Raw genomic sequence first — 144,179 nt, 5'->3', positions numbered from 1 at the left:
CATTATAGCAAGAAGATGTTAATTTCACAGAGACTTTGAAACCCCCCAGTAGGTCTTCTAGAACAAGAGTGCCGAGTGAGCTCTACACAAAAGGCAACAAGCCTTTGAATTCCATTGGTACCCTCAGTAACAATAACTAAAATTTCAATATAAAAACAAGCGAGGTCATGGGAATGGAGCAAGGGCAACTGAATATAGAAACAGGGGTCAATGAAAAGAAAGACCGGACTTCCACAAAAGAGAACAGGACTGGAAGTACACAGATCAAGGAACATTGTAATACAAGACTAAAATTCTGCATGTAGACAAGGCCAGGACTAGCAGTACAGAGAACGAAGTAGGATCAATAGAAAACTAGACAGGGAATCTGCACACAACCAACGACAGGACTGACAGTGCATTCAACAGGGACAGGAGATTTATAGCAACAAGGAGCAGGAAAAGGCAAGCTAATGTAGTAACGCTACAAATAGGAAAAACAAATAACATAGCAAAAATACCTGAAGCTCACAGAGTAGAGGAAAGCCTTATCAAAAAGCAGCACACAGCTATGGTTTGCATAGAATCATACCAGTAAGTAGCTGGAAGCTCGGGGAGAAAGCATATGCGCTGGGCGACAGCCGGTTGTGAGTAATTACTCAGGTGATAGGATTCAGGGAACCGCCAACAGAGGGAAGGCTCCACTGGGACTTTGAGAGGGAAAGACTAGGCCAGTAGCTGACAAGAAATGAAATAGGGAAACCAGGAACCGAGTGAAGATTGCCGCAGAGAGTGAGAAAGAAAAGGCATGTATGTGTGGGTCAGAATCGTTTGCATGTGCTACCTGACGGCAGAATCCTGAGAGTAAACAACAACACTGGAACAAGCACAAGGAAAATGTAAAAGGAAATCAGAACAATGTTAAAGACAAACAAAATAACTCAAGAAGAACAAGAGGCTGATGAATGCATTGCAACAGAAGGGTAGTATGCACTGAACAAGAATGCTGGCATGGGATGAAAAGAGGGGGGGAAACTAAGTAAAACTGTGAGACAATGGAGCTCATGGATAAAGCATAATGCTACACAAAGCAGTGACTGCAAACAATGTAAAAGACTGCAAGAGAAGTTAAAAGAATTAGGACTATGTGGGGCTGCCCATATTCTCTGTTACTTTTCAACAAAATTGGCTATGTACAAAGTAGTGGTAATGAATGTTAGTAGTTAGTAAAATATATTCTGGGGAAGGAAGCACCCTGTTACTCATCCTTTCAATTTACACCCACAACGGATGAGCTAGCTGCAGTTTAGGTCCCTCTTACACTCCAGCTCTTTGCCTGGAAACAAAAAAGCAGCAAATGCAAAGAATTAAGCACTAGAAAGGAATGTGGAATTAACCTGCCTTCATTTCTTGTAAGGAAAGCATGCAAAACAATATGGGCCCTTCTTTAGCTAATTATTCAGGGCTCAAAGTATAGTTGGATTCAATGAAGATTTGGGGGGAAGATTTATGGCTTCTTGGCACGGGGCAGCACAGCAGGGCATCTTGCTGCACTGCCCTGCATCAAAGGGAACGGGTAGTAGTATGCTGTATCTATTCAATATGGCAAGAATGCAGCACACATGGAAAGTGTAAAAAACAAGGAGAAATAAAGACATTTTTCCTCGTTGGGCCTCCCCGGGGGAGGCGTATGGTTTTGGTGCATCCCCAGGTTTACCCCCAGGTTTACATGGCCTTGTAAATCTGGGGATGCATAAAAATCCATGGGTGTTGCGTGGGAACACCCACCACATTGCCCAAGGAAAGCCTTCCAAATGCAGAGTAAGGCAATGCACCAATTTGTGCTGCCTCGCCTTCAATATCTCTGAGGCCATGCAAAGTGGTGCAAAGTGGCGCAAACCTCTCATAAATAAATATGCCTTAAGGTTTCTAGCCCTCAGCCTCAGGTGACCCATTAAAATACTACAATGCAACAGTAGATGAGAACCTAACCGTGGACAGAAACAGAAATGTGTCTTAGTAGATTTGGAAAGCATTTGAATGAACACATTAGCATGGTACATTTTCTAGACTAATGTTCATGTTGTAAGCAGAGTCACAGGAAGTGCCCTCTAGTTGCAGGATGGTATGATCCTGAGTGTGCCAGGCCAAAATGTGCTCAGAAAAATGGATTTCAAGGTCAGTGCCCAGCCTAATACATCCCTTCATGAATGTGGGTGCACCTGTTTCTCCTCTCAATACACAGATGGAGTCATCCACACAATCATACATTTTGGCATGGCCAACCTAATTTGCTGACACACAGAATGTATTGATGCTACTAAAAAAGATGTTCTGAAATGCAGTCACATGCAAAATGCACTTTTTCTAAAACTGTACATACTCATATTGGGCAAATGAGATGAATCGAGCTCTATATTTTAAATAACACTCACAATACATGTGCGAAGACATGGCTTTTTTCATTGCCCCCTGTAGGAAGTTAGCTCTGTATATACTATCTCAAAGTCAGAGATCGTGTGCACAGAGTCCAAGGGTTCCCCTTAGAGGTTGATAGTGGCAAAATTAGATAATCCTAATGCTCTATTTAGTGGTAGTGTGGTCAAGCAGTAAGCTTATCAGAGGGTAGTGTTAAGCATTTGTTGTACACACACAGGCAATAAATGAGGAACACACACTCAAAGACTTAACTCCAGGCCAATAGTTTTTTATATAGAAAAATATATTTTCTTAATTTATTTTAGAACCACAAGATTCAAGATTTGAAGTAAATACATAAAATGCAAGGTACTCCACACAGGTAAGTAGGAAACTTTGAAGTAAAGCAGTAGTACACACAGTATAGGTTAAAATGGCAATAAGCTATTTTAAAAGTGGACACTGCAAAAATCAATAGCTCCTGGGGGAGGTAAGTATGGTTAAGTTTCTGAGATAACTACAACACTTACAAGTTCAGTCTCCTTGGCATAGGCAGCCCACCGCTGGGGGTTCAAGGCAACCCAAAGTCACTGCACCATCAACACAGGGCCGGTCAGGTGCAGAGGTCAAAGGAGGGCCCAAAACACATAGGCGCCTATGGAGAACAGGGGTGCTCCGGTTCCAGTCTGCTGGCAGGTAAGTACCCGCGTCCTCGGGGAGCAGACCAGGGGTGTTTTGTAGAGCACTGGGGGGGACACAAACAGGCACACAAAACACACCCTCAGCGGCACAGGGGCAGACGGGGGCAGTGTGCAAATTTGGCATCGGGTTTGCTATAGAAAGCAATGGAGGGACCCGGGGGTCACTTAAGCGATGCAGGAAGGGCACAGGGCTTCTCGGGCCAGCCACCGACTGGGCCAGGGAGAGGGCCACCTGCTGGTCACTCCTTCACTGGAGGTTGGTTCCTCTCGGTCCTGGGAGCTGCGGGTGCAGTGCTTGGTCCAGGTGTCGGGTTCCTTGTTACCAGGCACTCGCGGCCAGGGGGAGCCTCTGGATCCTCTCTGCAGGCATCGTTGTGAGGGTGCAGTGGGCTCGACTCAGGTTACTCACGTAGTCGCAGTCGCCTGGGAGTCCTCTCTGCAGTGTTTGTTCTCTGGAGCTCAAGCCGGGGGTGTCGGGTGCAGAGTGTGAAGTCTCACGTTTCCAGCGGGAAGAGTGAGTTCTTTAAAAGCTGCTTCTTTGTTGCACAAAGGTTGCTGTTGGTGAACAGTGCTGCTGCTCTCGGGAGTTTCTTGGTCCTTCAGTTTCAGGGCAGTCATCTGAGTCTTCAGAAGTCGCTGGTCCATGTCGGATGCGTCGCTGTGCAGCTTCTTTGAGTCTGATGGCATACCGGTAGGGCTGGAGCCAAGTCAGTTGTCGTCTCCGTCGTCTTTGCAGGGCTTTAAGGTCAGCAGTCCTTCATCTTGTTGTAGGTTGCAGGAACCTGATTTCCTGGGTTCTGGGTCAGCCCTAAATACTAAATTTAGGGGTGTGTTTAGGTCAGGAGGGCATCAGCCAATGGCTACTGTCCTAGGGGGTGGCTACACCCTCTTTGTGCCTCCTCCCTGAGGGGAGGGGCACATCCCTAATCCTATTGGGGGAATCCTCCAAACTCAAGATGGTGGATTTCTAAAGGCAGGAGACACCTCAGCTCAGAGCACCTTAGGGGATGTCCTGACTGTGGGTGACTCCTCGTTTTTCTCATTATCCTCTTCTGCCTTGCCGCCAAAAGTGGGGGCAGTGGCTGGAGGGGCAGGCATCTCCACTAGCTGGGATGCCCTGGCATGCTGAAACAACAGGCATAAGCCTTTGAGGCTCACCACCAGGCAGAGGTGAGAAGCACCTCCACTCAGTACAGGCTTTGTTCCTGGCCACAGAGTGACAAAGGCACTCTCCCCATGTGGCCAGAAACTCGTCTGGTTGTGGCAGGCTGGCAGAAACTGGTCAGCGTAGCACTAGGAGTTGGATTGGTATTCAGGGGGCATCTCTAGATGCCCTCTGGGTGTATTTTACAATAAATCCTACACTGGCATCAGTGTGCATTTATTGTGCTGAGACGTTTGATACCAAACTTCCCAGATTTCAGTGTAGCCATTATGGAACTGTGGTGTTCGTATTTGACAGACTCCCAGACCATATACTCTTTATGGCTACCCTGCACTTACAATGTCGAAGGGTACAAAGACTGTGGGGGCATAGTGCTCATGCACATATGGCCTCACCTGTGGTATAGTGCACCCTGCCTTAGGGCTGTAAGGCCTGCTAGAGGGGTGACTTACCTATGCCACAGGCAGTGTGAGGTGGGCATGGCACTCTGAGGGGAGTGCCATGTCGACTTAGTCATTTTCTCCCCACCAGCACACACACATTGTGAAGCAGTGTGCATGTGCTGAGTGAGGGGGCCCCAGGGTGGCATAAGACATGCTGCAGCCCTTAGAGACCTTCCCTGGCATCAGGGCCCTTGGTACTAGGGGTACCATTTACAAGAGACTTATCTGTGTGCCAGGGCTGTGCCAATTGTGGGAACAAAGGTACAGTTTAGGGAAAGAACACTGGTGCTGGGGCCTGGTTAGCAGGGTCCCAGCACACTTTCACTTATAACTGGCATCAACAAAAGGCAAAAAGTCAAGGGGTAAACATGCCAAGGAAGGCATTTCCTTACTCCCCCCACCCTTTTTGCAACCATCTTTCACTGATACTTGTGCTTTCTGACTCAGATTGTGCTCTGGCTCTGTTGACCAGGGCAGGTGCTATGTTAAAAAAGGTATATGATAATTAGACATAATTATAATTGGCTCTGACAACCAACCTGCAAGTCCCTGGTATATGGTAGAGCATGTGGGTTTAGTGTCCCGGTAGATTTGATGCACTTAAGTGTGCACTACTGTGATGCCTGCTGTCATGTTAAAAGCCAGCCCTGCCTTGCAGGCTGCTTTTAAAGTAAAACTATGCCCAAATTCTACTTTGAAATTAAAAGTACTTCCAAAGTATTAAACAACCTTATTTTTACATATGTCACCCCTAAGGTCTTCTCTAGATGCCCCCAGGGTAGGGTGCAGTGTAATCATAAGTAGGGATATTACAAAAGCTTTTTCATAAGCCCTGGTGTGGGAAAAGCTGCCAATTTTGTGTTTCTCCATTGTAGTACATTTGCCTCATGGGCTAACATGGGAAGACTTTATTTAACATGAATAAACTCTATCTTTTGATAGGAGTGAGCTAAACATATCATTCAAAGTGTCAAATTAATAGTTTCGATAAAATTCAACAACGTGCCAAAGTTAGATTTATTATAACTATTGCAAGAAAGTAGTTTTAGAACTGCTTTCCTAAAGGTACATAAAATCAGCCATGTAGTAGCCTTTCCTGGTTGGTCAGCCTTTGAAAGGCTGAGCCGAGTTGCCTTAATGATGTGTGAAGGGGCCTGGGATGAGACAAAGGAGACATCTGGTAGGAGCAGACCTGCAGCAGCAGATGCCAGAGTAGGAAGTAGTTGTGCAGCCAAACTGATCTTCACAGAGACAATTGGGATAGAAACCAGATCTCACCAATTTCCTGCACACCCAGACAGGTGGGAGCCTCTGTAATTAGATTAAGTGAGAGGCTGGAAAGGGAGTGTAGGGGAAAGTTAGCCAAACCTGTGGGTGGGCTTAGCCAGACCTGAATCTCCAGGAGAGATTTTGTCCATTTTGGATTTTTAAGATCAGTGCTTTCTGGGACAAATATAACTCCCAGGAGGTGGTAATCAGAGAGGGTGGCACCGTTGGTCAGGGGTGCCCCTCCTGCTTGTCAGCCAAGAAACCTTTATAAAAGTGGGAGAGCTGCCTAGAAACTCAGATCCCTGCCTGGAAACAAGAAGAAGGACTGCCCTGCTGAACTGCTCTCTGCACCAAGTAGAACTGCACTCATAAGTAATACACCTGCTACACACTCTGGGCTTCACAAAAAGAGGACTTGGCCTTGCTTCAAAGGATTCAGGAATGGACTCCCTGTAAGCAAAAGGTATAAATAAGCTACCAAGAGTCACTTGCATCAGCTCCTGCAAGAAGAACCCAGGTGCATTGTGGGAATTGTAGTCCCAACTCTCCCAGGAACAACTCAGATCTTCCGGAACCTTGGTAGGAGTTGTGAACACTTCAAGACCCCACAAGGACCTTCTTGAAGAAGCTTCAAGAGTTTGGAAATATTTTGAGAATTTTTCGGAATTAACTGACCTACCTGTCATCGCGAGTCAAGCCGTCGATGTTGAACCACGAACCGGGCTGAGTTTAAGGTTTGTCCTGCTGAAACTCCAGAGCTCATCACCATTGATTACGTGAACCAAGACTTCCAAGATTTCTCCAAGGCCAGGCTCTAAAGCAAGCCACTGTCCTCAAATCGCAAAGCGACCTACCAAGGAGTCTTGATTGATATCAAGAGAAAAAGAACCAAAAAAGTGACCAAGTCAGAAGGTACATTTTTGGCAGAGGCCTACCACTCAGTGTATCCGACCTGGACTCCATCGCGGCCAGCATCAAACTTTGACTCTGACCAGATCAAGCGCTAGCAGATAGCCACAGTTGGCTCTTTTTCACTTTGTGGTGTTACAAAGCATATTTTTTTACTTAAACTTTAAAAAATCATATTTCCAGTTGCCTATATTGAATGTTTGATGTTTTAGTGTCATTTTAACCCCTACGGTGCCTTGGACGAGGTGATCTCGTCCAAGGCACTGGTTCCCGGGTGCCTTGGACGTGATCACCTCGTCCTGCACCCGGGAACCGGGGGGAGCGCTAGCGCTCCCCCCTGTGCCCCCCACCCACCCCCCCAGTCATGGATGGAAGGGAAGGGGAATCCCTTACCCTTCCACCCCCGACCCCCCGTGACGTCAGCGCGCATCACACGCTGATTGTCACAGAGGCCTCCTCCTTCGCGCTGGAAGCTGGGCTTCCAGCGCGCTCAGAAGAAAAATGCAAAGCATTTCTCTTCCGATCACGTGGAGGAGGCCGGAGAGGCTTCAATGGGAAGGAAATGAATTTCCTTCCCTTTGAAGTCTCTCTCAGCATTTCAAAAGCCGGATTGTAAAGTAATCCGGCTTTTGAAACGCCCACTAGACACCAGGGATTTTATTTTTCTTTGAAATTGGCATAAGGGAGCGACCCCTTGGGCAAGGGTCGCTCCCGGGGGGGCATTTTTTTTAAAGGCCTTTTCTGCCTATTATTAAGCCATATTATTTTAGACCGTTTCTGCCCCCAGGTGGGGCAGAAACCTTTAGGCACCAGGGCTAATTTTTTGTTTGTGTTTTTTTTTTTTTTTTTTAGAGATGGGGAGCGACCCATTAGGCAAGGGTCGCTCCCCTGGGGAGCAGATCGGCCGATTTTAGGTCAATCTGCCCCCAAGGGGGCAGAAACAACTAGGCACCGGGGATTTTTTTTTTTCGCAAATGTCACGCAAGGGGAGCGACCCTGTAGGCAAGGGTCGCTCCCTGGGGGTTTGGGGGGGTGGGGGGGCACATTTATTTTAGGCCATTCCTGCCCCCCCCTGGGGCCGGCTGAGCTAGAGACCAAAACCCACAGGTAGGCACTTTGTAAAAAACACCTCTGTTTTCTGTGAAAAAATGTGATGTGTCCACGTTTTGTTTTGGGGCATTTCCTTTTGTGGGCGCTAGGCCTGCCCACACAAATGAGGTATCATTTTTATCGGGAGACTTGGGGGAACACTGGGTGGAAGGAACTTTGTGGCTCCTCTCACATTCCAGAACTTTCTGTCACCGCAATGTGAGGAAAATGTGTTTTTTTTGCCACATTTTGAGGTTTGCAAAGGATTCTGGGTAACAGAACCTGGTCAGAGCCCCACAAGTCACCCCATCTTGGATTCCCCTAGGTCTCTAGTTTTAAAAAATGCACAGGTTTGGTAGGTTTCCCTAGGTGCCGGCTGAGCTAGAGGCCAAAATCTACAGGTAGGCACTTTGCAAAAAACACCTCTGTTTTCTGTCAAAAAATATGATGTGTTCACGTTGTGTTTTGGGGGATTTCCTGTCGCGGGCGCTAGGCCTACCCACACAAGTGAGGTATCATTTTTATCGGGAGACTTGTGGGAATACTGGGTGGAAGGAAATTTGTGGCTCCTCTCAGATTCCAGAACTTTCTGTCACCGAAATGTGAGGAAAGTGTGTTTTTTTAGCCAAATTTTGAGGTTTGCAAAGGATTCTGGGTAACAGAACCTGGTCAGAGCCCCACAAGTCACCCCATCCTGGACTCCCCTAGGTCTCCAGTTTTCAAAAATGCACAGGTTTGGTAGGTTTCCCTATGTGTCGGCTGAGCTAGAGGCCAAAATCTACAGGTAGGCACTTTGCAAAAAACACCTCTGTTTTCTGTCAAAAAATATGATGTGTTCACGTTGTGTTTTGGGGGATTTCCTGTCGCGGGCGCTAGGCCTACCCACACAAGTGAGGTATCATTTTTATCGGGAGACTTGTGGGAATACTGGGTGGAAGGAAATTTGTGGCTCCTCTCAGATTCCAGAACTTTCTGTCACCGAAATGTGAGGAAAGTGTGTTTTTTTAGCCAAATTTTGAGGTTTGCAAAGGATTCTGGGTAACAGAACCTGGTCAGAGCCCCACAAGTCACCCCATCCTGGACTCCCCTAGGTCTCCAGTTTTCAAAAATGCACAGGTTTGGTAGGTTTCCCTATGTGTCGGCTGAGCTAGAGGCCAAAATCTACAGGTAGGCACTTTGTAAAAAACACCTCTGTTTTCTGTGAAAAAATTTGATGTGTCCACGTTGTGTTTTGGGAGATTTCCTGTCGCGGGCACTAGGACTACCCACACAAGTGAGGTATCATTTTTATCAGGAGACTTAGGGGAACATAGAATAGCAAAACAAGTGTTATTGCCCCTTGTCTTTCTCTACAATTGTTCCTGTCAAATATTAGAGAGTGTGTAAAAAAGACATCTATTTGAGAAATGCCCTGTAATTCACATGCTAGTATGGGCACCCCGGAATTCAGGAATGTGCAAATAACCACTGCTCCTCAACACCTTATCTTGTGCCCATTTTGGAAATACAAAGGTTTTCTTGATAGCTATTTTTCACTTTTTATATTTCAGCAAATGAATTGCTGTATACCCGGTATAGAATGAAAACCCACAACCAGAAGAGCCCAGCAGACGTAACAGTATATTGCTTTCAAAAATCTGACATTGCAGGAAAAAGTTACAGAGTAAAACGTAGAGAAAAACTTCAGTTTTTTTCACCTCAATTTCAATATTTTATTTTTTCAGTTGTTATTTTCTGTAGGAAAACCTTGTAGGATCTACACAAATTACCCCTTGCTGAATTTAGAATTTTGTCTACTTTTCAGAAATGTTTAGGTTTCTGGGATCCAGCATTGGTTTCATGCCCATTTCTGTCACTGACTGGAAGGAGGCTGAAAGCACAAAAAATCGTAAAAATGGGGTATGTCCCAGTAAAATGCCAAATTTGTGTTGAAAAATTGGGTTTTCTGATTCAAGTCTGCCTGTGCCTGAAAGCTGGGAAGCTGGTGATTTTAGCACTGCAAAACCCTTTGTTGATGCCATTTTCAGGGAAAAAAACACAAGCCTTCTTCTGCAGCCCCTTTTTCCCATTTAAAAAAAAAAAACTAAATGTTCACTATATTTTGGCTAATTTCTTGGCCTTCTTCAGGGGAACCCACAAAGTCTGGGTATCTCTAGAATCCCTAGGATGTTGGAAAAAAAAGGACCCAAATTTGGCTTGGCTAGCTTATATGGACAAAAAGTTATTAGGGCCTAAGCGCGAACTGCCCCAAATAGCCAAAAAAAGGCCTGGCACAGGAGGGGGAAAAGGCCTGGCAGCGAAGGAGTTAAAGATAAATGCATTTATAAATTGGTGTTAAATTTGTATTGGGTGTTGTGTCTTACTTATTTACTGTTTTGTTGATATTAAATGTTTTACACACCTGTCTCTTAAATTAAGCGTAACTGCTCATTAGCCAAGCTACCAAGGGTTGAGCAATGGTTAATTTATTGAGACCTTGACTGGACCTTATGTGTGATTGTAGCCATATTACTAGTTGTAGGTACCTACTTGCACCTACTAATAAACCACTTTCCAACAATATGAAAACAGAACATGTAGAATAGCATTCTCATGCTCCATCGGACTGCACTGGAAGTTCTGGTGGTTTAAAACATCTTATAACAATAGTCAGGGAAGGTTTTAACCTGTATAACAATGCTTTGTAATTATGTATGACATATAGAGAGCGATAAGAAACACGAAAATAGTATTAGATTATTATGAGGGAGGGGAGAGTTTGTTTGGAACAGTAAGTGGATAAAAACAGGAAACATGGCCATAAGTGAGGTGATAAAACAATATCTCAAATGTGTAGATTGATCTGTGAGAAGAATAACCTTTAGATGGAGGTGTTAATAGTGATGCCATATTGTCTACTTGTTGTTTGATTTTCTATTTTAATAAAACATGTGCACTTAAATGTCCGGTTCTTTTGTGTTTGTGTCTGCAAGACGTAGAACTCTCGCCAACCGGTCATCCATTCAAATCTTTTGTTTCTCAGTATTCAAACAAGATTTTAAAAATCACCTTTTTAAGAGAAACTGTATCTCTTTTCCTTTAGACAACATCATCACTGCCCACCTCTCTAAAATGGCTATCTTTTATCTACTCTGGTAACCTCTGGGGATTTGATATTAAACACACATTTCATATGCTCCCTCAGTGTTCTACTCCAATTTCCTATTTCTCTCATCACTATATGTCCCCCCTGAACTACTTGTTTATACTCTGTAATCAGTTCCTGGGATGTTACTTTTTAGGGCTGGCATGACAAGACCTCCAGTCAGACCTTATGTGAGCAACAGAAAAAGGCCTTTTAAAAGTACTGTTGAGAGAGGGCTGTAGGCTCCACCCACATATTGGTGTACTTGAGTACAGCATTTTGCTTGGGCTGAGGTTGTGTGCTGCCACTGAAAACGAGTGCTCGCATTGCACTTTTGGTTTGCAGGAAAGCTTATACTCAGTACAGCGTGACTGTGTTGGTTTTGGTGGTAAGCCACTGACCAAGGCCTTATCTGCATATTAATAAAAGCTAAAATAAAGGCAGTAGACCTAACACATTCAAAGTGAAAAGCATATTTTAAAGTCAATAGGTGTTTAAGGGTTGATTCTTTATGAATCTGTTTTAAAGACTACAGAGAGGTTATATGGAATCCAAGATTACCGCATTAGGTAAGAGTTTTGGTGTTAGCTACCAATTCTGACAAATACTGGAAGTGGAAGATTTGATATTCATTGCTAGATCCTCTTCAGAGAAACTCATTTTGCTTTACCTATGGTAATTGTGTATACTGTTGTAACTTTATGACTGTATGTCTGATGGTTGTCATATGGGAAAGCCTGTGCTCAATACAGCATCCTTGAGTTGGTGTGGTGGCAAGCTAATTTTAAAGGCTCTAAGCCTGAATGATTCACTTGAAAAAGGTATGTCCAATACGATACTTCCGATCTGCTATTATTCATTTTGAAAAGCATTTGTTAGAGCCAAAAGGCTTTAACAACAGACTATTATCACACTATGTTACAATCTGTAGACAGGTGTTTTGTTACATGAAATCTAAAAGATGACTGAAGAAGCAAGAGTTTTGTTGTTGGTCACACTCTCTGACAAACCCTGGTGGTAGAACAACTTCACAGTGATGATTCTTGGTAGACACTTTTAAGAGGGGATGGACATTCTTTTGCCGGCTGGAATTTGTGCAAATTTGTAATTTTATAATTGTATACATAATGGCAAGGAAATGTTAAAGACAACAGGCCTTACTGGCTCACTGGGACATGTTATGCCAGATCTAATAAGTTTGATCTGTTTGTTAAGTAAAGTTATGACAAAGCCAGTCAGCCTGACTCACTTATTGTGAAAAGTATGTGTTAAAGGCAATGGGCTTTTGGGAGGGTGGATTGTTATTTCACTGTGGTAAACTCTGTAGGAAGGTATTTTTCTACATAGAACTACACAGACTATGGAAGTAGGCAAGCAGTGTGATATTGATGAGCCAATGATACAAACTGTGGGGATAAACATTTTACACTATGAGCAGCCTTATCATGGTCTCCTAGGAGGGGTTTTATATTGTTTTGACAACTGTAATCTTGTACATACATCACACATACATATATAGAGGGGCTGTATATGTATCATTTACAGTCTGTTTTCACCCATGACAGTATACAGCTTGGGGCAATGGGTCACTCACCACATTTCAGCAATTGGCTCTTTTGGAGTGTAAGTGATGCATTTGTCTGATAATGTTCACAGCTGCCTGAAAATTCGTGTGCTTCAGTGGCATGGCTGGTGGTCCAGTTTTCTCTTTTCGCTCTTTCTCTTTAATTTTCTTCCTTCTTCTCGTTTAATTTCATTTTTAAAGCACACTACAGCTCACCAAAAACTGGTAACGGCCCACTTGTTGCTCATTCACTCTGTACTGCGCCACATCCAGTATGACCACTACGTCTAAACCAGGCGACCATCAGGAAATGGAATTGGTAACAAGGTATCATTGTTTTACCATTCCAAGATAGACAAAACGGACGGCCAAGCTGGAATTTTAAAACAGTGATTCACAGTATTATAGCATTGCAAGATGGTCACGCACTGATAAGTTTAATTTTATGTGCTACTACAAGCATATGCCCCCACTCCCAATGTTTAGCCTGCAGCATTGTTTATTATTTTAATTTATCGTGTGTATTATGTCCCGTGTGTGTGTCTGTCTGTCTGTGTGTATTTGTTTTACTATGGTTGTGTAAGTGGACAAAAACAAGAATGAGACACTGTGCGGATGAAAGGATACATGAGTGCAAACATGATTGACTGAGCATATTTTATGATTTGCTGAACGCCTAAAATCATAAATGGCAGAAAAGGCATCTATGTTCTTAAGCCAGACCAACTGGTATTGTAGTATCCTGTAACCAATTACTATTGTTTTTATATTGTTCACTTCATGTTGTTCACCTTTAACTAACTGCATTGCAAAGCACTTCACATTTTTTTAGACACTCAATAAATGAATTCTAGAAATACCAAAAGGTAGTGTGCATCAAGAGTAAATACTTGACAAAGCGTTCCGGATGCCAGGGGTTCGAATACAGGCAAGGCAGGTATCTCCTATATCCTGCTGAGATGGGTACATTGACTACCATAAATTGAGAAACGGCAACATATATTAATTACAGATCTTAAAAATAACAGAAGTGAGGTATTCAGCACCATGTGAAAAGCACTATATTATTATTAGCGTTTAACATGTCACTAGCTATATACTCTGTACCAATTAGCAGTGTTTGCCTCCAGAACTGAAGCAATAGTACAATGCTTCGTTAACTCTCTTTATTGCATTTTGTGTAGATATAATTAGTATTAATATGCAACTTTGAATAGATTTGTATTTGTAGATGATTAATTGTTTGTTATGGCTTTTTGATGATCATGGATAACAAATTAGTGGTGTATTATTTATACTTTTTAAAATGTTTAAGCGCTATCAATGCCCCACTCGCACTAAAGAATGTATACAATCGTTTATACAATTTCATGGTTTTCTTACAAAGAGTTTTCTTCCAACTTTGTATCCAAGTTTAAAATTACTCAACAGAAAAAAAGAGTTATGAAACCAAACTCGCTTGACAGACAAATTCTAAAATTGAGATAACGAATCTGGGTAACGCGCAGTTTACAGTTGAATATCACCATAGCTACCACATTCTCTTACAATCACGAAGCACGACGTGTTCCCGGGAGCGGCTTTAACATGATGGGTTGTGGCACTTTCCAATGCTTCCTTTACAAAGTAGTGCATTTCTTACATTTTAAGTTATGGAAGCCTAATCGAGTGGCGTAAACATGGGTCTGGTTCTATAGTCGACCTTGTACTCTACACAGTGACGTGGTACCTCCCAGTCTATTTGGAGCGTGTAGTACCTTTTAATGTATGCCCACGATATTCATTCAAATGGGGGGCACACTCACTTACATGATTGAAGTGCAAGCGTGCATAAGCTCTTGTTAGTGCAGCAAATGCAGTGGAGCAGAGATCGAGGGGCCTGAGGGGCCTTCTGGACCCCAAATATGACGTATTTTATTTTCAAACTAAAGGTGGGAGCAGTTTCTTTGCTCGCAATAAAGTCCATGGCTCCGTTGCAATGTTGCTGGCCAGGTTTCTGCTTTTGATAGTAGTATCATTGAAGTACACAAAAAAAGTGAAGGATAGAATGCTTTAATTATTCTCTCGTACTAATAATTATTTGGCGCTGCATCCCAGTCGTCATTTTGCACACCACGCCACCTCAGTTTGGACCCAGCCATATGTTTATCAGCATTAGCCCTGCTCCAATAAGAACATAGTACAGTCCAGCCTGAACTGCCAGGCCCGGTCCTCCCTGAAGGTGAACAGAAGCAACTCAAGATTGGTTTGCCCTTATTACAGTACATCAGTCAGGTATATCTTGATTTCAGTGGCACAGTGGGTACGGTACCCATCACACCAAGGGCATCATACTGAAGTAAACAAAAGAGATGGGTGCAATGCTTAAACGACTTTAAATTACTCAGACCGCATCCCGTTATACATTTGTTTGCCCATCATGGCACCTCAAATTTGACCCAGCAATATGTGACTCAGGATCTGATTTAGATCTTGCGGTATTACCTTAAATCTGCCGCCAAGGCGGACCTGATTACGCCATCAAGTCAACAGAGTTCCAACCCTTTATTTAGATGCATTACGGCTGAGCCGCCAACCACCACAAAGGAGTGCTCTTCCTAGCCGTCACAGTTTATGAAGGCAGAGTACTCGCAGGGGATTATTGATGGAGCACCCAATCGCAGGATCAAATGTACATCCGAAAATGGCAGTGGCTATGGAATAGTGGTAAGTCACACACAGACACACACTGTACCTTAGCCATATGTGTTCATCTGCACAACTTACTACAAAACATACTACATATACACTATTATCCATTGCCATTCCAGCACAACCCAACATAGAGGCTGGCCCTCTATGTAGTGTGCAAAGCTAGGCACACCGTGCAGGTTGTCCAGGCAACCACACTTTGGTTTACAGGGATAAAAACTAGATCACCCAATGCTCTACTTTTTAAGGTAGCTTGGTCAAGCAGTTAGGCAAATCTTGGGGAAGTGCAAAGCATTTCACAGTATCAATCCTGCAACTCACTCACTCAAAGGAATAACTTGAGACCAATTTATAAAAATACTTCACATTTTTATAGAGATTTTAATACCAAGATCATCAGAATTGGGTAGGTATTTTTTTAGACATTCATTTTTTAAGTTTAGTTTAAAACAAATAGCCTTTTTATTTGTAATTACGCATCATGGGAATCAATTGAGGATCACCTTTAAAAATACATATAAAATTGCTCAGTTGGTTTACCAAGTTCTTCTTTTGCAGGTTGGTCGAGGTCGACAGTGGGCATGCTGTGCCAGCTGGAGAAGTTAGGGTGGCTCCCGGTTCCGGCAGGAGCAGCAGGAGAAGGTCTCTGGAGCTGGTGCAGCATGCCCACCATCGACCTCGACCACCCTGCACCACTTGGACCACTTGAAAAAGCACTGCACAGGTAAGGTTAAAGATGAATCCTTGGGGGCCCCTTGGAGGGTCGAGGTTGCAAGAGGTGGGGGACCTTTAGGTCACAGCAGGTTCTTCAGTGCAGGGCACAGGGTGGCGAGATACAGAGCGGATCGGTGAGCCAGGAGCTGTGTTCAAGGATGCCCTCAGGAGCAGGAGGTGAGTTGGTTAAAGGGTGGTTTACAGGAAAACTGGGGCTCTTTGGCAGGAGGTCCAGGTTGCTTTTGAAGTCCCTCAATTGGGGCTTTCTCCTAGTCCTTTTGCAGCTCCCGGTGGGCTGTTTTTCTGGATGTCAGATATCAGCAGATCAATACCCAGGGTATTGGAACGGTTTGGCTGCTGGAGGGTGCAGTGCCACCAAACTTGGCACACTGGCAGGGTTTCTCCTTGTGCTATTTGGTATTTAGTTTACTCCAGCTGCGACGTCCAGTTCAGGAGTTCGTGGCTGGTCAGTGAAGTGCCCCTCACATGCTTATTGGTTTCTTGCAGTTTTAGAGTGGTACCTCCACTCAGGAGAGAGTTCTCTGGGGTTTTTGTAGAGTTGTCCAGTTGTCAAGCAGCTCCTCAGTGGTGAATGTCGGGTCCTGGGTGCAGCAGGCAGGGTTTGGTGCCTTTTCATTGCTGCAGCAGGTCCACAGTTCTCGGGCTTCGCATCTTCTTGGTGCTGATTTTCTTTTGGTCCGTCAAATCTGATTTCCTAGTCTAGGGATGCCCACTGAATACTGTATGTAATTGGCTATTTCCCCCATCCAAGATGGAGGAAAATGAAATGGAGGGTCCACCTCACAGACAACCTTAGGGTTGGTGCATACCAGATGAGGCCACTCCTCCTGTCCTTTGTGTGTTTTCCCACCATTGCTCCCGCCAAAAGTAGGTGTTTGCAACAGGCAAAAAGTGGGAGCTAACCATGTCAAAAGAGTCCTTTTCTCACAACATGTGCATGCCAAAAACACACATTGCCATAAATCCATGACACAACCTATCCACACTATTGATACTTCACCCACACCCACACAACACAACCACAACAACAACCAACGCAACTACACACTCATCTACACAAAAACACACACAAAGGCACAACTACACACATCAAGACAGCGACCACCACACAACAACACTCACCTGAATGTTACACACACCAACACAAAACACAACCAAACATACACAACATCAGATCAATATGCAAGTGGCATACATACTGACACACCGACATCACCCACTCCAGCTCCCTCCACCTCAACAAGCTAATCCAATCTCACCCTTACATACACAACTGGAAGCAAACCATTACTGGAATAGATCATTGAGGCTGATTCGTGCTATATAAGACCTCAAATAAATAAAGAGATTAGTAAGTGAAATACGTTTCAAACTATCTTAAATGGGAAATAGTTTTCCATATGAAGGTTTGAATGTCTTCAAGGTGGGAAAAATACCTCTCCTGAATGCACAATACATTTAATATATTGTATACCTAGGAGAATATTACATACCACACAAGATTTAATTGGCACTCAAAAACAGGTGTCCATTTACTACCCAAATCAATGTTACTCCTTTTATCACCCAGAGAAAAATGGAGATTGAGTTAGCCCTGCAAATTTTTTAATTTATGCCATACAAATCACATGCAGGGTTTTGCAGATAGTGCATAACCTGCTCAGCTATATTAGCAGGATTGCAGCTTACAAATTACAGGTTACATCTGAATGTATGCAATAAATGCAGGAATTCACTAAGGTCCTCTGTATGACCGGACAATTGTTACGGGGCTAATAACCAGGGGCATCGCCCCACTGAATTGCGGGGAAAGGAAAAATAAAAAGACCATAACACTACCTTATTATCATTTTATTATTCCTGGGAGAAGGGGTTGGGTGGGGCTGGGCTGGAGGGAGGGGACCAGAGGAGGGCTGTGTGCACCATACAGCGTGCATGTCTTTTTGGCCACCCGTGTTAAGCCAGCCAAACAGCCATGCACACTTTGCATGTTCTCTACCCGGCTGTATTTTTTTTTCATTCCTCCCCCGTCCCATCCCACCCCGCCACCCTTGTTGAGTGGCAGCCTCCGCTTATAGTAACAGGAGTTATCAGTACCCTCAGGATTACAGGTCATAAGGGAACAATGCAAGACAGGGCTATTGCATCCAAAAGTATCCCCTGCTTCAAGCAGGCAAAGTCTCCAACCACTAGGGAAATATTTGCGGGAATCAGCACACTAAGACGGATTTCTACTCTTCATTGCTTAAAATCTAATAATACCTAAGATTCCTCTTCCCCCAGAACCACAAGAACCCTCGTAACATCTATTCTGAAGGCAACGGGTAGAACAAACAGCACTATATTGGACCCCTCCTAATGAGGGCCTAAATCACAAGAATAGGATTCAAACCAGAGTCCCTGAGATTATACAGTGCTCTACAAGAATACATTAACCACATAGATGACGTGCCAGTATTGGCAAATGAAATCTACTGAAGACATACAGCATTAGGCACAGGGTGTCTTAGCCGACTGAGTTGGTAAATACACTTGAACACCAGTTGTAGCCATTAAGATAGCTCAGTAGGTTAGTGTTGCTACTGTCAAAAATACATGCCCAACCTGAAGGTCAGAGGTTCAAATTTAGTTGTGGCCAGCTCAGTTTTCATTTTTTTAGGTTGATACATCTAGCATCAGTGAGATGGGTAATAATGTCACCTATTATTTACAATATCACTTAACTGAAAGACGTCGGAAATTAGTGCTGTGTTAAAAAAGGAAAAACCAAGTACAAATTTGTTGTTTATTAGTTTCCGTATTATCATTTTGTGTGGCTGGGAAGGGGTTTCACTTTTTCACACGATTCGCGCCTAAAGTGCAGATGTGGCATTAAATTAAGGCAGTAACCCTTCTGGCCTTAGCCTAACCTTAGTCTTAGCCTCTGGGGACAATGGTGTACTGGGAGGCGAGGACGATGGGTCATCAGTCGACTGAGTTTATTGGTCACCTTTTCTCCACCCAATTCGACTGTTTTTTTTCCATCATATATTGGTGGCTAGAAGGCAAGAGGTAGGTGGTTGAGTCAGGAAGTGAGGAAGATGTTCTCTTTTCAAATACAAAAGTTGTTAAAATATTTGTCACAACACATGCGGAGTTCTGATCAGCATTTTACTCTAATTCTAAAAGTGATCATTTGAAGTGATTACAACTGTAAATTGACAAATTTTGATGATTGTGTAATAATATGTTCTCTCCCTTTAACACTCCTGTTCTATTTTGTTGTGTATTTGTTCTATGACTGCGTCAGTGCTTTGTAAGGTTCTAGAGCCAGCTCTTGACAGTTGGTCACTGGCTTGGGACTTGACAGGGTGCTGCCTGCCGTCGTGGATCTTTATTTTGAATAAAGTGAGTACACCGTTATTCTTGGATTATATTCAGATTCTTTTATTACTAATTAACCTGGAGCCTTCAGTCTTTCCTACATTTTTGGTACCAGGAGTGGGGTAACATCTATTCCGTGATCCACCGACCGCCTGCACTGCGTATTGCAGTTTGAAGAATTTTCCGCCGTACCTTGTTTGAAGATTGACCTACGCCCTGCGCTCTGTCTACATACTCTTTGGGCGAAGAGTGTATTTTTTGAGAAGTAAGGAGAGATCGGGAAGCGCTCAAGCGTTTGGGTGATTAATTTTGAAGGCTCGAGCGCGAGTTCATCTCAGCGCGTGTACGTGCGTGTGTCTTGATGTTGCCTAGCGACTAGCGACGCTGTTTACCGGCTTGAGGACGCGTTCATTCTGGCGCGTGTACGCGCGTGTGTGTCGGATGTTGCCTAGCAACGAACAACGCTGTTCCCCGGCCTGAGAACACGTTGTCAGACGTTGTTTGCTATCCCAAAGCAACGTCGTTTCCGGCACTGTGGATGCGCAGACGTTGCCTTCTTTGATCAAAGCAACTTTGTTTCCTGGCAAGGAAAAAAAAAAAAAAACCTCTAACTTCGGCCTGGCAACATTTTTTACAACTTTCTGGCTTGTTTTGTAACACGGGCATATTTCATTGCAGCTCCGTGTATGTTCTCCAGGTTCTTCAAGAGCAAGTGAACTGTTTGTGTGGAAGAGGTTATTATTGCAGGACGAGGTGGTAAAGGTATATATATATATATATATATATAAACACTCTCTGATATGGCTTTGAATCAGCTAGTCATGCAACCACCTCCTTTCTTGTAAAAGGCTGGTAAACCCGAAATTTTTGAAAACTATTTGTCAGCGATAGACGCCATTGGATTCTCACCATCTAGGAAGTTAGCGCTTCTATTTAATCATCTGGGAATTGCTGGTCAGCGCATATTTGACAATTTGCCTACTATTCAACCTCCTTCTGGTGACAATGTGATGTGGGATGTTTACATCGAAGGAAAGGAGAGGATCAAAAAACAATTCTCTGATGACTCAAATGTTCTACTGGAGAGATTCAACTTTGCTATGTGCAGGCAATCTGCAGATGAATCTGTAGACTAATTTTTAGCTAATTTGCGTGTACTTGCAGCAAAATGTGATTTTGGCAATATTGTTGATATGTATATTAGGGATCAATTTGTATTCTATTGCTATTCGAAGAAAATTCAAGAACGCCTACTTGCTTGTCGCAACCCATCCTTGGATGAAGTTGTGGATTTAGCTAAGGCGATTGAGAGATCAATTGTTTCATCCAAAGTTCTGTGTGGGCAGAATGTGGGGTGTGGACGTAATGATCATTTGAATGTGAATCAAGTGGGAGATGAAACAACTGTAAGTTTTGTTAGAGAGAGACCAACTAAACAGAAGAAAATACCACCCCAGTACGGTAGAGTTTGCTTCCGTTGTGGTTCTCATAATCACTTGGGGAACAATCCTATTTGTCCTGCCTTGGGAATTTTTTTTTTGAAGTGTCACAAAATTGGCCATTTCCAAGCTGTTTGCAAACAAACAAATTCCTACTCGAATTCTGGGTCCAAAATGAGAATCAGTAATGTGTACACTGAGAATGCGGAGGAGGAAGCTTATTGTGCTAACAGACTGTCTAATCTTGTTCTTACTGTGGATCTTCCTATTCAGTGCATAAGGGGTGTGGGTGAACATATTAAAGGTCCTATATGTGATGCAAAAGTAGATTCTAGGGTGTTACCTCTAATGGCTGACTCTGGTGCTCCCATCACTATTCTAGCAGACAAAACATTTTTTCAGTTATGGCCTGACACTAAGAAATTAGAAGAAGCTGATATTGCACCCAAAGCATTCGGAGATCAAGATATTGATTTGTTGTTTTTTTTCTACGCTGAATTAGAAGTGATGGGAAGGTCTACGTTTACTAAAATCTACGTGGCTGTGAAGGGGAGGAACATATTAGGCTGGAAGGACTTAGCACGTCTAGGCATTATTCTGTGCCCAGGGCAGGAGAATCCTATTAAGTTAGGAGAGAGGCCATACATAGATGAAAGTGAGTCTGTGTTGCAAATCGTTCCTAATAACATTGTTCCAGAACATTATATTCGTAAGTTTCCCAACATTTTTGTTGACAGAGTTGGGAATGTCAAAGGCTTTGAGCACACTATCAAACTTAAGGATGGTGCTGTTCCTGTCTCTCATAAAGTAAGACCAGTTCCGCTGTCTATCAGAGACCAACTTGGTAAGTTACTTAAAAAGTTAGTGACAGACAATATTATTTCTCCCACAAATGCCTCTGAGTGGGTTTCTCCGATTGTAGTTACTAAGAAAAGAAATGGAGATCTTAGGTTATGTGTAGACCTGAGATCTCTCAATAAAAATATTTTAGTGGATTGTCACCCCTTACCCCATATACAAGAACTAATTACCACAGTGGGAAATTCAAAGTTCTTCTCGACCATTGACTTACATTCGGCGTATCATCAAATTCCTCTTAGTAATGATTCCCAAGATCTAACCACTTTTGTGACTCCATTTGGTGCTTTTAAATTCCTCAGATTACCTTTTGGTCTTGCCTCAGCGGCGAGTGTCTTTCAAAAAATGATGGACACATTGTTTGGACACATTAAAGGGGTGTGTGCATTCCAAGATGACATTCTAATTCACACGGCAACTATAGAAGAACATGAACATACTCTAAATGAAGTCTTTGGCATACTTCAAAATTATGGTTTGACTATTAAAACTGAAAAATGCAACTTTTTAGTTAGAAGTGTTGACTACCTTGGGCATTCTATATCTGCTGAGGGCATCAAACCTAAGATGTGCAATCTGAAAGCTATTATGAAAGCCCCTTATCCGTCTAACAAAGACGAGTTACGTTCCTTTCTTGGACTGTGTGAATATTACTCCAGATTTGTTAATGGTTTTGCTATAATTGTCCAACCTCTTCGGTCACTACTGAAGAAGGGGTGCAAGTTTGTCTGGGGCAAGGAAGTCAATGATGCGTTCGAGAATATCAAGAAAATTGTCGCATCTGGCCCAAATTTGAAATCTTATATTCCCAATTGTAAATCCTTTATAACGGTTGATGCTAGCCTTAAGGGACTCGGAGCGGTGTTCGGACAGTTGCAGAATGGCCAAGAATGTACAATTGCTTTTGCCTCCAGGTCACTTTCTAGTGCTGAGAGTAACTACAGCACTATTGAAAGGGAAGCCTTAGCTTGTGTTTGGGCGGTTCAAAAATTCAAGACATATATTTGGGGAACTCATTTCGAGATTTTTACTGATCACAAGCCGTTAGTATTCCTATTGAGAGGCAATGGTCTTGGTAAGGCATCTGCTAGATTAGTGCGACTCCTGTTAAAATTGCAAGAGTATAATCTAGAGGTCAAGTACATTACTGGAGGGAAAAATGTGAGAGCGGATTGCTTATCAAGACTTCCTTTACCACACACTACTAGTGTGGCGGATGATCGAGATGTGGAGTATTTGGTGGGAGTTCTAGACCTTGTTTCTGATTCAGATGGGTTGTTCACACAAGAGGACTGGGAGTTGGCCATGGCGAATGACGTGGTTCTTTCGCAAGTTCTTTATTATATCAAGCATGGTTGGCTGAATAAAAAGAAATATAGTGGCGAAATGAATACATACAAGCAACTTGCTATGGAATTATCATGTGAGAATGGCTTTTGTATGAGGGGGTCTGTGTGCGTACCTCCAAATGATTTGAGAATACGATTAATTAAGATAGCACACAAGGGTCACCTTGGAGTTTCTGCCACTTGCAGAATGCTTAAAATGAAGTATTGGTGGCCCAATATGGATAAAGAAGTGGCTGAGTTTGTCAACTCTTGTTCTTCATGTGTGGTGTCTGACAAACACTGGAAAAGCAATATTAAACCGTTGCATACTGTTATTCCACCATCCAAGCCATGGGAGAAAATTGCGTTGGATTTTTCTGGTCCGTATTTGTTGTTGTCTAGAGATATGAGGTATCTTGTGGTTGCTATTGACTACTTTTCAAAGTGGATATATTATTAATTTGTAGAGAGCACAGATACTGAATCTGCAATTAAATTTTTATCCAATTTGTTTGATTTGGAAGGTGCCCCATCAGTGATAGTGACTGATAATGGTGTACATTTCACATCTAAGAAAATGGCAGATTTTTTAGGAAAGTTCAATATCAAACATCTGCAGGTTGCTTTGTACAGTCCTGCCTCGAATGGTTTGGTGGAGAGAGCCAATAGAATTTTGAAGGAAGGTATTCAGACAGCTATAGCTAGTAATTGCGATGTTAGAGATTTCCTCAAAGAAAAAAATTGGGCCTATCTAAATACACCTCACTCTACCACTGGGGTTTCACCTTTTTGTCTCCTCAGAGGTAGAGAGTCAAAATCCAAGCTTTTACCTACTTGGTTAGCTAATTCGCTCATGGATGATTTTAATAAGTCTAATGTAGCCATAAGTGATGTAAGGAATCGGGTATTGGAGAAACAATTGATGCAAAAGATAAATTATGACAAAAGACATAAAGCCAAGGACAGGGAGATAAACGTCCTTGATTGGGTTCTGATAAGAAAACCTCAGAGAGTTGCAAAAGGGGAATCAAAATATTCTCTACCAGTGCAGGTATTGAAAGTGACAAAAGCCTCTGTTTTGTTGGAGGGCAAGGGGTGGTGGAACCGTAACAGTGTTATTCCCATCACTAACAGACAGGCACAGATATTCAAAGAAGTATATTTGAATAGGAGTGATGATATTGATGATATTGTTTCCAACGGTTTGATGTATCATGATGTTCCTGCATCTTCTCCTACAAGTGGAGGTACTCCTATGTGTTTCAGAGATTTTGATGATGGACTACAAAATGAAGTAGTGGACGTTACAAGAACAGAAACTTGTATGTTGCCTAATGAAATGACCTCATGGGGTACCAACACAAAAAATTCAAATTTTTGTAATTCATCTGTGCTGAAGTATAGTCGTAGCAATAGAGCAATCAAAATGCCGTCCAGGTTTGATGATTATATAATTGACTAATGTTAAAGTTGGTTTGTTTTGTTTTATTTTGTTTGTTTTGTTAAAGGGGGAAGATGATGTAATAATATGTTCTCTCCCTTTAACACTCCTGTTCTATTTTGTTGTGTATTTGTTCTATGACTGCGTCAGTGCTTTGTAAGGTTCTAGAGCCAGCTCTTGACAGTTGGTCACTGGCTTGGGACTTGACAGGGTGCTGCCTGCCGTCGTGGATCTTTATTTTGAATAAAGTGACTACACCGTTTTTCTTGGATTATATTCAGATTCTTTTATTACTAATTAACCTGGAGCCTTCAGTCTTTCCTACATTTTGTAAAAGATGGGTTTGACAAGCATTTTCACACGTATTTTTAATTTTAAAAAATCCATTTATCCCTGAAACATTACATCGCAAAAATCAAGCAGAAACAGCTCTTTCATTCCAGAGGAGAAGCAGTTACATATGTGAAGGGAAGACAGTGATGGTGATGTGGACACAGCTTGTTGGCATTGCATGGTGTTGGTGGTGTGGCTGGCACTGGGGCGTATGGTAATAGTTGGTCTATTTGTTGAGGCAAGTTTACTTGATAAGACCTACTTTTTAGCATGAACCTTGCCAAATGTATTAAACTTAATGATCTCTAGATATGTTTTAAATATATAGGGGGTCATTCCGACCCTGGCGGTCAAAGACCGCCAGGGCCGCGAATGGAGGAAGCACCGCCAACAGGCTGGCGGTGCTTCCCTGCCCATTCTGACCGCGGCGGTAAAGCCGCAGTCAGAAAACCGGGTCCGGCGGTTTCCCGCCGGATTTCCCCCGGCTGGGCAAATCCGCAAGGGCAGCGCTGCAAGCAGCGCTGCCCAGGGGATTCTGACCCCCTTCCTGCCAGCCTGTTTCTGGCAGTTTACACCGCCAGGAAGAGGCTGGCGGGAACGGGTGTCCTGGGGCCCCTGGGGGCCCCTGCACTGCCCATGCCACTGGCCCCATCCTGCTTTTCACTGTCAGCCTAGCAGACAGTGAAAAGCGCGACGGGTGCAACTGCACCCGTCGCATACCTGCAACACCGCCGGCTCCATTCGGAGCTGGCTTCAATGTTGCATTGTTAGCGCCCACTGGCCCAGCGGGAAGGTCAGAATGCCGCCAGCGGTCTTCTGACCGCGGAGCGGTCAAATGGCGGTTCCCGCCAGGCGGGCGGCGACCGCCGCCCGCCGGGGTCAGAATGACCCCCATAATGTGTTACTTTGCTCTTTCGGCAATATACTTTGTATAGAATATTATATTTATCTTGGCCCTTTGCAAATAGAAACAACACTCTTCTAGATACGGAACTGAAAGCGATGCCCAACCTGAACAATGTTTACTCTCCATTCCGTCACTCATACTAAGTAAATCCTCAGTCAAACCCTGAACCCTTTGGCAGTTCTCCGCAACACATCTGGTTACACTTTAACCCTCTTTTGCCTTGCTGTCCCCTCTATTTGGCCTCTTCTATACCTGTACTCAAGCAAGGTTGAGTGAAATATCACAATCCACAACTGTTGCCAACCTTGATATGGTCTCTGGGCTTATTTTTGGTCCAAATCTGATCCTACCCACAGTGCAGGAGCTCTTCCCAACAGGGAGATGAGCGTAAATGGCAAGATACGAGGAATGCAAACATTTCAGTCAAACAAAGTAAGGGTATGCATTATAGATAAACAGAGCTGCATGGCCAGTAGATTTACAAGATGTTGTCCTCAAGTGGGAAAGAGAACTAGATGGATTACTTGACTAAAAGCTGAATGCCTCTTTGTTTCTCCCATTATCAATAAGTCAAATCAACTGCTATGTTTTAAGTACACTAAGCTGTGGGATCTGAATGAGACATACAAAAACAAGCATTGGCAAAGCCAGAGTAGAGTGTAGTGATGTAGAGTGCATTGGTGTGGAGTGTAGAGTGGTATATAGTTGACTGCTGCAGAGTAGAGTGCAGGGGCATAGAGCAGGGTGCCATTGAGTTCAGTGGCATGGAATGCAGTCTTGCAGAGTAGATTGTCACAGTGCAGTGGCATAGACTGCATTAGCGTAGAGTACACTGGCATACAGTAGAATGGTGCAGTGGTGAAGAGTGCAGTGGTACATAGCAGAATGGGGTAGAGTGCACTGGCATAGAGTAGAGTGATGCAGAGTAGAGTAGATAGCCATAGCGTGACGTGGCGTAGAGTGACGTGGCGTAGAGTGTAGTGGTGCACAGCAGATTAGAGTGGATTTGTGTACAGTGAAGTGGCATAGACTGCAATGTCACAGAGTGCAGTGGTGCACAGTAGCTTAGAAAGGTGTAGTTTAGTAGCATAGAGTATAGTGGTGTAGAGTATAGTGGCGTAGAGTGCATTTGGCAGAGTAGTGAAGAGTAAAGTGGTGCAGAGTAGAGTGCAGTGGTGCAGAGTAGAGTGGCACAGAGTTCATTGGCAAAAAGTGCAGTGTTGCAGAGAAGAGTGTCATAGCGTGAAATGGTGTAGCGTGCAGTGGCGTAGGGTGCATTAGTGTAGAGTGCAGTTGTGTAGAGCGCAATGGTGTAGAGAAGAATGGGGCAGAGTGCTGTGGCATAGAGTAGACCTGCCAGACACCTGCGCTTCTCCTCGGTATCCCTAGCGCACACCCCTAGAATTCGTCGCAGTGGTGGCCACTGTTTCTCCCACATCGCAGCCAAAACCTGAAGCGACCTGCCCCTTCCCCTCCGAACGGCACCCTTGCTTGCAGACTTCAGGAAGAGACTTAGGACCTGGCTCGTTGACAGAGACACCACACCCCAGGGCCCAGATATTCCCAGGGTTGAAGGCATCACTCTCAACAAATGAAATGACTGATTGAATGATTGATTGTAGAGTGATCCAGAGTACAGTATAGTGGCATACAGTGCAGTGGCACAGAGTAGATTGGTGAAGATTGCTGTGGCATAGAGTGTATTGGTTTTAAATAAAGTAACGTAGAGTGCAGTAGCGTAGCGTGCAGTGGCACAGAGTGAGGTAGCATGGTGCTAAGGTTAGAGTGAAGTGGCGTAGAATGCAATACCATAGAGAAGAATGTGTTGTAAAGTGCGGTGTCATTGAGTGCAGCTGTGCAGAGTAGATTAGAATGGATTAGAGTGGATTGGCGTAGAGTGCAGTGGCATAGAATGCAACGGTTCATAGTAGACTAGTGTGGGAAAGAGTACATTGGCATAGAGTAAGGAGGCATTGAGTGAAGTGGCATAGAGTGGAGTGGCGCAGTGGGGAGTGGAGTGGCCTAGTGTGGAGTTGTGCGCAATAGAGTGCAGTGCAATGGAGTGGTGCAGAGTAGAGTGGAGAGGCAAAAGTGGAGTATGCATTGTGTAGTCACAAACTGCTATTACAGACAATAAATCTGCAATTAAAATAACCATTACATTTGCACAGACATACAGTTTTACTAATACAAGTATATAGCACACAAACGATAATGTGTGGAAATGTCAACACCTAGTATATTGATTTGTTTTGGTTGTATTCAAATATTTATTTCCACCACACTTCAAAATTACCAAAACATTTGCTTAATTTGTGCTTTCAATATTCTGATATATCTACACAGTTCATTGACAGATATTTACATTTTGTTCTGTGATAGAAAACAAAATAACATTGTACAGCTGAGTAGTGAGCTAGAAAAAAGAGCACCCTACAGCCTTTCTGTCTCACATGAGTCCCCAGCAGAATTGTCACATAAATCTTCTCACTTTAAAGCCAGAGAAAGAAAAGTAAAAGCCAAGCACCCTGGAAGACAGAGTCTGACAATTGACCTCTGTCTTTGAATGCACAACACACCTGACAAGATAGGAACAATATTTAAAGGCTTGTTTACAGAAATTCAGTACTGGTGGAAGAATATAGTAAATAGAGTTTGAGCAAGGGAAAGGATGAACTCAAGCTGGCAGCCTAAACCAAATAAAGCCAGCAAGGAAGTGTGAGTAACAAACCACCAAGCCAATGATAAGCAATGGGTGGAGTGCATTCCCGGGGAAGCTTTCGGAATGTCCCCAAGATGTTGTTAGCAGACCAGACAGCTGTGCTGTTTGGTAGGCTTCGACCTAAAAAAGGAAAGATCAAAGGCCTTAATTGAGGCACATTAAGGAACAAACAAATTCAAAGATATGTCACCATATTAACATGGGATGTCCTTCAAACCAATAAACCAGCGATGAGTCATACATCTTGGAGGAATTATGGAAAAAAACTCAGAGTGGCTCAGAAATACCCCTGAAATATGTAGAAAATCTGGAAGAAATGCAGTCCATTAGTTGTGACAACCAAAAAGATATAACTGAAGTCGAATTGTATGTGTTCAGACTGAGTTTCAGTGAAGAGGATACAATTAGTATAGTACTAGTTTAGAATTTAAAATAGGAGATAGACGTATAAATAATAGATAGTGATGAAAAACTAAGATTCTTCAGACATTTTAATAGCATATTTTGTCTTATGCAAATCATTTAAGAAGGATCTCAGTGGCAATACAGGAACTAAGAAAGAATACACTAGGGAGAATGCAGTCCTAAGTCCCACAAATCATGTCTCATTACAACGTGATCAATCAATAAGAACTGAAGAAGTCTGGATTTCCACACCATGAAGGTATTAGGTCGAGCTTGACTAAATGATGCCATATATGAAATGCATAAAGAAAAAAAATAAGTAGGATTTACGGCAAAATAACATGCCTAGGACTGTGTCAGAATCCCAAGCAATGCCCTTTTCCTTTACCTTTATTTCCATAGGCCTGCATCTAAGGGTGTGTGGAGGAAATGCCCCTAAGCCCCTCTCTGCCCTCACAAGAGCTGTAATCTGACCCATGATACTCTTTCCTGTCCTTGTCAGAGTAGATGCAGAGAAGAGTTTGCCATGAATCAGTTCAAAAATGTTTAAATTAACTTGAAACCCTCTACAAGCATGTTTTAATAATTATTTCAAATATGTCTATCATTTTAATAACTGTATTAACTTGTCTTAAGTATTATGTGGTTTTCTTGATGGTAATTTGTCAATTTGTGCTTTTTTTCCTTTTGGCAATTGACCAAACTGATCATTCAGCACCCTGGGTTTATCCGACTGAGCTGCTTTCAATTTAGAAAATCACTGAAGTAACTAATTTCGAAATAAATAAAATAGTGACAGAAAGCAAGTTTTGCTTTGGTAATTTCAGTGAGAAATGCAGCTATAGGGGACATGTTGTAACAACCCTTTCGTCCTTGAACAATGTCTATGGATTTTCAAACACCAAACATATGCTCATGCATCACTGTTTAGAAAGTTGTGCATGATGCGTGAGCCAAAATTTAGTACTAATTAAAATGTCTGTTCATGTAATGCCGATATAAAATAATTGAGGCCAAATGAAATATGTTATTTAGAGCAAATGCTGTAGAAAATGCAGATTCCTGCGGATTGATGTGCAGTTCTGGGGCTGTACAGGGGTACCACATGGGATGAGCGCATATCATTATACACTGACGATATTTTGGGACAAATCCCTATAGTTTCTGATAGGGGACTGGGAACAGGAGGAAGTACCAACACTGCCGCTGAGGGTGGAATCCAGCAGATTCAAATATCTTGCGATCTGGATCACAAAAAATACAGACTAACATTATGAGGCAATTTTAGGTCTCATCAGTGCTTAATTTGTAAATAACATGCTGCCGGTGCCCAAAGCCCTCCTCTTAACCCCTTCGCTGCCAGGCCTTTTCCCCCTCCTATGCCAGGCCTTTTTTTGGCTATTTGGGGCAGTTCGCGCTTAGGCCCTCATAACTGTTTGTCCGCATAAGCTAGCCAAGCCAAATGTGCGTCCTTTTTTTCCAACATCCTAGGGATTCTAGAGGTACCCAGACTTTGTGGGTTCCCCTGAAGGAGGCCAAGAAATTAGCCAAAATACAGTGAAAATTTCTTTTTTTTTTAAAAAAAAAAGGGAAAAAGTGGCTGCAGAAGAAGGCTTGTGGTTTTTTCCCTGAAAATGTCATCAACAACGGGTTTGCGAGCTACAAACACCAGCTTCCCAGCTTTCAGGAACAGGCAGACTTGAATCAGAAAACCCAATTTCTCCACACAAATTTGGCATTTTACTGGGACATACCCCATTTTTACAATTTATTTTGCTTTCAGTCTCCTTCCAGACAGTGACAGAAATGGGCATGAAACCAATGCTGGATCCCAGAAACCTAAACATTTCTGAAAAGTAGACAAATATCTGAATTCATCAAGGGGTCATTTGTGTAGATCCTACAAGGGTTTCCTACAGAAAATAACAACTGAAAAAGAAAAATATTGAAATTGAGGTGAAAAAAACAGCAATTTTTCTCTACGTTTTACTCTGTAACTTTTTCCTGCAATGTCAGATTTTCGAAAGCAATATACCATTACGTCTGCTGGACCCCTCTGGTTGCGGGGATATATAGGGCTTGTAGGTTCATCAAGAACCCTAGGTACCCAGAGCCAATAAATGAGCTGCACCCTGCAGTGCGTTTTCATTCTGTACCGGGTATACAGCAATTCATTTGCTGAAATATAAAGAGTGAAAAATAGCTATCAAGAAAACCCTTGTATTTCCAAAATGGGCACAAGATAAGGTGTTGAGGAGCAGTGGTTATTTGCACATCTCTGAATTCCGGGGTGACCATACTAGCATGTGAATTACAGGGCATTTCTCAAATAGATGTCTTTTTTACACACTCTCTTATATTTGTAAGGAAAAAATGTAGAGAAAGACAAGGGGCAATAACACTTGTTTTGCTAATCTATGTTCCCCCAAGTCTCCCATAACAATCATACCTCACTTGTGTGGGTAGGCCTAGTGCTCGCGACAGGAGACACCCCAAAACGCAACGTGGACACATCACATTTTTTGAAAGAAAACAGAGGTCAGCCGGCACCTAGGGAAACCTACCAAACCTGTGCATTTTTGAAAACTAGAGACCTAGGGCAATCCAAGATGGGGTGACTTGTGGTGCTCTGATCAGGTTCTGTTACCCAGAATCCTTTGCAAACCTCAAAAATTGGCTAAAAAACAAGTTTTCCACTCATTTCGGTGACGGAAAGTTGTGGAATCTGAGAGGAGCCACAAATTTCTTTCCACCCAGCGTTCCCCCAAGTCTCCCAATAAAAATGGTACCTCACTTGTGTGGGTAGGCCTAGCGCCCACGAAAGGAAATGGCGCAAAACACAACGTGGACACATCACATTTTTTCACAGAAAAGAGGTGTTTTTTGCACAGTGCCTACCTGTGGATTTTGGCCTCTAGCTCAGCCGGCCCCAGGGGGGGCAGAAATGACCTAAAATAAATGTTCACCTCGTCCAAGGCATGCGAGTGGTTAAACGCGGCTGCTGCAATTAAATGTGTGAACACAGAATTCTGAGGCGGTGTAATTCTGATGCCATCTCAGGCCTTTTCAATCCATATAATGCCACTCCCTGCCCCTTCAGCTCACTCTTGCAGCTTTCTACATTCTCCCATTGTGACGGTTTCGTTTTTCCCTTCCTCCGTCTTTCCCATATGTGTCTTTTGCTCGCAGCAAACGCTTGAGGCAGAAGAATAAGCCCCGGCCCTCAAAAATAAGTGTCGGTGCTTAGCACCGGAACCAACAAGCACAAATTAAGCACTCGGTCTCATGCAAAAAAGGCTGGAGCAAGATGTGAAACACTTGCAGTCATTACCGCTTTTGATGCTTGGAAAAGCAGCAATGTTTAAGATAGTGGTACTCCCTAGGCTGATATTTATCCTTCAGAACAGTCCCTAAAAGTTACCGGAGGCTTTATTTACCAGGGTGGATAAGCATGTGAGGACACTGTTTTGGACAGGGGAGCAATCCAGTATAGCCTATGGGGTCTTTCAGAGGTCCAAGGACGAAAGAGGCATCACCTTGCCATGTGCACGTAAGTATTATGATGCAGTGCAGGTGGGTGTAGTTAACGACTGGGTATAGGTGGATTCGGAGGAACCGGCATTCCACCAGGATAGGTTAGGCATGGGTGGAAGGAGCTTCATGCATATTCTATACAGGGGCAAGCTGTTGCCTGGAGCAAGTCCGGCCACTGGTAAGGTAGTAAATACCTGGAAGATATTGACCAGAGAAATGGGGTTGGGTAACAGGCTCACCCTGAGAGCATCGCTATGGGAGGGCTCCCACTTATGCCCCGTTGAGGCTCTGAAGGGTTTTCGAGGCTGGGGCCACTTCGCCTTTCCACAATGGCAGATGTGTGGAATGCGAATTGAGTGGTGCCCTTTGCCTTCTTGAATAAAGAATATAGGAAAATGGCAAAAATAACATTGATCTACAATTGAACCACACTCGATTTAGGGTACCGTGGTGGTCAAGGAGCTTGTTCTGACAGGGTGTTGTTAAATGTATACACTGTTATGTATAAAATAATAAACACATATTCAAAAAGAAATACAGATTCAGACATTTATTACTACAGCACAAAATTGAAATCCCACACCACACTCCAAGAGAGATTATTTTAGGGATCACCTTCCTCCTGAGATCTACTCCTTCATAATATAGACATAGGCAATGGGACTGTGTCACACACCATAATTCATGCCCCAACATGTTGTGCAACAGTGTCTCTTTTTTCAAGTGCCTTCAGCAAAGGGGTATATTGGCTATGTTGTGCGTTGCATACCTAACTGGAGATTTTCATCGCTTTCCAGGTTTTCTGTTCACTGAACCATAACTAATCTCTTATAGTATTTTTTCTGTCAGTTTCTTGTTTTGCTATGTTATATTGCAATCACTTGGCATGTACACACTCTGCTCTGTTCCCATCTTTCAGCCATACACAGTCGGTGTATGCTGCAAGGCCTGTTGACGCTCTCCATTCATCCTCCAATGACCTGCATCCAAGATAGCACTAACAGCTTAAACATTTTTCAAAGTCCTCCAATATTTTAAAATTTACAAAGCAGGCAAAATTATGCCTCTTTTCCTAGTACAAATTGGTGACTGGGTGTGAATTTTCACAACTTTACAAACTTAGCATTCTGAACATTTTTTAAACAATTTGGGGGTGATTCTAACCCCGGCGGTCTTAGACCGCCGGGGCCAGGGTCGGCGGGAGCACCGCCGACAGACCGGCGGTGCCCCGCAGGGCATTCTGACCGCGGCGCTTTGGCCGCGGTCAGTGCAGGAAAACCGGCGGTCTCCCGCCGGTTTTCCGCTGCCCCTTGGAATCCTCCAAGGCGGCGCAGCTTGCTGCGCCGCCGAGGGGATTCCGACCCCCCCTACCGCCATCCAGTTCCCGGCGGTCCGCCCGCCGGGAACCGGATGGCGGTAGGGGGGGGGGTCGCGGGGCCCCTGGGGGCCCCTGCAGTGCCCATGCCACTGGCATGGGCACTGCAGGGGCCCCCGTAAGAGGGCCCCTAAATGTATTTCACTGTCTGCTGCGCAGACAGTGAAATACGCGACGGGTGCAACTGCACCCGTCGCACAGCTTCCACTCCGCCGGCTCGATTCCGAGCCGGCTTCATCGTGGAAGCCTCTTTCCCGCTGGGCTGGCGGGCGGCCTGAAGGCGGCCGCCCGCCAGCCCAGCGGGAATGTCAGAATTACCGCCGCGGTCTTTCGACCGCGGAACGGTAACCTGACGGCGGGACTTTGGCGGGCGGCCTCCGCCGCCCGCCAAGGTCAGGATGAGAGCCTTTGTCTTGTCATTTTTCCATGCCTTTGTTAATTCTACCTCTCTTGGTGCTTAGAACCCACATTCAGGACCCTTCTTTTCTCTCTGAAAAATGTTTTCATGGCACAGAAATCACAAATTTGTCTGAATATCTGGAAAAAAATAATTCAAACCGTTCATTAGCCAATCACATTACTTGAAAAGTTTGATTGAACTTGACAGAATTTTGAAACTTGAACAAATTCAGATAATTCATGAGCAAGATATTTCTAAAACTAACACTCTGACGACCATGTTATGCCTTTTTTAAAACACTAATATGTAAAAAGCTATTAAATGGCATCCCTAGCCCCCCCACCTCCACCCCCAAGATGACCAGCACTCCCTACCAGAAGGAAGATGCCCTCAGCACCTCCAACCATGCTACTGCTATCAACCTTGAACAGGGAGCAAAATACTGCAACGCCTATATCATCAATTGTGCCGAATGCATTGTCCCCATCAAGCGCAACAACCAGAGAAAGTCTTTCAAAAAGGCCAGCTGGTACACCCAAGAACTCAGAACAGCAAAACGAGACAACAAACAGCTGGAGAGGAGATGGTGCGCCAGCAAGGATGCCTCCAACAGAGCAGCTTTCAAGGCCTCCCTTAACCTCTACCATCACCTGCTGAAGGCAACAAAGAAGATAGCCCTTGCTGCATGCATCGAAAACTGCGCCAACAACACCTTGGAACTTTTCAACTTTTTTAAGGAATTCTCCTACCCATCTGCCAGCAAAAACAACATATACAGAAACTTTGAACGCCAACTCACACCTACGGACTTCCACGATAGATACACCACCACCGTAGCCAACACGAACCACATACTGACCACTTGGAACATCCTCTCCACCTAGGACATCACCTGCACCATGAAATCCATCCACTCAGGAGCTCCCACCGACCCATGCCCGCACCACGTCTTCAACCTTCGAAACCAAAGTATCGGCCAGGAACTGATCACCCTGCTCAACACCTCTATCACCACCGCAACATTTCCTGATGCCTGGAAACACACCAAAGTCAGATCACTACCTAAAATACCCTCCGCCGCCCAGAGTGAATCCAAAAACTACCAGCCAATCTCCCTGCTCCCATTCCCAGTGAAAGTACGAGAAAATATCATTATCAAGCAACTCATGACACACCTGGACCAGTTAAACAACAGCTCTTAATTCGGCTTCTGCAGAAATGACAGGACCAAAACTGCCCTGATCGCAACCACCAATGACATCCGAACCCTCCTCGACTGAGAAGAAACAGCAGCTTTGACCCTCCTCAATCTCTCAGCAGCCTTTGACACCGTATCCCACCACATGCTGATCAAAAGACTCCACCACATCGGCATCCAAGGGGATGAGCTCAAATGGCTCACCTCCTTCCTCACTGGAAGAATCCAGAGGATCCACCTCCCACCTTTCACCTCTGAACCCAAGGAGATGACCTGCGGTGTCCCCCAGGGCTCATCCCTCAGCCCCACAATCTTCAACACATATATGATCCCCCCACTAGCCAACATCATCAGATCCCACGGTTTCAACATTATTTCCTTCCCAGACAAAACCCAACTCATCCTTTCACTCACCGACGACCCCTCCACCACCAGAGCCAACTTCCACAGATGCATGACAAGTGTTGCCGACTGGATGAAGGACAACTGCCTGCAGCTGAATCCAGGCAAGACAGAAGTACTGTTCTTTGGCAATAGCAGCAACACATGGAAAGACTCCAGATGACCATCAGACCTAGGAACTGCACCTACTCCCTTCGACCATGCCGGAAACCTCAGAATCATCATTGACAACAAGCTCAACATGAAATCACAGATCACTGCTGTGTCCTCCGCCTGCTTCCTCTCTTTGTGCATGTTACAGAAGATCTTCAAGTTGCAGCCTCTACACATAGGCCCTCATCATCAGCTGACTAGATTATGGCAACACCCTCTATGTAGAAAGTTCTGCACACCTCCTACAGAGACATCTGACCATACAGACCGCCTCAGCCAGGCATCCTCACCCTTCCCAGACAAACAGAAGAGATGCAAATTCAAGCTGCTGACTCACGCACACGAAGCTCTATATAAACAAGGGCCTGCGGACATTAAACCCACACCTGAACTTTCACCAAACATCAAAAAGATGTCTCCCTTCCACTTGCCCATACTCCCTGAATCTACCAAGGCAGAAGTGGAGGACACTCCTTCTCTCGCATTGCAGCAAAAACCTGGAACAGCCTCCCCACGCACCTCTGCACCATCGCCTCACTTCTAGAATTCCGAATGGCCCTCAAGACCTGGCTGTTCGAATAAAGCCTCCGGGGCCTGCAAGCAACTGCATACCTGATTGGGTGATTAGCCACGCTTTATAAATCCTGATTGATTGATTGATTGAATGTCTGTTTTAAAAAAACACTAATATCTAAAAACTATTGAATGACTGTGAGTGAAGTATCCATGTAGAAAGCCAAACGGTCAGCACCTGAACACTGTCCAGAGCGGCATTGTTGCAGACACCATAAAGAGGCAGGTACCAACTACAGAGAAAACTCTACCAACATGGGTATGACTGAATCGTAGTAAACAAACTACAAGAAAAAAAGAAGAAAGGGCACTTACAATACCCCAAGACAGAATAAAGATTTCTGTTCTATACAATCTTTCCCACTTGGGCTCCTATATACACTTCATTCTCCTTGCAATGAACACTTTGAACGTTGTTGATTGGCACGCTAAAAGTCTGGTTCGCTATGTTGGTTTATCTTAGTTTTTTACATTTTACTCAAAATCAATTTGAGAAAAGGGCATTCTGAAAGTAAACGTCAAATAATGATAAATTGCACGCGCATAATAAATGTGCAAAAATCAAATTATAGTGTTCTAAATGGTTATTAATCAAGCATGCACCATAATACAATTAATTCCTCTACCCATTATTCCTATTTTGAAAAAAAGAAAAAGGAAACTGACAACCATGTAATGAGTGGCAGAAATAAATGCATTTCAGTTGAAATGGTAACTATTATAACACAAAGGTGTGTCTCCCTTTTAGAACAGGAAAGGTGGAACCATGCCTAACTGGTGCAATGTCCAAAGCTGAATCAAGGCTCGTCTTTGTCTGAGCTTAGCAAAATAAAAGTGACATCTGAAGTGAAATGCAAAACATCGAAAGTGGCACTGAGTTAATACTCTTCACCTTCATATTCTGAACAGGCATTAGGGGTTCTGCACACAAGATTGTCGATAAGCTAGATCGTGGAGAAATGCACGGCCAGATTTACTTGCACTCTTCTTGGGGTTTGCATTTCTTTTGTAAAGCAAACTGTGCCAAAGCGTTGTGGTTTTCATTTACTTTCCAAAGCATATCTAAATTTACAGTTGGCCAAAGTAATGCAAGGTAGCATTATTTGCTGTTTTGTGTTAAGGTGGCATTCCATTGGTGGTACATAGGTGTTCCCATGCAACCACCCATGGGTTTTGACTCAAATCTCTATCTGCTAACACTGGTAGATAGGTATTTGGGCCATAAATGTAAGCCTCCTCCAGGCCGGTGTAACTGTGGAGCAAGTTTGAAAACTCTTCACATTTTTCCAACCCTACCCTGTCGCATAGGTTCTCATTATGCTAATGAGGCTACTGGATTCGGGTGGTAAAATCACATTGATTGTGGGGTACTAAGTACAATTCCACACCATGTGACACCTGTCGGCCTAATCTGGGTTTTCCATCTAACTAGGAGCACATCATCTTCACCCAAGAGCAGGGATGATTGTGGCAACCGGGCGCATGACAAGGAAGACTCTTCAGGTGAATCGTGGTCAATCAGATCTCATCCCTTTCTCTCAGTTACATTAGTCTCACACAGGCAAAGAAAACAGAGGCAGAATATAGTTCAATAAGGGGTTTATTGAAGTAACTGCATCTTAGATAATATGGCATGTACTGCAATAACTAGGATGATAAAACACAACAAAGGCAAGAGGGAGACAAGGAGAGTGAAACACAAAAAGAGTCCTACCATCCTGTCACTAGGAGTGATATATTGATCTCCTACCTACGCTATGTTTGAGCACAGCATAATAACCCTAATCCGCCATTCAGGTTTCCCCGGGAAAACATCATCCCTCGTACCTGAATAAGGAAGTCTGTAGTCTAGAAAAACACGTTCCCATGTAGGTCAAGGGTTCGAAGTCTAGGCAAGCAATTGTAGCGAGGCAATCAGCAGGCAGTCGTGGTCATCTGGCTGGAATCTCCCTCTAATGTGTGTGGGACAAAGGAGGGTTTTTACAAAAGAACAGTTGACATTCTAAGAAATGGACCCCATGTATGAGTGTGTGTGTTTATGTGAATGTTGGAGACACAGCGTACCACTTTGCCGGCAACCCTATCTGACTGTAGCCTTGAAGAAAGCACAAAGTGAAATGAATGTCCTACTGAAAATGTATTGCTTTCCTAGGCGAAAGAACAATTAGATGGAGAGAAATAAAACAACACTGCAAATGTGGATACTGCTAGAAAAATAAAGTGATACTGAATAAAATGTAACTGGGCTAAAGTGCACAACAGCAGGCCTAGTTCGCTAAATTAACGTGTCTAAAATATGGCTAAAATAGCAATGCAACAACCCATTATGATGCAATCTAGAGCACAGATACAAAATGGGTAAAATATTAAAGCAGGGTATATCTTCCATTTCCCTCATACATTGTTCTCTTCCCCCTACAACGTTCACTATCGCTATACAGATAGCCTCTGACAAAGTAGGAGTCCTTGCTCTCCATATTCCTTCCTGCATTTTGTTTTTTATTTTACATTGGTTTTTGACATTGAACAATTAGCTAATACCTAATCATTTGATCAGCCATGACTTTCAGATCATACTTCACAGGCACTGCACTGTCTCACTACAAACAGATCTACATTTTTTAATGAAAGAATAATTCGTTATAGAATGAAGGGCAAGTGTACGTGGCTGCCTTACAAGCCTGTAAGAGGGAGTCAATAGTGTCAACTGGAGCCAACAAAGAAAAAATATGGTTTTCTTCTGTATTGTTTAAGAAGTTCCAACAGTAGGACAGAAAAAGTTATATTTAGCTTCCCCTTTTTCAATAACTCATTGTTCTTCTGCTGGTGCACAGCTAATTCAATTTCAATTCACACAGAAGCAAGGAGAAGAAAGTACAGTCCTAGGTTTAATGTAAGACAAGACCTTGATTTTACTAAAGTTATATGTATAATGTACTTACTTATAGGGTCTATCTGTCAGCCCTCTTCATATGATTCTTCTTCCCTCTAGAACATACAGCACGTGAGGCTAAGGACTTGGACCAACCGTCTCTGAGAGTGATTTATAATGTCTAAGACATGTGGGGGTAAAGAAGCCTATCTCCCACAGATACAAAATGTCCGTGTAGGGTCACTGTTAACTAAGGCTCTTTCGGATGCAACCTCTGTTTCCCTCTGGGACAGTATGACACAAGGTCTATCCTAGTGTGGCCTTGTGATGAGATGTCCACTCAGATGTTGATGTACTTTCCCCTTGTTTGTAAATATTTTGTACCTTTTAAGCGCAGATATTTTATTGCCTATTTTAAAAACGAAGGGTTTTTGTCACGGTAGACCTGCTGAGCCTATTGCATGTTTTACTGTTTTGGGGCTGTTTTGAACAAATGCAATGCAATGGCATAAGTAATTTACTTTTTAGATAAATTCATGTATAATTATATGAATTATACACATTATGTAATATATTTAAACATGTTTTATTGTTCTTTTATAATTATTTTTAACAATCAAATAAAGATGATGATGATGATGAAGATGTCTTGTTGACCCTCAATTTTCACGTAACATCAGTGCAGAACCTTTTGTGCTTCAAAGCTGACAACATTTAGCGTGCAATACGCACTGTTTTGTAAGTGTAACTTTGGATTTCATTGAAAGAGAAGGTGCACAGTTGGTTAGCTGTGAATGTAAACTAGATTTCCAAGTGAAACTGAAGGCATACTTTTACATAACTATGTTTTAGCTTATTGAAGAAGAGCAATAATTGCACTTGTACAATTGTGTGGGATTAGGAGATTCAAGCGAGGCCAAGTTTATTGCAAATAATAGTTTGGTAGATATCCAACAATGTTAATCCACAGATAGACATTTTGGTTATTATTTTGTGATAACACATCCGGTCGTTTGATTCTTGATAAAGCTATTGATTATTGAACCTCACTGGGGTGTATGTATCTACTCTGCTAAGATTTCATTGTAATTAATTGGTCCACTAGCCAGTTTGACTACCCCACACTACATTGAATTGTAAACTGGAGAAGAAATAATCACGAGTAGTTGGGAGTCTCATTTGGGGTATCTAGACAAGTATTAAACCTAAATTATTTGTTTAAAAGATAAAACGGTAAAACGGTAAAAGCTTAGAGGAATTCATGACTGACACATCCATATCTCATATATATGGTTTGCTGACTGACGAAACGGGATACAGGCTTAGTCTTGTCTCATGCATAACTAATGGTTCACGCTCTGGTAAGTCGCTGGTTTCTTACACTGCTTGTCCATAAAACTATCAGAAAATATTAATGGCTTAAGGTTTCGCAACCTTGGCTCACAATCTGACAAATGAGTGGCTGAAGTTCAATGTCCTTGTCTGATGTTGTCTAACAATTTCAAGAAATCACCACAAATCCATCCACTAAAAGTAACTAAAACGTTCAAACAGAAAACGCTGTTCTATACAGCAAATCTACCAGCCCTCTTCCCAGACCCCCAGGGCACTCCCCAAAATGGAAACCTTGCCCCAGTTCAGATACCCAACCTCATAAACATATTCACTGTTGACATCCACACACAGGCAAAAATATATATGCTTGTACTTCAGAAGGAAAATGAATAAGAACCTGTTTAAACACTCATACCACCACCTCCTAATCCATAAAGCACCCCAGTTCTATATCCCAACTTCACACAAGCACTTTCTCAGGACTGCAACTTCATGGTTGATAAACTTACATGTTCAGCATGAGGTAAATTAATGGCTCACAGTCTTATCAATTCATGGCATGCGTTACAAAACGGTTGGCTCACAGAATGGCACATCATGGCTATCATGACAACAATTTCATGGCTCACTGACTACCTAGTTCATGGCTTGCAGGAAGAAGAATTTGTCCCTGAAGTACTTACCTGGGATCTGTGCTATACCAAGTCCTACTGTCACACATGCTCTAGTGCCCCATATATGAGTGAGAGCCTTACCTCCATATAGGAACAGGAAAATAGTAAAATAGATCTCCTTATTGAGCAACATTATGGCCTCTGGCAGGATTCCCTGACGGTTCCTTTCAGAGGAGATCTTAAGAAATTCTAATAGACGTAGTGGAAAGCATTAGTAATGTGACAAATCTATTGAAAGGTTTCTTATTGAAATATCATATCATGAAGATCAAATTATGGACCTATTTGAGTGCATGATATACCCATGAGGGATGTCTACATGGTCCTCTATTAAAACCAATGCCCATCCATGAGAGGACATGAGTTTATAGTCATTCCAAAAGACTATAAAGAAAAAATATTTGTAAAAAATGATATTCAACTTAAGGACGTAATGGTGCATAGTTCAGACCTTCACTTATGAAGTAAAAGAGATACACAATATTTCAAACTTCATGAATCAGACCCATCTTTCTCCACTCCAAACTCCAGAATTCATAAAGGTTGCTCTCAATGGTGATTTGTAGATGCCCAACAATATGAGGTGTACCCATTTGGGGTTTTTTTTGTGCAGTTTTACAAAGCGCAAACTCACCCCGAGGGCATTGGAGCGGTTTATAAGAGCACCAGTTACATGACATAAAGACATATTTAATTTTTGTAGGCATGGGCAGATTAAGGCCTTAATTATGTCCTTGGTGGTAAAAACTGCCTACCGCCGTGGTGACGGCCGCCAAAAGACTGTCACCACGGCAACCCTCCGTCCACCAGATTATGACCACAGCCGGATTTCTGCCACAAGAAGGACAGAAATCCAGTTGTAATCATACTGGCGGATGGTGGTAAGGTGGTGCTGCTACCACCAGCACCGCCACGCCAGTAGACCATTGGCAACCGTATCATGACCTGTGATATGGCCTGGCAGTGTTCTGCTGGTGGGCGCTGCTGGCGGTAGCTGCGCCCCTTTCCGTTCATTGCCAGAAGACCACCTGGAAGAAGGTAAGTTGGACTTCTGACAGAGGACCGGGGTGTGGGGTGTTGTGTGTGTGTGTGGGGGGGTTGTGTGCATGAATGTGTGAGTGTGTGCATGAATGCGTCTGTGAGTGTAGTGTTGTTTGCGTGGGAGTATGCATGTGTGTGAATGCGTGTATGAATGGTAATGTGAATGCGTGTTTGCATGTCAGTGTAAATGTGTGTACGTATGTGTGCGAGCATGACTGGATGAATGCGTGAATTCCAGTGTGAGTGAGTGGGTGTATGCGTGGTGCGTGTCTTCAGGTGTGTGCGTATATGGGGGTGGGGAATTGGAAGGGGGGAGCGAAGATGGAGGGGGGCATCTGGGGAGTGTTTGGGGGTGGGTGAGCAGTCTACCAGTGACAGGGAAAGAATTCCCTGTCACTGGTAGGGCCTACTGCCATGGTTTTCATGGCGTTGCTAACGCCATGAAAACCATGGTGGTAGGCTGGCTCATAATGCCGCCGCCGGTACTATGGCGGCTGCCGGTCTGGAGATTGATATTTCCGGCCCGGCAGCTACTACCGCCATGGCGGTCTGAGTGGAGAAGTGGCGGGTTGGCTGCAGCCAACCTGCCATTCTCATAATGTGCCTTTTGGCGGTACTGCCACCACATTACCACTCACCGCCGGGGTCATAATGACCCCCTATGTGATTTGCCTGGAATCACTGGATGTTGAACCGAAACCAAGACTCAAACATGGTTGTCCAGATCCAAAGTTGGCAGATCTGGCTGTTATGCCACATCCTCTCCCCATGTACCTATGAATTAGATCAGGCCATATGCATCCATGGAAACATGTAGGTGACAGATCGTAGTTACAGGTACTTCAATACACGTTTAGACATGTTTAGACAAGAGGAGGTAATTCTACCTGCCCACCACACATGAAATGTGATGATTGCCACTCACCTATAAAACGTAACAATAATGGTGCTCTTTATGACCTAGCGTTCTAGTGACTGAGATTCAGTTCAAGCAGCTCAACTGACTTTAGACTTAACGTATTCAAAAGGACCACACTGCTCACAACCACTCTATGTCCCAGGAACATAGGAAACGTATTTCGAGACACAATTATAATGGTTGTCAATAGGTGGGCTTAAACCGTTAGAAAATAAGCTGTTACTCTATATTTTGTTGTCCATGAATCACATTCTTGTATTGGTGTTCTGCCCTGCCCACATAAAAAGAAGCACTCCTAACAGGCCTATCCAAAATAAAAGAATTGTTATTTTCATATGCCTCACAAAGTGCTGCTCCTGTATTACTTCAATGAGCCTAGTAGAGTGATGAAGGTGGAGTCCCTATTACTAGAAAACTGTTTTTGCAAGTTGACAACTTAATGGCTGATTTAGGGTTTGGCGGACTGGTACTCCATCACAAATGTTACCAATATTCAGTCCATATTATTAAAAGTGTACTATATCCTTATGCACTTAAAATAAGGCTGACTCAATATTCATCACATTTGTGATGCAATATCCATCAATACTAAGTCAGGCCTTTTGGCAATATTTCCTTCTTTAGACAGCTCCTGAAAATATCAGTATTTATAACTTCTGGACTAACCGTAAGGCAGCATGTTTATAATAGCATGTGGGCCACTAGTTCATTTCACTAACTCTGTGCCCTTCCACTGGTGAATACAATGCAATATTTTGCTCTGCTCATGTATAAGTATGTGGTATTTGTATAGAACAAACCTAGCTGAAAGAGAGGTGAGCGTTGTACAGGGTCAAAATCAAACATGCAATCAGCATAAGATCGTCAATGTAGCTGGATTCTGAGAACAGAAATTGACTTCTTCAAATTGTAGTGTTCTTTTAAGAGGCGTGTTCAGCACCGTCCTAAATTGGATCAGGTTTAGAATAGTCCTTATGGAAATAGGGAATTTGTTCCAGAGCTTGTGTATGTAGAAGGCCTCTTGCTTTGTTTGTGGATATGGTATTAGCCAAATCTATTGACTTTACTTATATATATATATATTAGTTGCTTTTAGAGGATTTCAGTCAGTCCTCTGTTGTTGTGTCATTCACATTTCCTTCCACTCACTTCAGCATATAGCATTGAGCAATGGGCCAGCCCACTTCAGCCATTGGTTAACGTTAGCGTGAGTGACTACATTCTGATCCATCACCATGAACACAAAGTAGTTCCCCTAAACTACAAGGAACTGCTATCAAAAAGGGTGCTTTTAACCAATTATTATCTTGTATGCTGGTGAGGGCTCCGCAGTTCCTCAAAAATAATGTTTTACAAAAAACATTCTAAAACAAAACAGTCACTGACAAATCCATAAGGCTAGCTGCCAACTCCATACCTATTGGCTTTGTGAATGCTTATTTCATCTTTCTTTCTTCCACTTCTTCGTCTTCAGTCTGATGGGTCTTCTTGCTTTGTTGTTGTGCCTAGAGCCACCAGAAGTAGAGACCCAGACAATTTTTGGTGCTGGTTGTGATGGCTTTGGAGATGATGCAGTTGGTTTTGCCGCTGGCTACAGCTGGTTTTGAAAAGTTAGCTGCAAATGAAGCCAGTAGATTTCCATTAGGAATGGAGGTGATATAATACTTGTATAGGCCCTTGATGAGGCAAGCTGCGGTATGTAGGCTGTCCTTAAAAGGGTCTGCATGGGGTCTGACAGGTCCTGGAGTAGTGTGTTAGTGCTATCCAGAAGCTCAAGCCCAAGGGTTCGAATGATAGTTTTGAAGTCACATTATGGAAAGAGAAGTTTTAATGTCTTTAGTAGACAGTGAAATTATACAAGTTTTTCTTAGCAATGTGACGGTAAGGGTGTTCTTCATGGTGAATCTAAGTGACTTGGCATTGGGATTAAGTTAGGGTCCGAATCCCTTAAAGTTCATTTCACTGTGTCATGTTTGGACTAGGTGTAATGAATAGTTTTTCCCAGATAAGATTTTGAAGAACACCATTTTAGTTAGCAAACCAAAACCCACTCTAAATCTGATGACAATGAGGGGCTCTACAGTTAAATAATCTGTTTTACTGGGAGCTTTGACCATACCATGAGGTTGCACTGACCTTCACCCACTTAAGATACAGTGCTTTTCCTTGCCTATAAGGCTATTTATTTCTCAGCTCCAGTTATATGAGAAGTCTGAATGAGTGGGGATGTAGTAAAGTGCCTCTTTGTGTATGGTCGCCCTCCACTTTTTACCCCAAATGTTGATGGTTATGACTGGGATAGTGCACTGGAGTCTGCTGTCGAGACCACAGTGCCTGTGCTTTCTCTCAAAACTGTTATGTTCAACTTGGTGACCCCAAATTGGAAAATACTTTACCCCTTTATAAGTCCCTAGTATGTGCCACCAGGGCACCCAGGGCACAGAGTGGAAAAGGGGACCCAGGGCTGCAGCAAGCTTTTGTGCCACCCTGGGTGACCCAAGCAAACTACTGACAGCAGGGCTGCCATTGCATACTGCAGGAGCAGTGTAAACTGCTCAAACTTGATTTTGCCTTCACCATGTCTGGCACAGTCAAATGCACTGCCTATAATATATATAAGGCACCCCTAAGGTAGGCCTCCTCAGGCACAGTGCATTATATTAAAGGTGTGAACATATAGCTGTAAGCCTATATGTCTCTAGAGTTGTGTTCCCCATTTGAAACTACTGTAACTGTTGGCGGTCCAAAAGGTTGTGAGCTGCCAACTGGGCACCCTCAAGATTGGCAGCTCCATTATGGTACCACTAAAATATGTCATGCTTGGTATCAAACACCATGCCTTCTCACCACCTGACATGAATCTCGTGCCCTGGGTGGCATGTACCCAGGTGGCAACCTTAGAGGTTGCCTACCTGATTGCCCCAGTTTCACTGTGCTTTGGCTGACTGGCTCACGCTTTCCCACGCCTGCTGCCACCAAGACACAATTCTGACCTCCTGCCAGGCTGTGTGAACACTCCCAGGAATCTGGAACAAAGACTTGGGCAGGATGGAGGTCATTCCTCCCTCCTCCCAAGCAGGCTAGTGAATAGGCACTAAAGGGTGTGAGCTTCAAAGCCTGCACTGTCTCTGATATGCATCAGGAATGACTCCCAGTGGAGGAAACAGCCCTCTTCCTGCCACAGGCACATCTGCTGTTGGACAGGTGGGAAATTAGCTAATGCAAGATGGTGTACACCACCAGAAGGCTGACCACCCCTCCAGGGTGAGCAGCCCGGTCTGTATACTAAATTTAGTTCTCTGACATCTTTAGAGGTGGGAGCATACAGAGTTCTGGGTACAAGAGTTGACCTACCCCTCCAGATGTGGTCACCTCAGGGACAGATTAGCAGCAGGAGCTAGCTGCCCACTGGCTACTAGCCTCCACACTCCTAACTCCCCTAAATCTAGGATTTAAGGGACACCGCTGACACCAGAACCTCAGATCTGAACAACTTACTTCAAAGAAGGAAAAAGAGGACACTTGTGTTGCCAACAATGGGACTTTCCTCACAGCACAAAAGCAAAAGAGGGATCCTCCGTGGCAACAGACTTGGAATTGTGTGAACATCCCTAGTCCTTGGCTCAGACTTGGCACTCCCAGCCAGAACGACCCCTCTGAGAGCCCGAAGCACCCTCACCCTCCCCTGGACTAGTGGCACTAGTCCCCTGCAAACTGCAGGTAAAAACACATACGGGATCCAAAGAATCCCTGGCCATCGGGCCCTCCGTGAGATCGCCAAAATCCAGGTGGTCTTGTGAATTGTGGGGGTTCTAGGCTTCCCCGCCCGAAGTTTCAGGCTTCTACGTCACTCCTCCAGACAAAATGAAGTTCCAGAAGCTTTTCATGCTGCTTACCACTGCCAAGGCTTGCTGGTCACTAGCCCTTTAACAGACCGCACACTCATCGCTGCAACTACAGAGAACACCAAGCAACCTGCATCCGATCTCAGCAACCAGGCCTCTGCTTTGTTTTTGCATCTTGTTGCCAGCAGCACTGTGTAAGCGGTAAAATCAGCTCACGTTCAGCACCATGGACAGCGAGGACAACTCCGCACCCGGATTCCATTGGCTAGGTGAAACTGAACTGACTGTTATTGGCTGGTCCTAGAGCTTTCACAACCTTACCCCTGCAAGGGTTCCACGTAACTAAACTTTGAAGTGACCGATTGTCACTAGTGATTTTTCCCACTGGCACAATGTTATATTTTTCTATTTGGCACTGATTTATAATTGTTTCTACAATCTATAAATCCGGTTATATATTTGCTATATCATTCATGTGGGTGTCTAAAATAAGATAAAAATGCACTTTAGTTTTTTACATTGGGGTTGGATTTCTATCGAGTTGTGTCAATACTCTGAACTGCTTAACACATGTTCCTCTGATAAAGACTGGCTGCTCTTCGCCACGCAAGCAGGACTGAGCTAAGGATTTATTAGTGTGAGCCCAAGGATCATCTTTGGGGTATTGTGATAATATTACATGGTAAGGGTACAAAGCCATATCACATAAAATACCACTTTCCTACAGCGGAGGCTAAGAATTGCACAGAAACTCTGTCTTGGGTGTTAGAGAACATAGATCACATAAATATGTAAACCAAAAATGCTTAAATAGCTGCCGACTATAAAGGCAACACTTGCAGACGATAGCACACATGGCATGGGACTAGTTAACTAATATGCATATTCCCGAGAACAAAGACTTAAACAGAACAGACAGGTGCAATTTCAACATGTATGTAATCACACGGAAACGTTTAATTGGGCACTATGCGGCTTTATAACCATTTTCCAGTAACTGATAATGCAAGCTTACTCAGTGTAAGGATTTTTCGGTAATATCAAGGGCTCTTGTGCATTATATTAGTGCTAAATAAAAAAAATACTGAAGAGCCAAGGGCAGTTGAATAGTGTAAACGCTTATGTTTTCTTGATGTTAGTTCAAAATAGGTTTTCTTCTTCGCCCTTCCAGTCCTTTACATATGACAGTGAGCACTGTCACTTTTCCAATCATAACAAACCATATATGTCCTAACACATAAAACAGCAACAAACACTGTCAAAGCCTATAGGTCTCACTTTTTCTTGCCAGTGCCCAACAATTGGCTTTGGAAATGCTTCAGCATCAGCAAAATGAAAAAAAAAGTATTGCCATGTGGCTGATGCTGAACATTACCGGCATAAATAAAAAAAAAAACGCTATGATGCATATACATGCATGCGTCATTATGCATCCATGTATATTCTTCATGATGGTAAAGCAGCCCCAGTATCATTACACATGCATGCATGTGTGTGACCACGCATATGTGTGCATACATTATGATGCAGGAGCCATTTGGATTTTTTCTTTTTATTTACGACTACATGATTTGTTACAAAAGAGTGGCATCGCAGCATATTACAGCTTCCAGCCCCCCACCCCCCCGCCACACCCCAAAATAAATTATTTTGGAAAAATTAATGCAACGGTGAGGCGCAGGGAAGCAACGAATGACCTAGTGGGGTGATAGTGGGACAGTCAATGCAATAGTGGACGGAGAGGTGCGAAAGAGAAGCCTGTGGGGAGTTAAAACGACTTAAAAAGTCGGTGGTGGAAGCAACCATGAGCTCAGGGATGTGAGGCAACTCAGAGAGTGGCGAAGCGAATATTTTAGAGTAGAAGAAACACATGAGGCAGAGATCAAGAAAACCATTGCACTCCTATGGAGTGCTGAAATAAAAATAAATAAGGTGTTTCCTGATTGTAAGCAGTGGAAGGATACAAGTCACCAAAACAAAAGGATCTTAAAGAAGCTATGCTTCATGGGAAGGACCAACGCAAGCAGGGGAGGGAAAACCACTGAATAAAAAATGAAAAAAAAAACAAAGGACACTGATAAACACTACCAATGGTAAGTAATGGCCTCACCCAAAGCCCATTGTAAATATTGCCATTGTCCACAAATGGTCTGTAGTCTCCATCCAAAATGGAGTAGTCTCTTAAATTCTTCCAGAATATAACACCAGCTTCCCCCAATCGTGCATGGTTATCTAACTCATGAGTATAAAAATCTGAGAAAACCTTAGACACGCACCTAGGTAAGTGTCGAGAAAAATAATATCAGATCTAAATTGTATGTAGAGGTTAGAACAAGGAGGGGATCTCAGTACTGAAAAGCAGTGAGACTGAGTGATGGCAACCAAACACCGAGGTAGTATGTCTGCATCCATACACACATTCCTGCACAAGGTTGCAGAATTATCGCTTTTGGCTATTCACAAAATGTTTCAAAATTACGCTGGGCTATTGTGATTCACAGTGATGTGGCCACCATTTTTGTTTCGGTGGGGGGCACTGGCATTTCTCCAATGCAGGAATGTATGCACGGGAGAATTCTGCATTGGAAAAGTCGCTGTGCAATTGCACATTTTTCTTTTTCTTCTCTTTTTTCCACTGGGGAAAGGTTTGCCCCATAGAGAAACACCAGTTTGTGGAGACTGTGGAGAAAAACGTGAATGCCACCAAACTGCGGTGTTTCTGGGTGTTCACAAACTTTTACAGCAAACTCTGATTTGGTCTGCATAATATTACGCAATTTTGGTATGTGGGATTTACGACTACTAGGGCATTGTCTAGATGTACCCATGTACGATTGCAGATGGACTTTTATGACTAAACATAGCTTTGAGAACCAGGCTAAGATTCTTGTACTCTAGAACTGCTAGGAGTTAAAAATAATTCCTCTGATTAGCCCAGAAACCAAAGGCACAGTCTTAGAACAGAGTACAGATATGACCAGAAGGCAGGATAGCTCAAGGCTATAAAAGAAGGAAATAACATAAGAATTATCCCAGAAATCCAACCCCTTGGATCCCATAAATCCCATAAAGCCACTAATCTGGAACTTAAGGACAAGGGAAGAAAAATAGCAAAACCATTCTGCAGGACTTCCCTAATGTGTAATCTACCAGAAGACACCAGATACAAACTTTCCAAACACCTCACCCTGGTGTTTTTCCTATGACTAAAGTAGTAAGGTGTAGGAGCTTCTGCAAGGTCCCAGACATCTTTTCAGAACCTTCCTGTACCTGTAGCGTCAGTCCCTTAGTCTATATTTCCACATAAAGACAGGGAAAAATAATGCCTACTGGAGAGCAGGAAGAGACAAATGATACATTCCTGAGGTTCTAGCAAGTGTTTCAGTACAGGAAACCATAACTTCCTGTACTGACAGGGAACCACCCTAATGACCTAATCACCCTTATATCTGATTTTTCATAGGACTCTCCCGATTGAGTACTTTAGTAGCATGCCATGACTGAACATATTAGATAGATTCAGATATGTATGACCATTTTGGCACAATTCTGTAGAAAGGCCTTCTCCCTAACATAGAAATTCCAACAGGAAAGGCAGGCTGAGACTGTCTGCCAACACATAGGCCATACGTTCAATGTAGGACATTGCCAGAGACTGAAGACAGAACTCTGTCCACAGGCCCACTTGACTTGCCTTTCTTGCCAGAGACTGGGATTGGGTGCACCCTTTCTGATTCACACAACTCAGAGTTCCTTGATTGTCTTTAAATTAGTGGGTTAAATGCCTGTGATAATGCATACAGTTCCTACAAGTTGGCTAAATACTTTTTTATAAAGCAGAATATTCCTGCTCTGGACTGATCCGCCATGCAATTCTGTCCAGCAACTGGTTTGGCTGCCATCAGTAGTAATGATCCATGAGATTGGGGGATCTGGGTCGACGTTGGATGAGAAAAGCCATCAATGTATTGATACCAACAACTAATATTAGAAGGAAATGGGATGGTACTAGTCTGTGACATTAGGGGCCAAATGTACAATGGGCCGTTTGCGACCTGTAATATGCGTTTTGGCATGTACCAAAGGCAAAATGTGAGTCAGTAACTTGTTACTGCCTCGCATTTTGCTTTTGCGATTCGGCATTTGGAAGGGGCATGTAAAGGGCAACCTTGCCTAATAGAGAGTAAATGTTTTGCAACCGAGAATGCAGTCGCAAAACATTCATACTTTACTGACTCCTTGAAGGAGGCGGTAACCCATTCGCAAACGGGAAGGGGTCTCAAAGAGACCCCTTCCCCTTTGTGAATAGGGGTGCCATCATTTTTAAAGAGAAGGCAGTGGTCCTATGGACTACTGCCCACTTTAAAAAAAAAAGTGAAAAGAAATCTTTTCATTTTTATTTATGAAATGCATCCCGTTTGCCTTTAAAGAAAATGGTCTGCATTTCAGAAAAAAATGCTTTATTTAAAAAGCAGTCACAGACATGGTGGTCTGCTGACCCCAGCAGGCCACCATTCCTGTGAGTGCCGGCCATTCCCAATGGGTTGCAAGTAGCGACCTGCCTCATAAATATTAATGAGGCAGGTCCTTGCGACTCATTTGGGAATCACGAATAGTGTCTCAGACACTGTTGTACATTGGTTCTTGCGACTTCCAATTTGTGAGTCGCAAAAAAATGCAAATTACGAGTTGCAAACACTGAGATTCAGGCTCCAGAGGAAGATGGAAAATTTGCTTGTAGAAGCATTTCATGTTATGAACAGCACCCAAATGCCAACAACAGATCTCTCTGAATGACTGCTCGATCCAAAGCTCAACCTAAACCACTTGCAACCTCTCTGAAACCAAGGAAGCAGTCAGAGATTCAGGAAAGTATCTTAAGCAGCTGCACCAGAGTTGTGAGGCGAATCCCCATTGTTTCTAATGTGTCATTGCCCCTTGATCATTTCTAGAAAGTTGCAGGCCGAGACTGACAAGCCACCACAGAATGTGTGAATGGCCTAGTGGCCCTCTGGCAAATGACCTTCATTCTACTGCACAGAGCAGGACACAGAGAAAAGACAAGCTATCTAACCCCAAAATGAAACAAGGAAGACTATGATCAATCTTGAGAGCTTAGAACCAATGAAGCCTGGTAGAGCCTACCACAGCTGCAACAGCCAGAGCAATCAATCTCATGCTGCTGCAGGACATATCACAGAACAGTTGTACCTGCTTCCACACCACTGTTAACAGCTCCAAACAATCAATCCTTTTTTTCAATTGCATTCCATAAAAATCTGAACACCTCACTAAAGGAGTTGGTCATGGATACTGAGTAAAATCCCGCTCTGAGGCCAGAGTCTTCTTAAGCAGCAGTGCAGGTGACAATTAATCCATTCTTGTGGCACACAGGGATTTTCAGCAAAGTTTTACAAAAGATAAAATAATCTGCTGGCAGTATGGCTCATTGATTAAAATGTCCACTGGTGAGAAATGCAGTGATCTTCTGCTCAAATGTTAAAATCCCAACAATGCCAGCTGAGTCGGTGAATTGAGTACTTTGATATTTTGTAATAGTATTATCTGTTATTTACAAGGTTAGAAATTACACAAATCCCGTATCTCTGTAGAACGACGAGGCTGAGTCACATTACATTTCCACACAATGGAGATTATATGAAGTAGACAATAAGCAGGCAATAGATGTGACTGGATGAAGTCATATTTTTGAAACAACACATTTGACGCCATGTACTTTATGTGCACTTCTAAATAATATTTCATGGGAAATTTGCCAGTTGACATAAATAATTAAGCAATATTGAATTGATTTGGTCCCCACCACCTATAACAATTGTATGTGGTCCTTTAACAAGGATGGTACCTGGTTATCAGGTGTATGTAGCAGGGTGTGCCTTCACCCCGGTTTAAAAATACCCATTTGCTCATCCTTAAATGTAGGAATGAACAAACATAAAGCATATGATATAATGTAACCTGACGTAGCTGGATGCATTTGTGACACAAGCAAGATAAACATATTTACAGGCGAATGAAACACCCGTTGATTCTTGTCTCATTTTGACGCAGGTAATTAGCCATTGTAGTTTCTAAGTTCTTTAAAGTGTGGCAAGAACAAATGTCAGGTGGTAGGCAGTTCCAGTGGTGAGGCCCTAATTGGTGGATGACATCTGCTAGAAATTGGGTCTCTAGTTTGAAGAGAAATGCACCCTGTGCAAGTAAAGACCACAATCCTAGTCAGGGTAAGTCACATACGCAACCTAAATTAACCGTTACTCACCCTCTGGTAGCATTGCATAGAGCAGTCAGGCTTAACTTAAGAGGCAATGTGTAAAGTATTTGTGTGACACTTAAATTACAGTAACACAGTGAAAACATCACAAAAAGACTCCACATCAGTTTAGAACAATAGAGAATATGTAGCTAAGTAAAATGAGACCAAAACAAAAAAATCCAATATGTTAAAGGTTACTTGAGGTCGCACTGGACCCGTGAAAATCCAAAGGTCAGGTCGACCGCGATGGAGGGCAGGATGGCTACACAACCCACACAGGGTCCACTGAAGACAGTACATTGGATGGAGCAAGCGTCAAAGACTCGATGCATCGGTTCCAATTCCCACTATTGAGAAGATGCATCGTGGTTGAGCCTCCCACTCAGATCCCGCGTCGGCCTCAAACTCTGTTGAGATGTATGCAATGTCACAAGATGAATTAGCTGACTTGGTGATGAAGATAAATTTGGTTGAACATGTAATGTTGAAAATGTGTTTGTATTGCAGAGTGTTGCTGGGATGCAGGGGCTATATAAGAGGATTGGGGTTGGGACTTAAGTACTTTGGAAAGATTTACCTTGAAGTTAGAGATTTGTGAGGAGCGACAGGTGGCAAAATCACACATAGTGAGAAGATGTTGATTTGTGCTGAATGGGGTGAGGGCAAGGAATTTAGGGTGACCTTGGCGGAGATGATGAGATTCTGGAAATATAAGAATTTTGCATTGTCTTAGTTTATGAGCTAGGACAATTCAAAACAAACTAGGTGGTAATTCTAGTTATAGATATCGAGGCTGCCCCATTATAAGACTGGCAAGCCTATAAAGGGTTTGGTCGAAGGTTTGTTTCTGGCTTGGCACTTGTCCCATAGGATTAGAAAACTAATTCAGTTTTAGAAAAACAAAAAATAAGCAATCTGATGAACAAAAGTCTAAAGTGCCTCACAAATTGAGCATAAATCAAGACCATAATGTGATCCTTTACTTAGCATTTTTCCTCTAAAAAAGCATCTTTAATGCAAGTCTTGCTTTGTTTATTTAATTGTCTCTATGAAGCTGGCAGGCCTCTCAAGAAATAGCTTGTACCTTCGGCAAGGGGATTCAAATTAATATATAAATAAAATGTACACCTAACTGTGTATTAGTGAAAACAATACAGATACATGTTTAATCAGTGAATCAATTTGTTGTTTTGTTCTTTCCACACTGCCGGATAAAATTCTAATTAGTTTGTCTAATTGGGTTTTAGCTCTTGATATACAAATAAGAACAAAGCTTTATTCTATTATGTAAATCTGGAGAAAGGGAAATATTATTCAGTGGCTAATTTGCAGAAATTCTGATAATAAATCTTGGTTTCCCAATTTGCTCGAAATGTGTTGTCCTAGGCATAACATTTTACTTCACTCTCCCTCACTTTCCTTTACTGACAATTTTGTGAACACCTGGGAAAAAAATCAGATCAGAATATAAACCATAAAACAATCTATGCTTGTATATGATTTAAAATGCCATAATGTGGCCTCTTATATATAATAGTATTTGCCATTTATATTGAGCACATCACACACACACTCACACTGATTTGTCTATAGGCAAAATTGTCCAGGCATTCTGAAATATTTGTAACTTTATGTTCCGATATTATTACTTTTATTCACGGTCACTCAAAAAGTGATATTGGCTAATGTTCTACATTTATACACCTGGCCACGTTAAAGAAATAGGGCCGTGTGGCAGCGTTCCACTAGACGCCATTAGTGTGGATGCTGCATCTGAAATCTGAGTATGCAATGCTCTTATCTGACAGCAGTGAAAAACAAAAGTGGTTTTCAACTGCTCTGTCACTCTGGAAAGCATCTGGTTTGCCATCTTCCCCCAGTCCCTCACCTGGGTCTCTAGAGGCCTGAGTAAAGCAGTAGATGGGATGTCCACTGACTCATCTGCTACTCTCCCCTCTTTTAAGACTTATCAGACTTGAGGAAGGTAGGAGAATGGTGTAGCACTCAAGATCAGAATGGGCCAGCAGACAGGTCCTCTTTAGCGAATCTGATAGCTAAAAAAGTGACCCACGTTTGCAATAAGGGCGGTTTTTAACTAGTAAAGACACTGTGTAAGTGTTTTGCACGGTATGGCAGACTGCATGCTGTCGTGCTTGCTGTCAGCAATGTTTGTGGCAATATCAGGGAAATCAACAGTAAACAAGCATTGTCAATGTCAATAGGTCAGACTTTAAAGGAATGTTCTATAGTAATGAGAAGCATTGCAAGTAAATAGAATGGGAATGTGTATAGGTTGCATGGAATCAAAGAACTGTAGAACAATATTGATGCAGGTCAAAAGGTCAGATGATAGTTGGACTGTCAAGCCAGATCTAAAAATCTATGTAAATTAATGACTACCCTTCTCCCATCCATGCTGCAGCCAAAGAAAAACAATATAAATTATCTAGTTAGCTAAGACACTTTAATAGCTTTACAATGTCAAGTGTGTGCCCCTGAAGGTTCAAGCCCAGGTCGCTGGATAAATAAACAAAATGATCATAGGTGTGTGGAAACAAGCCCTTTATTGTGGAACTTCTGTCCAGTCAAAGCAAGTACTTCTGGATATCTGAAATGTGGGCGGAGCAAGTCTCTCACCTGGTGTTTCTCCCATAATTGTCTGGTGAGAGCTGCACTGTCAAGATAGACCATGAAAAGGGCCCACCAAACTATAAAACAGGCCCACAGAGAGTCAAAGGACAGCCTACGCACTTTTCAGTCCTTCCCTTTGGGCACTGCAAGATTGCCCTAGAAGACAATCCGACCTTGGTAGCACACTTGTGTTACCAACTGCTGCTTCTCAGGTTAGCTGGGATTCTCTTCAGTCGTGCTGCTGAGAGATTGAAGTCCTTTTCGGCAGCACCTCATTCACCGAATTTGTCAGTGCAGCATCAGTATTTAGCTCTAGTAATGAGAGTGCATAGACTCTCGATCAGGAAATGCCCAGAGAGTAGAGGGATAGTGTACCAGGATGCCAGGCATTGTTCCTTCAAAATGTTGAAATAAGTGGGGTGTTACCAAGGATGATAGAAAGGGTGGCTGGATGGCAGTTGTTTTTGTATCTGTTCAAGAGAGGGTTCTACTGTGAGTGGTGAGGAGAGTTGCAAGACATCAGATATTTTTATATGTTTTGGGAGGGGAGATAGGACAGCAGCGTGGCAGTGCTTAATTTGTAAATAAAAATGTGCTGGTGCCCAAAGCCCTCCTCTTAAACACGTGGTTACTGCATTTAAAAGTGCGAGCACAGAATACTGAGGCAGCGTAATCCTGAAGCCATCTCAGGCCTCTTCAATCCATGTATAGCCTCTCCCTGCCCCTCCAGCTCACTCTTGGAGCTTCCTGCTTTCTACCTCTGTGACACTTTTTCGTTTTTCTCTTCCTCCCTCTTTCCTCTTTGTGTCTTTTGCTCACAGAAAATGCTTGAGGCAGAAGACTAAGCGCCGGCCCTAAAAAATAAGTGCCGGTGCTCAGCACCAGAAACAACAAGCACAAATTAAGCACTGGAGCATGGTGATTTTGGTAGCAGGATCCCTAGTATTTGTAATTTTGGATCCACAGAAAAGGGGATAAGGCTGAGGCATTTGAGGTCATGTTGTGCATGGCTTGACTCTACCACTGTGCAGCTGATGTTAGCAGAGGAAGAGAATCTGGGAGGCAGGGAATACACAACATAGGATTGAAGGTGGCCACTATCTCAGTAGATATCAACTTTTTATCCTCATTGTTTGTTTGATAGCATTTGGAATCCCTGAATGGAAAATGACCCAGTTACGGACAACTACCAAACTATTATTCTATGTATAATATTACTTTCATAATGGCTAATGAATTCACCAAAAATAGGCCTACATGCATTGCTCCCCAGTTTCACAAGCATTTGCAATGCACTAGGGTCTCACATTTGTCCGAGTTACAGCTATTACCAGTTATAAACTCCCAACTGGATTTTTCTTGCCAGATTGAAAGAAAAAAACTGCGCGATCGGTCTGCTACAGTTCACTCGTAATGAAACCTATCGGCAAAAGTGCAATTAACTACGTAACCGGCAAAAGTGCAATTAACTATGTACCAGGGTCGATATTATGCAAAGCGGTCGACTTCTGCCAAGCGAGATCGTGCTGCGAAAATAGAGAAAAAGTAGTCCACAAACCCAGCGAGCCTTGCATGTTTTCAGTACTTGGTCGCTGAGCTCAAGGAGGGCTAACCACCTTAAAAGGCATGATGTATGCGTGCCTTCCACTAATGAAAGCAATAAGATATTAACAGGCAAGCCCACAAACCAATGAAAGACTATGACGTGACTTGTGGACAGGGCTCTGAGCCCTTTTCTAACTCCTAAAGCGTCTCGCAAGCGATACGCATGCGACGCAGGCTCGACCCTAACAACAACAGACTAGAACATCCACTCACTCGAAAATACCGTTAATTTGTCATTGATTGTGTCGTCTTTAGCCGACTAGCACCTCTCTTGGAAAAGTACAGAAAGAAATGTGCAACTCTCCGCTAACATAGACCCCAAATCGCCGGTACCACTCCACTGAAAATAAAGTTGTTTACGGTGCGAAGAAAGCGGCCAGTGATGCACAGCATGTGGCAGATCAAGTGACGAAGAAGCATGGCTGTGTGCGTGGAAAAATCAATAGCCGAAGGGCTGTGTATCTTTTATACCTCATGAGACAGCACTTTAACAGCGTAGAAAAAGCACAGGAGGTTGCAGTGTGAATGTAAAATCTAAGATAAGACAACGACCCTTTGACCGGCACAGCCTGTCACTAAGCTCTACAGGCAGGTACCCTCAAGGCGTCTGGGTTGCCATATGTGTTGAAAAAATAGTAACAGGCGAAGGAATGGGAAATATAACAAAACGTATTAACTTACATTAGTGACGGGTACTCTGCGCCTGTGATTATTCTACAGATGTCCTTCGCGCTCAGCTGTCTCAGAGCGCCTTATGATTGTGAATGGCTCCGAATGATGCCCAGATCACGGATGGCCTCGGAGCGTGCCCTGCTGCTTCCGGGGCCCAGGGCAGCATATCTTGTGCTTCCTGCAGGCTAGTGTCACTGAGCACTCAGCAAAGAAATCCATGGCAGGTTCACTTCATTACTACTAGTGGATTAACGTGACACTAATTGGCCCTGAGCCTGATATCCAGACCCTGCAATTGCATAGAAGGAGGAGGGTTAAAACCTCTTATCCATTAGCACGCCGCCGGGTTTTTATTCCCAGTGTTATGATTTACCTCAGAAAAAAAGTGATTTGGAGTTATTTATTGGATAAAAAGCATTTACAAGATAGCAAATTTCGTTTTATGAACTGAACAGATTCTACCCAAAAAGGCCTAGCTATAATTGGTGCAGTTGGAAGAGTGGGATCGGGGCACGGGGTAGGAGAGGAACCCAGCACCATATTTATATCCAACCAGAGTGCAGGGGATGCCATTTATCTTGCAAGAATTAGGGCCTGTGGACCCTGACTATGTCCCTGTGCGAACAAGCATTGGTGATGCCCACAGGTGTGGCTTGAAACTGAAAGTGATTCTTCTGTCACTGAGGCGATTAGGCACTCAATAAATCATCATGCTGGTACTCTGTCAGTCATTCTTGCACTCATACTTTCATTCATCCGCCCAGTGACTAATTTTTTATTTACCTACTTAACTATCATTCATTCATTCATTCATTCATTCATTTGTAAAGCACACTACTCACCTGCGAGGGTCTCAAGGTGCTGAGTTGGGGGGGCGGGGGAGATGCTACTGCTCGAACAGCCAGGTCTTGAGGCGTTTCCTGAAGGTCACCAGGTCCTGGGTCTGTCGTAGGTGGAAGGGGAAGGAGTTCCAGGTCTTGGCGGCGAGGTGGGAGAACGATCTGCCGCCGGCTGTAGTTCTGGGGATGCGAGGAACGAGGGTGAGGTTGGCGGAGCGGAGTTGACGGTTGGGAGTGTAGAAGGTGAGTCGCTCGTTGAGGTAAGCAGGGCTGGTGTTGTGGAGTGCTTTGTGGGCGTGGGTGAGGAGCTTGAAGGTGATCCTCTTGTTGACAGTGAGCCAGTGTAGGTCTCTCAGGTGGGCTGAGATGTGGTTGCTGCGTGGGATGTCGAGGATGAGGCGTGTGAAGGCGTTCTGTATATGTTGCAGTCTGTTCTGGAGCTTGGCCGTGGTTCCAGCATAGAGAGCGTTTCCGTAGTCCAGTCTGCTGCTGACCAGGGCCAGGGTGACTGTCCTGGTTTTGGTGGGGATCCACCTGAAGATCTTGCGGAGGGTGTTGAAGCAGGAAGATGAGATGGCGTTGGCTTGCTGGGTCATGGTGAGCGATGAGTCCAGGATGAATCCTAGGTTGCATGCGTGGTTGGTGGGCGTCGGTGCGGTTCCTAGAGTGGCCAGCAACCAGGGGTCATCCCAGGCGGAGGGGTTGGAGCCGAGGATGAGGATCTCCCTCTTCCACATCCACAACAAAAAAGACACACAATCTCCCAAAAACATATGGAAGCTAACATAAAAGAGTCAAAGTAGAAAAAAGAAAATATGCCGCCTCCTAAACTTGACAGGCATTTGTTTACAGCACAAAAATAAAATGTAAACATAGTAGCTGGTGGCCATTTTCCAACGGTATTCTCCATAATATATATCACTGTCTTGAAGTTTCAACACAGCTGCCACATGTAGAAGAAACTTGTTGCACATATTAGGTCAGTAAAAACAATGATCCACTATGCACAATACCATTCCAAGGTTGCCACTCATTAAGCATCAATGGACGTCCATATTCGAGTGCTAAAGGGTATAGTGCCTCACTGTTGCACTAAGCCAAAGTGGCTAACATAATGCTTCTAAACATATTCCCATCGCAGAACGGTAAAATAATACACTATATACAAATTCTAGATGGCTGTTCAGTTTAGAAAAAGTGGATGCACAGGATGCACCACACTGCACATGAAATGAGGGCTGAGCAACCAGCCCAGCAGTACTATGGGATGCTGAAAAACAAGAGAATGATAGAAATGAAAGGGGACCCATAAAATGAAAAAAAATATATAAAACCAAATGACTGGTCACTAGACAATGAAGCGCACTCATTTTCAGGCAAATGTGCACGTTATGAGGACAAATGTCATCACTCACAGGGCAATACACCCAGTAGAGCAAATTGGCTAACTTATTGCTCCATGCAGAATGCTGTCAAGGTAAGAAGCAGAATGGGAATGACACTTGAACAAATGGAAGAGAGTGTGCACAAAGACCCTGTGTGTGTGTATACAGGTATGTATATATAATTCGGTATTCGTTTTTTTGCAAGTTTACCACAAGGCTAATCTAGACGGTTTATTCGAGGAGGTAGGTAACCAACACCAAACACTTTGCTTATTAAGTATACCTGTAAGATTCTATGTAGCAAAATTCTAGTCTACAACCTTCAACACAGTGTGTTAACAATCCACCATTAAAGGCCTTTTGAGTTAAATAAATACGGATGTAAGGCTTCCTGCCTACGTATCTCCAACAAAATTATACTTCTGTTTGCTCCACTGAGCCAATCTGTTCCCCTCTATTCCAGATGTACACCTCTTCCTTGTTTAAATACTTTTCTCACGACGCAGGTGTTGTGGATTCAGGATAGAACAGATCATACAAATGCAAGTTTAGGACTTCTCTATTCTTTACTATTGTTACCCTTCAGGATCGAGCTGGCCTCTAGGGAAATCAGTCTGTTTCAGACAGTTCAGCCCAACAGGTCGGTGTATGAGCCAGTGTTTCGGTTGTGACCGATTTTTTGCTTTGTAGGCAGATTTTTAGGCTGTATATAGTCCAGGATTGAAAAGATTTCATTATGCAGCAGCACCGCTGCAGCAGTGGGCTGTGGTAGGATTGTCATTGCACACATATGTAGAACATAGTAAGTATCACCATGAATAGGTGCATGTGTCATGATGGTGCGTGATGTAAAGCAAAGCACTGTTGGAAACTGAATTTTAACCTACCGTTGACATACACTCACCTCCCCTACCGCCCTCCATCCTCAACTGTTGGTACCAGGTGAACAGGGCTGTTCAGGCTCCATTCAATGCACCGTGCCCAGACCAGTCAAAGTACAAATGGGAAGCTTATTAGCACAATGTGAAAGGTTAGGTCCGGTAGATGAACAAACTGCTGTTGGTTGGACAGCACTGAGATGTGCATTTGAAGAGTCAAGCTGCAAAGGGTGAAGATCCTGACAGGCACAACTTTTGCATTGGTTGTGGAAAGAACATCCGGGTGCTACTGTAAAACGCACTGCACAAGCCACATGGTATAGGAGGACCAACTGCTTGCAGCAGGGCAAAAAGAACAAGTTGGCCCAGCTACTTTGACTCATTTTGTTGAGTCAGCAGTGAAACAGTGCAAGCAAATTAAAAACTTCCATCAGGTACGAATGAAAACTGTAATGCCATTCACCTCTGTAGAATTACTTTTAGGTCTCACCTAAGGGAGCATGCAGGCGAGGTCACTTGCGAGAGATATTGTTTACTGATAGAGGCTTGGAGCCCTCTTATTGATTAATATTTGTTGGCTTTATTGTCACTCTTGTTTGCTGCCTCCTAATTGGCCGGCATGTGGCGGCTTCTCTTCCTCTTTTTTGTGTGAAGCATGGACCAAGTGCTGATTGCTTCATCTCGATTAGTGTCCTTCTGCTGCGGGTACTGTGATTGAGGCAGTATTTTTTTTCTTCTTCCTCATCATCCGTGTTGCTCCTTCTTTCTTCGTTCTCTTTGTCTATGTTACTTCTTCTTCTTTATTGTCTCTATTGCTTCTTCAGTTTTTCATCTTCTCTCCCCTCCTCGTTGTCCATGTTGCTTTTTCCCTAGTTGTCTGTGTTTCTTGTTACCTGCTGTCCTCCTGTTGTCTGTGTTGCTTTTTCCTTCCCACCATCCTGTTGTCCATCTTGCTTGTTCCCTTCCACTCTCCCTTTGCTGTGTTGTTCCCCACCTGCCATAAGAAAAAAAAGCGATATGATGCAGCCAACGCTCCCTCCCATTGTCCGTCCCATCCCACCCTCTCTCCTGTTGTCCATGTTGCCCACCTCTATCCACCATAAGAAAAGAAAGCGCTAAGTCGAGGCCAGTGCTGGCCAAATCATAGCGCTTTTCTTTTAACTTTTAACCATGCTACACAGCAGTATTTCTGCTCTACAACATAACTAAAAGACATTGGCAAAGCCAACAGCTCTTGCATGGGCGAGCCCGTTTGGTTTTGCCAATGCTTGTTTTAACTAACTTGCGAAAGGGAGGACTGCTAATCAGATTTTAGGGGAGATGAACAGAAAGATGTGAAGGATGTGTAAGAGATGTGTTCTAGGACCTGAACATGTGTGGCTCTGTATTTAGTCATGTTGTCTGTGAAGATGTCAGGCGAGCTTCACAATAGTTAAAGAATGTTTTTGTGGAGGGCATGGACTAAGTACTGCTTATTTCCTTATCATGCAGCACTACTTCTTATGTTCACGGAGAAAAAGATAGATTGCAGGAGGAAGGGGGTACAAAAAGAGAGAAAGAGAGAGCGAGAGAATAATTCTGCACACCTAACTGCCAACTTTTCTGTATGTATACATTTGACCTTTACATGTTTGAATTGTGCTTATGGGTGATACTTTGACTGACTCTGTTTTGCAAGCAGAGATGTGGTGCAATGCTGAGATTGAAAGTGTTATTTATTGTTTGCATTCAGAGACATGTAATTTTTGTTTTTTTATGAAAATATCATAGTACAAGTAAATGAAATGGAAAACAAAATGACTGGTCACACCTGTCATGGAACAACTGGCCAAGTCAACTGAGATCTCTATAGTTGTCACGCTAAGCCCCGGTCTTTTTCTTTTTGCGACTTCGGCTGCTGTTTCTTTGGCGCAGTGAAAACGTGTGCTTCAAACAAAAGCATACAGTAATATTTTTTTACAACATACAGTATATAGTATGGATATGTCACCGTGTCAGGGGTAAGTAATTTGACACGTGCCTTTTTGTTTTTGCATTCTGGTAGTTTGTTCCATTCGAAATGCAGAACTACTAATGCCAGAAAACTGAGTAAAAACATACTAGGTTTGATTGTCTACTTACAAAAGTCAAGGTCATAACCGGAGTTCTCTCGAGAGAAGAAAAAGTAGCAACAGGAGAGATGAATGGAAGTGGGCAAGACTGAAAAATAAGCTAACTTTTGAGTGTTGGAGATGGCATTCACAGGGCAGTGGATGGTTGTGGATAGGAGAGTGGGGATCTGGTAATGTTTTTAGATTAGCAGGGAGCATAATGAAGTTTAAAGCTGCATTTACCATGCATTATCACATACATCGCCTAAAACAAACACAAAATACTTCAGTGCAACACCCCTCAAAGACGACACAGATAGCATGAGACAAAACTTTATCCTCACTTAAAGCCCATCATTGCACATGAAGCGATCCCCAACTGCTTTGCTGTGGGCTTGGTTGCAGGGTCCTAGTGTCCTGCTCACAATATAACCCCTCCTTAAACAAAATGACAGCACATCACCCCTACCTTCAGTTGAAAGGAAAATCTATCTGTGCCTTTCCATATAACTTGTCTTGTAGAGTTTAAATCAGTCAACCATGCCTGCTGCTAAAGATGTAGCTATATTCAAGTTCTTGTGTGGTGATAGCTGAGGTGGCATGTTAGACAGTGTGACCGGTGAATGCATTAATAAGGCGAACATAGTGAGATGCTCTCTGGATGTGAGATGCTCCCTGTATCAGATTATATTTGGTGGCTTTCCTTGGGGTGTTTTTCATGACCGTCATGTGACTGGTGATTCTGTTGACCTAGACAAATTTCTTGAAATGCACTAAGAGTCTGACATGTTGACTGGTGATTGTCTTTTCTGAACTTTTCTTCATCGTGTGCAATATCGCTTTCATTGATCCAAAGAAATGTGAAAATATCTTTGGATTCAATGTGTATTTAGGTGGTTTCCTAACCAACACATGGTAGCTGTTCTAATGTCCTCTGCCTTCTTGGTTGTTGCATAAATCTAGCAAATTCTTCTTAGATCTGACAGATTCAAGTTCCTCCTCATTCATATTTGACAATTCCTGCTAATAGGCATGGGTTTGACCTACGTGATGATACATCTTGTTTTACTTTTTTGGGTTGTGTGATTTTCAATGGCGTTGTCTCTGTTCTCCTCTTCTGAGACAAAGGCCTGCTGTCAGTCCTTTATCTTTTTTGTGATTTTCTGAAATGCATCTGTGTGTCGATTTCTAGAATGTGCTTATGTTACTATACCTGCTTATTTCTTCCATCTTCTTATTGGTATGTCCTTGTCCATCTCACTTTCATAAGACATACTTTGGTGATACTGCTTTGAAGGTGTCTGTGACTCGTGACATTTTGCCCATAGCAGTTATCAGCATGGTTCCTAGATGACTAGGTTCCTGCTTCACTTGCTTTCTGTAGTGTGTGCACCATTTGAATGTAGTGCTATGTTCCATATTCTCCACTATGATGTCATTCTCTTGAAGTCTGTCCTTGCTTTTACTGTTCTGTGATTCCCTTTCGAGCGCGCAAGTGCTTTGACCTATTGTAAGTATTGTGGGCTTTCAACCACACTCATCTCTTGCCCATCACTTTCATTTGTTCCTGGGCTTGCTTTTCAAAAATCATTTGATGTAATTGGTAAATGCTTTATGTTTGTCCTGCCTTGAGGCTATTTTTGTCACGCCTTACAGACTGCCTTTTTACATGGATTATTGCACAATTACAAATTTATTTCAGCGTGGGCAAGCTATTTTTTCTTTTGTCTCTCCCCTTTGTGCTGCATGGGGGCCCTGGTGCTCATAGCACGAACAGGCACAACAGCGTGAACTCTATCTGCCATACTGGAGCGCTGATCACATGGTTCACAGTTACCTAGACAGTCATTTCTTGTGGTTCTCCCCTTAAAACACTTGAAATTGGCAAATGCTTTACGTAAAACAGAAATCCTAAACGTGACAGTGGCTCTCCTGGCACAGTGGAAGAGCCAATACTACAATATTCACTGCACACATGAAAATCGCCCCATAATGCTTTGCATGGCATTACTTTTACAAAACATTTTTGCTCATAACTCGGCCTGTGGTGGTCCTAGGACAATGGGACCATCTACAAAACATTCACCACGATGTGCTTGTTCTGTCTAGGTCATCTCTGGGTCCTCACACTAGGTTAGTGGGGACACCAAAATAATAACTCCTCCCACCATTCAGTATCTTGTTAAGTGTTGTCATGGCTGGAACTTTTGTTTTACAGCTAGGAATAGCTTGTGGTTTAAGGGCCTTGTTTGCAATATCATTGCTATAAGCTTGCTATTCCTGAAAGCCTGTAATGTGTCTAATTCTCCAGGGGCTAAATAGATGGTTACACTACATTATTTATTACCATTTTCTATTTGGGTGATTATGCTCTCTAGGGGCTAACTATATAGTTACATGACCGTGTTTCAGGTCCTACGACAATGGGACCACCTTCAAAACACTGACCACAATGTACTCTTTCTGCCTATATCATCTCTGGGTCCCCACGGACTCCAAAATATTAACCACTTCCACTATTCATGATCTTTTTAAGCTTTCTCATGGCTAGAACTTTTGTTTTACAGTTGAGATAAGTTATGTTTTATGGGCCTTGTTTGTAATATCTTTGTAGTAGGCTGGCTACCCTTGAAAATATGTAATGCACTATGCACTCTAGAGACTAAGGGGCATATTTATACTCCGTTTGCGCCAAATTTGCGTCATTTTTTTCGACGCAAATTCGGCGCAAAATTAACGCCATATTTATACTTTGGCGTTAGACGCGTCTAGCGCCAAAGTAGGAGTAAAGAGCGTCATTTTTTTGCGTGAACGCCTTCCTTGCGTTAATGAGATGCAAGGTAGGCGTTCCCGTCCAAAATAATGACTGCGGCGCAAATGCGTCGTATTTATACTCCCGGGCAAAAATCACGCCCGGGAGTGGGAGGGTCAAAAAAACCAGCATTTGCGCCGCTTTTTAACGCCTGGGTCAGGGCAGGCGTTAAGGGACCTGTGGGCTCAAAATGAGCCCACAGCTGCCCTCCCATGCCCCCAGGGACCCCCCCTGCCACCCTTGCCCACCCCAGGAGGACACCCAAGGATGGAGGGACCCACCCCAGGGACATTCAGGTAAGTTCAGGTAAGTATAAAAAAAAATATATATATATTTTTTTTGTGGCATAGGGGGGCCTGATTTGTGCCCCCCTACATGCCACAATGCCCAATGACCATGCCCAGGGGCCAGAAGTCCCCTGGGCATGGCCATTGGGCAAGGGGGCATGACTCCTGTCTTTACTAAGACAGGAGTCATGTAAATGGCGTCTGGGCGTCGTTAAAAATGGCGCAAATCGGGTGGAGGCGATTTTTTAGCGTCAACCTGACTTGCACCATTTTTAAGACGCCCTAACGCCATTTTCCCTACGCCGGCGCTGCCTGGTGTACGTGGTTTTTTTCCACGCACACCAGGCAGCGCCGGTCTGCTTGCGCCGGCTAACGCCATTCAATAAATACGGCGCCCGCATAGCGCTTCAGAATGGCGTTAGCCGGCGCAAACAATTTTTACGCTAAACTGCGTTAGCGCAGTTTAGCGTCAAAAAGTATAAATACGGGCCTAAATATATGGTTACATTGCATTACTTTCTCCCATTCTTTTTCATATGGTTATGCTCTCTAAGGACTGACTGTATGGTTACATGACCATCTTTCTTCCAAATGCTATTTTTATTGTGGTGTCCTCTAGGGGCTGTTCTGAGCATTGCAGTCAACATACTATAATATTTGCGGCATGAAAACTCGCCCCATAATGCTTTGCCGGGCATTACTTTTACAAAACATATTTGCTCATAACTCAGCCTGTGGTGGTCCTAGGACAATGGGGCCACCTTCAAAATACTATTTCTGTCTACATCATCTCTGGGTCCCCACACTAGGTTAGTGGGGACCCCAAAATAATAACCCCTTGTACCATTCGGTGTCTTTTAAGCTTTCTCATGGCTAGAACCTTTGTTTTACAGCAGGAAAAAGTTTTGTTTTAAAGGCCTAGTTTGTAGTATCATTGAAGTAGGCCTGCTAGCTCTAGCATTATAGTCTAATGCCAACAGTTTATTTCAGATAAAGGTTTATATAATAATAGTATATGTTTTAATAATCTCGCCTTATTACAATTATGACCAGGATTCAGGCCAACTTAACATCCTTATTACACTATGACTGTTTGAACACTCTTGATATGTTTGGGTGACCTTCCTAGTTTATTTCTCCTCTGTGGCTGGCTTGTGTCTTTTTTGGGGGAATTGTGTTAGCCAACCAGCAACTCTGATTATTGGGTGGTGAAAGTGGTATTCTATAGGAATTAGTATGGCAGATCTGAATCAGGATGCTAAATGGCAAAATTTTCCTTTTTTGCTGCAGGTAGAAGAAGAAGGTAAGTGCTTTAGTTATATGCAGGGCCACTGGAATTATATGGCAGGAAAATATGAAATTATGAGGCATGGTTGATCCAATTTATTTGGCATGAAAAGTCCAGTTATAAATTTACAATGCCAATAGCCCTAACTCAAGCAAATGCGAGACCTATTGCATTGCAAATGCTTGTTCTAATAGGGTATGAAACGTGCCTTTTATTTAACTTTTCTTGTAAGAACTTGTTTTTGTCTAGATTATCGACTTTGCCCCTCTCGAGAATTTCCATATAAAGAATTGAGCTGCTGAGTTGCTCGCATTGTATAGTTGTTAAGCAGCACTCAATCATCCACAATTTAATTTTATCCTCATGTATTACCGCATTGAGGGCCGTATTTATACTCTGGTTGCGCCGAATTTGCGTCGTTTTTTTAGACGCAAATTCGACGCTAAACTAACGCCAACTAACGCCATATTTATACTATGGCGTTAGACGCTTCGGGCGCCAAAGTGCCCGGAGTGTGCGTCATTTTTTAGCGTGAACCCCTTCCTTGCGTTAATGATATGCAAGGGAGGCGTTCCCGTCTTAAAAAATGACTCCCAGGCCTTTACGTGGTATTTATACTCCCGGGCAAAAATGATGCCCGGGAGTGGGTGTGGCCAAAAACGGCGCATTTGCGCCGCTTTTTAACGCCTGGGTCAGGCATGGCGTTAAGGGACAAGTGGGCTCAAAATGAGCCCAGAGTGCCCTCCCCTGCCCCCAGGGACCCCCCCTGCCACCCTTGCCCACCCCAGGAGGACACCCAAGGACGGAGGGACCCATCCCATGGACATTAAGGTAAGTTCAGGTAAGTATTTTTTTTTTTTTTTTGTGGCATAGGGGGGCCTGATTTGTGCCCCCCTACATGCCACTATGCCCAATGACCATGCCCAGGGGACAGAAGTCCCCTGGGCATGGCCATTGGGCAAGGGGGCATGACTCCTATCTTTACAATGATAGGAGTCATGTTGATGGGGGATGGGCGTCGAAAAAAAATGGCGCAAGTCGGGTTACGACGATTTTTTCGATGTAACCTGACTTGCCCCATTTTAAGACGCCCATACGCCATTTTCCCCCTACGCCGGCGCTGTCTGGTGTACGTGTTTTTTTTCCACGCAAACCAGGCAGCGCCGGTCTGCTTGCGCCGGCTAACGCCATTCCATAAATACGGTGCCCGCATGGCGCTTCAGAATGGCGTTAGACGGCGCTAAATTATTTGACGCTAAACTGCGTTAGCGCAGTTTAGCGTCAAAAAGTATAAATATGGGCCCGAAGGTGCAATGCTGTTCCAAGTTTTCCAACCTTGCAACAAAAGCTTACATGAATTCACCCGTGTCCTGTCCTGCTGAGTTGAAGATGTGGCATTCCCAGACCCCATTTCACTTAGATTTAAAACATGCACAGAATGCGTCTTTGTGTTGTTTTTCCGCTTCTGTCTTCTTTGTGGGGTTTTCTCTGATCAGAAAGGTATTCAGCTACTCCAGTCACCCCTCCCCCATATCGGCCCCTTGGACTGGCAGTAGCGCATTGAGGTAAAGTGCTGAGTTTGACGATCTTCTTTCTTTAGGCACAATGGTGTTCCTTGACAGTACATTGTTAATTACAGTGTGAGCTGTGATGCGTGATTTAGTGTATGTTTCTCCTAGCGCCATGTATGGTAGTTTTGCTTTATTATTACGCTACTACTATTTTAACCAATTTACAAATGGTGTTTTTTTTACAATTTATTAATTTAAATTCACAATTAACTATTTTACTATTATTTTACTGTTTGACTATTCATTTAAATGTACTATTTTACTATTTGACACTTACTACATGCGGCTGCTCTGTCAATAGGCAGAGGTGATGGCAGAGATCCACTGTAGAATTTAGGGTGACCACCCGTCCGTTAATTTCACGGACTGTCCGTAATTTCGCCCTGCCGTCCGTTGTCCGTGATGAAAGTCTTCACGGACAGCATTTGTCCGTAATTTTAGCCTTTCATCTAAAGGACAACGGAGGCAGGGCGAAATTACGGGCAGATCAGTCTCCCCAGCTGGACTGGAAGGCAGGGAGTCTCCTGTGCTCTGAGGGAGGGGCAGACAGATAAGAATCAGACCTTCTTGCCAGGGGGTCTCCTTCCCTAAAGACATGCAAATGTGCCCAACTGGTAAATCTGCAAATACAAAGGGGCTTGAAAACCTCCATTGACTTTACTAAAAGGAGTCACTTTAAGTTTTCTGGTGGCAAAGATATTTCTTTTAGAGAGGTATTGTAATGGTGTTCCAAAGTGAGCTGTGGGGTGTGTGGTTTTAATGGAGTGTTATAACATTTTTTAGTACTAGGTATAAACTGTATATTATTCAAATCTGTATTTGAAAAGCACTTTTTTTTTTATTTAACCGAAATGTGTTTGCGCATTTTGTAGCAGCCTTTATTATGATGTAATTGTATTTTTCACAGTTCTTTCAGGTACCTCGGTACCTCATAGTACTAACAAACATTGGCAAAGCCAATAGATCTCATCTACGAAAGAGTTATTGGCCTTGCTAATGTGTTTTAGCCCTTAGCAATGTTGTACACCAGAGTAGCTGCTGTTCAGCATGGCTTAAAGTTAGTGGCATAGTTGTGTGGAGTGGAGTGGCATAGGAGCAGTGGTGTAGAGCCCCGTGGTGCAAAGTATAGTGCAGTGGGGTACAGTGCAGTTGTTTAGAGTGCGTTAGCGTAGAGTACAGTGGTTTAGAGTGCAGTGGCATGGAGTGGCATGGGACAGAGTAGAGTGGCATAGAGTGCAGTGGAGTAGAGTGGCATACAATGGAGTAGCAGAGAGAGCAGTAGTGTAGAGTGGTGCAGTGGCATAGATTGCAGAGTAGACTGGCTCATCCTCCTCTTTTATTATCTTTGGTTGGTAGTCCGGGCTCCCATTTCTGAGATAAATGTAGAGTCCCAGACATACACTCTAGTGTTGTGAGACCAGAGACAAGTTATGGGTACATCACATCCTGACATTAGGTGTGAGACTGTCGCCCACACCATCTGCCCTGCCTCGTTAAGTTGAAAGTCCATGGGCGGTTGGGGTAAGCCAGATGTTTTTGTTCAATTTGTTTAAACTAGCATAAGGTTAATTACCTTAATGTTTCCCAAACTGTTTGCCAGGGGTTTTAAAATGTTCAGAAACATAATCAAAATGTTGCTGTTACTTTCTCTTCAGGAAAGATCGGGTAGATTTGGGTAGGGGTGATGGCCTTTCCGCAGTACTGAAGGGCATTAATTTACTACTGAACAAGGACGTAATGCGACACCTGAATGTAGCATACCAGGAGGCAATCACAAAAAGACCACAGTGAATAAATAGTGCTATGTTAAAAAAGAGTAAATAAATGCACTGACAACATAGTGAGGCATGGCCTCTCTTGCGTGTGTCTGTAAAACTGACGTTTGTTCTTGAATTTTTGTCCTGAATTTTAACCCTTTGTCCTGAATTTTTGTCCTGAATTTTGACCCTTTGTCCTGAATTTTTTATAGTCCTGTCCAGAATTTGCCTCAATGCCAAGTGGTCACCCTAGTAGAATTCATTGTGCGTTTTTAATTCTATGTCAGGCTTGGAGGCTCTGATTGTGCTTCTCTTTCTTTACTGTACATTTTCAACAGCCAACCACGATACAATGAAGGAAAAACTACATGTACCCATCTGTCACCAGGGTCGGATTGTTAACGCGGGGGGTACTCGGGCATCGGCCGGTGGGCCTGTGCCTGAGGCCCACTTCTGGGCCGATTTTTTGGGTGAAGTGATGATGCCCATTTTGAAGGGTTTGGGGGATCAGCCATGTTGTCTGGCATTGCCGAGTCTGTCACTCTAGGGGGGCTAAACGCTGCCTCTGAAAGCCTGCAGTAGGGACAGGCGGTGTCCTCCCCATCCCCTGCGGCACTGTCCCTACCAGTCCCTTCCTGGGTCTGTTGGTTAGTGTGTGGGCTGGTTTGGTCCGACTACGACCACACTTGATGAATGCAGATCGATTCCTGTGACAGAAGAGCCGCCTCACTGGAGCACAGGTGTGAAGAGCTATCATCACCCCTCACCTCTCCCCTGCCTAGCTCCGCATGAAGGGCGTTGTGGTGGAGGGGCAGGCGGTACTGAGCAGCCTCCCTGGAGCCTGGGTGAGGCAGGCCATTTCGCACCCCCACCTTCCCCTAGGAGACTGGCTTTGTACTGCCCTGATCCCTGCCCTGCCAGGCTCTGTACACTTGCACCAGGGAGGGAGGGGGGTGGCAGGCAGCGTTGTTTGTCCCTGCAAAGCAGTGCACATTGGGACTTCCTGGACGAAGGCAGAAAGGCAGATGGAGGGAGAAGTTTATGAGTGATGGGGCGAAGAAAGGGTAGAGGACAAACTGAAGGGGGAGAGACAGACAGGCAGAGGGGGTGAGCTATGGAATAGATGGGAAAGAGACAGAGCAATGGAAAGAGACAAAGACAGGAAGATCGAAGATGAGAAAAAGAAAGTGCTGTGTGGGGAGATAGTACAGCTGTGCTGCAGAAGGGGGAGAGAAAGTTACAGAAGAAAGAGAAACAGAAGTGAGTGGAAGAGAGATCAAAAGATTAGAGACCGTGAAAGAGAAGAATGCGAAGTATAGAGATAAAGAGTGTGTGAGAGGTAGAAAATTCTGTATGCATAAAAAAAGGAGTGAGAGATCCGACAAAAATGAAGCAGGCCATATGCCTCACTGTTGTCGCTCATTGGGGGTACACAATTGTTGTGCATTCATTTTCTGTGATGCAAGAGCTGCAGCTGCATGTCAAGACATGATATGACTACCTGTTTATCTGTAGTGTGTGTTTGTAGAGGATGGCCGAGTGCTTTCATACAGCGCCTCACTTTGCATTTTGCTAAGCACTATCTGGTCAAGTGATACTTTTACCCCATTTAAAAGTACTCAATATTCCTACGATCAAGTTTGTTAATCCTTTATTAGGACACTTGACCTGACTGTCGCAGCAGATGTCAGCAACAGTCACAACTCCTTGAGCCCTCTTGGGTACATTACTAGTGACAGCAGCCACCATACCCTTGCGCCTTTATGGGGCAGTTCACAAGGCCTCTACACAAACTGCTGCTTGTGTCCTATAGCTCAGCAGTGAAGCAAATTAAATATACTCATTCCCCATCTATAAGGGTGCGCGAGGGCAATTATAATAAGCTCAGTACATTCAGTGAGTACTGCCACTTTTAAGCAGGTACCACTGGCTGCCACTTCAAAGAGGTTTGTAATAGGACAGCAAAGTCAACACAGTGGTAATACTTCAATAAGGCCATACCTGGATTTCTAATAAGGTTCTTAAAAATGTTGGGTGATGTTCTTCTCCTCTCCAGCAGTAAGGGACATTCAAGTTTCCCGCCTCACCTACCGATGGCTGGGTACCCTCCGCACTCTCCTCCCTATAGCTGGGCACCTACCTCTCTCTCCTCCCTATAGCTGGGCACCCTCTGCACTCTCCTCCCTATAGCTGGGCACATTCCTCTCTTTCCTCCCTGTAGCTGGGCACCCTCCTCTCTCTCCTCCCTATAACTGGGCACCTTCTTCTCACTCCTCCCTATGGCTGGGCACCTTCCTCTCTCTCCTCTCCATAGCTGGACACCCTCTTAAACACATGGCTGTTGCAAATAAATGTGTGAACACGGAATGAGGCATCGTAATCCTGAAGCCATCTTGAGCCTCATCAATCCATTTAAAGCCTCTCCCTGCCCCTTCAGCTCACTCTTGAAGCTTTCTGCTTTCTCCCATTGTGACGCTTTTTCGTTTTTCTCTTTCTCCTTCTTTCCCATATGTCTTTTGCTCGCAGTAAATGTTTGAGGCAGAAAAATAAGTGCAGGCCCTAAAAAATAAGTGCCGGTGCTCAGCACCGGAAACAACAAGCACAAATTAAGCACTGCTGGGCACCTTCCTCACTGCATTGCATCTTCATTGTGGACAATTGCAAAGGCCCAAACCTCCCTAGGTCCTCCTAATAAAATTAACTCTTGCTGTCTTTTCTCACACCTTTCGCTCCCTATGTCAGTCTGTAACTGTGTCTCTCTTCCTTTCTGTGTCTCACCACTTCCATCTCTTTCTCTCTGGTCAACCTTTAAACATACCTTCTGTGCTTCACATTGTTGGTTCTTTCTTTTTATATCCATCTACTTCACCTCTCTGGCTCTTCCTCACACTTTGACTCTTTATCTATCTCAATTCCCACTCTTTTTCTCCACCTCACCTCTGTCTCTACTTCACTTCTTTTTATTACAAATAATCTCCTTTTCTTACATTCACTCTTCTCAACCTACCTTTCTCTCTACCGAACATCACACTTTACTTAACCAATCTTTCTGTACCTTAATTATCATTTTGCCCCTCTCGCTACCTCACAGCTGTCTCTATCTTGGATTTACGTATATTTCTGCCTCATATTTTTGCCTGGTACTCCTGCAGCAACCCTCTTCCTACACTACCTTTCCTTCTACTTCACCACTCTGTGTTCCCCACCCTCTGACTTACATTTCATTGTTATTAGCTCCCTCTACATGTATCTACCTCTCTGCCTCACTCCAAAACCTCATCTATCACACTACATCCCTTTTCCTATCTACCTCTTCCAACATCTCCATATCTTTTTTCTGGCCTCCTTATCATTCCCTTCCTACCTGTGTGTCCTCATCTCTCTATATCATCTCAGTTTTACCTCTCTTGTCCCTCTACATCTCACTAGAACATTCTCATTACCTCTTTGTCCTTTCAATTTTGCTTACTCAGCAGAGGAGGAGCTTACCAGCGAAAGAAAGGAGGGACAAGGCAGGGGAAGAAAATTAAGCAGAACATAATTTTATTTCACCGAATATAACGTTGAAAATCCTCAGAGTAGTACTTTGATTTTCATGACTGCAGCAAAGGGAAAGTGTTGAAGAGAGATTTATGTAAGATTGTAGATATTCATCAATCAAAGCTGCAATCGGAAGCACTACATGCATATGTTTTAATGTTATGCCCTGGTTCACCAAGCCGCCCTTACTGTGTCGTTCCTAGAATGGGAAGAACTGGTGGATTAGATAGTGATTTGCACATAAAGAATTGTTTTTGCACGACAAAACCGCTTCTTTTTGCAGTTGAGTCCACATTTTTTATTAATGCTCGTTCAAGCTTTATTTTGGTACTATTTGGCTGGAAGATGCAAGGTAGCTCCAGTTTTTGGCTGTTTTTGTATGCCCCCGTTTCTGGAAGGTTAACATATAATATAGTGTTGTTTGACATGATGAAGGCTTACATTAACTGAAAATTGATCTTAGAAAATCACAGCTCTTCTGAATAGGTGCCCCAAAATAGGTTCTGCCTGGGCCCTCATAAATCCTTAAGCTGGCACTGAAAATACAAGACCTGTAGGGGGTTTGTGTGTCCCGGCTGTCCCCTCACTCCTTTCTCAGCCAGTCAGCAAAGTGGGGTTTCTGTAGGGAAGGGAAAATTAAAGATTTCCTTCCTACCTCCCAACTTCCATGCCTACTTTTGCTCGGCAAGAGCAATAAAGCACCTGGATTCTACAATTCCCACTACGCAGGAGGAGGCCTAAGAAAAGAGCTAATCAGCCCTGCAGGTCCACAGGAGAACCTGCTTCAAAAGACTGTGTTTCTGATTATTTTTTCAACTCCTTATGTCCAGTCATCTCCTCCCTCTGAGAAGGGCATCCTGGCTTGAGCCAAGGCCTTCAGTGGCCCACTCCAGTCCCTGAGGCCCGGGCAGAAGGCAGGCCACAATTAACACCTTCAAATCTAATCAGGCTTACCTATCCCTTTGTTTTCTGTAACTCTGTCAAGCCAGAAGGACCACAGGTCACCAAACCCAGAGGACAATCACATTCACCTATCACCCCCACTCCTGTACCCAGAGGACTGACCAATGCAAGCTGTCCTAAACCCTTGCATCTTGGGTTTGAGATAGATTTCTATTGTTGACACTGCAAGTATGTATTCAGCTTTTAAAGATACAGTATTTCTTGTCTTGACCAATGTTGCTAGCCACTATAAGCTTCAAATGCTTTATTTACCACACATTTTTGCAAAATTGAGCCCCCCTTATATTAATCCAGCATTATTTCATGAAACACTGTGATCCGCGAATGTGGGCCACTATTTTTGGCGTGCCCGGGCCGTTTTTTGACCCCAATCCGATCTTGTCTGTCACCCATATCGCCTGCCCCAATCACATGAGAGCAGTCCTTATAAGAACATAAGTCTCTATTTTGTTTTCTCTTGCTTCACAGCCAGTTAAGTGCCTTATTCCAATTATCATATTGATTATTTGCTTATGTGCTTTGTGGCTCCCTTTTCGAGCGCTGCTAATGTAATTGTGACATGAACCTGCTACCCCACTGTGGTGTTTGTCAGTGATTTGTTTTGTTGTGCTTGCATTTTCATTTGCAGGGGGAGCGCTAAGGCCTCCTGAGCCAGTACCTTTCATGGGCTCTATTTGTGGAGTGGGAGCAGCATGGGCTGTTTCCCTGATGGTCGCAGTCCTATTACTAGCCCAGCGGGGCTTGGAGCACTTGTGCGCATGCGCAATGCCGCTGCACTTCATTTGAATGCTGCAGCAACTTTTGAGGAGAGAGTGGCTCTGCCTTCCCACTCAAAATACTGCAAAAACGAGTGACATTAATAGTGTTTTACCCGCTGTTGGCCACAAAGCTTGCTGAGGCAGGTGGCTTAGTATGCTCAAAATCAAGCTCCCCTTATGCCCCGGAGCATCAGAGTGTGCCTAGGGTTGTATAAATTGCTTAGGCTCTGCCTAGAGTGCTGCAGGCTGCTCACTCCATGCAAAAAAAAAAAAAAAAGACTCAGTCTGAAATAGTTCTACCTGCTGCAGTCTTGCACTTCCCCTGATTGTAGCTCACAGCTACCCTATTTTAGGCACATTTTTTTCCTGATTTATTATAAAGTTGGGGGCACCATGGAATGGTACAAAGACTTTGAGGACAAAGAGTATTTTCAAGAGGATGCTCAGCACTCGTTGGAAGAAAATCTAATGGGTGCCTTGGACAATAGTGTCCATGTGTCAGTCTATAAAGCCCAGTCCAAGGCTCTGGGACCTCTTATCCAACACTTAAAGAGTTTTGCCCATCAAAAAGGTTGGCTTCCTCCTCTCACGCCTTCAGAGGACCCGCAAATTCCTCACAGCAAGTCTTCCAAAGAGAAAGCTAAGGCCAAAAGGTGGCTCTCACACAGAGGCCTTTGAAAAACTATTGGCAACAGTCGGAGTAGCCATGGCTATAGCGTCCCCAAAGCCCATGAGTGGGGTGATTCGCTGGACCCCTCCAAGCAGACTGATCTGGACTCTTCTGCAAACCGTAGTAACAGCGATCAGGACAAAAACAAGGGGCCTAGCGAAAAGAAAACAATCTGACCACCCCTCCGGAGACCCACTCCAAAACCCCTGAGGTACTAACATTCAATCGTGGGGAGATCACACATCCAGGATCCTCTAATTGGACCCCTCCTCAGGAGGTGGAGGAGTACATCCAGAAGCACATATGACAAAGCTTCGATAAAGAACTGTGCACCAGGCTTTGCATCAAATCTCCTAGGCCTGATCTAGCGGGGAACGTCACAGAGACCTCAAATGGGCTAAATACCAAAAGAAAGGCCTTGACAGAGCCTGGCGTTTGTGCCAGGACAAGCTCTTTGACATTTCTGGGTTTCTTATGAAAATTTGGGAATTGTTTTTTCAGGCCAAAGAGACAAATTCCCCATAGACCCAGACCTCCTTATGGGGTGGACGCAGCGGGCTGTCTGACAACTAGGAAGAGGCAATGTAGCGATTTCTACTGAGCATCGTGGCTCCATATTAATGAAAATTGACCAGCAGGTAAATGATCTGGCATCCTCAGAAGCAGGTCAGTGGCCCAGGGACTCTCCTTTGTGGCTCCCTTTATTAAGGACTTAGCCAAATTTGCAGCAACATTCAGCTCCATGGGCAAAGCCCAGCTGTCCCCTAAAAAAGGTGTTCTGCAACACTATTTTTCGCAGGGCCGGACAACTGCAGGGCCGATCATCAGGCCACATTTTCCATCTAGTGCCCCAGCAATATTTCTCCTGTGGCAGATGCAGTTATGAGCAATACCAATCAGCCCACAGCACCTTCTACCCCAGACGTTCTTGTGGAGGACATCAATAATTTCGTAAGGGGTACAGCAGAGGTCTGCAAGCAGCCTCCCAAGACTCCTGTTACTCAGGTGAGAATTATTCCTCATTCAGAGGTAATTTGGGGGGGGGGGGCAGGACAAGGTGGTTTGTGCAAAATTGGCAACTTCTGACCCATGACTCCTGGGTCCTCGAGGCTATCCAGGGCTACAAGATTGAGTTTTATTGTTCCCCCTCTCAAATGTGTCCTCCACCGGAACTACATTTTTCTGTGCAGGGGGTCATCTTGAAAGAAATTCCATCGCTCTTTCACAAAGAGACCATTGGCCTTTCTTCCCCTCAATCAGGAGGCTTCACCAGCACCATTTTCTTGGTAGACAAGAGAGGGGGCGTGTCCCGCTTAGTCATAAATCTTAAGGACTTCAACACCTGGGTAGTAAACAGGCATTTCAAGATGGAGGGGATCCATCTTTTACGGGACATTCTGCAAGAAGGTGATTGGATGGCCCGCTTGAACCTGACAGATGCATATTTGACGATCGCCATAGCTCTTTCTTATCATCGATTCTGTAATTTGCTTGGATTGGACGTTGCTTCAAGTTCAAGGTCCTTCTCTTTGGGCTCTCATCAGCCCGGTGGTGCTTCACCAAGTTAATGAGACCCATAGTAGAGTCTCTTTGCACCAGAGGAGTGAGGTTGATCATATTCCTCAACGACTTGATTCTCTTGGTCCAGGACCCGTAATTGGTGCGTCTTCACCTGTCCTGGACAATTCAGCTACTCCAAGATCTAAGATTTCTCATCAATCAAGAGAAATCCTGCCTGATCCCTTCACAAACTATGGAATTCTTGGGGTTTCAGATAGATTCGGTTAGCTCCCAGTGGATTCTTCCAGGCCAAAAGATACAGAGTATAAAAAAGGAATTGAGGGTGGCATTAAACAAACAGGCAATCTCGTTATGGTCTCTGTCATGGATTGTGGGCCTCCTGGCTTCGTCCATCCAGGCCATTTTTCCGGGCCCCTTTCATTACAGGGCCCTTCAGAGGCTCAAGATCTTGCATTTGCATTTGCACATTTTGCTGTCAGAAGAGGCCAGGACAGAAATTACTTGGTGGCTCGACCACATAGATGTCTGGAACAGCAAGGCAATATTCAGCAGCTCCCTGGATGTTGTTTTGGAGTCGGACACCAGCAGATAGGGCTGAGGAGCCTGCTGTGGGTCAATGACCACGGGAGGTCGTTGGTCGGAAATGGAACTTCCTCTCCACATAAACTGCCTAGAGCTAGTGGTGGGCTCTTTTGGGATCAAAAGTCTTTCCCCATATCAGACAGATTGTTGCATCCTTCTGAGGATGAACAGCATCTCAGCAGTTCGGTATGTCAACGAGTTGGGCGGTAAGAGATCTCGGCTGTTAGCGGAGATTGCCAAGGACTTTTGGCATTTCTGCCTTCAACACCGGATCTCAATCATAGTGGAATAGCTGCCTGGGGAGAGGAACTCAGTGGCGGATTGGCAATCCTGCTTTATCCGAGACTTCAGCGACTGGAGACTCCACCCAAAGGTTTTCTCATATCTCAATCGCAACAGGGGCCCTTGGTCAGTGGACCTTTTCATATTGCATCTGAAATGGTAAATTCCAATATTTTTCAGTTTGAGGCCGGATCCGGAAGCAACAGCGATGGATGCCTTCCTCCAGGACTGGTCCTTGCATCTGGGGATTCCGGTTCTACACCATCTGTTACTGGACCCGGTAGGGATCCCTCATCCGTTGATCCTATATAGACAACTTCGCTTAGTAGCCTGGAGGGTCTCCAGAGTCATGGCAAATGCCAGCAATTCTCTGCAGGTTTCCTTCTACATTAACCAGGCATGGGTATCTTGCACCCACAAACGTTATGCCTCAGCATAGTGCCAATGGGTGCATTGGTGCGATGAATGAAACTCAGATCCCTTTAGAGCAGAGGTCAATTTGGTGATCAATTTACTTTTTGCTTTGGTGGCCTGAGGCCTAGCTTGTAGGTCCATTAATAATTTTACGTCAGCCATCTCAGCAGGGCATATTCCTATTCCAGGGAAAATAGTGGGAGAACACCTTGTAGTGTGTAAACTTATGAGGGGCATACTCTTGTGTAAACCCCCTCAATCCAGATATTGTCTTTGGGGTGTTAATGTTGTTTTATCATTCCTAGAAAAATGGCTGGAGAATAAATATCTTTCCCGGAAACAACTAACAGCCAAGCTAACTATATTGCTTAGCTTAATACCTTGTAAAAGGGTTTCTGTCGTCCGGGCCCTTGATCTTTCTCACAGGGTGTTTTCCTCTGATGGAGTTTCTTTCTCCATTTTGAGATGGACTAAATTTAATACTAGGACAATATCATACACTGCGTTTCCTTCTAATGCTAAATTATGTGTGGTCCAATGCATTAAGGCTTATGAAGCTGTCACAAGTGAATTCAGAGGAGATTATGGGGGTTAGGTACTCATTGTTCTACAGGAACTGTTTAAACCTGTCCCAGCTGCCACTTTGGTGAGATGGATGCATTGGTTATTGAGTGAAGTCAGAATTTATGTTTCCATTTTTGGAGCCCATTCGGCCCGAGGGGCTATGGCTTCAAAGTGTTTTGCAGTGGACTCAAGATTAGAGGATATATTGAAAGCTGCAGACTGGTCATCTGAATCGACATTTAAGTAATTTTACTATAAACTCATTGTGGACAAAGCTTCAGTGGTAGTAACACTGTTTTAAACAAGCATAATCAGAGCCTCCAGTCCTGACACAGAATAAAAACATTTCTAGCTTACTCAATAAGAATTTTCAATTTTATTAAAGACACGAAGGCTGAGGATTATTCCCACCCTGATATTAAATGGCACCAGTGGCTCTTAAATGTGCCCCTAAGTATGTACTTCTTATTACTTTGTCACATGGTACAACATTGGGTTCCAGCCTTTATTTGAAATTAAGATGATGAGATTCTAGTTATTGTTTCCATTCAATACAGGTTTTTTCACTGAATGGATATTATGGCTTCTTAATCTGGCTTCACAGGTAACAACCAGAAATGGAACTGAAGTGGCCATTTTGCATGAGGGGCTCTTGGTCTAGTCAGTTGGTAGACTGATAACGACCGAGTTCTTGGAACTTCCTCTACATCACCGATGTTGGATACCTGAAGACCATAGTTTTTGTTCTGGTTGACTTGATAGCTATTTTGTTATTTTTACCTTTAGCAGTATTTATCTTGGTTCATTGTTCTGCAAAGAAAGAGGACACAAAATAAACTGCTGTGTGCTGTTAAGGAGTCCTCTAATATGATTGGGGCATGTGATATGGGTGACATATGGTTATATAGGTAAACATAGTTTTTCCTTTATTGTATTTTGATTGGCTGCTGAAAATGTACAGTAAAGAAAGAGAAGCATAATCCTCACCTTCGTGTGTATAATAGGATTGAAAATTCTTATTGCCTAAGCTAGAAAATGTTTATTCTGTTGTTTTAGCACAGTCCATAAATGGGCGCAACACACTGGAGAGCAAAGGTCGCTCCCTGGTGTTGTGAACTGGAGAATCCGTAGCTCGATGGTGGCCATCTTTGAACTGTCAAAAGCCCAGGCTGACTGATGGTAGACATCTTGGAATTACTTCTAGCTTAGTGAATAAACATTAGAGCTCACGGAACAAACACAGAGGAGTTGGAAGCAGTGACAGTGCAGCGAAAATGCGTGGCATAATAGCAATGATAAGGGGGGTCTGTCTGATGTTCTAAGTAAATAATGTGTATGGAAGGGGGTGGATCCATGTAAAATTAGAGAACACTAGAACCTATGAGCATATATTTAAACAACAAAGATTCTCCAGAGCTATCAATGTAAATAATTTAATGACAACACTCCCACAATTCTGGCTGTTCAGTGATGACACAAAGCATTATTTTATCATAACTTGTTATAGTAAAAGTTCTCAGAAAGGTGTACGTCGCTTATATGTTTTATAGTTTCAGCAAGTTATGGAACTGATTTTTTTTGTCAGCATTTTGTGGCCTTACAACATGGTTCAATAGAAATTAATACCTCTATGCATGTAAATATACTCACATTGATTAGTCACAAATTTCCCATTGGTGGTGGTCTTCACGTCAGGTGTTTGATTCAGAAATGGAATAAAGAGTTATAATCTGTCCTGCCCCAGCACTGTGCATCTCTTACTTTTTAAAATCATCCTGCACAATAATAGACAAAATGCCTACACAGCAAATGACAGCCTTAGTCACCCTTATATGCTGGTGCACCAAATTTCAGTTTAATCCTCATAGAAATGATGGTCAACGTAATCTAATGTCAGCCAGTGCTTACGTGCTTAAAAAAATATACCAAGGCCCTTCTCAGGAGGCCACCACAGCATGCACCACCCATTGCCCCTGCCAGCACTGCCAATGACAGTATCAACACTCCTTCAAGTGTGACAATTCAGACTTTTAATATACATTAAGTGACTAATACCTGCTGCTCAAGCAGTAGCCTTGGGTGGCAGTTATTAGTAATTTTAATGTATATTCAATGATTAAACAACTGTTGTTGTGCTCATCACAAAATTAGACAAACAGCGCCACCAGTGGCTGGCTGTAATAAGTGCCGGTGTTGACAATAAAGTCCCAGTGCTATCCAGCACCAGAAACTCAAGTTAAGCACTGAGTAATATACGTTTGTCGTCTGCTGCAATGGGTGAGTGTCACTTAATAAACCAGATCCCTCAAAAAACACATAACAAGATCAGGGGCGGCTGCTCCATTAGGGCTGAGCAGAGTCGCCCCTGCTAGAAGCTGCAAAACCTTTACAAGAAAATGATAATAAACTGAGTTTATTATTGTTTTCTGAAAGGGTCGGGCCACGGGCATAACGAGCAGTGAGGGGGAATGCACAACACCCCCCCTCAGAGCGCATGTGTGTTTGGCCAGCCATCTTGGGCCGGCCAAACACACACGCGCAGTAGGCTCTCTCGAGCCCAACAACACAGTTGCCGGGATATTGGGCTGGAGAGAGCTTGCAGAGGCTCCCAGTCTGCCTAGGAGCGCCCTGGCTGGGCGCTCCCAGACAATCCTGATGCTGCTCTGAGCAGCGTCAGGATTGGCCGCAGGGCAGGCTGGGAGCCTGTGCCTGCAGCCTGCGACGGAGGAGTGGAGCGGCGCGGCGGCGAGTGAAGGTAAGTGGGTTTTTATTTTTTTTATTAATGTCTATTCCCCCCTCCGCACGCCGCCCCTTCCGCACCCAGCGAGTCGCAACTGAACAAGACCCCCCATTCGAAAAAATGACAAAAACTTTGCTTTCCATTTCAAATCAAGCAAAACGTACAGCACATGCAATGCAATGAACACATTACATAGGTGAACTGACACAACTAACCCATTAGTGAAAATGCCTATAAGCTGCTGAAAGAGAACTAAACCTCTGGGCTGATCCAAAATGTGACCATCTCCGTTTTCAACAAATGGCTGAAGAGGGCTCACCCCTAAACAAGCAATGAACTGTTCTCCTCTTCCGAAACATTTTGTATCCAAGCAACAAAACTATTGCCACTAATGAAATGACCAACAATGGCATCAACACAAAACCTACAACTCCACTTCGCATGTTACCAAACCATCTGCCTATAGCAGAAAATCTATCTCTGTAGGGAGCTGGTTCTCTATATAATGCGCTAAAATGGAGTGCACTGCGCAGAGATTCCAGTGGATCCTCTAAGTAGATAGAACTAATGCTCTATTTTGTGGTAGTGTGGGCAAGCAGTAAGGCTTATCAGAGGGTTGTGCTAAGCATTTGTTGTATTCACAGAGGCAATAAATAAGACACACACTCAAAAAATAAATCTGTGACCAATTTAGAAAAATAATAATTATTTTTATATATGTTTCAAACCCAAGAACTTCGCAATCAGGTAAGTAGACTTTTAAGCATGAATGCTTTGCAGTGTCAGAAATCAACACAGTGCAATTTTCAGAGTTCTTCTCAATGATATCCTATGGAGGAAAACAATGTTCAACAAACACAGGGTTAACAACGACCTAAGGGCCCAATCTCGGAAAGCAAAGGTAAGCATTGGGCACTGAACAAAACCACATCAGCAGGTCACACCGGGCAGTACTGGGGCGGCCGGGTGGAGGGATGCGGTAAGACATCGGGTGCCCAATGGTTCTCTATGAGAGTTTGGTCCTTGTGATTACAGGCTGCAGGCTCTGGCTGGGAAGACAGTCGGGAACAGCAAATAGGTAGGTTGTAGACTTGGGGTGTTCTGGAACGCGGGTGCACCTTTGGTCCTCTTCTCCTGTGCCCAGGGGCGATGAATGCAGGGTTGTCTTTTGGCGTCAAGTTTTCATGTCCGGAAGCACTTGTGGTCAGTGGGTACTGTGTGTTGAGGCTACGGGCATCATCGGGGAGTCCGGCAGGAGTGAACCCAGGGTGGATTCGAGCTTTTAGGAGTTGTGGGATGTCATTGACACTAGTGACCCACCTTGGATCGGGTCAGTGGTGATAGGTGCAGTGTTTGCTGGAGGTGTCAGGTTTTCTTTTGCCACCAGGTGGTGGAGGAGGCAGCCTGCATGCAGAGGATGCAGGCATATCGCATGAGTCCAAGATGGGTGAGACCACACTGGACTCGATCTCAGGACAGCTGGGGAACTGCGTTGGTTGGCTTCATCTTGGGCATGGACATCAGGTGCAGTGGTCACTTCAGGTGTCAGGTTTCTGAGGTTCCAGCAGCTGCATAGTCTTTTCCTTGGAGTTTCTTGTTGACAGAGCAAGTCCGCTGCCCATGGGAGATTTGAGTCATTATTGAAGGGTGGATGAGTTGGCTTTTTGGGCAGAGACCTTTGAGGTCAGCAGGCAGTCCGACGTGGTCAGCTGCTTCTTATTTTCCTCTTCTGCGGGTGCAACTCTCCTTTCTCTGGTTCTTCTAAGGTTGTTGAAATCTGAGTTCTAAGGTTCAGGGGTGCCACCTAAATACTCAGTTTAAAGGTGTCACAGGGAGTGCCAGGTGGTAGCCAATGGGCTGCCCACCTTTCATAGTGACTACTACCCTTCTATGACAACTTACATTGGGAAGTGGGCATAACTTTAATCCTAGCAGCCTAATTCCTTCCAAGCAAGATGGAGGAATTTTAACCCCTTCTGTGTCCTTCCCCTTCCACCCCGACCACCCCCCAGTGACGTCTGATGACGTCAGCGGGCAATCACGCACTGACCTCATCAGAGGCCACCTCCCCATCACACTAGCTCGATTGGAAGAGAAATGCTTATTTTCCGATCATGTGATGGGGGCCTGAGAGGCTTCAAAGGGAAGGAAAGGAATTTCCTTCCCTCTGAAGTCTCTCAGAGCATTTCAGAAGCCGGATCGTGAAGCGATTCGGCTGCTGAAATGCCCACTAGACACCAGGGATTTATTTATAAACTGAAATTGGCATAAGGGGAGTGATCCCTTGGGCAAGGGTCACTCGCCAGGGGGGTAATTTTTTTCAAGCCCTTTTCTGCCCCCCCCTGGGGGCAGATACCTCTAGGCGCCAGGGATCATTTTTATTTTGTTTTTTGCTTGTTGTTTTTTTGTTTTTTATAGGTGGGGAGCGACCGCTTAGGCAAGGGTCGCTCCCCTAGGGGGCAAATTATATTTAGGCCATTTCTGCCCACCTTGGGGGCAGGTCGGCCTATTTTTATGAGGCCAATCTGCTCCCAAGGGTGGCAGAAACCACTAGACACCATGGAGTTTCTTTTTTAAGGCGAATTCACGCAAGGGGAGCGACCCCTTAGACAAGGGTCGCTTCCTGGGGTGGGGGGAGGATTTATTTTAGGCCATTTCTGCCCCCCCGGTGGCAGATCGGCCGATTGCTATTAGGCTGATCTGCCCCTGGCGGGGGCAGAAACCTCTAGGCACCAAGGAGCAACCCCTTAGGCAAGGGTCGCTCCCCTGAGGGGCAAATTGTATTTAGATCGGACGATTTTTGTTAGGCCAATCTGAAACCACTAGACACCAGGGATCTTTATTTTTTTGCATCAATTTCATGCAAGGGGAGTGACCCCTTAGGCAAGGGTCTTTCCCATGAGGGGGTAAATTTAGTTTAGGCCATTTCGGGGCAGATCGGAGTATTTCTGTTAGGCCGATCTGCCCCCGGGGAGGGCAGAAACCACTTAGGCATCAGGGATTGGTGTGTGTGTACGTGTGAGTTTTCTTTAGGACGGCAGCCCCTTGGGTAAGGGTCGCTCTCCATGGGGGCACATTACTCTTGGCCATACTTGCCCCATGGGGGCAGATTGGCCCATTTTGGGAAGGCCTACCTGCCTCCAAGGTGGGGGGGGGGCAGAAAGCCCACCAGAGACCAGGGAAGATTTTCTTTACAAAATAAGAGGGTGGGGGTATGGCCATACCCCCACCCCAAATAACTGGGATCAAAGTTGTTTTGCCCACCAGTGGGCAGATGGGGTAATTACCCCTGTTCCGCACCCCGGGGGCAAAGAGTCTACTAGATGCCAGGGAATAAAAATAAAAAAAATAGTGGGGTGCTGGCTACCAACCAGTATGGGCCTGGTTATGCCCACACCCCAACTGAAGGGGGTAACAGTCTTTCAGCTCTCCCCGCACACTAAAACATCTTGTACCATGGCAAGCAAGAGGACATTTGATTATTTCGGGTTTTGGTTTTACATATGGGCCATGAGAGCTTGGCTAACTCTCAAAATCGTCCCACTTGGAATGGTGAGGACTGCACTTTATGGACTTTGGGACGCTGCCATGTAGAAAAATCCACAAGACCTAGACACATCTGAAAACAAAACATCTGGGTGATTCCATGGTGGTATGTTTCACATGCACCCTTCACCATTTTCTTACCCACAATGTCGTGTAAACCTCCAACTTTGCTGGAAATCACACATTTTTCCCACATTTTTGTGCTGGAACCTTCCGGAATCTGTAGGAATCCTCAAAATTCCTACCACCCAGCATCGTCTCATCTATACCGATGAAACTTCTGCTGCACTTGTTAGCCTAAAAATGTTTTTTGCCCTTTTGGACCCGCTTTGGTTCCCCCTCAATTTTGAAATGTTTTTGGCTCTTCCCTGTCACAAGCATTTGGCCCACCTACACAAGTGAGGTATCATTTTTACCGGGAGACTGAGGGGAACATTGGTTGGTATGAAATTTGTCCCGGTGCAGTGATCCCACACAGAAATGTGGGAAAAAGGTGATTCTTTAGCTAAATTTGAGGTTTGCTGAGGATTCTGGGTAAGAAAATATTGGGGGATCCACGCAAGTCACACCTCCCTGGACTCCCTCAGGTGTCTAGTTTTCAGAAATGTCTGGGTTCGGTAGGTTTCCCTAGATGGCTGCGGAGCCCAGGCCCAAAAACGCAGGTGCCCCCCGCAAAAACAGGTAGTTTTGTATTTGATAATTTTGATGTGTCCAGATAGTGTTTTGGGGCATTTCCTGTCGCGGGCGGTAGGCCTACCCACACAAGTGAGGTACCATTTTTATTGCGAGACTTGGGGAAACGCTTGGTGGAAGGAAATTTCTGTCACCGAAATGAGAGGAAAACGTGTTTTTTTGGCCAGAGTTTGAGGTTTGCAAAGGATTCTGGGTAACAGAACCTGGTCAGAGCCCCACAAGTCACCCCCATCTTGGATTCCCCTAGGTGTCTTGTTTTGAAAAATGTGCAGGTTTGGTAGGTTTCCTTAGGTGCCGGCTGAGACAGAGGCCAAACTCCACAGCTAGGCACTTTGCAAAAAACATGTCAGATTTCAATGTAAAAATGTGATGTGTCCATGTTGTGTTTCCTGTCACGAGCATTAGGCCTACCCACGCAAGTGATGTACCATTTTTATCAGGAGACTTAGGGGAACACAGAATGGTAATGTAAGTGTTATTGCCCCTTGTCTTTCTCTACATTTTTTCCTTCCAAATGTAAGACAGTGTGTAAAAAAGACTTCTATTTGAGAAATGCCCTGTAATTCACATGCTAGTATGGGCACCCCGGAATTCAGAGATACAAAGGTTTTCTTGATACCTATTTCTCACTTTTTATATTTCACCAAATGAATTGCTGTATGCCCAGTATACAATGAAAACCTGTTGCAAGGTGCATCTCCTTTATTGGCTCTAGGTACCTAGAGTTCTTGATGAACCTACAAGCCCTATATATCCCTGCAACCAGAAGAGTCTAGCAGATGTAACGGTATATTGCTTTTGAAAATATGACATGAGTAGAACGTGGAGAAAAATGGCTGTTTTTCTACCTCAATTTCATTTTTTTTATTTTATTTCAGCTGTTATTTTCTGTAGGAAACACCTGTAGGATCTACACAAATTACCCCTTGCTGAATTCAGAATGTTGTCTACTTTTCAGAAATGTTTATGTATTGGTTTCACACCCATTTCTGTCACTAACTGGAAGGAGGCTGAATGCACACAAAATAGTAGAAAGGGGGTATGTCCCAGTAAAATGCCAAAATTGTGTTGAAAATGTGGTTTTCTGATTCAAGACTGCCTGTTCCTGAAAGCTGGGAAGATGGTGATTTTAGCACTGCAAACCCTTTGTTGATGCAATTTCCAGGGAAAAACCACAAGCCTTCTTCTGCAGCCCTTTTTTCCCATTTTATTGAAAAAAACTAAATTTTCGCTGTATTTTGGCTAATTTCTTGGTCTCCTCCAGGGGAACCCACAAACTCTGGGTACCTTTAGTATCCCTAGGATGTTGGAAAAAAAAGGATGCAAATTTGGAGTGGATAGCTTATGTGGACAAAAGGTTATGAGGGCCTAAGTGCGAACTGCCCCAAATAGCCAAAAAAAAGGCTCTGCACAGGAGGGGAAAAGGCCTGGCAGCGAAGGGGTTAAAAGTGGTGTCCCCTTCAGCTTGTCCACCTTAGGGGTGGGACTGGCATGAACTGGGCACACCTCTTAATCTGCCTAATTTCCCACCTGTGCTTCTGCCAAAAGTGGGGTCAGGACAGGGGGGCTGGTGACTTCTGTCATTTGGAGAGGCCTGGGTCATATTACAAAAGCGACATAGCCTTTGAAGCTTCCTACCCTGGAATGTCCATCCTACCTGGGTGAGTTGATAACCCACCCAGTGCAGGCTTTTATCCCAGGCTCTCAAGAGCTCTGGCTCTCACCTTGGGGTGGGGGAGCCTGTATGGTAGCTGAACTGGTCAAGACCAGTCAGTCAACACAGTACTAGTTGATAGGTTTTCTGTGTGTAGCTATTAATAAATCCATCCCTGGAGTAAGTGAGAGATTATTGTTCTGAGATGTTTGGTACTAAACATTCCAGGATTCAGAGAAACTATCAAGTAGCTGGGGAACTCAGAATGACCAGTGTCCAGCACATGCATTTAAAATGGATTCCCTGTGCACTTACTATGTCTCAGAATCGACAAAGACATAGCAGGGGCATATCTGCTCATGTATATATGCACTCACATGTTCTTTGAGGCACCTTACCTTAGGGGTGACTGACACCTGGCACATGCAGTGATAGAGGACCTGGCGCACGATTGTGTGACAGGTTGTGTTTTAAATTTAGCCTGCACCAACACACGCAGTCTGCAATGGCGGTACTGTCAGTCGTTCCTGAGGGTGACACAATTGGCACTGCAGCCATCAGAGTCCTTCCTTAGTCTCCCAGGTCCCAGGTACTAGGGGTACCAACTACTAGGGACTTACAGTGGTAGCTAAAGAGTTTGCCAATTGTGCAAAACAACTGTGCAGTTGATCTGGTACTGGGGACGTGGTTAGCAGGGTCCCAGTTTACTAACCGTCAAAGCCACATCCGTAACCAGACAAAAAAGTGGGGGCTAACCTTGTCAAAAAGGGTGCTTTCCTACAATCTCCAATAGCTTCCCATGCACCAGTTGCTTTCAACTCTTTCAAATCCTTTGTCAACCCTGAAATATTCCAGTTCTACTTCTGCAGATCCTTACTTTCATCCGGAATATAGGTACAACATTGTTGAGCCTTCAAAATCTGACAGACTCTGCCCTCTAATGCAAACAAAAAATCTAACACAAGATGATTTTGAAAACCCTTTGATCTGATCGCTAGCATCTCTATGTTTAGCAACAACAATGAATGTGCTGTGCTAGTAGCTAACCTATCCACTTTCATAGACAGCTTTCTAATACTCAGATCATTTAAAATCACTCCCACTGATGGAATCAATGCACCAAAAATATCTCCCACCATTTCTGTGGCACTAGATACTTTCTTAGTTCAATGTTTCGTCTCCCACAAAGGATCTTCAAAATGTCCCACATGATGGATCTTTGGAAATACTATCCCTAGCTAACACGCACCATGCCATCCTTTAGGCAACTTAAAATATACAGACTGTCCAGAGATAAAATACACTCCAGGGATCACAGGATCCTTTCTATCCAAAAAGAATTCACTCTTTCACCTGACATCAAAAACATGCTCACAATCACTCTTCCCTATGAACAACAGACCTATATAGCTCTGATCAATATGTATGCACAACGTACCATTGTGCTGTCAGTCTAAAGTTAAAGCTGGTAAATTCCCTTGCACTTGATGTTCTATTTCCTCTTTCTTCCATTGATGTTGTGGCTTAAGGTCTTTATCTGTTTTGGATTTGGTTTCTAATTCCTTCTTTCGATCCTCAACTAAATTTAGGAATTTCTTCTCAATCTTAGTAATTGAACAGGCCAAACTGAGTCTTTGAGTTAATCAAATAATCAAACCACGACCAGCCAATGAGTAGGGATGAAAAATCAACAAAGCACGTTTGTGTTACTGCGACAAGACACACAAACTGCCGAATCTGTGGCAACAGATTTGTTGTTGCAAGCTTGTTTCTCGTTGTCCGATTAAAATGATCTTTTTCATCCCTACTGATTGGCTGGTCGTGGTTTGATTATTTGATTAACACAAGCTGTAGCAGAAGCATTAGTGGTTCGTGGACGCTTCTGTGTGAAACCGCGTGAGATGAAAACGTGCTCGCTTTGCCTGCTCAAGCAATAAATCACTTTGTTGTGACGTTCTGCATTGCATGTGAGGTACATGCGAATTACATCGTCTCTCAGTTGAGACCAGGAAGTGAGAGTAAAATTAAAGAATATGATGTGGGCCCAAAATGAAGAATTCATATATAGGTTGTACTGTATCCAGTCCTAACAGGGATTGTGAGACTGAGGGACACATGAATGACTAAGCCTTGAAGAAGTCCGGTTTGGACGAAACACGTGTTGGCTGATTTTCCATGCTCATCATATTTAGCAGTATTATTGTATTTCTGTTTGTTATGTATTGTTTTCATTATATGTGTTGTCTTTAATAAAAGTTTCTATGTATTTAAAAAGATGTTTTATGTATATTATGATAAGAGAACCAACACCATTGTAGTTAATTAAAAATATAATTTTGAAAATAATTGGAAATTCCTAATATTGTTTCTTAGACATAACTGGTCTTTGAATTGTTTGTACAGTTAATTACTTAGTGTTCTCCACTAAACTTTTTTCTTCTGGTCTATGCTTCTGGTTTACTGTATAGAATTCCGGTAATACACATCATGGCAACGATGTGTTTTAGTGTATGAGCACCTTCAGTCATTTTGTACTTGTAGAAGACTATGGGAATGTGCATATATTACTTTTTCTGTGGTGCCATTTTGTTGTGTTGTTTACTCAAAGGCATTAATGCCCAGGAACTATTGCTTACTGCTTCCTCCAACCCCAGTATGTAGATCTGCAGAAAGGTGGCCAAATAAGGAAATTGCTATAGTACGGACTGAAATTGCAAGCATTCAAGCCCTATTATAGTAGTAGCTCTGGCATAATCAGAGAGGCTATTATCGGAGCTCTTACATAATGAGATTGCTTCCACAATTTGTCGCCGCACTATATGGCACCAAATGGGAAAGTAGATTTAAGAAGAAGCCTGTCCCATGGACAAGTAGATATTGTATTACATTCCACATCCCTGAAGTCCCAAAGGACTGGAAACTGTTCTTGCCATTGTCCCCACTCTCACTTCTAGTTTCATTGTACAAGGGTGGATGGTCAGATAGTAACACATCTAGAAGACTATATCCAGAATCGTCACTGTCCATAGTCATGTTTCTCTTTGTTTCTTCTATTTCTGTTTTTTTATTGTTTTCCATTCCTCTTCTCTCTCGTCCCATGTATGGTTAAAACTGGATACAGTTTAACTCCTTCGATCTAGTCCGTTACCCACCTCCTCTGCTCACCATCCCATCTAGCATCTGCATAAGCATATATAGCTTTCTTCATTCTGCCCTGTTATTTCTCTTTATCCCTTGCATGGGAGGCTCATTCCCAAGCATTAAGTGCTTTGTATTGTGCAGGTCTAGGAGGTGGTTTAATTTCATACAGTATCCTCCTCAAATTTTCAATAACTGGCAAATTAAATATGTCATATTGTGGGAATCTCAATGGACCTTCCTTTTCTGTGATCATGAACCATTGACCATGCCAAACATATGTGTGAAGCTCTGCATTTATCGCCATATAATGAGATGGAGTACCTTCGGGAGGTGTCATTTCACCCTCTGTACTGTGGATATGAACACAGGTGCTAAACAAATCTCATACAACTTAAAAGCATTTCATTTTTCGCAATTGCATGTCAACAATTACAGTGAAATTTCAACTCAAAATAGCATTGTATCCACAATCCTTTACTCTGAAACAACCACAAATCGCAGAGTGGCTCCTCATGACGTTGTCAACCAATAGCAGCACGGTACCACACCAACTAACCTATACCAGTGTGGCATACTGTGATGTAGATCTCGCTCCTTGCAGCAGTTCCCCTCCTTTACAATCTGCATGCACACTCGGTCCACAATATCACACATGTATACAAAATGCAATAAAACAACCTTTTGTCTGCTCCATTAAACAACAAATAGTTTCAAACATACAAGAAAGCTTTCCAAACACTTCTAATGAAAGTACAAACTGCGGAATATCACCTTGATCAGCACAGCTTCACTCTGTGCATTAAGATCTGCTATACCAATCGTCTCATATTCACACAAAGTAAACCCCTATCTTAACTGTGTCGTTGACAGCACCCACAACGAATACGAACTCTGAGCAGAGAATATATTATGGTGTCTTCTACACCTTGTGAACTATCCCAGGATCTTGGAAAGAGGTATCCTCTTCAACTTCCTTATAAAGCATGACATTCACACAATATGCAAAACATCTCCGCTAGACTCCATCCAACTTCACAATCACAGCAAGCTAAGCATGAACTGCTGCAATGCACAACCCTATTGAGACTCATGTTCTTGCTACCAATACGACTCTCTTCCAATTCTCCACGACTTTGCTGATTATCCAACTCTGGATATGGGAATCCGGTTTGGTTTCTGGAATTAACTGCTCTAGAATACGGTTCTAGTTCTCCCCTTTTCGGAAAAAGAACCATTTGTGTCTGCTAATATCTGATCTAGGACTGGGCCCGATCTTTAAATCTGGGGTCCAATTAATCTTTTCTCTCTCACTTTTGAGAGATGAGGAGCACATGCGAAACGCCACCTTAGCTTGGGACGACTCCTGGTGGCCCACATCCCTCAGCACCCCCCTGCACTGACCGAGCCCACCCGCAACTTAGGAATCATCATTGACTTCTCCCTATCCATGACCCGCCAGGTAAACTCTGTCGCCTCCTCCTGCTGGCACACACTCTGCAAACTCCCGAAGTTCCTCAGATGGATCCCAGCAGACTGTCGCAGGACAGTCACCCACGCCTTAGTCACAAGCGAAATCGACTACGGCAACGCCCTCTAAGCCGGTACCTCCACTAGGAACATCAGAAAACTTCAACTCATCCAGAACATAGCCGCCAGACTCATACTGGACCTCCCTTGCCCAGGACAAATCTCCCAACACATGAGGACCCTCCACTGGCTACCGGTCGAGAACCGAATCACCTTGAAGCTTCTCACCCACACGTACAAGGCCATACACAGCGCAGGACCAGCCTCCCTGAACCACCGCATCTCCTTCCACACACCCGCCAGATCCCTCTGCTCTGCCTAGATGGTCCTGGCCACCGTCCCTCGTAACCGCAAAACCACCGCCGGAGGACGATCTTTCTCCTACACTGCAGCAAAGAACTGGAACAACCTCCCCCTGCACCTCAGAAAAAGGCCGTCGCTCACCATCTTCAGGAAGAACCGTGGCTCTTTGGATGAGGCCCCTTCCCTCTCCCCCAGGTCCTTGAGAACCTCATGGGTGAGTAGCCACGCTTTACAAATACTGATTGATTGATAGTATTTGTTTTAATTATGCTTATTACAGTTTTCCCAATGTTATCCAATCACAGAGTACAATAATTAAGCATTATAACATGTCCATCATGCCCTCAGGGAGAGCTGTACATCATAATTTTGAGGGTAGAGCACACCAGCATTAATATGTGAATTAGCAAGTACAGACCCCACCATATCCCTGCATGCTCGCCCCAGTCCCCAGGCTAAGAGGTCAGTATTTAATACTACACTGTCCTTCCTCTGCTTATTGTCTACTGAGCCAGGGTTGTTAACTCTCCCAAGGTTGTTAAGTCTTCCAATTCAGGAAGTGTGTTGAATGTCAGAACTTGCTTTAATCCAGTTCTGGATGAGGCAGCCTAAAATACATGTTTATGAAAGTTATGACTACAAAGTCATGATTTCACCATTAAATCATAGTTTGAAAATATAAGATTATATTGTCTGACTAGTTCATGTGAGCAATCCCGACACTATGTAGAAATGCGCCGCTGGTTTAATATCGTGCATGTGCTCAAAAGGGGACCAAGAAGGAACAATGGAACAATGAACAAATGTGCCTCCGTTCACCCACCATGCATAATGACAACATGTTCGTTTAACATAGCCCTCACATGATGTTAGTTGATTTAGGAGGACTTATGGAACACTACATTTTGTTTCATGTTTGAGCGACTTTCTAAGCTTAAAACACCTTCGGCTACTAAGTAAAAGTTGGCTGCATTGCAATCTTTCTGACATGGATTATCGTCATGCATGTAAACGACACAACTGTACCGTGCGCCTTTGTGTGCTACGAAGCACTGTGAAGCAAACTGTTATACATTGACTTCACGTCTGTAACACAAAAGCAGAGAACGAATTTACATAATCATTCTTCTTCACAGACTTTGAACAACTGCGAAATGGGAAGCAGTGGGGGGATTCTACGTGTGTTCCATATGCCGCTGACACTATCATCAGAGGCTAACGTCGAGGCAAACGGCGGGGATTAGAAGGCACGCTTTCTTGCTATCTGTGGCACATCAGCAGATGCCGTCCTTTCAGTAGTGAAGGAATGAACAGTCGCCGATGTGTTGGCGTCATGAAAAATATCTACTCTATACAATATTATAAGGAGCAGCGGTTGTCATTCAATTCCCGACACAGGAAAGGAAGATTCTATTTGGGGGTAGGGAGAGAAGCTCCAGGGGGGAGCCCACCACAGTACACTGTGCAGGGGCGGCAGGCCACTGGCAGGGTCCAGGGGTGATGGGTAACCTCCAGGTACTTTGCTCAAGTTTCGTTACGCCACTGAATACATTTCATGTTCAAAATAACCTGCTGATTCGATATTTATCGCACCAAAATCTGCATGTTACAGGCCATGTTCGTCTAATAATTTTTTTTAGGCTTTTGTATCTCTCGGTATTTCAATCCCTGCCAAGCTTGTGTTTGTGCTGGAATTTAATTGAAGCCTTAGTCATAATCAGGGTCTTGACAATACATCTGTTGTAAAGGACAAAATCACCACAAAATGAAAATTGCAAAGATTCGGAAAACATGAGTTTAGGTAAGTGGGGCATCGCCTGTAACCAAGAAAGAGCAATGGGTAAGTTACAGGCTCAAAAACACCTCCATAAAACAATGGACTGCTCCACAAAGAACCAAATATGGGCATGAGGGCACCATTTTGATACTTTCCAAGCTGCACGGTTATAGCAGACCTTAAACCGCAGTGGAAAAGCCATGATGTGCAAGAGCACATGACTAATCACTGCAGTGTGTAGCATACTAAGGAACAATATGAACTACGAATTTAGAGAGCCGAGGCAAAAGCACATTCACCCTAGTAATATTCAACCCACAACGTTTCTTTAATCTTACAACCAAGCAAGGCCCCAGGACAAGAGGCAGCTGTGGATTTTGACTGTAAATCCCAAGACAAAAATTACAATATACTGGCCACCTAACCAGCCACAAATGTAGACATAAGTATCTAAATCACAATTGAACGAATGACCATGCATGTATGTAAGCAGTACTTATAAATGATATGCTCAATGAAAACTGCTGTCGTGTTGGCCTCTAAATTTCCCCTCTCTACCCAGTACCAGCTGTTAACCGCATCTCCTTTCATATTGGCTCTGTTCATCTTGGATGTGCACTTGTCTGCTTCAACACTAACTTACTCACCATACTTTTCCATGTCTTGTTGCTTCTCTCATTCCATAAAAATCTTATTTAGACCCCTCTCTCCAAAGACCCTTGTCTTTTCAACCATACACCAGCTAATTTGGTGGCATGAGTGCAATGGGTTTTCTTACCAACTCTTCCTCAAGGGTAACTGCATTTTCTTATAATTCTCTATTTTGTCTTTCACCCCCACATCAAGGCAAAGGTAAACAACTGCCTCACTGCTAAATACCACTCAATGGGCATGTGCTGTCCTAATGTCTTTCCTGTCCATACTGGCATATTCCTAGATTTCATATTTTCAATCATTCATCACTCTCATATAACTGCCATCTCCTTCTTTCAAGATTTCACAATCTCTTTACCCTCATTTAGGACTCTCATAGTCCAAACAGACAACCAGAAGTGACCCAAAAAAGGCACCCTGAAAACATCTCAAAATGTCAGGCTGCATCACATTAGACCCGAGGATATAGCAACAGAGTTATGGCGTAGCCATCCACATCTAAAAGGAAAGAAATGTCTGAACTATGACAGCAAAGATAGCTGCCCCAAAAACTTGCCCAAGAACATTTCTATTTGTGCAACTGTATGTTTTCAGATTTAGATTGGAATTGAGGTATTACTTTATTTATAAACAATTCTGTTTTCCCCTACTTTTTTAGACTGGAAAGACTCCCTAAGGTACAACTTGAAGTTAGATACGTGGGAAGATAGTACGAGAAATAGGTTTTGGAACCCTCTGAAACAATGTTTGAAAAGATGAGAGAATATGGGTGAGCAGTAAGTTAGGAGCAGTCCGATGATTATACACACTTCAGAATAAACCACTATATCTCGACAATATGTTGTTAAGTGGCTACAGCAGAGGTCAGATGCATTCTAGACAGGGGTGGTCTCGCAGAGCTGGGCCACAAGTAAGAATCAGAGAAATCTGCACTTAAAGACCCCTCCTCTCTCTGAATGGAACGGTGGAAGATAACTGAGGACCACAAAAAAATCTGTTTGTGATTATATTTGTAATGTAAGTACAAAGTTGTGTACTTGCTAAATGTCACTTCAGATCCTGATGCCTTGAAATATTTACCTGTTGTGACCACCCCACCCCTGCTTCATCAGGAAAGAGTTGAAAACACACATTGTTAAAGAACACTAGGTCATAATTCTTTAACAGCCCACAACCCAGCCAACCTCTTCAATTACTTGTTGACTGAATCCTCACACTGTGACCTGCAAATCCTATTTGTAGAGTGTAAATCACTGCAGAGTAGTTAAGAATGGTGTCACCCCTCCAGTTCTGCCATGCGCTCCTACCGATTACACAGTCTGAGAAGGTCATACCCAAATACTCCCCTCTCAAAGCGAAAATTTTCCTTACAAATATCAAGGATCATAAACAAGCTGAGATTTACAATATGCTTTTATGAAACTTGCCGGCTCCAATGGTGGGGGTGAGGGAGGCCTGGGAAAAGAAAGTGGGAGTGAAGGATAACGATGACTGGAGGGAAGCAGTAGAAGTTCTTAGAGAGATGTAATAGCATCCCAATTTCAACAGATACAGCTCAAACTACTTCACCACGTATATCTCACTAGATCAAGGCTGCACCCCATGGGACTATTTGCCATAGGGACATGTCTGAGGTGTGACGACCCCCAAAGGAACATATCCCATATATTATGGCATTCCCCCGCACTATCTCACTTCTGGAATGGGGTCCTGGGATGTTTGGAGGGAGTACTGGGCTGCAACATTCCCAGGAATCTAAGGATTATTCCTTTGCCCACCAAGGATGATTTCGAGGGTAATAGATATCAAGGGGGCTGCTCTCTCTGGCCTGATCATCGCTAAACGGGATATTGCACGAGCCTGGTAGGATATAGTCGCTCCCCCCATAAAGATGTGGGCTAAAGGTATGGATTATTGCATGGGATTGCAAAGCCCGACTTACCTGGCAAGGCGGTGCCCCCAGAAACACCACAAATGTTTGGAAGGATTGTCATGGGTACAGCGGTACACAGTTAGAATCCTGCCCTGCATCATGGACTGTGTTTGGAGATACATGCACACGTGGCCCTGAAATACACAGCTCACAACTGGTGAGAGGCCAGAGCTTGCTATGTAGCCAAGTGCTGTTGTTCCATGTTTTCCTGCATTATTGCTCTATTGTGCAACTGTAATGTCGTAAATGATGAGGGCCTTATGCTGCATGCTGTGTATGACCCCTGGGACCTCTCTGTTAAAATCAATAAAAAAACATTTTTTAAAATAATGTTTTCACCACTCTTCATAGAGGATACCACTAAAACAATATCAATAGCAGCTGGGAACACATATATTAATAGTGTAAGGTGCTCTCTAGGTATTCAACTCTAGGTATTCCACAAATGCACGTTAGTCATCCATGTGAACATCCATGTGAACATTTCAAAATAAACAGATCACCATACACATACAATAAATGAACATACTGTAAATTAGTTCCTCCATGTTTAGTAAAATTGGGTGGAGGTGAAAGTGTATACCAATCTTATATAAAGCTACTTCACTGTCTTCAGTGAACTTTTCGGTTAATTTAGGGTCCATTACAAATTTGTTGGAATTAGTCTCAGTAGTTCCCCCTCCCCTGTAATCACTGCTATTGCAAGCAATTACTTTTGGAATAATAAGTGGGAATAAGGGTTTCCTCATCAATTCCAGCATATTGTCTGTATTTTACCCAAAGTTCTATGCATTACTTGCAATTCTGATGGGGACATTGTTATGGGTCAATGGCTCATTTGGAATTGCTGGGACACTCTTAATAAAGCCCGTCACAACCTTTTCCTCCTGCTTTCTCTGCTTGGTTGCTAGACATGTGCACCTCCTTGAGAAGTATTGGAACTATGTGGACTCAAGATTCTTGCCAAGGGCCACATACAGTCAGCGGTCTACAATAAACCAAGAAAAAGCTCAACGAGAAATCTGAACTTGGAAGATGTTATATCTCAAGTACAATGAGGATGGATCACTGCAACAGAAAGCCCGTCTAAAAAACAATGCACTTCAAAGTTTGGAAAAGCAAGCTGCTAAAACCAAGAGGCCTAAAGTTGTAACAATGAGGAGCACCCTTTTTGCAATTGACAAAACACGTTTTCTACAAACTTCATGGATTTTTAGAGATTGTCTCTTAAATATTTTTTTATCCAGCTGCCATAGACCATAACAGTAAACTGGATTTGCCGCAAAGATTTAAAAGTCTGTGCCCTCCTACCCTGTGCATTTTTTGTGTGACAGATTTCACCTGCTAACATTTCATCTTCTTTTCCAAGTACTAACCTCAGAACAGGATGTATTTACCATATCCAGTAAATACTTTGCCCTGAGGAATTTGAATTTATCAGGACTCAGAGTTAGGTCCATAGTCTCTAATCAAGCATTGCATGACCAGAGGTTTCACCTGTGAGGGATTTTAAATCACCATAATACAAACCCACACAGTGCAGTGGGTGCCATTTCCACAGGTATGCTCACACAACGTGAAAAAAAGTATTCCACAACACCTTCTATGCCTAGCTTATCGCATACAGATGTTTGATTTGGCCTCTTAGCAATCATCGGTGCTGTAATTTAGGTATGTTTTCAAAACAAAATTAGTATTGGAATGCTTGAAGTAATCTGAGCCACTAATAGTTACTCAAGCCGCACTGGAGGAGAACCAAGTCTGAACTGCATATGCTAGCTCCTGTCTAAGGTGGCATGGTAGGCAAAAATCAATGGACTGGGATGCAGCCCCAAGTAATACCAGTGGCCGAGATTAATGTAAGCATTCAAACCATCAGTTTATAGTGTTCTTTAAAGCTATTCCCTAGAGGAGAGGATTATGCCCAGATGGGGGCCCATGGCACTAAGCAACAGGTCTCAAGCTACACTCTAATGAAGAGGTCAAAACCAATCTGAGGTTGCCTGTTTTTCCGCTCAGAGACCTGGCTGATCCAGCTAGACTGTTCATGGACGTCATTGAGGGGTTGCCAGGGGTCACAGCTGCAACCCTGGGTTGCCCTTTACGACCCTTGGCACTGTCTTTGCGATCCCCAGATTCAGAGGTGGCAAAATCAGTGCCAGGAACACAGTGGCAGCTCATCCTTATGTATGTCGGTTGGGGCCCCTTTGTCTTTCTTTTCTTTAATGTTTTATTACACTAATAGCAAATAATGTTTAATTATTTGCTATTAGTATAATAAAACATGGAGTATAATTAGCTGTACTATGACCCTCCCTAGTAGCTGAGGTAAGTAAAAAAATGCTTTGAGATATATGTTGTGTGCGTGCTTGAGGGTGTGTGTGTACATGAGAATGTGTGTGAATGTGTGTATGTGTAAGCAGTGTATGTGAGTGAAATTGACAGTTGAAGGGCATGTGATGTCATTTCTGGTACCCCTGGCGTTTTGGTGAATTCACGTCCATGAGACTGTTCCTACTGGAGCCGAACCAGGACTGTTTTGCATATGACTGGTTTCTGTGTGAGGTGGCATGATAGACAAAAAATAATGGACTGCAATGCAGCCAGCAGTATTTACCAGTGGCTGAGATTAATTCAGGCATTCCACGCATTACTTTTTTTGTTTACTTCAATATTGAAGGCACAGTATACACGAAGCAGTTGCATTTCAGCTATACATATATATATATATACAAAAAAGAATAGAGAACTCTGGGTAGTTCCCAGGTTTAGGTGGAGAGCAGCTCTAGTAAGGAGCACCCTGCAACACCAGCGACACTCTAGATTTGCTCACCTCAAATGACATTTGGGGTGAGCAAATCTAGAGTGTTGCTGGTGTTGCAGGGTGCTCCTTACTAGAGCTGCTCTCCACCGGGTTAGCAAATCTAGAGTGTCGCTGGTGTTGCAGGGTGCTCCTTACTAGAGCTGCCCTCCACCTAAACCTGGGAACTACCCAGAGTTCTCTATTCTTTTTTGCATAATTTATGCAGCACGCTAACCCTGAAAGGGATTTGTTTTATATATATACATACATACACTGAAAAAAAAGGTTAAAGTAACAATATAGTTAGGTGAATGTGTCAGTGAACATGTTACTTGAGATGTCATGAGTGATGTAATAAATGAGGTCACAGAACATGTCATGAGTGATGAAATATGTGAGCTCATAAGCAGTGCATGGCGGGAATGCAAGTTATAGCTAGCTCTGCTAAATATAACTAGTACATTTCTGTGTTTTTTTTAGTTCAAAACATTCTTTAATGATGTCATTGACATATTGGTCTAAGTATAACATTACTTTAACCTTTTTTTTTAGTGAATATAGATATACATACATATACACACAGGTATATGTCTATACTTGTTTATGTACAATATATTTATTTATTCAGCAGGAGAATTTAACGACCGCCTCTATGCAGGGCCGCTAGAATTATGAGATTCTTCAGCCGCAGAGGCTTATGCATAATTATAAATTTGCTGCACCTGCCACTTACTCATGTGCTGCATAATCGGTACAGTTTAACAAAAAAGTGTTTCTAGGTGGAATGGATGAAAAGTTACTAAAATTGCTGCTGCACGTTTGCCCTGCAGTGGAAACCACTTTGCCAAGGCGACCTGGTCATCTTTCAGTTGCTGAATGCTGTACTTCGAGGCTAAACTGTCACCAATGAGGTGAAATGTTTGCCCCGACAGTGTTAAGGTGTAAAAATGTTAAAGTAATTAAGTAATACTACAACTTATGCCACAGTACACTTCATATTTTTCCCTTTCTGTCGCATAATTTAAGCCAACCCTGCTGCATAATTGTGTCCTCTAGATCTGCACAATTCCAGTAGCTTGCCTATAAGTAATAAGAAAAGTTATGAACAATAAACATGAAAACGGTGTCACATACGGAGACTATATCAAATTCACAAGGTGCATTCGCGTTATCCTCGTCCAAACTATCCATCCAGGGGGAACCCTCCTACAGCTCCTGTGTAACATTGATCTATGTATTGTTGATTCTGCTCATCCACATTGTACACTGACATTTTAAAATACATTTGCTTCAACCTGTCTTATTTCCTTTCTGTCTTATCTACATGAGGTCTTTTCTCAATTTGGTCTTTTTCTGAGGAGTGTGGTGTTTTTTTTATTGAAGATCATATTTCTTCACAGCTTTTCAGTGCACTTTGCAGATGCAACATCTAGTAGCGATTTGGATCTGCTGACATAAAAGGTACTTATTTGCCATTTCTTACATCAATGTGACAGTGTCTAATAAACTACATTCAAGTCGGCATTCGAAAAGGTTTTAATCACACTGAGCAATGCAGGAACCAGAGTAGTAAAGAGAAATGAGTGAAGGCAAATTAAAATGGTGTAACAAATACAAATACCTCTTCAAGGGAGAGAGAATTTGGGGAACGAGAGAGTACGCAAAAAGCAGGAGTGAGACACTAAAAAAGAGAAGAAGAGGAGTGTAAAAGGCAAGACGAATGAGGAATAACGAGCAAAAGGAATAGGGAAAAAGTGTGAAGATAAGTTGGGAGGTAAAGCAAAAGATGACAAAGGCAATGGGTTTGGGTTGAGGATAAAAGATAAAGAGGGGTACACTTCGGAAGAGTTAAGGAGAGGAAGAAGGTGGCAGTCAGACAGGAAGTTTTCTGATCAAGATGAACTTGAAACATTTATATACATGCTTTGAAAAAGTCTGCTCTAATAAGAACCAAATGCACTGGCCTTATTTGCAGAACAGACTGTAATGCAATCCTTTTTCATCACGGAAAAATATTAAAGTTGTGATTCTTTTAAATATAAGGAGCCTGACTGCTCATTTGTTCTTAGGGGCATGCAATAGGGATATTTTAAAAACTGAATTTCTGTAGTGTTCATATGGTAAGGGACGTGCTGTATACGGCCTGGCATGACTGCACACTAACAAACCATGCACCGATCATGGAAAAATGAACTGTGCTTGTCAGGCAACCTTACTGTCTATGCAGGAGCTGCACAGAATCCAAACTAGTTCATGTATCTGACTTGACAATTAACAAAGCAATTTAAGGACCAAGGCACTTAAACTCATTTAACCCCAAACTAACTGCAGAACCCAGCCATATGAAGTTCAGCATACTCCTGAAAACCTATTTCAACCGTCCACATGAAAAAAGGAGTCAGGTTCAAGAACATACACATTGTGAGGCACCAGGCCCAGCTGGATCCTATCTTTCCCCTCCAACAATCACCACCAGCGCTCCATATTTACTGATAGGCAATATACATCACTAAATAAGTCTCCTTAGTACATAAACAAAAAAATCAAATGTTTTGCACTGTGACCTCAGGCAATTCAATGACTTGACGCTGTGCTGTCTGAGTTAGCATTTAAAGTAAAAACAATGCATTTCTCTATGAAGCGCTATTCCTGGTTGGTGAACGATCCATCACAGTGCATTGAATTATCGCCTGGTTTCATCAAACATCTCATTATATTTAGGAAGATGTTCGAATAGTTCTATCATATATGACTTTTTTGAACGTTTATTGCACCCAGATAGGCATTCTGCCTGAACTTCCTCTTAGCAGAATGATATGTCTATAAGTCACTGCTTGAAAGCATGGAGCCTATGGAACACAATGGTGGTCCACAGCTTTGGGTCCCTAGCAGAATATCTGGTGCTACAGTTCTGGGGCATAAGTCTCCTCATTCCAAGTGTTTATTTGGAATACAGTATGTTTTGCTCATGCATTGTGTACCTTCTCTAAGATAGGCAGCAAGCATTGTCCAAATTAAACAGCATCAGAATTTAAACTTCAGTGCAGGAGCACAACACCAATCAACCTAATACTGACGGTCTCTTCAGATTTCATTATCTGAACACAGGGGTCATTTCAGTTCCATGTTGCATACTAACACTGCATATCAACACCAAGCATTGCCATGTTATTCCATAAAAAAGTGACATGATGACATACATCTTGGCTGATTTCATTATATGTATTAAATAAAATATCCTTCAAAGGTGCATACGCAATGGTTGTGAAAGTAAATGTCTTCTCTATATGGACTGGCATTTATACAGCACAAATCTTAAGGAGAGCAAGTAAGCATTGATGATTCAAATATGAGTACATCCAGAAGGCAGTTCTTAATTATACAAGCCGCTTTCCCATATTTACAAAGGCATTTCAGAAATTAACATTAATAGGCACCAGGTGATTAAATGATTTGGCCAGAATTACACAATTTCAGTCACGCGCTGAGGTCAGTTTTGAACCACAGTCTTTAGGTTCAAAATTAACCATTGTCCTCCTCCAATGAACAGAAGAAGGAAATCTGTTTTTCCACCACAGATAGAGTGGGACATTTGAGAAATATTCTGAGTGCTTTAGACAACCAGTGCTGATGCCTGATATCATCTTCTTTTGACATACTACTGTAACAAGAAAATTATAAGATTGGTTTGTGGCACTAGCTTCAAACAGGATTCCAGTGCACTGGAGTGAATGACATGTCTTGCTGTAGGTAAAGTGTCTCTATTTTGAAAACTGGTGCAAACCTGGCCTCTGTAGGAGCTGTGGCACCAGAATACTAAGCCCTAACTATCATTTTGCAAAATGTGGTATCCTAAATGTAGTTTAAAACATTCACCCCATTAGAGGTGTTAGTGCATTTCTCTGCCTAGCCCAAAGAGGAACAAACCCATTGTAAGCTGTCAAGCCCTACACATGTTAAAGAGAAAGGGAGCTGTGACCGTTAAGTCTTCCAGCCATGCTAGCACTTTTTGAGCTTGAAGGAACTTTGCCACACTCACAGAAAACAACTGTGTTGCTACACAAACAAATCACCACACTGAGATTGTGAATAAGAAATGTTTTTTCAAATTTTGCATGAGGAGATCTCCCACCCTGAGAACAGAAGAAATCCATTTAGCGGTATGATACTCTGCACATTTTGGTTTGTTGCAACATGAGAGGATGGTACATGTAGTGCCTTACCTACCTGAGGACTCCGTATCAGTGTGATGTAATCTCTGGAATGGAATGAAAGCTTGGTTTGGAATTTTGGAGTTCACAGGGACACGCAGGGGAATAAAGACGCATGATTTACCGCTCTGTGTTTTGCCTAGTTATACAGTTGATACCAGGTTAGGGAAGACACTATGACTGGCAATCAACAACATCATACAAACAGTGTCCAAATATTAGATTGAAAATAAATAGATGTTCAATACTTTTCAATATCGGTAACGGTGCATCAATAAATATAATGTCTGAAAAGAAGCACAATGAACTGTCTCCGTTACCTTGCCTTACAATGTCAAAGACCAAAGTGTATACTTGGACTGCATCAACACCCATGAAGAGTAAAGGCTAACCGAAAAAAGTAAGAAAACAAAGGTACAAGCACCGATCCTTGTGCTTCAAGCTACAGTGGCAAGTGCCTGCTTGCTCCATTTCAACATGACTGCTGACATGGGGCTAATTTCTGTAAATTACAACATGAATGCTCATCATGAAATAGTCAATTCACTTTATTGTTTCATGGTATAAGAAAGTTTAAAACTATGAAAGTAAAGCTGCATATTAAGGAGGATGTCCATTCTGTTGTTCAGAGACATAAACGGGTTGCTTTCCATTTACAAGAAGCTGTTGAAAAATAACTTGAATCGTTACTTAAGCATGACATTATTGAACGTTCCCCTGGTCCAATGTCATGAGTTTCTCCCATAGTAGTAGTGCCTAAAAAAGACTGTGAAGGAGCTGTGTGCATATGCGTTGATCTGTGTCAGGCAAAAAAAAGCAATTGACTGACAATGACATTTAGGATCGCACGTTGCTGACGTGATAACACAATTGAACGGTGCCAACTTTTTTTTAACTTGATTTAAATAAAGATTATCATCAGTTAGAACCTGAAGAAAGCTGCAGATGTATTACAACCCTTGGTTTGTTTAGAAATAAGAGACTTAGGGGCCCATTTATGAGCCGCTCGTGCCAATGAAGTGTCACTTTCTGCAACGCTCTGGTGGCGCTGCACCATTTTCCATATTAAAAAGGCGACGCTAAGCCACTTCTTGCGGCTTAATGCCTCCTTCTAAATATGGGCCTCTCCGATGCAGTTTTATGCAGCAGAGTGGTGTGCAATGGGGTCGGCTTTCCACTGCAACACCCACTGCTTTTGACGCTGCTCCAAATTTACAAGAATGTGTAGGCCTGAGTCAGCACCAAAAATTAACACCATCCCAGGTGTGGCGTTAGCATGCAAAACGAGGAGAAATACTTGTATTTCTCCTCGTTTTTTGCTCTTTCTATGTGTGCTGCATTCTACAGCACACAAAAAAAGAGCAAAATGCCATGAAAGATTGTTTTTGTGTAGGAAGGTGTCCCTTCCTGCACAAAAACAATCTCCCCTGCAATGCAGCCATCCTTGCACCATGGCATAAGGGTGGCTGCGTTGGTGCTAGGCAGCTATTTTAGCGCAGGGGAAAACACAGGGATGCACCATACTGTATTAAATATGGCGCATCCCCGCGTTTTGGAAATGACGGAGCACAGCGTTGCCAAATTTGATGCCACGCTATGTTATTTCCTAGTAAATGAGGCCCTTACTTTTGGTGTCATAAGCTGCAGAACATTTCCAGGTCGTCATACGACGCATCATACAACCTGTTGTGAATGCATTCAATTATAGTGATGTCATTAATTTTTTGAGCCACACAGAAGGAGCACAATATAGCCCTAACACAAGTATGTCAGTCACTCAATGAAGCAGGTTTAACCTTAAATGCACACAAGTGTGAGTTCAACAAGACAAAACTGAAATTCTAGTGCCATATCTTTTCCGATAGGGGTATGATGCCTGATCATGCAAAAGTACAAGTTTTGACAATCGCTGAACCCCCCCATAAGATGTTTCGGTGGTACGCTCTTTTATTGGAATGGCCAGTTACTGCTCAATATACATAAAATACTTTGCCACTGTTAGTGCTCCATTACGAGAGTTGACAAAGAAAAATGTTCCTTTTCAATGGTCAAAAGAATGTTAGAAAAGTTTCAAAAGAATCAAACATGCCATTGAAAATGCTATGGAAATGGCGTGCTTCAATCCAAAGCTTCATATATAAGTTGTGGTCCATGCTTGTCCAATTGGGTTAGGTGCTATACTTACACAGCATAGTGGATGCCCAAGTGCTAGAAGGCATAGTGTGGCCTATGCTAGTAGAAGCTTGTCTCACACAGAACGTGCTTACTGATAAACAAAAGAAAGAAAGTTTGGCTGTAGTATGGACTTGTGAGCATTTCAATGCATTCCTCTATGGAAAGCCTTTTATGCTGTTAACTGATCCTCAGGCTTTGCTGACTATCTTTGGCAATCCAAAAGACAAGATGCCTGCTCGGATTGAACTATGGGGAGTAGGATTGCAAGAGTACAATTATAAAATTGTGCATCGACCAGGATAGGATCAGAATCCTGGTGACTACTTTTTGAGAGTGCCTATACATGGTAATGTTACTCCATCCAAGACGACTGAGGCCTACATCAATTTAATTGTCCAGTCAAGTACACCAGCTGCTGTGTCATTAGCCCAGATTGTCACTGCATGAAGTAAAAAGACATAATAAATTACACATCAGTTGTGGAACAACCACATTCAACCTCTCAGTAATGATGGTGAATATCTGAAGTACAAAAACATCAAAGGTGAATTGTCCATAACTCAGGAAGGAGTTATATTGCAGGGATCAAGGATCCTGATTCAGGAGGGTCTACCACAAAACGTGATTGTTGTGGCTCACAAAGGACATTGGGGGTTATTCTAACTTTGGAGGAGTGTTAATCCGTCCCAAAAGTGACGGTAAAGTGACGGATATACCACCAGCCGTATTACGAGTTCCATAGGATATAATGGACTCGTAATACGGCTGGTGGTAAATCCGTCACTTTTCCGTCACTTTTGGGACGGATTAACACCTCCTCCAAAGTTAGAATAACCCCCATTGTGTTATTGTTGCCACAAAGAGAGCTCTCTGAGACAAAGTGTGGTTTCCGTTCTTAGATGAAAGAGTTGAAAAGGAAATCAAGGCCTTTCATGTATGCAATTGCCTGTCAGGCAAAGTTACTCAGCATACTCTGAATATGTTAGAACAACCTAAACATGTCTGGGAAAGAATAGCTATCAATGTATTTGGTCCACTGGATAATGGACATCATTTCTTGGTGATTGTAGATGAATATTCATGTTTTCCTTTGGTCAAAGATCTTTCTCCACAACACATGAGTGAGTGATCAAAAAACTTGACAGCATCTTTACAACATGGGGCATACCAGCCATTATAAAGTCTGACAATGGGGCACCCTTCAACAGTATGGAATTTGAAGAGCATCTGAACATAGAGCATCAAAAGATCACATTGTTATGACCACATGCCAATCCTGGCTAGACGCTGAGTGTGAGAAGGCTTTGTCTCCGGATCCCCCTCTCTACAGTGACAACCTGACCTTTGTTAATGCAATCATTTTAAATATGCTTAGCTGGAATATTGCAGGTGTAGATGGGAAGCAGGAGGATGCCATTTGGGTCAATGTGCTGGTGGACCAGCACATTGTAGGTTTAGAAGAAACTTGGGATGATAAAGCTACCTTCTTTTTTGATGGGTTAATCTCCTTTGATGTACCAGGCCAGCCCTCTGTGGCTGGTAGGGCCAAAGGGTGTCTTCTTACTATAATTTCTTTAAAACTCCCCTGTACTCTGCAGAAATTGGTCACTGGGTCTGTCAATCTTCTGGTGGTGCTGCTGTTTTTTCACAATGCCCCAGACATACTTATATTGAATTTTTATAACTCCTTTGAGAGGGTTAGCGCCACAAAGCACTTACAGTGTCTTTAGTCATTCCTAGAATCATTCAAGGGCAAGCGGAACTCTCCATACTGGATTTTCCTTTTAGGGGATTTTAACTTGCTCCTCTGTTATACTGGGTGTATTGTGTATGATGACTTGGACTTGTCCAGCCATGGAGGTGGGCACTTTGAACATTCACCACAGGCAATGTTGCTAGAAGACATCTCTGCAAAAGTCAACTTACAGCTTATTGGAGGAGGAGGGGTAGGTCCCCGGGGGTATTCCATCTTTTTTTTAGGGAGGGGGCAAATACCACAATTTACTACATGTTTATTGCGTCCTCTCTGGGCAGGTATTTCCCTTAGTGGGAGTAGTGGGCTACAGGAGAGTAAAGCTACAGGGCCATCAAATTTAGACATTACTTCGCAAGACCAAGCCTGCAGGCTAAAGTGGGCTAAGATCGTACCAGACAAGTTAATTAGGAACCTTTTGTATTACATGTAGTGAGGAGTTAACTGTCTGTTTGGATAAAGCCTCCTCTGGGTCGGATCTTTTGAGTGTGTTTTTTATGATATGTCAGCATGTTGGAGTTAGCCTTACGAGGGCATCAGGCAGATCACTGAAGGGAGGAAAAAGATGGTTTGACCTGGAGTGTTCTGTCACTTATAGAATGTTGTTAGAAGCCCTGAAACAAGAGGCCTGGGATATGAACACTGTAGCCCAGAGAAGGAAAATATATAACCTCACTAATGCAGCTTGTAAAAAGGAAATTAAAGAAAGTGACTGGAGTGAGCTTTTGGAGGTGGACATTTAAAAAATATCTCTTGATTCCGGGAAGTTGTGACTCACCCATATTTTTCAGGGGTACCCAATTCTCTCATTGATTGCATATTGCTGCTAAAACCTGGGTCACTCATTTTAAGGGCACTTATGACTCCCCCATAGTGGAACAAACTAACCATCCCAAGGCAATGAAGAATGCTGATTTAATATTTCTGGAGGAGGAAGTCCTTCTTGCTATCCTATCTCTGTCCAATGATAAGGCGCCAGGCCCACATGGGGTTCCGGCGGATCTTATTAAATCTAATCCTCCGCTTTAGGCAAAGATTTTAACGCATGTTTTCAATGCAGTTTGTAAAACAGAGTTCCCATCATCCTGGTTGCAATCCATTATTTTGCCGGTATTCAAGAAAGGGACAAGGGATGATCCAAGGTGTTATAGGCCTATCTCCCTTATTGATTTGACTGTGAAGGTGCTGAGAGAAGTAGTTTTAGCACAACTGACTGATTGGGCAGAGCAACAAAATATAATTTCAAACATACAATATGGCGTTAGGGCATGGAAAGGTACTATCAATTAATGTCTCAATCCCCACCTTTTAATTGAAAAATAAACAGTAGTGGAGGGTGGGACCCTTCACTTAGCTTTCATGGACCTAACAGCCGCGCCTGCCAGAGTTAATAGGTTGAAATTGTGATCCCTTTTGATCTCTTTGGGGATGGAGCACTGCATAGTAAATTTTTTGCATGGCCTTCACTTGAATCTGAGTGCTGCGGTAAAGTAAAACCAAAATGTGAGTCTTTCTTCAGCATTTAGTGTTCAGCGGGGAGTGAGACAAGGCTGCATCTTAGCCTCCTTTTTATTTACAATTTATATCAATATTTTGGGTCCTGCCCTGAGTGCCACATGTAGGGATGTCCCCCGGTGGGTGACCAGTTTATTCCACTGCTCCTGTATGCAGACAATGTTGTCCTGCTGGTCAGGACAACAGTCGGTCTGCAATGTCTAGTTAAGGGGTACACAGAGTTTATGAAAACGCTGGACCAGAGTACCAACTTTGCTAAGTCCCACACAATGGTATTGGGTGCTGGACGTAGAATCCAGAAAAAAATCTTTGGGGGCTCCAATGAGATTGTGAGAGTCCCGAATTTTTCTTATTTAAGTGTCATCATTGATGGGAATGGTTCTTGGGTACCTTTTCTGAAAGCGAAAGGACACACCTTGACTAGAGCTGTAGGGGCAGTCTTTGATTTTGCAAAAAGGCTGGGGGAAAGGCCAATGCAGACTCTCTTAAAGGTGTTCAAAGCAAAATGTGTACCAATAGCATGTTATGGAAGTGAAGCTTCGCAATACAAGGACTGTAGGGCACTACACATCATGGAAAACAAATTTCTGCACAGGCTTCTTTTGGTACCTCAATCTGTAGCCTCATACATCGTGCACAAAGAACAGGGGATGGGGTATCTTTCAGATCAGATGATCCTATCTCCTTTGGCACTATGGATTAGGATCTGGACAACCCCAGCTCTTGAGTTAAATTAGAAGATTGTCAAGGATTGTCTGGCCCAGGAAAAAGCGAGCAGCATTTGTTGGTTTCAGAACACAAAAAGTCTGTCCCAGTAACTGGGCTGCTCGGAGATGTTTGAGTCTCCAAGTCAGCTCACCAAAAAAGACCTGAAATTAGTGTAAGGATACTTCATGCTAGTGGCAAACATGGAGCGTGAAGCTAGAAAGGTAGCTAAACCCTCTGTTCGGTCCTATTTTATGCTTAAAACTGGTTTTAGCATTGAGCCTTCCCTTGTTGAGACTAGGACAACCTACCGTAGATTTCTTTTGACTAGGTTTCGGTTGAATCTATTGCACTGGCTGGTAGCTAGTCCTCAGGGGATATACAATCTGGAAGAGGTGGGTCCATGCTCTTGCGATAATCGGTCAGCGCAAGATACTCTTCATTTTGTTTTGTTATGTGAGCATTTTCAAGCCCCCACGGCAACGGTTTATTGTGCTACTTTTAAAGGGGTAGGGGTTTGTTCAGGCGAGACCAGCATTAATCTACCTCCAAATGCTTTGTAGTGTACAGGAAATTTTGCATATTGCATATAGTTTTCTATAGGCTATGATGAGATGTAGGAGAAAGACAGGTCCCTAAGATTATTATTAAGATGGTGGTCATAGGGATATTTGTTTAGCCTATTTTTGTTTGGTAAAGGTTGTCTTTGTATTAAATAGGAAGTTGATTTTATGCTTTATGCTGCAACTATTTTTATTATTGTATATAATTTAATTTTCCATATTTGTATTGTGTTTGTGTTTGTATGGTTTTAATTACCTGAATAAAGGCGATTTGACTGGCTGAATAACACAAGCCAATGGACTTGCTGAGCGTTTTATGAGCAGGCTAAAGTAAGCAGTACAGTGTTCAACTGGGGAGAAGCGCAGTTTAAAAACAGTATTGAATTCTACTTTACAAGCTTATTGTTTGACACCTCACTCAACCTCAGGTGAAAATTCTTCGACTTTGATGTTCTGGAGAGCAATGCCAACCAACTTACCTCAATGGACTTCCGAAAGAGATAAAAGTAAATACATGATTCGTTCAAAGAACTTAGGTCACAAAAAATTATAGTTTATGCAGGCAAGAGGCAACATGCAAAAGATCTCTCATTCAAGAAAGGAGATTTGATAATTGCTCGACAGTTACGCAAAAGAAAATCTGATGCTCCTTATGATGCTGAACCTTTTCAAGTAGTGCCTACCAAAGGACACATGGTGACTGCCCAGCACCCTTGTATGTCTGTTACCAGTGACTTCTCACTTCAGGCCTGTATTTTATCAGCCTTTGACTCAATATAGTGACAGAAAGACTGATTCTGAAAACTCAGAAACTGTTGCTGATTCCTTACCATCTTTAGCAATTTTCAACATTGACGATGACAGTTCATAGCTTACAGTAACCAGTAATCAGATTGGGTCGACTGATCAAAGTGCCAAGAAGATTAATTGAAGAGATAAAGTTGTACATGTTTCTATATATAGATATTTGTGTATGTCCGATGATTTGCTAAAAAGTTTTATTTTTACATTTAACAGAGGGAGCTATGTCATGTCTTGCATGATTTAGAACGGAATCTTTCTGGCTCCCAGAGGACTCAGAATCATTGTGAGGCAATCACTAAAATAAAACGTGATGAAAGCTTAGTTTGAATGTTGGAGTTCCAAGGTAGAGCGATTTAGAGCGTCATGTGTGGCCTAGTCATTCAATGGGTACCAGGCTGGGGAAGACTCTACAGGACACATTCCCATGATAGCACATGCTCATTGCATGGCTGGATGTTTCTGAGCGGCATGCAGGGAGGTTTCTGACAAAGCTGGAACAGTGCTGCCATTTCCTAAAGCAGCAGCCATTAGAACCATTTTGTTCTTGATTTACTTTAAGATGTGACTGAAGTAATGTTTGAGACTCACAGCAACACCATACCACACTAATTTGTACACAGCCAAGAAAGTCAGCAGCAACGTATCCAGCATTTCAATGCCTTCATTTACACCTGCTATATGGCTGCAGAAGACAAGGCATTAGGTAATTGGTATTTGCCACCCACAGACAAGAAATGACCGGGCCCAGCCTCTTTGTCAAATGTAGACCTGCATTACACAGAACCACAACCCAGAGGAAGCTGTCAAACATCACACAATGCAGGAAAGGTGCCCCCTGAATATCTACCAGCCTAAGGTGTGCTTGTTGACAGGCTTTTGCCAGCCTGCCACCCAAGACACGGTTTTGGCCCCCTAGGGTGAGCGTCTTCTGCTCTCAGGAGGCCCAGAACAAAAGCCTGTCTGGGAAGGGGTCGTAACACCCCCTCCCACAGGTTGACCTGCTTATTAGCCTTCCTAAGATGGCAACCCTCAAGGGGCTGCTGCATTGGGAATGCAAATCTGGCTCCCCTCACAGGAGAGCAAGTCACCCCCCTCCCATCCAGAGTCCACTTGGCATCTGGACAGGAGGGAAAATTAGCTAGTCAGGTAGGTGTGCCACCTCCAGTCTAGTACCACCTTTAAGATGGGCTACAAAGAGGTGAACATGATTTTTCAGAGATAGCGTCATGGCTACCTCAGAAAAATCATCAGAGCAGAAAACTAGGAATTCAGGGACAGGGTTGTGCCCACTTCCCAGAGGAAGTGGTCATATAGGGGGCGTAGTAATCCCAAGGGTCAGTAGCCCATTGGCTACTACCCTACACAACCCTAACACCCCTAAATTCAGTATTCAGGGGAGCCCATGGCACTAGAGAAGCAGATCCTGATGACCTAAGAAGACAAATTACCCTGAAGAACCTCGAAAGCAGAAGAGGAGAAAAGAAGCAGCTGACCTGGTACCAACCCTGCAGGCCTGCCTATATCCCTCATTGAAAATCTGCACCAAAGTTGACTCGTCCTACAGCTGTGACTCCATAGTCTGAATCCATTTTGTTTTCACACTTCCTGTACTCCCCAAAGATGCCTCTGTAAATAGCCCCTCTCTACGGCGACCTCTCCGATAAGGAAAGCCTGACATCTAAAGACACCTCTGCACTCCTCATCCCTGAGCCGTGGAGAAGAAGACCAAAAGTGCCTACCTATTCCCAAGCATCGTAAGGCCTGAGCCCTCCTTTTGGTGCAGCCAGACTGGCCGCCTGGCCAGAGCCTGCAGCCTCTTTTTGCAGTGACCTATCTCCACTGAAACGCATTGGGCACCCAATGCTGTTTTGCACCCGGTCACCCAGTGCCACTGGTGCGGTCCTGCCTTGGAACCTGCCCACCACTCAGCTTAACTCCTGGAGATTGGTCTTGTAAGCTGCTGTGCTCTACCTGTTTGCAGAACTTGTTCTTCCTCCTATAGAATAACATTGCAGAACTCAGAAATTGCAGTGCCCATTTTTTCAAGTGAAAAGATTTTCTATTAAAAAGATCATTAACTGAATGATTTTCTTTGATGCCTATACATATATAAAGAAAGCTGCTATGTTTATAAATTGTTGTGGATCTCCTTTTTGAGTTGTGTGTCTCTTTTATTGACTATTGTGTGTATTTCTTGCACTCCTCTATGTTAAGCCTAAGGCTGCTCGACCAAACTACCACCAAATAGAGCACTTTGGGATTGCTTACATACCACATAAAGGGACAGCTTACTACACACACCAACAGGCCTTCACACCCCTACCTCACATCTAGCGTAAACTCAACATTTTTGTCAACAATCAGGGTCCTGTGGAGTACACTTTTATATACTTAACTAGCAGGAACCTAGTCAAGCACCTACCAAGCATGCACTGAATATCGCTAACCCTCCCTCCTACTGTATTAGCTAATCCAACTATCAACCGACGCTTCACGTCTTTGCCTTCCCATTAAAGGTATAGTGGAATTCTCTGGAGCAAAGTGCTGTTTAACGTGTTTCAAGTGTCTGCTGCCGAAAAATAATCTATGTCGTGTTAAGCCACTTAACAATGAGTCTAGGGTCAGACCTGTGCAGACTGAACTAAGCATCTTGTAAAAATCCATTACCTATGGAGCCGACGTATAAAATGTCAATTTCAGCACTGCTTTCAAAGACTCCTACAAGTTATCCTAGTTGTACAATAACGAAATCAGTCATCATACCTACACGTTCCCAGCGAAAAATGAATTGCTGACAAATCTTATCTTTGCTCACAAAGCCCCATCGAATCCACTTTGTGGCTGTCATTTTGTTAAATCAAGTTAAAAATGGTTAAAATAAATACCAATTAATTTCTCTTTAAAGTGTCCAGCCTGTAGCTTCTCTCCTCAAAGGAAAGTCTAGGAAATGCTCTCCCCGTAGCCTTGATTTTCTAGACCTGTGATTACACGCCCCCCTCCTTCAGTGGCATGTCTTGCTTGGCACTGATCTGCCCAAAATTGGGCTCATACTTTAGGCAATGTGAAGACGTGTTTGTGGGGGCATGCATTCTCAAAAGGCATCATTCTGTATTATTCAGTCCTGCACCCATTCAGGGGAATTCAGGAAACCCCCTCAGCACACATAGGTCCAATAACGACTCCCTAGTCAGCAGATCGGGTGCCATATCGCGTTTATTTACACAGAACGCCTGCCCCTGAAGTAGCAATGCTTAATCATTTCAACCGAATACAAAGCCACAGACATCAAGAACAGTCGATTTAATAGATAAATTACTCATTCGTTTCAGTAACATGCAGCAATGTTATTCATACTGTCCGTTAGGAAGTATTGTTGTTATTCTGTTCTTACATGTTAAGGAATAGGGGCACTTTTACCATTTTCCAGATATATGCTGGGCCTGCCCTGGGGTAAAAGGCAGTTAGCAGTGATGTGACACAGAATCTGTTAGTGTGTGTGAGGTCCATCCCTCCTAAGTCCCCTAGTGGTCCACCAGATGTTGGGTCATGCTTCGAGTTCCATGTCCAAAAACTAGCCGAGGGCTATGTCTTGATTAGACCCCACTTCCAATCCTTGAGTCCTGAGGTCCCACCAACCCTCCTTCACCCACCTGAGTTTAGCCCTATCTGTAGTGACCTACAATACCCCACCTACTTACTGCCTGCTCAGACTGTGCCTCAGAACACCTCTTCTCTTCATCTTCTGTCCCTTGTGATGACCAACTGGAGCCAGCATAGTGCCCTACAGTATGCGTACCAGTGGCTTGGAAATGGCCTTCGACCAGGAATTCCAAGAGCCTCTGAGAATCCAGTTTGCCCTTCAGAAGGAAGGTTTCTTCTCTCCTCCCATACTAAAACAGCAGGCTCAAGACCTACATTTTCTTCTCTGTCCCTCACTCATGCATGCACTAATAAACTAAGTCACTGCCCTGTATGGGCACATCAAGCCATCTCTGAGGCACAAGCATATTTTCTGAACTTGCCCCAACATATTGCTTTACCACACTATCCCTTCCACCCAGACCGACAATGTTTAGGCCTCCTCCTGGTAAGACAGCGCTACACACTGAGAAGCTGCACATGTAGGGGACGTTTATAGCCAGAAGGGTTGAACTTCCTTGAGCTTTAAAACCCAAATGTGTTAGGGCTCAGCAAGTTCCTAAAGTCCTTCAAATTTTAATTGTTTTGGTCCATCCAAACAATTTAAGCCAGACATACTTAGGGAAGAAGGGACAGAAAGTCAGTTCTGTCTTCTTTTATCTCATTGTTTATTCTACACCTTCACTCTTGCGGCACGGAAGCTGTACACTGTGGGTGGACTCCCCAGGACACAACAATGGAGCCGGCCCTGAAGGATAGGATTCCTGAAACCTTTTGAGGCTAGGGGAAGGGGTGGAAGCCTCCCCTCTCCTTTTAAAACCAGCATCCCTCTGGAATGGAGTCCCCTCGGTCTTACAAGGCTCGGAGAGGGAGCTATATGCCTCCCCTTTAATTTAATGTAGGCCCTGAGGGATGGGGGTCTCCAGGGCCTCCTAGAGGTTCAGTGAGGGGAGACACATGCATCCATCCCATAAATATTTAAATGTGCTGCTATCCCCCAGGCCTTGACTTACACAGGAAGGGATCTTTTTTATTTTTTGAACATATTCCAGCGAATTGCAGATCCACTTTTTCAAAAGTTGTTTTTGATTGGTGGGGGGTCCCTGTGGCCAAAAAACGACTAGGATATCATCTACCCTACTAATTCATATCTTTTTTAACCTTTTTCCAAGACTCGTGCTGAGTCCCAAGGCCTAAAATGGCTGGCACCACATTGTTGTTGATATGGTGGCAGCCAATCAGATCTCATCTTGAGGGCTGTCAACTCCTCAATGACGTGAAATATACAACATTTTTTAGGCTTAATTTCTAAAACACTATTGAACGAGTTTACACCATATCACAAAAAGCACTCTTTCTGGGCATAATATAAATTAGGTAGGCAAATAATATGATACATACCTGCCACTACGTGAACTATAAAACAAATTAGCACACTCATTGAATGATGTCATCAGTGGTGTCAGCAATGATTTCATTCGAGATGACATCAGTGATGTCATACATGATGTCATAGAACATGTCATGAGTTATGTCATATGTACAGTCACAAGCAGTGCATAGTGGGGGGTCAAAGTATAGTTTGCACTGCTAACTATAACTGGTCAATTTCTGTTTTTTTAATTCAAAACATTAATGATTTCATTCACATATTCACATAACTTAAACGTCACTTTAACCTTCAGTTTTTTCAGTGAATTTCTAAGGTGTTTTTTAACATAAAGTAATACTTAATTAGCATACTAAGCTAAAAAACAGCTATAACAATACATGTGTGTGTGTGTGTATACTCACTGAATAAAACAAAGGCTAAAGTGACATTATAGTTAGATAAGGTTATAGTACTTTTCTTTACATTAAAACAAAATAAACTAAGAGAGTCACTGAAAAAAAAAAATGTAGGAAGTTAGCTCTGTATATACTATATTAAAATGGCATCGTCGTGGGGCTGCAGAGAGGTCAGCCCAGGGTGGATACGTCGTCAGAGTTGCCTGGGGGTCCTCGCTGGATAGTTGGTTTCTCTGGACACAGGCCGGGGGCGTCGGGTGCAGAGTAGTTGGACTCACGCTTCTGGAGTGAGGTGAGAGTCCCTTTAAAGTTGGTTTCTTTAGCTTCTTTTTTGACAGGTCCACTGTTCACGGGATTTTCTTGGTCCTTGGTGATGCAGGCAGTCCCCTGGAGGCTTTTCAGGGGTCGCTAGTTCTGCAGAATGCGTTGCTTCTTTTCTTGCAGCTTTTCGAAGCAGGAGACAGGCCGGTAGGGCTGGGGCCGAGTCAGTTTGTGTCTCCTTCTCTTCTCTGCTGGGTTTTCAGCTCAGCAGTCCTTCTTCTTTCTTGAGGTTGTCAGGAATCTGAAGAGCTGGGTTCATGGTCGCTCCTAAATACAAAATTTAGGGATGTGTTAGGGTCAGAGGGCAGTAGCCAATGAATACTGTCCCTGAGGGTGGCTACACCCTCCTTGTGCCCACTCCCTCTGGGGAGAGGGGGCACATCCCTATCCCTATTAGTCTTAATCCTCCAAAGCAAGATGGATGATTTCTCAAGGAGGGGGTCACTTCAGCTCTGGACACCGTAGAGGTGGTCCTGGCTGAGGGGGTGACTCCTCCTTATTTTTCTCATTATTCCTTCGGACTTGCGGACAAAAGAGGGGGTTCGTCTGGTGGGCAGGCATCTCCACTAGCTGGAGTGCCCTAGGGCACTTTAACACTAGGCTTGAGCCTTTGAGGCTCACCGCCTGGTGTTACAGTTCCTGCAGGGGGAGGTGTGAAGCACCTCCACTGAGGACAGGCTTTGTTTCGGACCAGAGTGCACAAAGGCAGTCACCCCTTGTGGTTAGAAACTCGTCTGGAAGTGGCAGGCTGGCACAGACCGGTCAGCCTTGCACTAGCAGTTGGGCTAACATACAGTAGGCATCTTTAAGATGCCATCTGTGTGCATTTTGTTTTCAATAAATCCCACACTGGCATCAGTGTGGGTTTACTGCGCTAAGAAGTTTGATACCAGACTTCCCAGTATTCAGTGCAGCCAATATGGTGCTGTGGAATTCGTAATGACAGATTCCCAGACCATATACTCTGTATGGCTACCCTGCATTTACAATGTTTAAGAATTGACTTAGACACTGTAGAGGCATAGTATTCATGCAACTGTGCCCTCACCTGTGGTATAGTGCACCCTGCCTTAGGGCTGTAAGGCCTGCTAGAGGGGTTACTTATCTATGTCACAGGCAGGGGTTTGTGGGCATGGCACTCTGAGGGGAGTGCCATGTCGACCTTGTCTTTTCTCCCCACTAGCACACACAAGCTGCAAAGCAGTGTGCATGCACTGAGTGGGGGGTCCCTGAGGGTGGCATAATACATGCTGCAGCCCTCAGGGACCTTCCCTGGCCACAGGGACCTTGGAACCAGTGGTACCTTTTACAACAGACTTAACTGTGTGCCAGGGCTGTGCCAATTGTGGAAACAAAGGTACAGTTTTAGGGAAGGAACACTGGTGCTGGGGCCTAGTTAGCAGGGTCCCAGCACCCTTCCAATCAAAGCTGGCATCAACACTAGGCAAAAAGTGAGGGGTGACCATGCCAACAGGGGCATTTTCCTAAAACAAAGGTTAAAATTACATTATAATTAGGTGGAAATGTCAGCTAAAATGTCACATTAACTAATTATAACTTTCATTCTTGTCATGCAGTGTTGTCATCAATTATGTCATGTCAGATGTTGCATTGATGCTATCAATGTTGTCATAAAACATTTTAGAAATTACTTAATATGTGAGGTAATAAGCAGTGCATGGAACTTCGGCCGTACGTGACGTGTGTTGGCCTCAGGGCCTGCAGGCCCTGCACCCAACTCCTCAATGTACGGTGGTACCACAGCAAAATGACGCAGGCCCCCCCACCCACTGATCACCACAACAGATTTTCAGACTTGCTCTGCCAAAAAAGAAAACAATTAAAACTGATTTACACCTCAGGAGTGGTCCCACTGCAACCCCCTTCTATTCCACCCAGAGGGTCAGGGTACCCCTAATCTGCCTTCTTATCTTAATTTTGTTTTCACTTGACTTGTTTAGGACACGAAAGCTGGGTCCCCGAGTTCTAACATGAAAGCTGCAACATGTTCTTCAGGTTGCACCCAGCCAATCAGATCATGTGGTTTGAACTTGTGGCACTTGTGGCACTGCGGGTCTCTGTGGTGATACCACGGGTCTCTGGGGTGGTACCGCAGCATGAAGTATACATACATTTTGAAGCTATATTCCTCAAAACTTACTGAAAGGATTTACACCACAGAAAACTCTTTTTCTGGATAAAGATCTAACTTTCTGCCAAATCTCGTACAGCAGTTTTTTCTCAATCTGTTCAAGTTTGCTATGAAAAATTGCATTGAGAAAATGCATTTTGCCCCCTCACCCCATCCCACCACCTTTTTCACCCTCCACTTAACGGATCACTCTGAAACTTTCCTGGGTGGAGCTGAGGTGAATGAGACTTTTTTGGGGAAAGTTGTTGAATGATCTGCTATACTGTCAGAATTTTAACTGTTACAGATGGAAGCTAGAGTATGTAAAAATGCTTGTTCGACGACCAAATGCCACTATCCACGATTATCTGAGGCATTTTTGACCTTGTAAATGCTACTTGTACATCTAATTTACACGTATTTATACATTTAGCTTTGTCAATCGGCCCACAGCTAAATGTAAAGTAAACATGGAATAAATCAACTGCTGTTCTCATTTGATATATCCCAAAAGACTGGGCAAAATGGTTACTTCATCAAGTAAAATGCAAATCCGGCTTCTGGTACAGGCATTGTTGCATATAGTGCAATGACGCACAGTTAATTATGAACAACTTTGTCATAAAATATCACTAGATGGTATGATATTAATATTATCCTCCAGAGGTTAGTTCTGAAAGTACAGTCAATCACAGAGATAAGGGTTACCATATACCTGAAAAACAATGCAAGTAGGCCTTAATTTGTGGGGTGCCTGCAGGTGGTATCACTCATTTTCGAGAACAGGACATATTTCCCAACATCAGACTTTGACCCTGAGCGAGAGAGGGAGGGGGAGATAAAAGGGAGAACGATAGTTGAACAGTAACTAAAGAAGAAAGCAAGGAAAAAAAGAAGCTGCAAAAGTGAGATAAAACGATAGGAAATGTAGGGTGCTGGAATAAGACGAATCAAGACCAGGTGGCCTCAGTATTCTACAAAGCAGCTTTTAATAGCAGGTTCCTGAGAAAAACTTTGGGCCACTGCATTCCTCTCTTCTTTTCAAATCGAGCATTGAGTACAATACATGTTATTGTATTCTGCTGCAGTTTCCCTGCAGGAGCTTAGTGTTGCAGATTCCACACCCTGTCCGTGATAAACACGCAGCATATAAGAAAATGGCAGCAACAGGTGAACTTCAAAAATAACCTTTTTCAGCAGTGCTTACCTATGCACTGCATTTGGCTTCACTATTCACTCATGGAAGCCTTCCTGCAGAAATCTCCATCTAGCATCTGCCTTGCCTTTGTACAAACTGATTAGTATTCATATGATGAATACTGCCACAGATAATGACTGAACTAGCCAACCATTTTCAAACAAAGGGGGTCTTTGCTGAAGCCCAAACTTAACTGTATATCAGATGCTAGTACCATTTCCCAGCAGCTCCCATCAAAAGGCTATTTGTGAAAGACTCCTACTACCAATTGATAACAGGGAATACAATGGGCAGCTCGAGCCCCATTGACTATGCAGGAAAGCTCTCCCCAATGCTTATTAATCACTAGTACAGTTTTTAGAATGACCTATTATTCCTGTTTTATTCTGTAGAAAAGAGCATTAACGCATAAGGCAGGCTGTATTTAACATGGTAGGACTCTGAACTCAAACAACAGTTTCAGGAGTAGCCTGAATAAGATGCCCAATGCACATTTTCTGGTATAACAAGTTTTGGGAAGTTTCATTTTGTAATATGCAGCTTCACTGAATTATAAATGGACAACTAGAGATACAAGGAAGCAGACAAGATAAGAATCTGAATTTAAAAAGACAGCTGAATTCCAAATGAAATCTAGAGGTTAGGAAATAGGGGAAACAAATCAAGTATGTCCTGTAATATACTTTTCGGGTCGGGGGGGGCTGTGCGGCTGAAGACAACACAAAAATATTAGGATAAGGCGCTGGAAAATACAAAAGGGCCTGACTTAGATCCTGGCGGAGGGGATTACTGTGTCATAAACGTGACGGATATCCGGTCCGCAGTATTAACATATCCATAGGATATTCTGGGATCGGGAAATCCGTCACGTTTGTGGCAGAGTAATCCCCTCCACCAGGATATAAATCAGGCTTAAGGTGCTATGGTTTTGAAGGAACAGCAGAAACTGAAAACAGCTTCAAAGTTAAAAGTTGCACAATGCATGGCCATGACCGAGGACCGGTGCAGTATCTCTTGACAGCTCTCCTGTACACTTTCTCTCAGGGCCTTCATGGCTATTGCTTCCATTGATTGGTTGCCTTTCTCTTAGCAACCTTTGTGGCCTATATTACCAACTCATTGCTGGAATTCCTGCACACAGTACAGGCTACATCAGCATTGTAGACCCTGCAATCAAATAACTCTGCAACACATACACGAAAAATAAACTTACAAGTGATCCTATCCTGGATGCAGCCCTTTTGAGCATAATTAAACTACTGAGCCGGAATATATTGCTGGCATTGGTGGCAAATTAGGTCTTGAAAACCGGGTGCAATTTATTCAGTCTTATGATATCATTCTAATGCAGGAAACCTAGGTACCCTCTGATGGTTTCTGTGAGAGCTATATCTGCTATTCTGTCCCTGCAACCCCTGCCGCGGCTTGTGGGGCGAGGGCAGGTCTAACTCCATAGTTCAGGACCATTATGGATTGCACTGTATCTCCTATCCCTCATAAACGTGGCTTAATCCAAGCTTTTCATCTTCGCTGGCTAAGAAAGTTAGTATTGTCATTGTCAGCTTCTATAATGATAATTTTAAAGAAAATAATAATCTGAATTTTGTATCACCTTTTGAATTTATAGGTTGACTCGATTGCAAATATGCTGATGAATGAACACGAATAAACTTAATTGTGGCAGGTGAATTTAATGCGAAATTGGGGAATATTCCCATGGGTAATGGGATTAATTTGTTTGAGCCAGCTTGGACAGAAGGGACAGTTCAATAGGTGGATCAAAGAGGTCGTGTGCTCTATTCACATTTGGTTGATTATGATCTTTGTAATGTTATGGGAGTAGTGACTCCCTCACAACCTATGGTTGCCTCATACGCAGGATGGGGGCAGAATCCTTGATTACAATTTTGTTACGCTACATTTTCTGAACCCGGTCATTGATGGATACGTCCAATACTCAGTTCTAGGTGACCATAATCCATGTCTGTCACCCTAGGGAGGTCCAATGATGGCCCCAAAAAACCCAGGGGAGATGTTGGTAACATCTCCACTATGGCTAAAGGGAGAAGATTAGTCTGGTGCATTTCCAATATGAATGAGCTTTTAAGGAAACTCTGACCAATCACCTAGCTCTGATATACTGCTGTCTTAGTTCTAAGCGGGTTCAAATGTGGAGAACTCAGGCCTTTGTCAAACTGGGGGATTTAATTAGGGAGGCGCTTCTAAGCAACATAGGACTAGAGGTGATATTCAGCCCTCATGGTTTGATGGCACATATAGGTCAGCTAACAAATGTCTTTGGGAAGCATTGCATGCTAACCCTGAAGACAGAGGGTTGATTGTGAGAAGGTGTATAAGCGGGCCCTAATGAGCTGAAAACTGAAAGTGCAGGCTATTTGGAACATTCTGGTTTCATCCTGTAACACCCAAAATATCAGTTTGTTATGCATGTAGTCAACCATAATAAGCGGACCACAAACAGTAACAACAGTATTTATGCCAATATAGGACCAGATCAATGGGTGCAGCATTTTTGTATAATACATAACCCAACGAACTATGTAGGCATGGTCACCAACCATCCCTACTCCTTTTTTCCATGTATATTGTTTTTAATTTGCATGAGGTTTTCAGGTCCCTAATTTACAGCCCTGCTAATAATGCCCCTGGGCAAGATGGAGTCCCCATGAATCTATATAAGACTAATCTAGATTTTTGGGCAGCATTAACTTTTAACTTCATAAACACTGCTTGGGAGTCTGATGTCCCTCATTCTTGGCTTTGGGTGATTATCACACCTGTTATTAAAAAGTGTCCATAAAACATATCCCAGCTGCTATCATCAAGTCTCATTGAGGATTCTGTTGTGAATATCATAGGCAGGATCGTTTAGCAGCCTGGATAGATGAGAATCAAGTCTTATCCAGGGTGCAGTTTGGGTTCCGTGCAGGTCTAGGTACAATGAAACAATGCCTTAACCTACATCTTTTTATCGTTAAGTACATGATCGCTAAGCATAGTTCCATCTACCTTGCCTTCATGGATCTCTCCTGCGCCTTTGGCAGTGTTGTGAGGTCGAAGCTGTGGGAAATTTTAGAATGTTTGGGGGTTGTTGGAAATGGCCCTCTCTACAAGGTCACCCCCAAACCTTTTGCCTTTTTACCTCCACTTTTTGCTGAGTTCGTTTTTGTTGGCCCTAGCTGTGCCCTTTACCACTGCTAACCAGTTCTAAAGTGCTTGTGCTCTCTCCCTAAAACATGGTTTAATTGGCATATGTAATTTACTTATAAGTCCCTAGTAAAGTGCACTACAAGGGTCCATGGCCTGTAAATTAAATGTTACCAGTGGGCATGCAGCACTGCCTGTGTCACCTACTTAAGTAGCACTTTAAAACTTGTCCCAGGCCTGCCATTGCAGCCTAAATGGAGTGTTACACTGCCATCTCAACTTGGCATTTAACACCCCTTGTCAAGCATTAAACTTCCCTTTTATTACATATATCACCGTAAGGGAAGATCCTAGGTAACCAATATGGCAGAGTGCTGGGTGAATAAAGGCAGGGCATATAAGTTTTACTTTTATATGTCCTGATAGTGAAAAATACTCAAATGTGTTTTTCACTATTGCGAGGCCTACCCCTCTTATAGGATAACATTGGGGATTGATTATTACATTCAATAAGCTATAAGTCCCAATTGAGAAGGGGTAGATATATCATGATTAGTACCTATGGAACTGTAATAATAACTCCTCTTTCATGGTAAAGGCGGATTTATTGCTACAATTTTGAAAATGCCACTTCCAGAAACTCTGGTTCTACATATTAGATTTTTGTTGTTGGCATCTTGTTTTGTTCATTATATTAAGTTCCATTGTTCTAACCAGGTGTGTTATCTTTTTTGTTTAGTGTTTTCACTATTTTACTATTTGAAGTGCTAGACCAACACTTAATACATTTCCTCTTAAGTTAAGCTTTACTGCTCTGTGCCAAGCTACCAGGGGGTGTGCACAGGTTAATTTAGGATGTGTTTGTAACTTACCCTGATTAGGACTATGGTTCCTGCTTGGACAGGGTGCATACCTCAGCCAACCAGAAACCCAATTTCTAACAAGGAACGACAAGGGCAATGTTACTTTTTTACGTGTCTTCCATTATGACCTTGAAGCCTCAGACAGATTTGGCCCAAAGGGTGAACATACAGAGTTGATTAAGCTGTTGCAAGGAGTTCGGCTGGGGTGTGTGCTCACCACTGTGTAATTTTTGCTGTAGGTCAAAGGGCTTGAAGCAGCTTTAATCACTCAGGATAGGGATATGCCCACAGTCAAGAACAAGACTGTACCCGTACTATTATATGCTGATGACGCCATGTTGCTCGCAAAAACCTCTAATGGGTTTAAACATTTATTGGATAACTTTGTTGAATTTTTGGCCCAACTGAATGTCACAACTAACTTGACCACAACGTTTATGGCATGCGGGCCTACAAAAATCAAGATGTGTATCATCGCTATACAGGGTAAGCCCATTGCCAAAATTCATGGCTTTTCCTATGTGGGTGCAACATTTGACTCTCAGGGATGCTTGGCACTGTGCCTGAAAAGAAGGATACAGAGATTCTAAAATTCTGCTGGGTTCTTAATTAATTTGGCATCCTCCATTGGAAGATAACCAGTCAACCTTTCTTCTTTTAGTCGTTTACAACAGAAAGTGTTTTCCTGTTTTAACTTATGGCTCAGGATTGTCAGAGAGATAACATTTTGAGGGCTCTACAGTTTGAGGAAAACAGGGTCTGCAGACATATTTTGAGCCTCCCAGCTACCTGTCCTGAATAGGCATTTCACGAGGAGCTGTTTTGTGTGTATGTGAATACTATATTGACCTTGCTCCTCTGTTGTTATGGTGTTCAATCTCGCAGGCCATTTTTATCAGGGAAGTCATTGAGGATTGTTTGTCTTGTGACTGGGGGTGTCGGATCCCGGGGCACTCTTACACCGAAGAAATTGCCAATAAGCGGAGTAGGTTATCAATCTTCTCCAAACCCAAGGCATTAAATGCCATAGAAAAAGGATGGTTGAAAACGCATTTCATAGCCCTGAAGAGAAAAGATAGCGAAGATATGGGATTGAAGACAACAAATACTGAACATCTTAAGATATGTACAAGTTTGGGAGTGGAGTCATAAGCGGATATGGTGTATAACATGTGGGATCCGATCGTACTAACCAAATTTAGGATTGGTATTATTAGAAGTTATATGTACTTCCCATTAGGCCAGTTCAATGGGTCAACTACTATGAAATGCCCCAGTCATGAATATTCTATACAAACCCTACAGCATTTTACTTTTTTCTGTAAATTCTACTGTGTGTGTATACCAAAATATTTTTTATCTCAGTTGGCTTCTCTTTCAATTACAGAGTAGTAAAACTGATTTCTAGCTACAATCTTTCATCTAGATAGTTAAATAAGGCATACTTCTACAGACCTTAACATGTTACTGTAAAACACTAACATTACACATGCACAAATTGCTCACTATTCTGGATCACTTTGGCTTTGTACAAATCTCTTACAGACCCACAAAGTGATTGCGGAACTTCCCTATTTGTGGTCTATATGTAGTCTCTCTTATAAGAATCTAATGAGCCTGACTCAATACAATTTAAAATGTATACTTTACAGCTCATTTTCACCAAAAAGTCTATTTTTGCTGACCTTAGGACTCTGCACACTCTACCACTGCTAACCAGTGCTAGAGTGCATGTGCTCACTCCTTAAAACATTATAACACTGGCTTATCACCAATTGGCATTTTACATTTACTTATAAGTCCCTAGTAAAGTGATTCTACATGCACCCAGGGTCTGTAAATGTACTGCTACTGGTGGGCCTGCAGCACTGATTGTACCAATCACTTAAGTAGCCCCTTTAGACATGTATCAGGCCTGCCACTGCAGCCTGTGTGTGTGCAGTTTTTAACTGTCATTTCGACCTGGCAAAATAAACCTTTTGCCGTTCCCAAACGTCCCTTTTTAATACATATTAGTCACCCCTAGGGTAGGCCCTGGACAGCCCAGAGGGCAGGGTGCATGATATTTAAAAAGTGGGACAAGTAATTTTAAGTTTTACATGTCCTGGTTGTGAAAAACTCTTAAATGTGTTTTTCACTTCTAGGAGGCCTACCTGTCTCATAGGAAAACATTGGGGTTACCTTACTACATTTAATAAGCTGTGACTTCCAAATGGATACAGGCAACAAGTCAATGGTTGGTGTCTTTGAAGTTGTAATGAAAAATCTTCTTTCATGGTAAAATCAGATTTTGAAGTACAATTTTGAAAATGCCACTTTTAGAAAGTTAAATTATACGAAAAAAGTGTTGGAGGGAATGCTTGAATTTATCTCAGCCACTGGTAATTTCTTGGGGCCGCATCCCAATCCATCATTATGTTGCACTTTATGTCACCTCAGTTTGGACCCTTTATTCATTTTGCAACCAAAATACCAAGAGAACAGTATAGACTCTGCGACAAGTGGGACACATAGTCTAGTGTTGTATATAAGCTCAGGACATCGCATCATGTGATGCAGGAGGAATAACAGTAAACAATCAGCATGTATGCATATCACCAATTTACAGGGTCCCAACATCACTGGTGTACAGAAATGTGATATTCTCAGTATCCACGATAAGCTCACCAGCCACCCCAACCCCTCTCTCATTTTAGTGGGCATCTTCTATTTTAGTATACAACTTTTTCTGCTTTTTTACACCAATTCATGTTCAACTCCCAGTAAGTGACCTTGGAGGGTGTGGAGACACCACACGCTGATTCCACATTGTGTTTAGCCACACTGGCCCCCACTGTTAACTAAATTTAAGGCACTTGGCCCATACCAGTTTGCCCTCTGTATGTAACAGAAGCCATTTTGCATCCAACAGGACCAAGCTCTGCACCCACGCCATTACTTATGTTATCCTCCCATCCCCCTACCCCAGTAGGTCCGAACGATTGGACAGATCCAAAGTATGCAGATAAAACAGCCATCTTGACTACAGCCACTCAGACAATGAGTGAACCCTGGCCTAACTGCAGCAGCTTGTGGGCTCTGCAGAGCGTCCTCCCATTCGTCATCATCTAGTTCTCCCATATATTTTATTCAGTTGTCTTTTGGAGTTTGCAAAGTGTCAGGAGCAGTGGTCATTATCTTTATGTATGTGTGGGAAATGGCTTTTTCAACTATTGGGTCTAGGAGGAGGCAATCCTCCAATGGTGCTGCCTCCTTCAGTAGCATGCCATCAAACATGTGTACTCTTCGTGCATGTACAACCTGAATGTACCTACAACACTCTGCGTCTAACAGTTTGAACTCCTTCTGTAAAGCCTCAAATGTTACAGCCGTGGACCCTTTCCATATAGCTCCTAGATTGCTATGCCTATCATGCCCCATATAGATAAACCCTTTAGTTCACCAAACTCTCTCAGTAGATTAATGTCTGAGAGAGGGGGTCCGCTCCGTCAGTCTCCCCGCCCATCCCAGAAATTTTGTGCCATCTTTCCACACCTTCACTACTGTCTGTGTGTGAGTCAGCAATGTGCTCCTTTAGCCATGCTTATAGAGTAATGCAAGGTAACCCTTCAGTCCCATTGCCTGTCTATCCATTGAAAGCGCCGGCTCTGTCTGGTCTTCAAAAAACAAATCATTTACAACAACGGTTATGAGGCCCAATATTATTTAAGAATACTTGGGATTGCAATACCCTCATCATAAACCCGTTTTTGTAGCTTATGGAGGGCAATATGAGAGCCGCCATCATTTCATAGCAGTAGCCTGACTCTATGGTCTATTTTGCGGAAGAAATCTCTGGGGACCCTGAACGGTTTATTTTGAAGTACATACTCAGGCCGGCCAAACACACATGCGTAGTGTGCTCTCTCCAGCCTGCCACTATGTTGCCGGGCTGGAAAGAGCTGCCACAGGCTCCCAGCCTGCCTGAAAGCGCCATGGCTGGGCATTCTCAGCCAATCCTAATGCTGCTCTGAGCAACATCAGGATCAGATGCAGGGAAAGCTGGGAGCCTATGCCTGCAGCAGAGGAGACGGAGGAGCGGAGCAGTGGCGTGCAGGTAAGTGTTCTTTAAAAAAAATATATTTAATGTTTATTCTCCCCTGCCCCTCTCCGTGAGACACCCTTTCCGTGCCCCGCGAGCCGCATCTGTATATTTGCCCAGATATAAGAAACCCTCCAGCGTCATTAGTACACAACAATTAGGGGGCAGACTTGTGGCACCACCCATCAGGGAATAGACACAGGACTTGTCCCAATTAATACAGATGCCAGTGTGGTCCCCACATATCCAGAAGTTCTGCAGTACGCTGTCCATTGACAGTGTAGTTTGAGATAGATTGAGCAGAACATCATCACTATACAATGATATCTGCTCTTCCCACTCCAATTTGCCGCTCACCCCCCACATCAGTGGACCCCATGCCACAAGGGCTCAAGTGCCAACACAAAAATCATTGGGGATAGTGGGACACCCTGCTGTGTGACCATCTGCGAGGCAAATTCTCCTGACAGTGTCATTCACTTGCACCCTCTCCATCCGTTCCTTATACAAGAGTCTTACCCAGCTGCAAAATGTGGGGCCAAATCCCAAGCGGTTAAGGACTGCAAATATATAGTTCCATTCACACTATCAAATGCCATTTTGGCAACCAAAGACAGTACCACTGCCTGCTCAGAGAGTTCGCCTTATGTCATGTGCAGTATTCCATAGAGGCATTGCAGGTTGAATCTGATCTCCTGAGCGGCATAAAGTCGGACTGATTTGGATGAATTACAGAAGTGATCACCTTGCAGAGATGGGTTTCCAGCACCTTGCCAGTATTTTAGCTTCTACGTTGAGTAGGGATATAGGACATGAGAGGCACAGTCCACAAGTGGCTTATTTTTATTGGGAATCACAACAATAGTTGCCATTTGCTGATCCTCCAGTAATTGCCCGTTCATAAGCTCCCTAAAACATTGCCAGTATAAAACCAGATAATCTGGTAGCCATGCCTTTGTATAGCTCCGCCGGCAGCCCGTTCGGGCCTGCTGTCTTCCCTAATTGAAGTTCTCTAATTGCTTCTCCTATGTCATCAGCCATGAGGTCCCTCTCTAGGGCTTCTCTGTTCGTCAGATAATCTCTGAAGATGTATATCTTTGAGGAAAGCAGCACAATCCTCATCAGTCAATGTAGTTGTGGATGTGTAGGCAACTTCGTAATGGGCCGCAAAGGCTTCTGCAATTTCTGAGTTGCCCTTTCTGTCAGATAATCCCTGAAGATGTATATCTTTGAGGAAAGCAGCACAATCCTCATCAGTCAAAGTAGTTGTGGAGGTGTAGGCACCTTCGTAATGGTCCGCAAAGGCTTCTGCAATTTCTGAGTTGCCCTTTCTGATCCTACCTGCCTGATCTCCCAAATCATCTAGGAACACCAGTAAATTGGCAGCCTTATTGCCAACATCATGGAGCCAAACGTTGGCTGGGCAGATCATAGTCACAAGCAATGTTCGCGGGCACGCGCACACCCTTTCTTCCCCCACCGCGCAGGCCCCTTTCTCAAGCGCTCACGTTTTTGCAACGTTATGTCGCTGCCTGCATCATGCGGGAGAGACGTCAGCTCTGCGTTTAAAAAACAGAAGCAGTGTGAAAACAGGGTCACTTCGCGGCCGAGCAGGACGGAAACAACTGGATTAAACAGGTACGTGTATTTTCTGTGATTTTGATATGAATGAGGTCTCAATCCTTCTGCCTGCATACATAGCTGTGAGTGACTTGAGATGCCTGAATATGCAAGAACGGTATCTGTTGCACTGCGAGACGAGGTGTTTTTTCCCCCTGGGGCTGTATTTCTTTGTGCAAGAGTGACGTAGCTTTAAGTCCCCAAGGACTGTGTCCCTAGCTATGAGCGAGGCAAGACTCATTGAACGTGGGTTGCGATATTCATTGGTTTAAGGGATGCATAAGCATGTCTTTGGCCCATGTTAAGAAGTGGCAACAGAAGTGGCAGTAGCTTCATTGAAGTTCTTCTTATGTGATGGGCTGTGTCCAGGTCTTCTATGTATCTATGGTGTATTGATAACTTGACTAGCAAGCCAGTGGGAGGCTCACATTGTTGAAGGAAGGAAGTGATAGCCGCAGAAAAGTACATTGTGAAATACTGAACTTTTGATAGAAATCGCATCATCCTTTCTTGATAAGGTATGTGTAGTCAGTGTTGCTTATTTAACTTGTACCTCATAACTACACCTTGCACATAAAATACTTGCAACGATTTGCGTGTGTGCATATGCACCCACATTTTAAGAGTATATGTTGGTTACATATTATGTTCACTAATCAAATGTTTTGTATAATTTTTACATTTCGTATGAGAACATCTTACTTTTTTGCTACTACAAGTGTTGGCACTTGATGCATCAAAAAATTAAACCTTAAGATTCATTCTATAGGGTTACCAACTACTACATAATGTGCCACCCTAAATGAAAACTTTAACTTAATGTCAGAAGTTGATTTAGTTCAAAGCAATGCATTTTAAGAGTAGAACATATCAGAAACTACCCAATACTCTGATGAGGCAGCATAATTTCAGTACTGTGTTCTTAATAATGCCTGAAACTATTTTACCCCCTGGGCAGTTACTCCTTGGCTGTCACCTCGTGTCTCTTTTAAAGCATACATAATTACCAAAGCCCAGCACAAGATGAGATGTTCCTCCAAAATGTGCACAGTGAGCATATGACTCCAGAAGAGATTTCACACTTCAAATCCTGGCTTTTTAATTCACCCGTGTGCATTTCTGTTGCTGTGTTTAGGCAAGAATCAAACAATGCCTCCCTCGCACAATGCACAGACAAGATGACATGGATGCATGCCAATTATTTGCCACATGTCAGGTTAATTTTGATTAAATGTTCAATGAGGTTTTGGGCTACCGAGCATATGCCTCTTGTGGAATGCATAGGTAGTTTTAAACAGCATATTACCTACGAAATCACACTTGTGAGATCAGTGAGCACACAATTTGCAGAAGTTCTGTGACCTTTCCTAGCCTTTAAATGTTGCTGTGCATCAAAATGTGTTGAACAAGTATGTTCCCATTCAAAGGATAGGGAGTCTGGCAACAATGTCTTTCATATTCAAATGATTACATTATTTTGTTTCTACATTTACACATTCCATGCATGCTCAGTGTCTTGGAATGTCTCAGTGCATCTACAATAACCGTAAACCTGTGCAGTGAGTTTGGTGTATTAGAGGTAACTTTTCTTTCATGAGTTCTGTCAGCTACAAGGGTCTCGTAGAAGACGCTGATCTATTTTAATTAATCTGTAGTGTACATTGTCTCACGAAATTAAGGTTAAGTGTGCAATGTATGGCATGCTGTCATTATATTAATTGACTGGCTTATTTTGCTTTAAAGGGGGCTGGTGTGACCAAAGTCAGTTTTTGAACTGGAAAATGTTAAGTTATGGCTTTGAACACAAACAAATAAATTGCGCAATACTGAGGGAGCATCTGATGTGAAGGTACTAAATGCTTAGCCATACACAATGTGCCTCTGAGATGTGCAACACCATCAGCCTACCACCCATTGGCAAAGCCAGTAGGTTGTACATATGCAAAATCGATTGGCTCTGACAATGTTTACCCATGTGCACGAGCATGGCTGCATTTCAGCGTGGCTAGAAAGTTGGCATTGTGGAATTGAGTGGCAGTGTTGTATATTGGAGTGGCATAGTGCATTGTTGCAGAGTATAGTGTTGAATTAAGTGGAGTACAATGCAGTGTTGTAGAATTCAGTGTCAGTATATTAGAGTGGAGCACAGTGGAATGGTGTATAGTGCAGGGGTGTAGTGGAGTTGTGCAGAGTGGTGTGGCCGGGACTGATGTAGTGGTGAAGAGAGCATTAGCACAGGTGTAGCATGTAGTGGTGTGGACTGGAGTGCAGTGGTGTGAAGTGCCAATAGTGAACACGTTTTCAGATGAAATTACCATTCTATTAGCACATTTTTTTAATCTTCACAGTGAAGTGTAACCTGCCTCACCTAGTATAATGCCTTGTTTTGATCATATAAAGTGTTTTCACTGCACTTCAGAAATAACCATGTGCTACATTTGTGTTCATAATGCAAGTATTTTGAAATACTTGCATGGTTCATTTTAAAAGTTGCTGTGCTAAAAAAAACTTTTGTACGCAAGTATCTAGCAAGATTGGTGGTGTAAATCCTCACTTTGAAGCCAAAGAGAGAAGTAAACAAGCATCCTTGAAAGACCATTCATTGACCTCTTTGAATGCACAGCAAATGTGATGAGATAAGAACAAGATCTACAGGTCTGTTTACAGAAAGGACTCAGAAGGTTGATTTAAATAAGGTTTGGGGAGGGTACAAACTGCAGGTGGACAGCCTAAAACAACCAGCAAATGGAAAGCAGGAAAATGACAACCACAGCCAGTGGGCAGAATAGATTCATAGGTCAGCTTTCTGAATGTACCCTTAATGCCTTTGGGTGTGACCTAAAAGGGGCTACAATCAGCCTCATCATGCTTTAGCCTAGGCTACTAGAGCTTCCAGTAATCTCCTCCAGCTGATTGGAGATGGTGGCCCACAGTTGTGGTATTGTAGGTAATCCAGGGATTGAGGTGAATTGAAGTGTGGAACTGAGTGGGGCCCAAGTTAAAGCTAAAAACAATATTCTGCAGCTCTTATGAACTTTTCACAACCTGTTGTACGCATATAATGCAAACACTTTCAATGAACTGCAAACAAAAGTGATTAGTGGTAAATGAATTGTTAATGTAATATCAATTAATACAATTGCCGACTAGTCCATCTAGCACAGTTATGTGTAGTATTGGGAGGTTCAAGCCTGCTACTAACGTCACTGAATGGAAGTCCTAGTTTAAAACTGTATTACACATAGTATTAATATGTTGATGCATTCAAAAGCAGGAATAGTTTTACAGTCCTTTTTATGGTGTAATGCTCTGCCTAATTTGCCCCCTTGCAAACTGAACTCCACAGCACACTTTATTAAATCCTCTAACTTTGCAGTCAGAGCATAAAAGTAACCATTAATCTTCAGGATAAAATAAGCAGCAAAATGTGAGAAGACATAAGCTGGCACTGGACTTCTGTCGTTGAACCCACAGCAAACGTGACAAGACAACAAGACTTAAAGGCACCTTCATTGCTCATTCACTGTCCGAATGAACAGAACACTTTTCTTTTGTCAGCTTGCCAGAATGAGCCAGTAGGCCTAAAAATGGCTCACCATTATAAATCCGATTAGTCATAGCGAGTTGCCAAGCAGATGACTTGAGGCCTGTAAAGGCTGCATCATCGAATGTCTAACGCGTGATGTAGGTTTCCAAACGGATGATAATATGGAACCAGAGTTCATCTAAACTGAAAGCCCAGGTACCTACTCACTTGGTCTGGAACTTTCATGCATAATATTTTTGTAACTCATATAACCTATGCTAAATATCTTCTTTCCAATTACAGCCAGTCAACATTTGAATTTGAACGGGCAAGCGTGAGTACCAAGGAAGACCAGGTAATTCTGTAGACGTTCCAGGTGGGATTAAGGGTCTCTACATAAATCACGTTCATGATCCACACCTTTGCTTCTATTACAGGTTTGTCGGACCGAGCAAGTTATAGATTTGAATGGACCGACATGTGTAGAAGCATAAGGACCAGGTAATTATTTGGTAGATACCCCATTCGGTCACCTGGCACATTATAATATGGAAACATGCTGTGACCAACTGTTAACCATCTTTTCTTTTGCTGCAGGCATCTCAGACAGTACTGGTCATAGAGGAGGACGGGCAGACCGGAGTAGCAGCAGAAAAAGTAGGTTATTATTTGCTAGTTTTTCCTTATAGTGCAACTGGGTCATTGAAACGTTCAGGTGCTTTAATCATTTTTTCCTCTTGTACAGGCATCTTAGACCCTGCTACACAGATTTGAGCAGGCACACGTGAGTAGAAGCAGAAAGATAAGGTAATAATGTAGCAACTTTTCATTGTGGTGCAGCTAGTACAGTGGAATATGACAATCTACTTTAATCACCTTACCCACCTTTTCTTCTGTTGCAGGCATCGCCGACAGCACTACTCATATATTACTAAAAGGCGCATGTAAGTAGAAGCAGAAAAACAAGGTAATTATTTGGTAGATTTCACTTGTGATGCACCTAGTACCTTGTAAAATTACACAATTCGTCAACCCTTTTTTTCTTCTTTTGCAGGCTTCTTAGACAGTGCTAACATTGATTAGAAAAGGCAGATGTGACTACAAGCAGAAAGACCAGGTAATTATTTAGTCGTTTTTCCTTGTAGTACATCTGAAATACTGGAACACAAGCATGTTCTGTAACCATTTTTTTTCTTCTATTGCAGAGATCTTAGACAGTGTTACATATACAGGCAGGTGTGAGATCAAACAGAAAGCCCCAGGTAATTACTTGCTACTATCGCTAGTTGCAACATTTTCCAAGAGATAGCTCAGTCTTGTCTGGAAGATTGCATTCAATAGCATAAAAAACAACTTTAAGTAATGTTCCTCACTTTAAATAATGTTCCTCTTTTTTTGCAGGTTTTGCGGCACAGTAGGCTCAGACTGATTGCCACCAAAATGTTCAAGTGCAAAGCTGTGACTTCTGCAGAGAGCAGTGCTTCACCACAAAGGAAGAAATGCTGTCTTGTGTTCAAAGAAGAATGGCTGAAAGAAATTGTGGAGACTGAGACACAGAAGTCCGGGAGCAAGGTACGCGTACAACTGGGAGAGCTATTTCTATACAATCCAGAAGTAGGCCTGATTTGCAAAGTATGTGCAGAAGCAAAGATTGCAGGGGACTTTTCTACTGGGAAGAAATGGAGTGATGGCTGGAAGCTGGACTACTTGAAACACCATCTATGTAGCAAAGTTCATGAATCTGCTTTGGTGACACTGAGAAATAAAAGTGCTGCTGCCAGGCTGGGTTTTGGAGTGCGCACCATACCAACGGAAACCGCCAGTGACAGAGCAAACAGACTAGAAGTGGTTAAACGGCAAAGATCCCTGCCTGAGGAGATAAAGATTCTCATCAACAATGTGTTGCTAGCAGTCAAAATGAACACTCAATGTTATCTGTTCAAGACATCCATTACCACTTTGCATTGTATGTGAAGATACCAGACAGCTGGAGGAGCAAGGACTATGCCTTTGAGTTTTTAGAGGCCATCAACAGCGTGATACGCTCTGACTTCATGGCAGAACTTCGCAGTGCTTGGTATCACACATTGATAATTGATGAGAGCACAGATATTTCAGTTACAAAAATGCTCATCCTCTACTTCAAGTTCCGATCTGTAACATCAACAGAGCACAAAACAGTGTTTGGGGGAATTGTAACTCTGAGTGCATGCAATTGTGAGGCTATCACTATAGCTGTAAAAGACTTCTACACTGCCAATAAGATGGATCTTATGAAAATGGTCATGTTCACATCAGATGGTGCATCAGTGATGCTGGGAAAGAACAATGGTGTTGCTACCTGCCTCAAACAATCCATTCCCCATCTAGTTGAGCAGCACTGTGTTGCGCACAGAGAAGATTTGGGAGTTGATGGTGCCTTGAAAAAAGTGCAGATGATCAGGGAAATGGAAACATTACTGAGGACTGTCTACACTGTGTTCTCCCGCTCTCCGTTAAATAAGTCCAAGCTGGATGAAATTGCTTTGGTCACTGAATGTGAAGCGGTCTCCTTTCAGCCACTCAATGAGGTGCGGTGGCTTTCAAGGCATTTCGCTGTTGGTGCACTCTTGCGTAATTACGAGGTTGCTCTAAAATACTTTGATCATGAAAGAGTTGAGGAGAATGACCCAATTGCTAAATATTGCTACAAAAAACTATCTGACTCAAACTTCCACATTTCCTTTGCAGCACTAAATGACATTCTGGGTGAACTTGCATCTTTGTGCAAGTTGTTTCAGAAAAGCTCTTTGACCACCGTTGAATTTGTACAATACGCAAGAGCAAAAATTACCCAAATAAAGGAACAGTACTTGGGCGACACTGTCTTTTGGAGCAACACAGTAAGAGATCTGATAGCTTAGTGCAGAGAGGACCGAGAGTATGATAGTGAGCCAATGTTATCTTTCATTAAACTTTTTTGTGAGCACATGGAAAGAAGGTTCCCAGAAGATGAATTGAAGGAATGGACAAGCTTTGATTTCCATACAGTAACAACACAATCACAGTTTGATTTTGGGACTGAGAATGTACAAAGACTTGTTGAAAAGTATAAGAAGGTCTTGGTCCTGGGTGATTGTGACACCCCTGATGATGTTGTTCGGCAGTACAGAGATTATATATATGTGGTAGCAGCACATATAAAAAACGGATTGTATAGGACCTTTCAAGACATGGTGAATTTCACTCTGCGTAATGCTGCACAATATAGTGTTGTATCTCAGCTTGTTGATGTCTGTGCAACTTGCCAGGCTTCAAGTGCAGACTGCGAACGAGGATTCAGCCTCATGAACTCAATCAAGTCCAAATTAAGAAACAGACTAGAGGAGAGTCACCTAGATATGCTGATGATGACAAAGGCTTACCTCTCAAATGGGAAAGTTGACTTAGACCGAGTTTATCAGCACTGGAAGAATGGCAAGGACCGGCGAGAAAAACAAACATGTCACACATCTAATGTTGGCACCTGACTTGTGTAAACTATGATGCGGCTCCCCCTACTGTCCATGTATAGGTGGGGTAGGAACATTTCTCAGCCTGTATCTTGGCAGGGGCATCATGGCATTTATCAGCAGTGTGTTCATCAAATTGTAAATGTTAACTAATTATACAACTGGCTGTATTTCATGTGCAGGGCCCTCTCCAGCACTCTGAGAGTATTCATTAAAGTTTCATAATGGTTCAACCTCCTGATTTCTGTTTTCTCTAACTGGGGTGTAGGTGGCACTTAACAGGTCATGTCCTTGGGGTGTGCTACCAGGTCACAAAACTGCCTTAATGCCCTATTGCATGGAGTAATGTTTATACAAATATCCCTTTTTTGCTTGAGTGGTATGGAGAGGCTAATGCCAAAGATCTTGGTAGTTATGCGCTGCGTTCGCATGAATGGTCAATTTCTTGGCGCACGTATCCTTGGCTGCAGCGCACAGAGACCTCACACTGCTGCACACAGTGGAAAAATATTAGAGGGAACATTGGTCACAAGCTCCAATCTCTGCCAATTCTCATAACTCATGCTCTTTAAGATTGAGTCGGTGTTTGAGCTCGACGTCTTCCCCAATAAAGAGATGTGACTCCAACCCCTCAATTTCTTGCTCAAGTTCCTCAAAATGGGCCTTTCATTCCTTTTTTTTGCCCGCTAACATGGAGCGTGCCGGTCCCCGCATGACTGTCTTAAACACCTCTCATAAGACGCAGGCGGAGTCTACTGTGTCCTCATTCTCCTGAAAGCATTGATCTGTCACCCCACTCAGCCGCCCATTCAGGACCTTCTCCTTTAGATACCAGGGATCTATTCTTAGGATTGCCCCAAAGCTCCCTATCTGGCTGTGTAATGTGACCCATACTGGAGAGTGATCCAATATGCCTGTGCTCTTTATGCAGCACTCCAAAATTTATTAGAATGCAATTGTGTAAATATATAATTGAGATGGGAGAAGCTATCATGTGCCGCCAAGAAGTAGGTAAACTGATGCTCCTGTGAGTTATGTTCATGCCATAGGTCCAACAGGCCCAGTGCCTCAACAAATGCCATCAGAGGTCTGAGCATATCAGATGGCCAAACCAACTTGATAACCAGCGCCTTCTAGTGTGTCACATGGTGCTGGTGGTAGAAATCAGTTCAAGCTGTGCAACGTGCTGATTTCCACCAGTGCAAAAAACTCGGCAAAATCTTGCCGAATTTTCATGTAACTCCGCAGAATTCCACAGGGTGAAACTCTGTGAGTTCCGTCCTCCCCTATTTTCCTGCAGGAGTACTAAATCTCTTCAAATATTGCAGTACCTCATTCCTCTTGGTTATAATCCCCAAACCCATTCAGATTCCAGGATAATACATTTAGTGACGCCTGGTGTGGTGCACCCAGTGGTCTAGGAGAATAAGGTTGGTTCGAAAGGATGTCCATGCTTTGACCGGTGGAGTTCCGGGACATGCCACTAGCCCAAGTCGACAACCTCCTCCTTCCCTCGCACACACGACTGCACAAAAGAATATTCGAAAATACAACAAAACATTTGTCTCATAACAACCCAACTCCCCACTCCAAGCTGCCCTGCAAAGCAGGTTTAAAACTGCCCACCACTCCAATATGTAGAGTGCCTGTTGCCCCCAACTTTACTTCGGCCAGCTCACAGGTGTGACTAAAGCCGCTTACAACAGTGTACTGATAGTATTGTATTATCCCAATTACTTCAATGAGTAATCAAAGCCACCTCAACGTAGGTCGCAGCAAACCGGGCCACCAGAGCTTGCAATCCAAGGGAACATATAAGAAAAGAGGATACTAGGATTTCATAATCTGTGCCTGGGCATGGTGCCAGCATATGGGCTCCCTCAAGACAGTGAACTTCCACAGTCCCCTGCACCACAGGAACACCAGCTGGCAAGTAAAGCACACAGTCAGTGTCTGTTTTGATAGTTTTAAAGTTCCACTTGCCCTGGCTGTGTATCAGGGTGGTCTGGTTGTTGTTCGCTGCTTTACCTTGCTGGCACCCACTCAAGGCACCACTGTATCTTTGCTGTCCAGGGGTATGCCAACCCTCCAACCACGTCCAGGCTTCCTCAGGCGTATTGACCTGGCCCTCAATTCTTTCTTTAGTTCATCAAAGCCACCTCTTTGTCTCCGTTTTTTCAATGTGAACTCTGGCAAAAATGGTATTGTGTTGTTTTCAAATTGCCATGCATGCGGGCAGCTTGCAATATAGCGTTGTGGTCCCTGTAGTTGAACAATATAGCAATAATCTTCCTGGAAGAAGCCCCAGGTGTTGGCAGTGGGACCGGTGTCCTATGCGTCCTCTCAATGGTGGAAAAGTTTGAGAGTCGCTTTGGGTGGAGTTTTTAGGTAACAAAGTCTTCCAGAAAATATTCAACACTGAACCCTTCTGCCTTATCAGGGGAACCCCACTATTCTTAAGCTCTCCATTCTTGATCTTCAAGTTTGGATGCGATGAGCGTGTTTTCTTTTGTGAGGTGCAGAACCTGATTGTCAAGTTTCTTGGTTGTTGTTTGCATGGAAGTTATACTCGTTTCCACAACTGCCACCTTTTCTGTCCTTTTTAAAAATCCGCCCTGAGGAGAGTGACATAACTGCATCTAACTTGAGCTCAATGATTCCCTTTAGGTCTTTTATCGCTGCCATTATTTTCCTTTTAGGTCTTTTATCACTGCCATTATTTTGCTCAATGAAGGCTCCTTGCTGGGTGACATCTCTGTTGGTGGTGAGGTGTCCATGCTCCCCATTACCCCTGCCCTCAGACCAGTCATTGCTATGACCACTATAATCTTATCCATTTTGTTCAGTTGGGTTGGCTTATGCCGACGACCACCCACCATGGTCATTCCTCCACTTCTCTGCTGTTACCTTTCTTGGTATCTAATGGCTCAGCAGTATTCTATGAGGCAGAAACCAGAGAGGAGGAGAGGCCAGAGGTCAATGTAGAAAAGTTCCCAAAGCCCTCCCAGTGGGATGAGGACAAGGCAGAAAAACAAGAAGGCAGGCCTCCACAACACCAAGCCTTATCAGCGGGGTGAGCACCAGGCTGTGCTCCTCAAGTCTCTCAGAATGTATTGTAAGCGGCTACCCCCGTAGAATCTCGAGGCAGGGACAGCCACCAACCATGTTGCTCATCAGTTATTAAAGCACAACTAGGACCCAATAGCAAAGCATCCAGCCAAGGCCACCTAACCTAAATGTAAAGGAAGACTTTTGAAGCTTCCATCAGGGGTTTCAAGGGGATCATGCTCTTCTTCCTAGTCTGAAATTGGTGGGCATGCAGAAGAGGAATCATCAACCCTCGCACACAGCCAAACACCTCACCGTGGTCATTGAGAGGGAGGAAGTAGGGCGCCCCCCCCCCTCAGAACTCAGGTCCATTCACCAACAGCCTGGCTCTTAGTCTTGCCCCCGGGCCTAACCGAGCCCACGCCAGCCCTCAAGGTGTGCAGGACCTCTGCTGGCATTACCTGGCTGCCTTCAGGACCGAACCTGTCACATTGTGCCCCCTTCAACCAACTGAGCTAATAATCAGCAATGCAAAAACAAAGATCTCACAAGTGTTGTAACAATTCATGAATCAACATAAACCTGCACGCTTAACTACACAATGCATATTTGCACCTGAAAACACTTTGGGCCAGATGTTTCAAACATTTTTGCACATGCAAATGGCCCAACAGGCCGCTTGCAATCGCAAAAAGGTTTTGATATGTAGCAAGTCCAATTTGTGATTCGGTAACCTGTTACCGAATCGCAAATTGGATTTGCGACTACATACCGATTTGGTATTAGGATGGGGCGTGTCAAGGGCGTCCCTTCCTAATACCGAATCGCAGAGGTAAGTATGATTGTTCTGTGAGCGCGAATGCGGTTGCAAAACAATATCAGTAACCATCAACTTCAAGTAGGTGGTAACCCATTCGCAAAGGGGAAGGGACCCCTTCCCCTTTGTGAATGCATGCGAAAACTTTTTTAAGAGCAAGCAATGGTCCCACAGACCACTGCCTACTCTAAAAAAATGAAAAGAAAACTTTTCATTTTTCATTTTTAAACTCATCCCATTTTCCTATAAGGAAAACGGGCTGCATTTAAAATAAAAAAGATTGCTTTATTGAAAATCAATGACAGACCTGGTGGTCTGCTAAGCCCAGCAAGCCACCATCTCTGTGATTGTAGCCATTCGCAATGGCTCGCAAATTGCGACCTACCTCATGAATATTGATGAGGTAGGTCCATTTGGGAGCCCTTGCGAATCGCAGTATGAAACTCCTGGAGTTTCATACATTCCAATAGCGTTTACTTAATTGCGATTCACAAAAAATCGCAATTAGGTAATCGCTATTGGATCTAAAGATACATCTGGCCCCTAATCTATAGAATCATTCCCCCCTTTGATAAACACAATCTTTTGCTCCGGAACAGCACTGGAGCACTGGTACTCAAGCAAAAAAAACAAACACTGACTTGCGGTAATACAGACTATAGTCCAGATCAGGGAAAAAAATTGTTTCAACAGAGATTTTTTATTTTATCTCCTTAACCATCCTCTGCTACCAAGAAAAACTGTGGGAATGCTGCACCCCTAGAAAATGTGCATGACCGTGATATACTCGACATTGGGTAGATTGGAGACTGTGCTAACTTCAAAGTCTATGTTATAATGCGTCCGTACCTACAAGGTTCAAAACAGAGTTTCAAAATACAGTCAATAATAAAAGACTGACTCAAAAAGGGAGTTAGAGATTTATATTTAGGGAAAAAGGGGAAAACATACAAGTTTAATAAAGATTAAAGTATAACCAAACAGTTCAAAATGCAAATGATGTGGTAATATCATTAGAATACATATAAATTGTTTGCCATGAAGGCTAGAATAGTACAAAACAATATATAAAATCAGAAAAAGATTAAGAGCCTAATTTAGACAAAGGGCCTAATTTAGAGTTTGGTGGATGGGTTACTCTTTCACTCTGTCACCATATTATGATTCTCATAGGATATAATGGGATCGTAATACAGCACACGGACGTTTGTGACAGAGTAACCCCATCCGACAAAAACTCTATATCAGGCCCTAATTCTCAAATACAGCAAAATCAGTAAGCAATTGGACAGCATCCCTAGAGGGTCACGAAAGGTCTCATAAAAACTGTCTCATTCCAAGAAGTGAAGGTTTTACATAAGCTTTCTTTTATAAAATATTACTGAAACTGCAAAGTCAGCG

The sequence above is a fragment of the Pleurodeles waltl genome, chromosome 3_1 (assembly GCF_031143425.1).
Source record: "Pleurodeles waltl isolate 20211129_DDA chromosome 3_1, aPleWal1.hap1.20221129, whole genome shotgun sequence".
Lineage (NCBI taxonomy): Eukaryota > Metazoa > Chordata > Amphibia > Caudata > Salamandridae > Pleurodeles > Pleurodeles waltl.
The sequence above is the reverse complement of the archived record's forward strand: the minus strand, read 5'-3'. Positions refer to the sequence as shown.